At 41.5% G+C, this 144,179-nt stretch overlaps 1 protein-coding gene across 7 annotated transcripts; it reads left to right on the forward strand.

The window, feature by feature from the left end:
• The first annotated feature begins 13,500 nt into the window (after window positions 1–13,500).
• LOC118516428 (tyrosine-protein kinase Drl-like) lies at window positions 13,501–92,197 on the forward strand. 7 transcript variants are annotated; one of them, XM_036062302.1, is made up of 14 exons: window positions 13,511–13,607; window positions 14,358–14,472; window positions 14,655–15,197; window positions 37,516–37,643; window positions 46,407–46,644; window positions 49,282–49,450; window positions 52,744–52,892; window positions 53,241–53,395; window positions 63,791–63,992; window positions 66,654–66,813; window positions 68,237–68,386; window positions 70,119–70,335; window positions 74,516–74,595; window positions 87,236–92,197. In XM_036062302.1, the coding sequence occupies exons 3-14, from the start codon at window positions 15,020–15,022 to the stop codon at window positions 87,345–87,347; spliced, it is 1,938 nt and encodes a 645-aa protein (XP_035918195.1). In that variant the 5' UTR covers window positions 13,511–13,607; window positions 14,358–14,472; window positions 14,655–15,019; the 3' UTR covers window positions 87,348–92,197. The 7 variants fall into 7 exon arrangements, with proteins under 7 accessions (XP_035918192.1, XP_035918195.1, XP_035918194.1 ...); XM_036062299.1 differs by lacking the exon at window positions 14,358–14,472 and having other exon boundaries at window positions 13,501–13,607; XM_036062301.1 differs by lacking the exon at window positions 14,358–14,472 and having other exon boundaries at window positions 13,511–13,624.
• Window positions 92,198–144,179: the final 51,982 nt, after the last annotated feature.

Genomic DNA, 144,179 nt, shown 5'->3' on the forward strand with positions numbered 1-144,179 from the left:
GAACTACTCGAATTACATGTAAATCATTATGGACAAACGAATACACAGTTGCAAACCGACCAGCGATACGAGTGCACACAGTCTCACTTCAATCCTCAAAATATATCACAACCACCCCCTTTCGTGAACATTTTCACATATAGAATTCTAGCAAATGTCGGCTACGATTACAATATCATCTGGTAACTCCAAAATAAAAGGTAATTGTTTCCGCTGTCATCTGAAGACCTTCAAATGCCATCTTGGAACTTAACTTTATGCAAGAGCCTTATATTATGGTTAACTACAAAACTCCGGCAATGAATCACCAAACAAATGATTGTGCTCCTAATTTTGTAAGCAACGGTAGCCTGTAGCACAGGTTGGAATGATTTCGAACTACAGTCAATGCGGTCAACATTCATCGAACTGCGTAATGAACGGTCTTATCCATGACAACACATGGTTGTCATCGTTACTGTTCCAATCCTGGCTACACGTTTCATTCTCGCAATGGATTCAAAGGACCGGGACCATCATTATTATACCCCGTCGCACCGGTCGACGCAAATGAGTTCAATTAAAATGTTTTAAAATCGGTCCACTGCACAAATGACCGGCAATTATCCTGCCTGCAACGATAATTAAAATCAATCCCAACGACGATGTACGGCGAATGGTTCGCTACACTCGGTCTACTTCCTGGAAATGATATTGATTGAAGATGTACATGTTCGGTTCCGAAGAATTTAATCGATGCATTTGTAGCTTGATTATCCGTCCCCGAGCCAAGACATTCTTTGCTAATCAAGAACACAGTTAATTAAGTACATCCTTTCCGAATTTTATCGACGTTACTGACTTCCACTTACGTTACACTTCCAATAAAGTCCAGCCTGAATACTCGTCTGATAATCAATGAGGCTCGGTGGAATCAAACGCATCTTTTCACCCTGTAGCTAGCCAACGCACAGATTTATCATTCGATTTATACGCTTTCTTTATTTATAGAACAAACAGCGCGTTGAACAATAGGTCACTGGTGCCGGAGCCATTCGATAGCGGGGGTGTGGTGTGGTTTACGGCCCATAAAGCTACGGTTGATCCAAATTAGTTTTTTCGCACCTTGAAGCTATGTTTCGTTTGGCTTTTGGGAATCCAGAGTGATGGAACAGGGCTCGGAAAGCCTTTTATAGCGTTTGTTCGTACTGTGGCGAGCAGCGTTTTATTAGGCTTCAGACCTGATTTGGCGTTGGATTTAGTGATTAATTTGGGAAAAAGTTTTTCTATTCATCCTCTTTGTTGCCGGCTTGTTTAAGGTGTGTGTTCGGCTGGTTATTGTTTTTCTTTGTTTAATGCAGTTCTACGCTGCTTGTTTTGTGCGTTTTAATAAAAATCCTTACAATAAAATGGTTTTTATTGTCTAATACTATACAGGAGGCTTTTTTGTTAGAAATAGAGTGGCCTAATTCATAATTATCTTCCTGATTTCTATTGTGAAACTGCTTTTGTTTTGAGTAGTTATCGCAGCCTATTGTTCTATCAGTTTCTATTATATGTTGCCTATTTCAATATTTCTTTTATCCTATTTTCCATTATTTACTATCAGTTTCTTCTATTCATGGTTAGCTTAATTTTTATCCACATATTTTTTCAACAATTCTGTCATATTTTCAAATAAAAACTTGAATAGAACATGCCTGAAGTTTCATCCCATGTTTCTTTAATCTTTTAGCTTTTTTATTTTATTTATTAGTTTCTTCACATACTTTTTAACTTATGAATGAATTGTTTTTAAGTCACTTGGTTTTCAGGTTTCATTTTTTGTTGCTTTTATTGCTCATTTGGTTTCTGCTTTGCTACGCAATTCCATCTCTTTGGATTTATTTGTTACTTGTTTTATATTTTGTTCATTTTTATAAGTTTTTTATGCTTCTTTTTCAGTTTTTTCTTTCCTCAATTTTTATTTTTCTTTAACCTTCTTCTTCTTCTTTTTCTCTCTTATGAGTGGAACACAACCTTCTATGATCACTATAGTCAAAGGCTTAAACAAGCTCTCCAGACTTTTAACTTCCTACTATTTTATATTTAAATCCGTGTCACTTGCATAAATCTTTTTGACTTTCCTTTTTTCCTTAACGCCTTTTCCACTACATTCCCATGCCTCTTTTTCTCTGGACTGTATTTTTTGCATTGTAAAACAAGGTGTTTTTCAGTTTATGGTATTTTGCATGTGTTACAGTCTCCTCCTTCCATTATTTTCACTCTGCTTATGCAGTGTTCAACCAAATCATGTCCAGGTAATGTGCTGTTCATTGTTTCTCCTGTGATATAAAAACAATGAGGCCGGTGGTCGATTCGATAGCTGGCATCGGCCTTTACACGGTGGGACCGGGGTTCAAATCCCAACTGGGCCGTTTGCTCACAGTAAGGACTGACTATCTAACTACACGGTAAGTCTCTTTATTCCAGAAATGGCAGGCGTGACTGAAAGAGATCGATAGACCAATAAAAAAGAAAAAAAAACCTGTATGACAAATTCTTCATCCCATTGTGTCCATGCTCATTTTATACTTTAGAATTTTTTCGATGCCTGCCTTTCGTAACTTGTTGTTCCATATATTTACATGCGAAACTATTTCTTTAACCAATTTTCAACCTTCATTTTCGTATCCCTTCCTAATCTATGTCTTTAGTTAAATATTGTTAGTATTCTATAGTTTCCATTTCAGAAAATAAGGCTTATTACAATAAGTTAATGTCTAGAAGATTATCTTTGGCTCAACCAGTTGTTTGTTTTATAAATTGTATTACTTTTCTTCAATATTTCATCGTGAACCGCTATCGTAATGGATTCATCAACAAAAATAATAAAAAAAAATCAACCATTTCAATATAATCAAGGTTAAGGTACACACCACCGAACAAAAACCTGGTCTACCTGTTCGACTTAGAATCCTCACGCAAGAAAACATGCAAAACGCCCCAGCAACAGCAAAACATCCTTACCGCTTATTTGCAAGCTAACTAGAAGGAAATGAAGGAAGAAAAAATCGCCGGTACCAAACGCATTATGGGTTTTTGCTTCCAATTTCCATTCGCGAATATCCTCCATCAACCACCCGGAGGATGAATTGTACGCTTCCGGCAGTAGCGCTCCCTAGGTCGGCTATTTACCCACCAAGTCAATGTCCCTTTAACCAGCCCTGTCAATTTCCCATTCCCGTATACCCGTCCCCTGTTCATTTCCCACCTTAGCTTCCTGTTCATATTTATTTGGAATCGCGGAAATTTTGTTACTTTTGCTTTATTTTCTTTTTAGTTTTTTTTGCCCTTGGTTCTGGTGAGTACAATTTCCAATTAGATCGTGTTAGAGATGATGATTAGGCTGATGGTTTTGCAGGAGGAAATTACAGTAGCACGTGGATAAGATGTATTTGGCGGCCCTTTTTTTCGATTCCATCTTTTTTTTGCTGCTGTAGCTACAACTAGCTTTAAGGAAGGGAAAAACTGAGATGATGGATCAGGATTGGACTTCAGGGGATCGGAAAGTTATTACTGCTTACAGGAAACTAGTAGAATATTCTCCAGAACTTAATAACACCTCACAGGTAAAATTAATCAGAAAAGAGAGAGAAATGTAATTAGAATTCTTCTATAAACTAAACATCGAATCATATTTAATTTTACTGCAATTGTAATGTGAAACTTTCTTCTTCTTTTTCGTGAACATTTTCTTCCCATTTGCCTATTTACAGTTCGGCCCCGTCCAGTGCAAATTTACCTTGAGGAAAAAACTAGGGACCGAATATCATCTGCCTACAAATTGCTACTTGATCTCGTTGACGGGCAACGTAATATCTTGGCGTTTTCTTAGGACCAATCCCCAGACCTAGCCCTAGCCCAACCCAGCTCCCAGCAGATATTAATTCCCTTTCTTCAAACCGGAAGTAACAACAGTTCGGCCCACCTTCTGCTGCTTGGTCGCCGTCTTCCAGGGGGGAGGTGGTTAGGGCAGTAAGGTACGGCTTTCGTAACGTGTTGGCTGAGAGTCATGGTTATTTGTAGGGGAAGCAATGGTTAGCATCGGATATTGTTGTTTGCTGCCCCGTTTTTCGGCTGTAAACCCCCCCCCCCCCCCCCCCAAATCGGTTGGTTTATCTTCAAAGAGATGAAATTCATTTCTTGGTTGTATTTCGATAACCGCCCGCAGCGATGGTTTGTTGGCTCTTCTGGTTGTGTTTGTTCCTGTGTGAGTGTGTTTTTTTTTCTCTTTAGCTTTTTTCTTAGACTTAGATGATTTTGAAGGTAAAGGAAGAAAGGAAAAATTTTCACAAGAAGAAGACAGTTCTAAGACTTACGCAACACAAAGTTCTTTTAACTAGAATACGTTTTGGGGAATCGTAGCATACAATTAAACGGAACAGAATCCCTTTACGAGAGCGGAAGCTTCAAGAGAATCAATTCTCTTTGCAATGAATATCTTATCAAATTTTTTGGAAGACAATGTGAAAGTAAAACGCAAATAGTTCCTCAACTATGCATAAATTAATATAAATTTTATGATTCCATTTAAGTTTCAACCGAAAAAAATAGGAAAAACTTAATATTCCACAACTCCTAACTACCAGTTGCCACGAGCAAACTTCATCACCGACACTATCCAACGTCACGGTTTCTAACGCTCGTAATTTATGATCTCCTTACTTATGCCACTATCGCCGGCTGATTCGTGTGATTCCACTAAACGCGTGCTGCTAAAGACGACTTTCAGTCACCTGCAGCTCCGTAGTACGGCGTCGCCTCCAGGAAGAGGTACCGCAGTGTGAGAGGGCTCGCTAAATTTGACGGATGAAAGCTTAAGATACTTAAGATACACCGTGCCGTACGCCGTTCCGTACACCTCAACCGGCGTAAGATGGGGCAGCAACATTTTCCAACCCGTTGCATCGTAGCATTATGAAGATTTATTTCCTCTCGGCGTGCGATAGTTTCCATCCGTTTGGCAAATTCCATCCCATCCCAGTACGGGAGCACTCGTCGTGTATCGTTTTGTTACACTTGTGTGCGTAAAAGTAAGTGTGAATAGAAAAGTAAATAAGGATAAACTATGTAAAGTTGAAACAATAAAATTGGACATAAATGTAAGAATAAGGAATGAGAACTTCAATCGCATAATTATTCCAAATTCACAATCCCTAATTGCACTCGATCCTTCGCAACAACTGTCGTGTGTTAGCCCCTGTTTTCGCCATCCCACACTACAGTGCTTATAATATTTAACGAGCGGCTGATATTTTAAAGCGAAACCATATCACTGTCTATCGTGCCTGTGCGTGTGTGTGTGTGTGTGTGTGATGGGAGACACGGCATGATTATGCTATGAGTACGTCGAAATTTAATATAATTATGCAAATGTGTTCAACGGTTATTAGATTGCTGCTTTTTCGGTTTTGTACGAATTTTGAGCTACGAATGGCTGGAATGAGTCTCAATTTGCTCAGGTTCTCTTCCACAAACGCTCGTTATTCGCATGGATGTGTAGCAGCACATACCTGTTGTGCATTGTTATTGGTATGCTTTTCTTTAAATACAATTCGGTCCCAATTTGTCTAGTGTAGGCTTGTAAAAAAAGGCTTAAAAACTAAAATTGAACTTTAATTAGCTTTTTTTATGAAATTTTAAAACAACGAGCACAAGACAAAAAGAAGACAAAAGGTTTAAAAAGAGTTGTAAAATCCGAAGAGAAATTCCGATTAATTTGCACCTACCGAAAATTTAAAAATAGGTATCAATAACAACAGACAAACTTTACAGTAATTTAGTTCTTCGTATAAAATTTAATAAAATAATTCAATAAAAAATAAAGAAAATAAAAACATGAGACAAAATATAAAAACCGAGTGGATTATTAAGGGCAAAGAAAATCATTAAAAATCAATAACTTATTCAAATCACATAAAAGGGCCTTCAAATCCTTTTTTTATTCCAATAGAACATTCTAGTTGACAATACGGCTTCAAGCCGTCATAATCAATAAGTAATATAAAAATAAATAAAGAACATTCTATTTGTCTCTCTCTAAATAAATTTTATAGCATTATTAATTACCTTAAAGAGGCTGACAGAGCTGGGAATTTCAGTTCCATGCGACAGGAACGAGGATCGAGTCCCATCTGCACCGTGCACTGGACTGTACATCCAGCTACTGGTATATTCAAAGTCAAGGAAGTATCTAATTTAAAGGCTTAGGACTCTCTAGGATTGAAAGCTAAAGAAGAAGAGCAGTAGAATTTGTTTAACAATATTTCAATTTCAATAACTAGATCAGGCCAATATACATGGCTAGAACAGTCCTTGATGGTATTGAGGGTAATGATAGCTTAATCCATGCTAACGCCCTTTTAAGGTCATGGATGCCTCTCATAATCGTTTTCTAGCTTCAAGTTGACCATTGGACCTATTAGTCTTCACACACCCTTGAGCTGTGTGTGTTAAATCAAACAATAAGCATGATTGAATGAGATTGTCTCAACTCGATTACACCACGCCAAACCTAGCCAAAGATGATTCTTTCTACAAGAAGATGTATTTTACATTTGCTCGATAGTAATTCCATTCCAATAAATAAATGAAACTGTTGAAGAACAATAACAAGCGTTTGAAATATTTAAAAATGCATACACAATTTCAACTTTAATATGTATTAATAATCCCACAAAAAGTTCGCCTAATCATTTTAAGATACCTTAAGAATCCGACCTGGCGCTCTATTTCTTTTAGTGGGAATGATGATTGCTTTGAATACTTAAATATAAAATATATAAAATGTTTGATCTAGGTGAGGAGAACGGGATAAGGAACGAGAATGTGCAACATAAAGTAACACATAAACATGCTAGCGACTTCCTTCTTATCAAGGTTTGCATGAACTTCCGAATGCACTTACCAAGAAGTGTCCGGAATGGTTGTCCTGGCAAAAGTATCACTTCTCGTTTGCTTTCCCAACCGTCTAGACACAGTTTCTACGAACGCAGCTCTACCTAATGAAACGAACGAAGAAACGACATGCAGCATTCTTAAGCTATGTAACCAAAAAAGGGGCTACACCTTGCTTCGCATTCCGACGTTTGTGATGTGACGATGCAGCTACGACACTCGAGTGTCACCAGCAACTGGTTTGAGATGATGAAAATTTACTGTCCACTCTTCCGGACCTCCGTCGGTCAATGGCACCGTTTTGCGTACTATCGCACTCGCATCCGGGTCGAGCGATGAGCGAAAAGGGTTCAAAACCCGTAAATTACAATCAGACGACATCCGTCTTGCTCGCCAGCCCAAGGGATCGGGCGCGCACTGATCGTCCTGGGTCGTATCCCGTTCGATGATATGCTAAGCGAGCGAGGCAAGTATGTATTCTTCTTCACGCACCCTAATCCGTCGACCATGTACGACATCGTTCAACGTTTCATCGGGAATTAATGGCTTAAAATATTCATTATTCAGCCAGCAGACAAACACTGGGACGGACGGGCGCGACTACACTCACTTGCGCTGCTGACGGGTACCCCGTACACCGATGACTGATGTTCAATTGATTGATGTTTCTTGGCGCTGCAACAAGGCTGATAATAACGCAACCGTCACCCAGCCTGCCAGCCATGCGGCATTTCCAACTATCGGTGTTCGGGTGTTCAGCGGATCCATAGTCGTCGCCCTGGCGGATGAAGGTTTTGCCGAAGCTAATGTAATTAGTCATCCCGGGTGTGGGAGTGGGTGTGGGCGGGATTCGGGCCGGGCACGGTGGAAGATTCAATCGACCGCCTAAAATCAACCTCAGCGTCAGATAATAAAGGCTTTTGATGTAGGATGTGAGCTGTGGGCGCAAATCGGTGGGAACTGGCGCTGCCGGTGAAGGATCAACTTGAAACATGCGAAAGGATCAAGGATAATGAATCCTTTCGTTCGTTCGTTCGTTCGATTACATCATTTTTGTTGTGGGCGAAAAGAAAGGTTTTGGCAGATGAGTGAATCAGCGGGCTGGGAGTGAAGTATCCGCTTGCAAAGGGGAAACATTGACAGGGTGGTTGGGTGAGGTCGTGCCGTTTACCACCATCTTCATCATCGAAAAGGTACGGCCTATCGATTGCTGGAGTTAAGCTTGGCCGGAGGAGTAATTTGAAACATAAAAGCGGAGCGAAACAATGCGTCTGTTGTTGGCAAACCACAAACAAATTGGATGCTGATTGGTAGAATTTGTCTGCATCAATCCTTGTTTCTATGAGTGATTAATTGGTTATGAGTTCTTAATTACTATCCGGAAGAACGTTTGTTGAGAACATTGCGCCTAAACATATAATTGACGTTAGAAAATAATAAAACTAACTTGAGGAAATTTAACTTCCATTAAATTTTGTATTAAAACTTCATTTAAAAATAGACTAATCTATACTTAAGGGCCGTCCTTGACAATCAAAAATAGACTAGAATGAATGGCAATAAAAGTAAAAGTAATAAAGACCTATTGCATCCAAGTACTTTTCATCTCTTTGCAGGACTTCACGCTCAAATGTTACTCCGTCACAACTACAGAACAGTTTTGTAACATCTAGAATAGTTCCAACAGATCTATTAAGGGTTCTTAACATTTATCAAGCCTCTATCAGGCGCTGATCATGTCATAGGGAAACTAAGCAGTTGCTTAAGCTCTCGAGCATTTTGAAGGCTGCCCATTCATATCAACTGAGCCGTAACTGCTTATAAACAGGCAGTAAAATCTTGAGGTCATCGAACATTTAGAAGGATCCTAGCTGTATAAGTGGCCTCGTTTAATGTCTCCGCTTGACCTCTTACTCTTATCAGCTGATTCGATTTGTTAGGCGTCTTTATCCTTCAATCGCCCCACAAGCGGCTTTATCAGTCACTGGTCTCACCTGATTAAGAGGACAACATTTACATTTGCGTCAGCCACTCATTATGAGTGGTTGTCAGATGGACTCGTTTTATGGAAGGACAGCAAACTTTAGGAAACGAAGTACATTTTATCCAAGACAATCTTGATTTTACCACAAAGGATGCTCCATCCTCTAGATCAATTTTTAACTACAATTAATTCACTAAGCCTTAAGTTCATCATTTTACTCATGAGCTTATTATGCATTTGAAGGATCGTTTGAAACTGTTAGACGGCCAGAATATAAGTCTTGTTAGAAACTTTCGTCTCTCTACACAATTAGATAGTGCAAAATTTTGTGGCGGAGGTTCGGTGGCGGAGGCGATAGCGGCGCCGAACTTCACACGGCTGTGCCGGGGTTCAAATCTCATCCAGACCGCTTCCCCGTACGTAAGGCTGACTACTTTACTACGGTTTAAATTAAGTCACAAAAAGCCAGAAATGGCAGGCCAAGACTTCTCGAGGTTGTATAGTGCCAAGGAAGAAGAAGGAAGGAAATTTTAAGCTGTTGAAAGTGATTTTCAGAATCTATTCTGAACGTATAGCTTTTGCAAGGACCAAGCACAGTGTACAAACAATTGTACTATTACTATTTCTTGCAACATTCTTCGCAGCTGCTTCAAAACTATAGATAATGCTTAAATACATTGTGCATACTTAACATAAATTATCCATCAGTCGATGGAATGTTAGGTGAATAACTATAACAAAATATCAACGAATGATGAACCATGAAAATCAGTCTCTCTTTTCGACTTAATCTCGACTAAAGACTTAACATATTTCATAAAGTTTGATTAAAATCAAACAAGACAAGTTCCTTTAAAATATTTTACATTCCTTAAGCATACATAAGCATAAATCATATCTTAAAAATCATGCTTGCAGCACAACAATCCTCTATCTCTCAATCTACAAGGACTATCCATATAACTCCCGACCCTCCAAATTTGCCACACGTTGAGAACACGGCAGGAATCACGGGCTAGGAAAGGATTGAAAATGAAGCAATTTTTCCCTTGCTGCCTGGGCAGTTCCCTTGCCAGCTAAGACTCGACCCAATCCCTTCCCGCTGTACGCGAATGTTAAAAACCAATTATCACGCTCACTAGCACGGATCGTACAAGAAAAGGATGGTGAGCGCTCGGAGCCCTGCCTGCTTGGCGTGTGTCGGGTAAATGGTCTGTAATCCAACGGCCAATGTTTACCCTCTCGTCATCGAATTTCGTACAAGTGTTGTTCAAAACGGCACACCACTCCAGCCCAAAGTAAGTGAGCATTAAATTTATACTCAAGCGTTCCGTGCTGCGGCCGCAATCGTACTGCCGACGTGCCGAAGAGATGGATTGATGGATGGATGGAATGGACGGGGGAAGTGGAATCACAAGTGCCTCAAGTGCCAAGTGCTTCACTGTTTGGGCAGGATGATGGAAAATTAGGGCCTCCGTTTCCATAGGGAAAAACGATGAGCCCGAGTGAACGCTATCATCTTGCTAAATGGATGTAAGCTGAGAATTTGAATTAAAAACAAAATGCTTTTACGGCCCACTGCACTGCCAATTTACCCACAGCCAATGGGTGCCAGGCCGCGCACATGTGAAGGGATCGCCAGGTTTGACGGAAGTGAGCCAACTTGTGTTGTGCTGTAAATCATACGAAACAAAAGTTTTGTAACGATTGAGCGAGTGAGCTTCTGAGAGCAAGTGTGAATATTTTGAAGTACGAGGTTTAATTTCATTTCCTTTCATTCATAATTTTATTGTGTCTAGTTTGAGGCGCTGTTGATGTGGTGCAGCTGCTTGATAGTTACTTTAAGTGAAAATATTTTCTACGAGAATTTTTATTTTCACAGAATTCCATCCAGTTGGATGATTACTAACAACACAAACCAAATTAAGAAATGTACTTAAAAATTGCAGCGGTCAAATTTTTGCACTAAAGTTTAAATATAATCAGAGAACTCAAGCTCATCGTAAAGGACTCTTGTGTTTTATTTTATTGGAAATATTACGATAAAAGATAAAAATAGAGCGTTACCCTCTAATAGGTGTACTTCTTACAAGCAATTATATTTTGGAAGACTTCGGCAACAGTTAGAGTTGGTGATCTCGATGGCACCTTTGTCAGACACTCAATTCTAGGGATTTAAAATGATTTTAATGCGATTGCAATTTTATTCAGATGCTGTGTTAAGGAGTTATCTTCACACCGTCAAAGCATTGCTTTTTACATCGTTGCTTCTTTCTTTTATTTCTTAGATTTCTTTTATTACTAGATTTCTTTTATTACTAGATTTCTTTTATTACTATTGAGATATTTCTTTTATTACTATTGAGTGATGCTATTGAGCATTAGCATTTAAGAGAAACAAGAACACTTATCTTATCTAATGTATTAGATATTTGATGTTATACTACAGACATCACTTGTTCCTCTGAAATGCTTTTTCATCTTCATGCTATTGCTGAATTTAACCATGACTTGCATCGCTGAATGTAAACAAGAAAAATCTTAATAATATTTCATTCTGGAACTAACTTTCATTGGACGTTCTGTAGATTGCCGCTGTAGATTAACATTACAGATCTTTTAATTGTTTATAGATGCTTTCTCTATTAATTCATTCAAATATTTACCTAATCCTAACCTTGTAGTTGAACGGGCCTCCTTAAAGTATCATCTATCAAGAGACTTGGCAGTAGAAAAGACCTCTGTGTTGAATGGTTCTTACGTATCAAAAAAACTTACAGTTGAAGAGACCTTATCTATCTAGATATCCATATTATACATGGGCTCCAAACACGTTCCTAGGCTAATGCACAGAGTCATTCCCACCCAAGCTTTATCAGGCATCTTGTTAAAAATACTGTGAGCCAAGCATTCTAATATGGCTTTGGGTTAATAAATGTTCTAAAGATTAGACATTCTAACACAAACGAAGGATTGTTGCTATAATTTGATAGTTGCACACATATTCGAGTAAACCAATACGACGCACTGTTGTGAACTGAGAGGTAAGTTCTATCAGTCGTAGTACGAGCGTAAATGCTTCTTCTTATTTATTATATGACTCTACACCCTCGAGAGGCCTTGTCCCGGCATTTCTGGTTTTCTGTGATTAGATTTTCTGTGACTAGCTGTGAAAGTCAGTCCTGCATACGGGAGACCGTCTCTATGGGATTTGATCCCCGGTAGTACTGTGTGTAGCCCGGCTCCGCTATTGCAGCCCAGTAGTAACAGATAATTTAAAAATCATTTAAAGGTGAGCTGGACCTCAGTTATTCCATTAATCTATACTATTCAAGTCAATTTTGAATTATTTAAAGGACACACGTACCTCTTGGCATAAATGAACATTATTTTTTAATTGTAGCTAGTTAACCTTGAGATGCCTAAACCCGCCATTTCTGACTTTTTGGACTTTATTGTAGTCGTAGTTAAATTGCTAGTCCTGGGTACGGGAAGGCTTATATTTTGTAACATTTCAGTGTAGCCAAATAGGTTGCAACATTTTTATGTTGCCATGGGCTTATTTTTACATACATTTATCATACAGAATATTAACAGGTTTAAGATAATCCTCACATAAGGATTAATACCTAAACAAGAAAAAATCCTTAATTTGGACTAAAAAAAAGCAAACAAAGGCTCAGTGCAATGTGAAAGAATGCCAACGTTTTGCAAAAATAAATTAAAACAAAGTATGATGCACAGCAGCAAAGAAAGATATGTTGATAAAACAAGCTCTCACATTCCTAAACGTGCTATTACAAGCGCAATTGCAATTGTGAATTCCTAAACATGTAAATGAAATTCTACTTGAACTCAGCCCCTCCTAAACTATCGTTTATAGCTACACAAAAAAAAACTCTCACTTAATTTTTCTCCCCCTTCAAATGTTGCAAATATGCATTATTTATCCACTCCGAAAAAACAGCGAGAAAAAACACCCCCACGAAAGGCAAAAAAAAGGGTGACACCCACCGGCAAGTTCATCTTATTTTACACCGACTCACCCACCCCCACACTGGCACAGGCAGCGCTGGCATGCTAATGTACCGCCGGCATTCTCCGGTGTGCGATTTGCCATGCCGTTTTAACACCAAACCGAGCGAAATGCCGGAAACCTGACACGTGCTTTTTTACCCTACCCCGGTTTCCCATCCCTCTCGCAACCTCTCGCCGGTAATGGAATCCCCCCCCCCCCCTTGTCAACTCACCCTCACCTCGCAACTGATGTAAACACGAACAAACATTCGTTTGGGAAAATGGCATTTTATTACTTCGGAAACGGGCGGGAATCGAGAGCCGGCGTCGCGAAACTGGTCTAAAACTCACCAACAAACACCACCGAAGGGAGACGCCAAGTTGTTGAATCAACAAGTTTGCATCATCAACGCTCGTGCCTAGAGTGCTCGGCCAATGTTTGGGAATGCATTTTTTGCCTGTCCGCAGACAGAGGGGAAAGTAGCGTCGGGATTTTGTTGCGCTTGCGCAACCGAACGTTTGGGGGAATATCCTGGCTCGTGTCCTGGCTCGGCTCACCGTCGGAGTCGGAATGTTGTTTCGTGTCAGTTTCGAACGATACGCGAATAGGGAAGGTCACGGCACAGCTTTCCGTAAACAGCAAGGTGGCTAGGTGGATTTGTGTCCCAAGCAGAAGCAATCAGTGCCGGTAGGGGTTTCCTATGTGTCTGTGTGGGCCTTTTATATCAGCTTTCCAAATCGAATAGTGACAAATGAAGGTGTCAGTGCGGTAAAGCCACTGTCGATCGTTTAAAAGCGGCAATTGATTCGGGAAAACCAGATTCCGCACAGGTCGGTAGGGTTTAAAGTGCAATGTAGCGAAAAGGAACGCACCTTCCAAGAAAATCCTCTGAAGGATGTTTTCCTGTTACCCTGGCAACCGAATTCCAAAGTGGTGTTGAGCGAAAAAGGGATTAAGGTTATGCTTGGATGGTGCTTCAGGGTAGCTGCATCCCGTACCAGTATCCTGTCAGCGAGCTGCAATATCCATGTGAACCACATTTTTAATCAAATTACACGCAAATTAATCATACTCGTGTGCCTCGTGTGTGTGTGTGTTTGTCTGTGAGTCACAGCTTGTACGTGCATTAATATCTAATTGCGAACAAGCGAAAACAACCGATGAGCCGGCTCGTCCCAGTTGCCATAATGCCTTCAGGTGCCGTCTGTTGTCCACCGGAGTTGAAAGGGATGAGTGAGTGAAATAATTCATTACGTGAAATTCGGCCTGGATAAGCCCGGTCCGGATATCGGGCGGTTTGTCGCGAGCCAATGCACAGCTCTGCTACTTCCCTTACCCCCGCCCAGACAGTATCACGATTCCGGATTATGTGCTCGAATGAAATGATGGTAATTAAAATTTCAAAATTTTAATCCAATCGTGATGAATATTCATCAGCACTTCTGCAACAACAGGCCGACAGTGACAGTGCGCGTGAATTGCGAACGACGAATCGTCTAGCGTGTGGTGCGTTTCGGAATCGGAAATGGTCTCTGCTGGCCAATAAAGCCCGGTGAGGTTCCCTTGTGCACGAAAAGCCTCTGAAGAGGCGGCTCTCTAAGTGATCCCTTGTGTCGGTAATTAGTTGTGATGAGTGAAATTCTACCGAATGAAAAGAAGATAAATGTAGTGAAAGAATTGTGAAAATTTTAATGTTCATTGTGGCTATTTTTTTGTTTCATTTTTCCATCATAGCAATTCAGTTGTGTAAAGAGTGTTTACAGTAAATATTATTATGGTTCTCCGCTAGCAAGCAAGGAAATGTGTTCCTTACGTGGTTTACCACACTCGCTGTGACAAGTGTTTTGCTTCCCAGGATGAAAAGTGTGCTGTACCAATCCCATCCTACCCTGTAGCCCTTCGATAAAGCGGTGCATCGTCGTGTTCTTTTCTGAGGCGTGCTATACTACGACAGCTACTCACAGCCACCCCTATTGCTTCAATCTCTGTGCTATCTGATGCAGTCCGGGTTGCATCCTGCTGCCGGTGAAGCTCGTGGTAGCATGTGTGTAGTACGGTCGCCGTTGGTGTGAGAGTGCCTTTCTACGCTTTGTCGGACGATGGTGCTGCAGACAGGAACGATGTCCCTTCGGCAACCGCTGCGTAACGTCATCGGTACACCGTCATCCACCGTCTGGCGGTTGCTCCTGGTGACGGTTCTGCTCTGTGGATTACCCCGACCGGTTGCCGGCTACTTCGATCTGTTTCTCAACCACTCAGAAGTGATCAAGCTGATGGGTAAGTTTGGTTTTCTTTTTTTTTGATGGGCCAAATGCCGATTGTTGATTTGTTGTGCAGGGTTGTTCAGACGGAGCTAATAGGACGGTGGGTTGATGTGAATATTTAGGTTTATAGCTGGATTCGATTGTTACCGAGAACGTTCGTTGCTCATTTTAAAATGTCAGTATGACAAAGACCATCATTGTAAAGTGGAAAATTCTATGAAAATTTTCGGTATTAAATGAGGTTTTAAGAAGGAATTGCAATTAGTAGTTAGTGTTCAGTAAAGATCTCAAAATTGAACATTAATGAATGCTTTTTGTAATCAATTAAATTAAGAGTTTTTTAAAAATCCTTAAAATCTGGAGAATTTTCTCGATAAAAATGTGGATGATTTACAAAGACCCAGTTGATTTTATTGGCATGATTGACTAGATTTCAACTTTTCTCTTTTGTTAATTAAGTAAATAGTTATTGAAGAAATTTTATAAATTTTATATTCAATTAAAATTCTAAAAAAATTCACGATTATTAAAGTGTTTTTTTGTCTTAACTAGAATAATGCTCTAGGAGCCAACATCTCGGGAGATAAATTTTATGCTCACCTGCTTCCAAGGACAATATTTGAAACTTGCTATGCATTCGTTGTGCTTTGCTCAAACAACTCCTACAAATGTGTCGATTTCTTCAACTCAGTCTTGTAGTTGCAACAGTCAAGGATCATTCACACACAATACAGGATCATGACATTTTCATCTTTCGTTTCGTCCTTGGCTCTTGAATCTCCAGAGGTTTAGGATAGCCATTGCTGATTTGATTGATTGAAAATGGTCCCATATTTGGCGCCGTTACCTGTCCTCCTCATACTATTGAAGCTTAAGGAAAAATCAAGTTCAGGAAGCTGGATATAGCAGAAGGCTAGGCCTTTCAACGATTTAGTGCCTACGAAGGCGAAGACCTTCCAGCTGTTTGGATTTTGGTGGACATAAGATTTAGGTATTTTCCAGAGACATAAGCTGCCCTTAGTCACTCCTTTCAGAGTTTCAGTGACGGTCAGAAGTATAAGAAAATTGGTTAAAGTTTTTGTGAAACCGAACCGATTATCATGGATTAATCAAGAAATCAATCATGGGTGTCTTATTGTCATTCTCGTGAAACCATGGCCAAACCATACCATACAAGTAAGTAGGACTATTTATAGAATTTAAAATTGGAATAAAAGTTTTCTGTACGGATTTGGGCAACCCTTTTCTAAATTTTTCAACTGTACTTCATTATAACTTTGATTTTTATGGCAATATTTCATCTTTATTTTTTATGCTGTCCGGTGGCCGAGGGGACAGCGGCTCCAGTCTTCACAGGACTGGACCGAGGTTCAAATTCCATCTAGACCGCTTCTGCGTATGCAGGACTGACTATACAGCTATGGTTTCAGTCACACATCAAGTCACAGAAAGCCAGAAATGGTAGGCCGAGACCTCTTGAGGTTGTAATGTCAGAGATGAAGAGGAATGCTTAAAAGTAGTATCGAGAGCAATAGCTTCAAAATCGGAAAGGCCATCAATGTATATACATTTTATAAAACTAACTTAATTTTAAATTTTTTGAAAAACTGATAATATAAAGTGAGGAATAAAACGATTGTGGGAATTAGAATAATTATATAATCTTGCATGCATTTGAACTACAGGATTTAATATTACAATTTTCGAGCATGCATTTAAATTTCACGAATTAAACAGTAGACAATTAAGGATTAAGATTAGGACTACTCGACTGTTATACACTTACACGAACTACTCGAATTACATGTAAATCATTATGGACAAACGAATACACAGTTGCAAACCGACCAGCGATACGAGTGCACACAGTCTCACTTCAATCCTCAAAATATATCACAACCACCCCCTTTCGTGAACATTTTCACATTTGTTGGTCCTTCGAACCGGATTGTGATATACGGAGAGGAAGTTTCATTCTGCAACCAAGAGTGGAACTCGGTATACGGAAATTGTGCAAGTCATTACGTGACAAATTCGCCATCGCATTCGGCCCCGCGTCAAGGGCAACGGTCGGTTACACTCCACCATTTCGAATTTCGCGCCAACGAGTTGTTCGTTACCGTCGTGTGATATTTCGTGTGATATTTTCGAGAAGCAATGGATAAGAAAATCAAGGCAGTGCAGTTGAAGAAAAGGATTGCTGTGGAAAGCATTAAATCCATGGAGCGGTTCCAGACGGATTTCCAACCCAACGACGCCCAACAGATTCCGGAGGTGTTAGAGAATTTGGAATCGCATCAGGCAGGGTTCTTCGCCGCTATTTCTAAACTGGAGGAACTCGACGAAAGTGATGCAACAATCGAAGCGTGCATTATGGAGAGAATCCACTTCGAGGAACGTTGCAGGAAGCTGAAATCATTTTTACGTGCAAATCAACCCAAGGAAGAAGGAGCGGTCAACGATACGACAGGTTTGGCTTCGTCGACACTCGCTTTTGGTCGACCGCACGCACCAAACCTACGCTTACCCAAAATCGAGCTTCCAACGTTCGATGGAGATCATACGAAATGGCTGTCGTTCCGCGATCGCTTCCTTGCTATGATCGACGCTTCGCCTGAGCTTCCGTCCATCGCAAAACTGCAGTACTTACTTTCATCGCTAAAAGGAGAGGCTGCACTACCCTTCGAGCACACACCTCTAACGGAAGACAATTACGCAATCACATGGGCTGCTCTGCTTAAACGGTACGACAACTCGCGTCTACTAATCCGTGAGTATTATCGGAAAATGCACTATCTCCCCGGAGTGCATTCGGTGTGCGTGGATAAGCTTTCCCACTTGGTGGATGAATTCACGCGCTTCGTGAACGGATTAGTGAAGTTAAAGGAACCGGTAGATTCGTGGGATACACCGCTGTCGAATATGCTGCTTATGTAGTTAGATCGGGAAACGCTGTTGGCTTGGGAAAAGCATTCGGTACACTTCACGCGGGACAAATACAAGGATGTGATCGAGTTTGTTCAAGATCGGATCCAAATCTTGAAATCGACCAACACTTTCGTGATGGATCAAAGCGCTGGTGGTACCAAGGTGGCCGGCAACAGTCGGCAGCCAGTGCAACGACGGTTCATCGCGTATGCAGCTACTTCTCGCCCGGCTCCTGTTCCTTCGTCTGCCCTCATCCAACCGCCAAAGTGTCCACTGGAGTGTTCCGAAGGTCACACTTTGCGCAACTGCCCAGTGTTCACAGGTAAAGAAGTTCAGCAACGACGAGACATTGTTGCAACGAATCGACTGTGCTGGAATTGTTTGAGCAGCAATCATCAGGTGAGGGAGTGTAAATCGGAATTTTCGTGTCGCATATGTCGGGAGCGTCATCACAGCTTATTGCATCACACTCCACGCTACACTCCTCCCACAACGGTTACAATGTCTGCTCAAACGGATGACGACAATGTGTTCCTTGCAACGGCAAACATCCAAATCAAGGATGACTACGGCAACATCCACGAAGCAAGGGCTTTATTGGATTCGGGTTCCACATCGAATTTCATCGCGGAAGACCTAGCTCGAAGGCTGTTGACCAGTCGCAAAAGGGTCAACGTCGCTGTTTCGGGCATCGGCAATTCGGTACAGCTGGTCAAGGGTTCGATCGTCGCCACCGTTCACTCCAAGACACAACCCTTCTCAACGGAAATGGCGTTCCTGGTTCTGGACACGCCATGTACAAACATTCCTACTTCACCAACGGACATCTCTTCATGGGAAATGCCGGATGTGGCATTGGCGGACAGCACCTTTAATCATCCGGGGCAAGTCGATATCGTCATCGGAGGCGATACGTTCTGGGAGCTGCACACCGGTCGCAAGCGCTCTATTGGCAGAGGCAAGCCGTGGCTGATTGAAACCCGTTTCGGTTGGGTTGTCAGCGGCATCTCTCATCATATATCAGCCGGTCCGCGGCTGTGTCATCTTTCTGCACACGATGCCACATTGAAGGAGATCCTGCATCGATTCTGGGAGAGCGAAACCATAGCCGAGGATCCTGTGCTATCGGTCGAGGAGAATGCTTGCGAAAAGCATTTCGCTGCAACAACTGTTCGCACTACAAGTGGAAGGTATGTCGTTCGTTTGCCTTTTAACCCCAATCCTAATGTCGTTTTAGGAGAGTCGAAACAAATAGCTGATCGTAGATTGCGTAGTATGGAACGGCGGTTGAACAGTAATCCTACAATGAAAAAGGAGTATGCCAAATTCATGAGAGAATACGAACAGTTGGGGCATATGAAACGACTTACCAGTCCTGCAGATGATTCGATAGATCACTATTACCTTCCACACCATGCCGTTGTTAAAGAGTCGAGCACAACCACGAAGGTTCGCGTCGTGTTCGATGCATCGTGCAAAACGTCGAGTGGTTACTCGTTGAACGACAAACTCATGGTGGGACCAGTCGTTCAAGAAGATCTCCTATCGATCATCCTTCGGTTCCGTTCTCGTGCCATCGCATTGTCTGCCGACGTAGAGAAGATGTATCGGCAAATTTTACACAGTCCCGATGATTGTAGATATCTGCGCATCCGGTACAGAGAAGATCCTGCTGAACCCATCTCAACCTTTGAACTACAGACGGTTACGTACGGCACAGCATCAGCTCCTTTTCTAGCTACAAGGACCTTGAAACAAGCTGCTATTGACAACAAGGAAGAGTACCCGCTGGCAGTGAACGCTGTCCTAAACGACTTCTACGTTGATGATTTGTTAACGGGTACCGATGATATCTATGAAGCGATTGAAATGCAGAAGCAGATATCAGGCATGTTAAATTCAGCTGGTTTCACACTGAAGAAATGGGCTTCAAACCGCACCGAAGCATTGCAAACCGTGCCGTCTGAAGATGTAGCAGTTCAACTAACGCATGAATGGAAGGATTCGAAGCAGGTTTCCACGTTAGGTATCATGTGGGAACCAGCTGCTGACACTCTACGTTTTCGGATCGATATACCACCTACACCATCCCGCATGACAAAAAGGCTAGTTTTGTCATACATAGCTAAAATATTCGATCCCCTCGGGTTGCTGGGTCCAACGATCATCATCGCCAAAATGTTCATGCAGCAACTGTGGGCTCTAAAGCAGAACGGAAGATCGTGGGATTGGGACAGCGAGCTACCATCGCACCTACAGCAAGAATGGTTGAACTTCCACTCTACCTTATCCTCACTGCGCAACCTGAGAATACCACGGTACATAGCTCAACGCACGGCCACAAGTCTGCAAATACACATCTTTGCTGACGCATCACAACTAGCATACGGCGCTTGTTGTTACATCCGCGCTGAAGGCTTGGAAGGAGTCACCGTACAGCTGCTAACAGCCAAGTCGAAAGTCGTCGCATTATCTAACTCACACTCTATAGCTAGGTTGGAATTATGTGCAGCGCGATTGGCCACACTCCTACACGAGAAGGTGATTAATTCACTGAAGGTTTCTGCTACTACAATCTGTTGGACCGACTCAATGACTGTACTTCACTGGTTGAACTCCGTACCAAATCGCTGGAAGCCGTTCGTAGCCAACAGGGTGGCTAAAATCCAGCAAACTTCCGGCATACAGTGCTGGAAGCATGTTCCAGGCACCGACAATCCAGCAGACGACATCTCGCGTGGCTTAACACCAGAGAAACTATTGGCATGTGAACGCTGGTGGCACGGGCCACATTGGTTAGCACGCAACGCTGAAGATTGGCCACAAAACACTTCACCACCAAACGAGGCTGAGAGCGCAGAGGAGGAGAGGTTAACTTCACCACGGGTTGCAACAACATCTACAATCTGCGAATTTCGGAACAGGTTGTTTTCCCGAATTTCGGCTTACCACACACTGCAAAGGGTTGTTGCATACGGCTTGCGCTTTATTCATAACGCGAAGCTTCACAAGGGAAATACGGCACATTCAAAACACATACCACCTCTCACTACGGACGAACTCAAGGCGGCAGAACTCAAACTGTGTTACCTATCACAACGAGACACTTTCTTCGAGGAGATACAAGCCCTACAGAAGGGCAAAGAGATTCCAAAGAACTCCAAACTGAAGTGGATCTCACCCTTCATCGACATCGACGGGATCCTGCGCATCGGTGGCCGGCTCACTAACGCACAACTAACAGAAGCAGAAAAACACCCGGTCATCTTATCTTCAAAGCACCCACTTGCCGCACTACTAGCTGTTTCGATTCACTTGCAAAAGTTGCATGCTGCACCACAATTGCTGCTATCTACTCTGCGCCAAAGATTTTGGATTATTGGTGGTCGCAATTTGTGCAAATCCGTGTACCACACTTGCCACGCGTGTTTTAAGGTAAAACCAACACTCATCAAACAAACTATCGCCGATCTGCCAACATCACGCGTCACACCAACAAGGCCATTCTCGGTATGCGGAGTGGATTACTGCGGGCCAATCTACCTAAAACCAACCATCCGCAACAGAAGTCCGATCAAAGCATACATCGCTATTTTTGTATGTTTTTCAACACGAGCGGTACACATCGAACTGGTTGGCGATTTAACCTCAACAGCATTCATAAATGCACTTCGTCGTTTGGTTGCACGCCGCGGTCAAATCAGGGAACTTCACTCCGACAATGCAACCACATTCAAGGGAGCCGCGCACGAGCTGAATCGCATCTACAAGATGCTTAAATGCGACGAACACGATCGAGCTGCAATATTTGATTGGTGCGCGACGAATCAGATGAAGTGGAAATTCATCCCACCGAGAGCGCCGCATTTTGGAGGTTTATGGGAGGCAGCGGTGAAAGCAGCTAAAAAACACATCATTAGAACCATCGGCACTACAAGCATCACGCAGGAGAACATGCTTACCTTGCTTGCCCAGGTAGAGCAATGTTTAAATTCACGGCCAATAACACCTTTATCCGATGAGCCGTGTGATTTAGAACCACTGACACCGGGCCACTTCCTTGTCGGTGGCAATATGCAAGCGGTACCAGACATCGATTACACCAATACGCCGAGCAATCACCTGAAGGAATACCAATTGGTACAAAAACATCTCCAATCGATTTGGGCCCGATGGTATCCGGAGTATCTGCAACAGTTACAAGCCCGGGCCAAATATTGTTCCGGTAAAGCAGCCGTCCTACAACAAAATCAATTGGTGATTATTAAGGAAGACAATGTTCATCCTACCTCTTGGCCCATGGGGCGCATCGTTGCAGTACATCCAGGAAAGGACGGGGTAGTTCGCGTTGTTACACTGCGCACTGCTTCAGGGAAGCATATCGTCCGCGCAGCTAATCGTCTAGCTGTTCTACCAAATCCAGACCCGCTAAGTCATCTTGAAACCACGGAAACCACATGCACTGATTAATGCGCACTTGTAAACCACGCTACATTGTTTACATTCACAAGTGTCAATCACGGATCAAGATAAACAAACACACGCCCACACGCACCCACATATACACACACACACATGATAACAGGCAGATAGGAGATAAGCATTGCGTCAGGAGTACACGATTAGTTTTGAATTCACATTTGCATGAAATTTAAAGAAGTTCCTTCTTTGGTGGCCGGGAATGTGGGAATTAGAATAATTATATAATCTTGCATGCATTTGAACTACAGGATTTAATATTACAATTTTCGAGCATGCATTTAAATTTCACGAATTAAACAGTAGACAATTAAGGATTAAGATTAGGACTACTCGACTGTTATACACTTACACGAACTACTCGAATTACATGTAAATCATTATGGACAAACGAATACACAGTTGCAAACCGACCAGCGATACGAGTGCACACAGTCTCACTTCAATCCTCAAAATATATCACAACCACCCCCTTTCGTGAACATTTTCACAACGATCATTCGTGTTTTGTCACTGTCAACGATTACAAACCTCCTCAGAGCGTTAGAATTCAACCAAAGCTCTGCCTATTTCCATCCAAACAACAAGTAAACATATACAAAAACACATCATCTCCCACAACAATTACCGCCATTTTGCTCGGGTCAGATAGTAACAGTTAACCTCCCCACATTAATCCTGCGACCCTTTTGCCCTCCCCGGTAGGCTGAGCGTAAGCGTTTCGATGAAACAATCAGCAAAAGTTGTGGTGAGTTGTGGCATGTGGCCTCTTGCCATGACCGCAGAAAATAAATCTTTACTACCTCGCCCGGGTGAACCCCACCTTCATCCCCATTTGCTCCGCAACTAAATGGAAATCAATCAAGCAAACGTACAACCATTTTCATAACTTTGATTTCCTTTCACCCCCTGGACGGCCAGGACGGTTGTGAAAGGTCCACCGAAAGATGAAAGGGAAATTAATGTTAAAGGGATGGAATTTAACGAACGGTCAGTTGCTTAGTTTGTTGAATGCAACGGGGCGAACGCGAACCGTCCTTTAGTTCCCTGGAGATAAGGAAAAAGGGTGTAGGACACATTTCCTGCCCATCGGGCGAGGCCGGTAACCCTTTAACCCTCGGATCGCTCTTTAAAGGCATTATCCGCACGGTCGGTGCGACCTATCGTCGCTGGACATGAAAACAAGGAAACGATAAATCTTGTTTTTTGGGGGGTGAATTGAGTTGTTTACTTTTGTTCGGAATGTTTTGAATGGGAAGACATGATGGAATGTTTTGAGCTGATGTGATTTTTTGTATGGCTTATTATAAGTGTTTTTTACTTAAAAATAGCTTGAAATTGATTAACTTTGTTTAGGTTATCTTTGTTAAATTAATCCTAAGGAGAGAGCACTTTGTCAAAGCATCAGGTACTTTATATGCTGCTTACATCCCTGACCTCAAACGATCGGAGATAAGCAATGCTTAATTCTTACCCCCAGTTATTTTCAATCAAGTCCGGGGCTAAACCAAGAAGTATATTTAGACCGTTCGTTTGCCTTCACTGCGCAAAGATTATCAATCTACAATTTCAGATTCCGGAGAAACCCTTCCGAAACAACACCAAACACTCACTGACCGGCCGCTGTCGGTAATCCTTGCCTACCGAGAATAGCAAAAAGGGACACTTGCCTGGAAATTTAACTTCACACTTAATAACTCGTTACGGGTGAGGAATTATTTATGGCTCCGGACGCAAATGAATCGTTGCTGAATAAATTATGCCTAATCAATATTCATCAGCCCATCCCAGCGCCGGTCGCCGTTGGCCGATCGGTACGCACGCCATCTGAACCGATTCCCATCATTATCGACAGCACTGTAAAAGCTCAGTGACCACACAAACACACGCACATACACGCAACCTTTATCTCGCGACTGTCCGACTAACGATGCTAATAGTCCTTACCACAAACACATTTTGCCGACGAGACCAAATTAAGCATTCAAACACAAAAATCGGTTTTCCCGTATCGAGCGACCATCGAGCGGGGAGTATCCTGGCCGGGGACACTTAATGTATACCGCGGGCGACCACAGGATAACGTCGCATTTACGGATCGAGGGAAAAAAGAAAGGCGGATGCTAAGTGAGGACCGGGCTTTTCGTGTTGCTGCGTAATGGCTAGAAAAACGTAAATTTGGGGTTTTGTTTAGTTTTTCGGATAAATGGTTGAGGTTTGGTTGGACCTAGTGTTAGATTTAAACCTGGAACTTTAAATAGCCATTACTCACAGACCTGAATATTTAGTGAGATTTTTAAATTTCCTGTCTCTATTTTTGTCTGAGGCACTAGCTAGACCCTTCAATAGATTTGAAGTTTTTTAGTGCTTCATCTTGCTTCTTCTAGGCTGTAAATACCCTATATTAGGAGCAAGGCATAGGGCAAGATGTGTGGATCTAATATTGGATTTAACAGATCATTGCTAATTTGAGATGACAGTGGTGCGTTCAGATAGTTGATTGCAATATCGATAGGGATAGATGATATTAAAGAAGAATTATAATTTAAAGGGTAAATAAAAGATAAATTTTGCTTTTTTTACAAGACGATTCCGTCAGGGTTGTATTCAAACAGGCAGAAGCGAAAGCAATTTAGGGCCAAAATCGATATTTATTCTCGTAACGAGGAAGCTCCATAGAGGATCCACCTTTCTGTGAAAGTATTTTCAAACGATTGTTATGATCAATGTTAAACTTACACTTTAGATGCCTTAAGCAGCCGTGTCATCACTTACTAGCTTAAAAATGCAAAAATTATAACCCTTGGTGAAGGCATGGGAAGGTTTCGGTTGGTTATTTACCTGCCAAATATCCCTCAAGGTCATCTAATGTCCAAGGGCCAAGGCGAGGTTCAAAGGTTAGTAAAACCACATTAGTACTTTTTATTGAGGCGGTCCGGTAGACGAGGCGACAGCGGCACTGGTTTTCACACGACAAGACCGAGGTTCAAATCCCATCCAGGCCGCGTCCCTGTACGCTAGGCTGAACACACTTTGCTACGAGTAAAATCAAGATACAGAAAGCCAGAAATTACTGGCCGAGACCTTTCAAGGTTGTAGCGACAAGGAAGAAAAAAAAGGAATACTTCTTTTTAGTCAAATGAACTACAAAGCTCTGGAGGACCTAGGCGTCACTGTGGTTTAAGATGCTGGATCCGTAATAAATTCAAGAGTTCACTTCAGGAAAAGTCATGGGTGTTTTTTTTAGAAATTCGCTGCACAAATTTATACCAAATCTCTGAAACCTCGATACTCAAACCTTTTGATCCACGATAGTAAAGCATTAAGATAGATGGATAGGCATCTACTTCTACCCCAAGACCTGTCTAAAACGGATAGACAATAAAACTACGTCGTCTAAATAAGTCTAGTGATCCATTAAATGGCCGGCAGGATCTAGTAGGTCATTAAGTCAAGATGAACATATTTTTTGGTGTACTTTGAACAGAAGATTGGCTCACTTTGAACAATAAGAGTACAACGGGGCAGTTATTTTGTTCCGAATCTTTATCTGGATTGTTACTTGGAGTCTGAATAGTGAATCATTATCTTTGCAAGAATTATAATTAACAATGCAACAGGCTAGTCATATATTGCTAATAAACAGATTAATTCCATAATACTTAGCTTTCAAAGCAACTTATTAAATGCTCAAGACATCAGCTTTTGACTTTTTTAGCGGAAGGACTAAGCAGGAGACAGTAGTCACTATGATAAACAAGATATTCTGGTGTTCTACCTCACCACAGTCATATTGGAAACTCTGCTTATCAATTGAACTAGCCGACTTGCCTCAGGTGATTCTATTTGTGTGTTTGTAGCAAGACCATCTTACAGATATAGACAAGTGTTATATACTTGAATTATATAAAGAAAATCATACGTTTGTTTTAAATTTACAAGACACAAAATTAAAGTATGTCATTAAAATTCTTTTCTAAATCTTAATTGATTTAAATTTATTATGGAATTTATTTCACATGCAAACACAGTCACTTGTAGACCTTCAAAGGAAATTTTAAAAGCTTTTTCAAGAAATCCTCTACTCGTGAAGTGCTTCAACGTTGCCATCTATCGCAATAATGGCTATGCCATTCTCACGCGCAGAAAGACTGTTTCCACGACAGTGGTAACGATTTGTTGATAATTTTATCGCACCTCTGCCATTCCCCAACAATGAACAGGTGTTTTGTGATACAATCTCGCTAACGACTGTTGGGAAATGGTATAAATGGTTTCCTTAAGCTCCGTTTGCGAACCCAAATTGAAATGCTAGGTGGGTGGAAAGAAGTTCATTTCAAAGGTGATAACGAGTACGACAATAACATTGTCAAACCATTTAATAGGGGAGGGAGCAAGAATAAAACATTGCGCGAACAATTTACTTTCGCTTTTCCTTCATTACTGTTGCGTTTTGCTGCTGTAAATGATTCGACCATTAATTTGATTGGTTTGCTTTCTAAGCAAATATCGCACACGAACCCGCTATCACGAAATCTGAAATGTGATGTGACTAATGGATATGTTTTTCCCAGCTAAAACGTTAGTTCATGTGCTGGTGGATCGTAAATAAATCCGGAAAACACTGCCCGCATTGAAATGGCTGTATTAAAACGGCCTCATACGTTTAGCAGTCGGGAGTTGTTATCGAAGGCCCTAGTCGAAAGTCTCAATTTTCTTAAAAGCCCTTCTTAAACCCATCGAATTGGTATCGATTTGCTCGAGTAACAACCACGCATCGTCGTCGTCGTCGTCATGTGTGTAACTAGCGTAAACACTTTCATATTTTATGGCAATTTGTCAGGACGGATCGTGCCGACAAGTGATGCGTGAGCTGTAAACACAAATCGCCACCAGTAAATGTGTGTGTTGCTGCGTTACGGTGGTAGCAGATCTGTAAAATGGCCTCCGGTTAGGCCCTCTGTTACGATTATGCCACTGCAGTGGCTTGCCATGGTGACGGTAGCTGTGCTGATGCCAGTAAACACTTCCCGGGACATACAATATCCAATACGACCTCGGCAAAAGCGTACTTATCCGCAATAATAAATCAGAGGGAAATATAATAAAATGATACGCCAAGAACATATTGGTACTTCAAGACTTATTAGAATACTATTGAGTAAAATAATTAGAAGCATATTTTTGCTGCTTAAAGCATCCTCAATAAACAATAAGGCGTATTAATGGACAACATTATGTCTCCCATCACTTCGCATCGAGTGGTAGCAAATCAACAAAAACCCTGCGATAATGACTGCCGTGGTTCCGTGACGCTGATGCCCAGTTATCTGCACGATTTATCAATTTCACGGCTCATAAATTTTTCCACCAGCTCATAATTTCCTTGATACGGTTTTGCTAGCTCTGGTGAAGTCAATTGACCAGACCGACGGTTCGATCGCCGAACGAGTGATAAAACCCGAAGACAATGGATCTGGCAAAAGAAAGGCTACATCTCAATGAAGAGCTTTTGTTTATGATTTTTATGAGCGAAACACGCTTTTGTAGGGTATTGATTGGGTTCTTCAATTTTTTCCTACTTAATGTAATTTGTATTAACTTTTTAGTCTTATTTATGTGCGCTGGTAATTTTTTTGGTTTAAATATTCCTCTTCGATCAGTTGGGAAAAAAATCTTGGTTTGATCTACAACGCGTCACGAAAGCGAAAAGGAGCAGCAAAAACATATTCCAGCCGGCTTCCAAGCCGACCATACTGCAATGCGACTTTCCCATCAACAGTCAGCTTACCCGTCGTGCCATTCAAGGAAAAGAAAAGGGCGATCCAACCCATCCAACCGAACGTCCAGTCTCGATTATTGTCTCCCCTCCCTGGACACCCGTCCACGGCGGCGTACATCTTATTTCACCATAAATCGACATAAATGTCACTTGAAATCAATTTATTATCCGCCAATATTTATTGGCATGACAAAAATAGCCCGTCCCGGTGCCATTCTCCCGAGTCTGAGAAACGCGCAAGAAGTCTGGTGAAAGCAACAGCAAACGAATAAGGATACCGACCACGGAACATCTTTTGTAAAGTTGCGTACAGTTTAGCGGTGGCGACACATACACACACACAGAAGAGAGAAGGAAATTATTTTTTTTTGGCGGTGGAAATTGATTTTCGTTCTCGCCACTTTTTTTGATAATGTTTGTCAGCATACGGAACCGAAGGACAATTTAAAACTTAGCGTGTGGAATGATTTAGCGGTCTGGTGTGTTTGCTGCTGCTTCGTGCAAATTGTGTTTATGGAAATCATAAGTCATGCTGTTCTTATTTACTTAGAAACGGGCAGACAGCACGTCTGATTTGCTTTAGTTAAATTTAACGTGATGTAGTGAAATAAATGGAGAATAGCTACAGGTTGATACTACTTGTGGTAAACTTAGTTTTTGTCTTAGTTTAAGTAGACATTTTTGATAGTTTGAAAAGTTTATCTAGCTTTAAGAATGCGGAAACAAAGAACAGATAAACGTTTGATTTTTCCTATCTTAGGCTCTCTCTATAGAAGAAGAAATAATCCTAGAAACCTGGTCTGGATGTACGTCTTTTACAATGTTGAACAGTTAAATTGAAATCCAGCAATGCTAGAATTCCAGAAGATATGATGATGTTAGGAAGAAGCAAAACTATTTCACTTGACACCTAAACTGGTACACTTTTAAAATCTAACTCAGATATGTTTAAAAACTGCTAGAGTTCGAAGGACTGACGCAGGTCTGACCCTCTAGTTACGAGTGAAATAAAGTTCATCGGATAGTCTGTCAAATGGAAGGTCAAGGCTTCTCCAACTTGTTATTCCAAATAATGAGAAGAAGTCCAGACGCTCCATAAGAAGCGGATATTTTACCAAGGTTTAAGCCAATGACAAAAATCTTTCTATAGGATTAAGAATCCCAAGGTTCAAGGTTGTGATGCGTTGGGCTGATGGTTGGGTTGTCCTCGGGCAAGAAATTGTCATACGATCTTTGAAGATGGAATTCTATCAGAATCCTCATCCTAGCCAGTAGAAGGCTACCAGGGCTCTCACCAGACAGGAGGGCATCATAAGCCAGGTGACTCCGTTAGTCTCACTTCATAGATGATGGCACAACCAAGAAATTGCCTAGAAATCACCGATAGACATTGGGCTTCCTCGAATTAGGAACCTCGTGCAAGGAGATTCGTCAGCAGAATTCTTGAACTCCTGCGGTCAGCAGTTCTCTCGACCAAATCTGTAGCTGATAGTGTCAATAAAATGGCGAATCAAGGTCTTTGGAGGCTTCGAGCAGAATGGCAATGAAGCCCCTGTAATTGTGGCTCGTTTGAGATTTCCCTCGTCGACGAGGCCACCTTACCAACGTGACCCCGAGCGGTCGTTCCTTTCGCTTCTAGGTTGATCCGTCACTGAGTCCCCTACTTTCGCCTAAGGCCTCCAAGGTGCTTGATCCTGAAAAAAAAACTCGAGAAATCTTTGACATAAACTATCTCCACAGATAACGAAAATGTAAGACATAATATGCGGTGAATTGCCCAAAGTATTATTCAATACCGATCTGGGTTTGATCGGGAACAGTTTAGGAAGATTAAGAAGTTAGTGAGCTTGAATAGCTGTTCATCCCTTAAACATCTTTTTCGGTCCTAATATATTAAATTTCTTGTTGGATTGATTCAGGTATTAGACAATACTATAACAAGGTTTTTTCTTTAAAAATTGATAACATTCCCTCGATAACACTGTACTGGTAGCTTAATAATGCGCACCAGGCCTCTTAGTTTATTAAAGCTTAAAGTAGCTCACGTTTCAGCCAACCACATTTTCACCAGCATGCATCCATCAACCACGCCCCCGATAGATCATGTTATATTATGACCCGAATCTTGCACTCTACCCTCCACATCAAGCAGAATCGGGGGCACACATTTCGCTCGGATGCTCCACATCCACGACGGTGACGCAACCATGTCATGCTCGGCACTGTTTCAGGCAGAAATTTTCCCCTAAATATCATCATTGTTCCGTGCCACTAGGCATGACGTCTCAAAAATGTCACTCTACCCTATGCAAAGCCATCAACATTCTTCCAGTTTCCAAGATCAGACGAGTGGTGGTGTGCTCACAAAACGGATGCTTTAAATCGATCTCAAAAAGAACAAAACAAAATGAACTTAAGCAAAAAAGGAGTGGAACAATTCTTCCCTTCAAAATGTCCTCTTCTTGAAGTTCGATCGTACATACGTAATCATCTCAGTACAATTCATTTCTCCGAATCAACCTGAGACCCGGGACTTTTCAATCAACCCACACACACACACACACACTCAAGCCCCAAAGCCGGTCAGAATGGGAAAGTTCGTTTAGGGCACCGGACGACAAGCGAGTCTGTGTCATCAGGCGCTGCTAAAATCACAACGGATGTTTGTGTTGGATGGTTCCGAAAATTTATCTTGCACCATCGTGACAGTTCGTGAATTATGAAGCATGGCGGCTGCATCAGCGACACACGACACGGACGGAACGTTTAGCAATGGGCCGAGGTTGGCCTAGTGCGCTAGTTGCTGCTCTGTAGGGTGAACTGGTGCCTACCCAACCGAACTAACGATTCTACCAAGAGCTGAGTGTCGGAGTGCTTCACAAGATGGGCACAGTTTCTGGAAGATAGACACTGGACATACTAAGCCAGTAAATTCTAAGCAGGAGAAGCTTTTTAGCCGCCCAAAGGTCTGTTTGTTGGTTTTGCAAAATTACATGCATTTTATTCGCTTCAGCTATGAAGTTGTATGATTTTATAATTTTAGATTGCATAGAGATCTTACGTCCAGAGGAAACATTTGGATATCGTTGACGCCACTGATGAAGGAAGGTGCTGGAGCTTTTCAACGCTGGCAATGATCCAAATTGCATCTTATTATCCAAAGAACTACTTTCGATATAACCTACAAATACTATTCACCCTTCAAATCAAGTCATAACCATCAGTGAAAGTTTCTGACGTCCAGAACTGGAACTGGCTTCAGCTTAAGGGCAGCCTGCCAACACGAAAGAGTTGAATACATAATTTCACCAAACAAAACGGCTCGCTCTCAGCACTCTCCAAAAGCCCTGAAACTACCTTTCAGTCTCCGTTGCCAAACATAAAGTTTGTGGTCCACAAGGTCCAACGACACTAGACTCCCCACTACTAGACCCGCACTACTTGTTATTCTTCTGTAAATCTTAAGGCTGTATAAGATAAAAAGCTACCCCCAGTACGTCAACTACCTCACCAAATGCGAGCCCATTAAACGTTATCTAAATGCAATTTATGAACAGGAACAGTGACGTCGCTAAATCCGTACTTTGCGTTCCTCGCCCGGAACGAAATCCATATCCCAGATTCGGCTGGCTCAAAACCATACTCACACACACACACTTTTACCAACAAACATCGCGTTCTTGCAAAGTGAACTCATGTGCACACAGGGTTTCCTGATGTTCCGCCAGGAAAACAGGAAAAAAGCAGGACTTCAATATCTCTTCTTCGCTTCGCCACAACGGAGGCCGCAAAACGCGAACGAAAAAAGGCCTGGGACAACATACTCCGGGGGGAAGCAAAAAGTAAAACAAACCTTTTATGCAACGTTGAAATTTTATGAACTTTCCACTGTGAATACTGCGTGAGCTTGCGTTTTTCAGTCAAGTTGTTTTTTTTACTGAGCTCTGTCTTGGGAAGATTTTTGCTTTCACGCATCATAAACGCAATCTGAATATTTCATGCAGTTCGCTCTGGGTTTTTTTACCCCCCGGTTTGTTTCCTCCATTGCTGTCTGTTTCTGTAGTTTATTTGGAAGAGTTTTTGTTCGGAGGGGAGTTCACGCGCGCGAGTCGGTTTCTTGATGCCGTTCGGGGAAGCTGGAAACCGTGGCGTAACAAAACAATGATTTTAAAAAATGATCAAACGTAAATAAACGGTTTTACCTTTTTATAACCGTTTGCGGGATGGTTGACACATGCCGGAGGCGTCCCGCTTCTTGTGCTGGCATGAGCGCGAGCAGTAAAAACCGCGTAGCTTTGATGTTGCACACGGTGCCGGATATGCATTTGACAGCGCGCCTGTTTTTGTGGTGGTGGGCAAAATCTTTCGAAACATTCACCCAAAACTTCACCAAACGGCCCCGTTTGCGGGTACAAATAAAATTTTGAAAGTTGTAGGCTGGCAATGTTCATTATCGTACTGCTCGTTGTGAAGGTTAAGCCGCAGCGGTTCTAGATCAAATACTTTACTTTAAGTACTGTGTTTCTCTGAATCGTTATATTTATTCTGTAAAGGGCACGAAACTGGATGGGTGCTCTGCTAAGTAATTTGTGTTTCAATTGAGAGGATTTTGCTACAACTTCCAAGCAAACCCCATCAAACGTCAGCCGTGCGTTCACTGTTCCATCACCGATAAGGAGCTAATTTTGGTCCATAATTCCATACTACTTTCCACGACTTACTTTGTCTCGAGGTGCCTCGATCTCTCGAATAGCGACTTCCCTACGTCGTTCGAGCTGGAATTATTTCAGCCATTCAAACATTGTGATGGGCTGGAAAACTTCTCCCACCATGGCTTATTTTTTTCTTGCTTGTCTGCATTAACCGGCTAATTCCCTACACCCCGAACACCGAGTGTCTCAGTGGCTCAGACCACTGTGAGACCGACGAACCTAAATCCCTTTTTGTTTCGTTCTACATAACTGTCTGATAAAAAAGCGGGAATTCAAGCACCAAAGGATGAGATTGCTTTTGTGAGTGCGCAAAAATTGCGTCCACGCAACTCACTTGTGTTTTTCCCCCTATTAGAACTTGCTCCGAAGACTCAAATCAAAGTTTGCTGCCTTTTGTGATTTTTTCCTGTGAGCCGTTCGCACTCACCTAATGGTACGACCGAACCCTCGGGGTTTTTGAGGTTCCCTATTTTTAGCATTGTTTAATTTCAATCCAACCATCCCACCACGTGCCGACAGAGAGACTGGAGTAAGGGCCGCTTCATTCGCGTCCTGCCCGCGATAAGACTTGCGCCAACGAGGTCTGCCTGTGCTTCCCACAGGATACCCACCTTCGCTTGCTCAGACTCTGACTGCGTGTGTATTCGGTTGGAAATATCTCGCTTGAGCCTGCCGCCTACCTAGCCCTCACACCTATCGGCGATGACGATGACGGTGTTGGGTGCTTGTGCCCAACGAACCAAAGATAAGTTTTTGTGGGATTTGCCAAAACCCGGAATGTAAAGGCGGGATCCTTTTTCTAGCACGTCTACTTCCGCCACGTGTCTAGCGCTTCCATCTCCTGGTCGGGATGCTCCTACCAAGAAAAGGACATACCACACTTACGATATCTTACCTCGAATGGCAACAAACTCTGAATATATGTGTTACGAGGCACTACAGTCGAGCCGGGAGCCAAACAGCAAAGGGTTTCCAGCTATATTCAATTTTCCATGATAAATAAAATTGATAGTGGCGTCTGAGTGTTTCCGAACTGACTGACTTGACTGAATGGCGCTACTTGCACACACACACACACACACGCCCGAAACCTGACTGACGAAAAGCGCCTCGAACTGGGAAGTAGTTTTTCGCCCAACTCGTCCCAACATCCCAGCCCCGGTCGCCATATCCGGTCGCAAACTTTTCGTCCGGGTGAAGATGATAATTGCATTCCGGTTGTGAATGTTTCGCAATTTCTCACATTGTGCCACTCACAACTTAAGGTCTGCCATCTTCGCCTCACCTTTCACTTTCAATCCATACTCCAATACGTTCCCCCCACCCGCACCCCCCGAATGACTTGGTACGTACGTGTGCATTTGGCATCGTGTGAAGAAGGAACACATTTTATCAATATGGTAATAGTTGGTTCAAAAGTTGGTCACTTAACATAATTTCCATCATATCGTCGTGCGCTCTCCGGGTTTTCGGTTCGAAAGCGTCAGCGAAGGCCCAACGAAACCTTTCGCAACCGCAACGCATCACTTTTGGTGAGGGATTCATTTTCGAGCTTTCCGAACGTACGTACAGGAAATTATACAGTACAGCGCTGGGGGATAAACTGGGAAGAAAGTTTAGGTCGTTCTGTAGGACACTTTGGCAGTAAGCAAAGTAATGTAAGTGGAAGCAAATTTTACTGATGATAGCTTAGAAAGTGTAGGTCGCCGAGTGTGGATAGGTGTAAAAGTTGGAAATGAGACCCGAAAGAGACTTCTTCAATTTGTTATGTCATATTTTAACAGTTGTTTTTACTAAAAACAGTGAATCATTTATAGACAGGTTTCAATAAATTTCCAATCCTGTTTAACTTCAACGCCCCAACGCCTACATTACCAAAATTAACAAGCAATTGAATCTGTTTGAGGCTCTCCTATTACTTCCGAACATTAGTACAATAAGAACCTATTAAATGATTAATGGAACAGAATGCTTGGGAATGGTAATATTCAAGAAGTGGTAATGAAACCTCAATATTTAATTAATTTGAATTAAATTTATTAAATCCAACCGAGGTCACCCGGGATAAGGTGCCCTTTCACGGTTTGGAGAAGGAAATGTTTCCAAACCATCGTGAATTGTACTTATTTTTGTAATTTAGCTTTAAGCAATACGGCCAGGCCGTTCTTTATGAATAAAAAAAAATTGATTAAATCAATTTTAAATTTTAAAATAATTAAAATATTTTGTATAACAAAGATATGCATTTTCTCTCTCTCTCCATCTCTCCCCCTTCTATATTTCTATCTTTGTCTTGGATTCTCATCAATATAGGCAGATCAAAGCATCACTATGAGTTTCATTAGCAGGATTCAGAGTTGTGCTTCAGAGGTACATTGAAAACATCTGCTTAGAATATTTAGATGTCTTCAAGGAATTAATCGCTTTTTCATGAAATATCGAAAAAAGATGCAACGTTCACATCTCACAATCATAATTTTCGCTGATATATATTGACGGAACAACTCTAAATATGGCCGCTCTACAGGTGGTTACATCTGCATCATGGCAGATGCGGAAAATGTTGCATCGACTTAGACAACAACTCACAATAATCCTTCAACAATTTATTAAAATAATCAATAATAAGAAAATCCCTCGCATAAATGAGACCCATCTACCAATTCGCCAAAGACAATGGTTTTATCCTTCCATTCCACATCCCCATTATCGTTTCAATCCCTATTCCTTCTCCTCTAATCTCGTTCCGTTGTGTTGTCTTTGGGTTAAGGAGTTTGTGTAGTGCTTAATATCGTAAAAAAGAAGATAAATTTATTCAATTAAGGGAAAAAACTGCAAAAGTGTTCTTAATCTCAGTCCAGCCTTGATAGAACGAGTACGGTCTCGTTGGCGTTAGGATCGAAATTAGACGGTGAGTCAATCCTCGTGAAAAACGAAGTCACTATTGTTGTTACAAAGTGGAACCCCCCGAAAATTTTTGAATCCGATACTGACCTGGTCAAGCTTTAGCTATGGCACTGTTGGGCTGCTTGTTAAATACTGTACGCAGGCAAATGTTTATGCTATCCAGACTGCTGTTTTACGCTTGTTTGTATAAGCCCAGAGGCGTTACAAGGAATGATGGATTCCGTTACTCCGTTACACACTCGAACCTCAGAATCAGCCTACCACCATTACATCACTACACACCAATAGACCCGGACAAAAACCTGCAATATTCTCCAACTTCAACTCAAACAACTCTAAAAATCCGGAAGAAAAGATCTGTACAACAATTCCGCCAACACCGTATTCAAGTTGGTGCTGGACTCCACAATTGAAATATATGTTATTATTAGAAACGTTTCGCAAAATTACTGCATAGTCTAATAGCCCAACCCTTCGTTCTATATACAAAACATTTTTAGTCAAAAATCACTCATTTGGCGTACTTCATCCAATAGCAAGGCTTGAGCATTCAATTGCGTCACACATCCAATTCCATTTACTTATTCTCTTAATACCTTCCAACACCCTGCCAACGTTCTATGCCAAGGTTCTGCCCAATATTATTACGAGTACGTGTAATAAACTTTCCCAACTACATACACCCCTCGCGTCTTTCATAAGGAAATGAGAAATTTCGAGTCAAGATTCATCGCACTTTCGGTTGCCATTTGTATGTATGTATGTGTGTGTATGTGACTGTAGCTGACGTGCTTCATTCCATCCAACGCGCTTTGTTGTGACTGAATTTCCCTTCCCGATGCTAAATTACCAAACACCGTAAAACCCTTACAAACGGAACCGAGCACACACACACACACCCATCCAGCTCACTTCACGTTTTGTTGCTTAATCAAGTGAGACATGTTCCGGTGCTGTTGCTGCTCGGTGCCACATACGTGTGTCGTTTGTCATTCTATTTTATGTGGTACCCGCTGTAACGTCTGTACGTAACGCAGCATTTCCGACATGTACTAAAAGCTGATTCCGCACCGAATCTAAAAGCTAGCATAGCGATCTGTTGCTGCCAGTTACCGTAACCCTTTCCACGGGAGACCATCGGTTTGCGCCGGAAAGCTTCCACCAGTGCCTGGGAGAAAGGATTTTGCAACAATTACGCAACCCTAAGGTCTGAAGGCGCCGTCAGCAAACACTTCCGTACGGGCCGGGAGCTTTCGGGAGACCTCATTACCTGCTAACAACGGGGTTAGATATTTTATTTTAATTACGTTCGGAAAAAAGGGAAGTGCGCCACAAGACAAAGGCTCCTTAATTCCATTCTACATTTCCTGTACCACGAACGGGACACAGGGTCGCTTTTCGTACTGTGGTTTACGATGTTGGCGCGAGTATTTTACAGCATGTTTTGTGAGCTTGGTACATATGGCTTCTTTATGCACAGTGAATGTAGCATGAATTTAATGTTTTTTCCTTTATTTTTTCAGGTATTGAGGCAGATCTGTTCTACGTACGCGATGGTGCTGTCAACGATTATGCCATGAGCTTCGTTGTACCAATGAAGCCTGGCATCGATTTTTTACGCTTTTCCTGGCAAAGTCGCACCGCATATCCGGTAAGTAATGCATAAAATACGTATTTGTTTTTTAAAAACAAACGAAAATCAAAATCTTTATATCGCATCAACTAAAGATCATAAAACGAAGATTAAAAGATCCTTACAAGATGAACAAAATCGACAATGGCTGTAGCAATCAACGATCTAGTTTCTGTTGAGCAGACAATTGACTGCGAATTCAAACAAATAGGGTATAGTTAAAGATTTATACAAAAAGTAATAGGAGATTAAGCGAAGAAGCTAAGATGATGCAGATTTATCAAATTTTGTAAGAGTCCATGTAACAAATCCAATATCTTTCCGCCTGTGTTGGTTGGTGCCATTCTCATGACATTGTCAGCCTCCCGGAGCCTTGCCAACCTAGTTCGCTGCACGATTGGGTGAGATCATGGTGCAGCTTCTACTCACATATTGTTCTTTCACACACATAGATTTAAAAAAATTCAAATGAGGATCCTCTTAGGAGAAATGTTGATAAGACGGTTTAGCAAGTTTTGGACAGAGTTCAATGCTCAGAGGCGTATGAGAGTACTGGTACTATATATGGTACTACACAGTCCCAGCGCGATAATTATTTGGACTGGAGAAGTTGTTTTCGGTCCGGGGGGAGGGCTCGGTTGGGCCGAGGCGACAGCGCTGCCGGTCTTCAAACGTCAGGATCCCATCCAGACCGCCTCCTCGTACGCAGGTTTGACTACTTTGCTACGAAGAAAATCAAGTCACAAATAGCCAGAAATGGCAGGCCGAGACCTTTCGAGGTTTTTAGTGCCAAGGAAGAAGAAGAAGAAGTAGTTTTCAGTGCTGTCTTAAAACTTTTAACATAAAGGCTTTTAGACGAGATGAGATCAACAATGATGTCACGATCATTTTGGTGTTCGCTTTGTTTATCTCCAGCCCTAGATTATGTGCCTCGTATTCGATCCTTTCGAAAGTCTCTGATATATTGAAGAACCTCAAACCAATCAATGTAATCAGCATAAGCCAGCCTCTGGATAGGACATGATTTCTGAAGCTTCTTTCTCCTGGTCTCGGATATCAAACGAAAAGTATTTCCAGAAAATTTAAGCAAACTGTTTATTATCTGGAATCCCTTATCTTATTACTTGAAAATATGAATTTGCTAATTTGTTTTGCAAATCAGATATTCATAGCTCAACAATTGTACTGGAGCATTCATAATAAATTGTATAGTTCTTTAACTTATCTCTCTCTCGATCTCATCTTAGCCTAAAGATCTCTTGAGGTCATGTCTGCCATTTCTGGCTTAATGAACTTATTGTAACCACATAGTTGGATAGTCAGTCCTCACTATGGGCCAAAGGCCCAGATGAGATTTGAACCCCAATCCAGACTTTTTACTTAAAAGTTTTTTTATTAAATAAGTTTTAAATGATATGACGCTCAAGCATTATCCCAAGGTCCTTAAGAAATAGGTAATTAATAAGGCCCAATATGGTTTAAATAAAAGAAAACCATTTATTTTTTCATTCAAAATTCATGTAGAATTGAAAGAGAACAAGTGTTCAGGTAATTAAATTATAATATATAAAATATGTTTACTCATTTTACACAAAACATGTTACTTATACGACAAGTCAAAGTAAGAGCTTCCAATGCACATTATGCAACAAAAACACACACACAAATTTGTCTATTCCTCGTACAGCATACATTTTCTATTCACCTCACTTGCAGTGCAATGATGTGCGATATGGGATGAAAATGCAGACAGCTTGCCGTATCGGCTTACCGAAACCGTATCCCGTCCATGCAATCAAGCCCAATCGTTCGTGCTGCGCCACAATTTTTGCGTTTCATCACGTTTATGATGTCTGATCGGAATATTCTCTGCTACTCATTTTTTGCTATCGAAAAGCTCCTCCAGCCCGGGCGTGTGTGTCAGTCAGTAGAGACTACTTTTGTGCAAACAGGAGCGTGTATGCAGTGTAAACAATGGATACCGATTCTGCACCATTAAGCAGGAATTGCATCCGACTATTTAGATGGTGCCGGGCAACAAAAAAAAAGAAAAAAGAAAAGTACCGAGAACAGGTCTTACACCACATCCTTTGCGATAGCCATCGACGAGAGAAGAGATATGTTGCGGATAAAGCCGATGATGCCGATGATGCTGATGGCTGGGTTGAGTGCGGGTTTTGTTGGTCGTGGTTGGCTTGGCCATACATGCTTTTGGCATTGATCCCAAGCCCAAGCCGTGGTTTCGGCTCGTATCTTTTCCTCCAGTTTTTCCGATAACGAACGGATGGAGGAATAGCAGCAGCACAAGGAAGTGTAACGCTGCATTACAATGAAGCTTTGCAAAGGGATTGGAAATTGAGCGAAAGCTTGGAAATCCTTCTTTTTTTTTTGGAAGGGCATGTGGTCGTGCTTGTTTTTTCCTTAACACGTACCGTCCACCAGCCGACCAAGGCTATCGTTTAAGAAAATCTTTTAAGGCGGAATATTAGCCTTTTTTCTTTCTTCTTTGCACAGTATTACCTCATGCCTTGGAAAACTTGGAATCATTCTCGGTTGTTTTCAACAGTCTTTTCCTTTAAACGCTTTCACAATACGAGGCCTCAAAATACGTTCAATCAGGATGGATCTAATTTTTTTACTGCCCTCTCAAATGAGGTTTAGCTACGGTAAAGTGAAATTATTCCTCCTTCAATCAATAAAATTTCCATACTTTATTATTGTCCCTGGGCAACAACAAAAAAACTATCGTAATTTTCCTCAGCTGTTACAAACGAAAGCGGGCGCGATGACATTCGTTTAGGTGCCGCACTTAAAAACACTGAATCGTTTTTTACCGGAAAGTTTGAACGGAAATGCGGCCCACCCAGCCACGAACTGGGTCAACCTAATTTGCACTGCTAAAACCTCAACGGGAAGTTAAGGAAAATTTAGCCATCATTAAGCCAACAAAACGCTTGCCTGTGTGGCCGGCTGATAAAGTCCTTAGACCCGAGAGGGCCACACTACCGCCCCAAAGTCGTGTTGTGCTGGTAAGGACAATCCCTTCAACAATCGCCCCGATAAGGCAAACAAAACTTTGGGTGACAGTAATAGGAACCAGTGAAAAGCAGTCGCGGTAAAAAAAAAAAACTTTTCCTTCCGTGAAATGTTCTTTCGTTTCGCTTTCCTTTCCACTTGCTTAGCATGCAATGGGCGTGGAAAATGAGGAGGAAGGAATAAGATTTTACAACACTTCCAACACGAATTGGTACGTGGGAATAAAGAAACGGAAGAAAAACACCCTTGTGTGGTTCATTTGAGCGTTTCTGGGTTTACATTTGTATTTGTTGTGCTGTGTGAGTGTTTGTTTTGTGATTTTTTTCTTTCAGTTTGCTTTGTGCTTACACCTTCCACCGGCAAGAGTTGGTCCGGGAACGAGTGTTCCATTAGTGCGATGTAGCAATTTTCCGTTTATGCAAATGATTCGATGACAGTTTCGTGTCAGAGTTTTGGAAGTGGGTTTGTTTCACCCGGCACTGGCAAAGTTTTCGGTGGTAGAAACACGCGAGAATGAATAGATAGAACAACATTCTCAGCTGTTGTTGATTTTAAGTTGTTAAAAGAAAAGCTACTTAAAAGGGCTGTGCTACTAAACACGCTAAAACACGCATCGGATTAATCGGACAAATCTTTGCCGGCGGAGAAAAAATGGGAAGAGAAACAAATGTTTCCATTCTCATGAAGAAATGTACAGTGGATAACATAATTATATGAAGCAAAAAGGCCGTCTAGGCTGTACTGGACGAATAAATAAATAATTGCATGAGCAATTTTTGTGGTTGCTGATAAAAAGTAATGAAATAAGTAAAATAATTAAAATAATATCAAGAACGCCATGTCCAGCAATTTTTTAAATGCTCAAAGTTTAACGTGAACAAAATGGTGCCAATTATTAATTTATAGAAACTCGAAAAAAGTATTGAAATATGTTGTTCAATACATAACATTCTTTCTGAGATCTATACATCTTCTAAAATTTGTTAAAATAAGTTTTAATTGTTGACTTTTGCAATTAGGCCTTTAATTCGTGAAGTTAGTATTAAGATTTATCCAAAATTTTGTAACGGGAATGTAAAATGTAATGCTGCATTTCTAATTCCTTTTTTTCGTGTAATGTGTCACTTGGATTGCGTTTCCATATCCGATTATCGCATTTCGTTGGTTGTTATTTCACATTAATGTACCTGTTTATGTTGGTCGTTATTTAAACAGTTTTCTTCGTTTATTATTCTTGTTAATGATTTATTGTTTTTTGTTTCAACTTCTTTTATTGCCTTCTTATTCACAATTTAATCAATAGGCCGTTGACAAATGCAGTATGTTCCAGCCAAATTGAACAGTTTCTGAGGAAAAAAAGGAAAAACTTGGAACTAGCGAAAAATTTATAAAACTTTTTTAACGCTAGCTGGAACTTCTTTTGAAAATTCTTTTAACTTCAATAAACAAAATAGTCCAGAATAGTCCGGAAAATTCAACAGGAATGCATTGGTTGTATACAGCCCGATTTTTTTTAATAAACGTTCTTTTTTTTCAAAACTTTCTCTCCAAAGAAACCCTTGTCGTAGATTTTTATCTCACTTCGATTCGTTGTTCAAGGAACACTTTGCGCAGCATTAAAAATGCCCCGATTCTATTGTTCGGCACGAATCATTACTTCTTCTTATTCTTCTTCTTTTTTCTAACAACCCCGTAACGTCATGCATGCCATTTCTGGCTTACTAGACTCAATGACACCACGTAGTTGGAACGGTCCGGGTTTAAATATATAAATAAATAAAAAGTTTTAAAAAAATATTTAAAATTACCTAGAACATCCTCACTGTTCGTCTTTTTAAGTATTTGGTTTGTGCACCAGAAGCAAGTGTTCCTACAGTTATGCTGTGCACTGTAGCCCTCTTTTGTTACCTGAAAGAACCTCAAAGAAAGTGCTTCAACCGGAAGATATGGTTCCCGCTTCGCAATGGACCAAGTGGATTAATTTAAATCAAGAACCAATTCTTTAGTGCAAACACTCAACCACACACAGGCACACATACAGACATACATATGAACATTAGAGAGGGAAAAAATAGAGGCAACTTCCGTTTTCCGTTCGACAAATGGCCATAAATTTCAATTTCGTTCGATACGCTCAAAACCTCCAGCTCGATCGGGTGCTGACCGGTCTGTATTGGTGGTATCGGAAGTCGGAAAATTCGGTATCCAACCAGGAAGAACGAGGTAAAAAAAAAACGACACTTTGTGTGAAAACCCCAAAGTGCGGTTTGTTTGCCTTCCCTCCGGTCCGCACGATTGCCGGTGCCATTCGAAGCGGAAATTTAGAACCGTTCGACTGTGTGTGCTGTAAGCGGAACTCTGTTCGTTCAATAGATTCTCTTCCCCGGTGTTTTTTTTCTGCTTCTTCTTCGTGCTGACTGGACACGAACTTCCAGCTCGACCATGCTCACAGTAACCCCTTTCATTCAACAGATGCTCAAGCCCGCCGAGTGGTCTGGCGGTGCGAAGTGTTTGGTGTATTTCCCATGTGCGCTCGCTGGGAAATGGGGTCCCCGGACGATCACCGGACATTCTTTATGTTCGAATGAAATGAAAATTTATCTCTCAATATAGCTTGGCCGGGCATCATTCAAAAGCCGGAAGCGGTATTACGTTCGCTTTTAGCCAGACCCCGTGAGGTGCGGTCTGGGAGGTTCTCGATTCCTGGCCCTAATAAATCTTTATAATACGAAAGCAGTCCGCAATTTTAAAGATGGTTGGTTGGATAATGCACCACCCTGGCAGCGGCTTATCATTGCACCATTCGGTTTTCATTAGCTTCTTCACCCAAAAAGGCTCCGAACAAAAAAAGGCGAACCTCTTATTATAGGCTTTATTCTCTCGGCTAAAATCAGCGACGTATACTGTCGTGCTTTTAACTCCGATCGGCGCTCATTCTCATTCGCTGCCTTAATAAAATTACACGCAACACCATTAGGCACGGTTTACAACTTTCACCACGGCTAATGGACGGCTTCTTCCCATTCCTTCAAGTCATTCCCCAAAATAAAACCCCTTTTTCAAGGGGGGGATGAGTTTTCCGATGCGTCGTAGCCAGCTTTCAGCGAAAAAGTAAATTCCATAAAACTGACGGAACTAATAAAGTTATGCAGCAAGGCAGCCCCAGGTTTGTCACTGTGGAGGAAAAAAAACTCCTCAGGACGCAACTCGGAGAGCTGCGCAGGGAAAAACTGTTTTCCATACCATGGCCTAATGCAATCAAAGCGAGATCTCTCCATCTGACCTTGCTGTTCGGGCAGTGGAAAACCCGTGTCCAACCTCCAGCGGGCTCTTGTTTGATTTAATTTGTCACAACCAAGCGACTTGAACTTTGAACAAGTCGACGAAATCTGCCCCGAAATAAACTCAATTAATCAGCGTCGAGTCGGGTCGGGTTTCGACTGGCGCTGCTAAAAGTCGCGTCCGATTCAACGTCGGTGGCATTACGCAGGACAAACACTGACTGGTTGGTTGGTTGAAAATTCAATCAAAAATACATCCCTGATTGGGATTCGGGCAACATTAGCCGATGGGAACGACTTCCTGGTCCTTTTTTCTCTCGCTCTCTGTGGTTGAGAAAGGTTCAAAAGTATCAAAATGGTGGACAAATGAAATTATCCTCTCACAGGAAAGCAGGAAGCATGCTTTATGAAAATTGTAAATATTTTTTTGTTAATCAAATTTTAAAACGAAACTTCAATCAGCCAACGCAACTAAGTAGAAGTTGCATTAGTGTTTAAAACAAATATGCTCCACTCAAAGAACATTCTGCTACAAACATGTTACTCTCACTCTTTTGGGGCGCCAGCAAAGCGCAGGTTCAACGATGCCTTTACAAAACCACCCTACAGGCCGCCCTGTTGTGCGATTCAGACCGATTCAAAATTGCCAACTGCGCCGAACCAATATGCTTCGTGTAGGGACCGGCACCGGTGGGAGTGTGGGCTATTTGTTGCTTGCCCTTAATGCGATTACCGACGGTGCAGACGAGAATCAATTAGTTCTCTTTGTTGTTTTTAATTAGATTCCGAGAGTGTCAGACAGAGGCCCCGATTGTTTTATCGCCACCAAAACCTTGATGAGGAGGTGCGATGTGATGTGTGTGGTGTTGGGACAGGAAGGTTATGGTGCTGAAAGGTCTCTTGTACATGTGGATAGTGCAATGTAGTGATGGTCGTTCGGAATTGGAACTACCTCATTCCAATTCCATTCTGGGAATCGGTTTCGAGGCCGATTACTTTGCTGGAACTGGTTCTGATTTCGGGATCCGATTCCGATTCTAAAACCAATTCCGAACCGATTCCGATTCCGGAACCTGGCTGAAACTTGAAAGAAACTTGAATAATGAGTGAGGAAAAGCATCAATTATTAGTGTGAACAGTTTAAATAACGATTGAAATCGGAAATGATAAACAAACAACGTTTCGGAATAGATATCAATTCCGGAGCTGATTACGAAACTGATTCCGATTTCGAAACTGATTCTGAAACCAATTGCGGATCTTATTACCGGAATCGATTCTGGAACCGATTCCGATTCCGGGACCGATTCCTGAAACTTACTAATAATTGGAAGCAGCATGGATAATGAGTAACGAAAGGCATCCATTATCAGTGTAGATAGTTTAAATAACGATTGACGAACCGGTATTGATATTGGTTTCGGTATTGATACCGATTTCGGAATCGATTCCGAAACCGATTTCGACTACAAAACCGTTTCTGATTCTGGATCCGATTCCGAAACCAATTCCGGACCTACTTACCGGGTTCAATTTCGGAAAATTTGGATCCATCCTGAAACACATCCGACTAAAGGTTAATTTTGCCCATCACTAGTACACTGTCGATGTTGCATTTTGCTCGAGATGATCGAGATTTGCTACTAGTTGTTTAATTCTCTGTTACTTTTACATGATCTATTTTGAAAGCGGAGTCATTTTTCATGATGCTTCCTCTTTTTGTACTTCATTACAAGTAAGCTTCAGTGCGCACTTCATCAAATATGCAGATGCTTTGCTAATACAGACACGAAATATTTAATTGCCCTTTCGTGCACCAGTTCATCTAAAATGGTTCCACTTCATTAACCATCGGTCGACTCGGTCGGCGGAACAAAACTTTGGCTCAAAACTCAATCAAACTGGCGCTTCGCTCAAGATCAATCACCCGCCGAGCATACCGAGCGCCAGTCAGTGGGTCACGAAAATTTTAATTAAAAGCATCGTTACATACTTTTTCACCCGGTGTTGGTCGAAGTTTGGAGAGTTGCTGGGGCAAAACTGGCGATAAAGTTTTATGCCAGGCCGAGCACCCAGCAGCCATTCGCATCTTCGCTTGACTGGCATCAGCTCGTCGTCCCGTCTATCGCTTCATTAAGCTTTCGTCGCACTTTTTTCCCACTTTTTGTACACGATAAATCATTATCGGTAAATTTATTTCGTAGATCACCAATGCTGATTCAATATTGAATATTAATTTACTTCGGGCGGGTACGGTATTGCGTTGTTGGTGCTTTGCCCGACCGTGATGATTACTGTCCCGCTGAGCAGACACATCTTCTCGTTCGATTATCATCAATTAGGATGTTCCATTTAGAGAGCTGAACGAGACGAGAACGTGTAATTTGCAGCATTTCGCTTCTTCTTGACGCTTTTTCTTAACGCGTTCTCTTTAATCGTTGCTCGTCTTTCCCTTTTTTTGCAGCTTCCCTACACGATATCGGTCCACTACGATGACAACGAAGGTGCGGTACAGCATCCCGAGCTAGACATTCCGACCAGTGGCATTATCCCGCGGACGGTCGAAAGCTTCACCGTGCATGTGGTGTGCTGGGGAAATGTCACCAAGGAGGTACCGGTCGGCATTCATCTGCACGTCGAGGGACCGCCGAAGCATAATGACACGAAATTGATTATCAAGCGTAACAAAATTTGCATCAAAGGTGAGTGTGGAATGAAGGAGCTCTGAAGTGACAAAGAGTGATCGAATCGAATTATAATTAACGGAACATTTCTTTTATTTTATAACTTATTTTCTTCATTCAAATTGACCTTTTTTTGTTAAAGGTAAGAACGGTTTAGCTATTTGTAACACATTGTCTAACAAATTATCTACAAGTAGTAGCTCGATTATCGGGATCCAAAACGGTACCCAAATGTATGCAGACAAATGGAAATATGTTATTGCTGTCCTGTTTCCTTTCAAAAATCAATGGAGAACCGGAACTACGTCATTGCACAGTGGAAATGGTGCAACAAAAAAATGGAAAAAAGTTTATTTTATTTTCTCGGATTTTTTTTCGAAATAGATTATGCTCGTGGAGGCTTCAAGGCTAAATTTATTGTAGACAATCTAATATTTTTTATAACTTTTTTAAATAGTGCCTTTTCTATATGACGCCCCGTACATACTTGAGCAAACAAATTTTCGGGCTCCTAGTAGAAACATAAGGCCAGGACAATTGTTAGGTACAGAATTTAGATTGACTGAATAGTTTCTAAACATCCACCCTTAAAAATGGACACTGGTTTCTTATCGTTGAATAACTCAGTCGATCTCAACAATAGAATTAGCAACCTTAAAATAATTTCGCGCAATACGCATTGTGAAAAAAAAATCTGCTCTCTGGTTTTCTACTTTTTTTTTTGCTCTGAAGGTTTTTCATGGTTATTTCAATAGGATCGTTATGTAGGCCATAACAAAATTTAAATAAATAAATCAATCTGCAGCTCTTGACTAGTTTCAAGCACAAGGTATCAAATCTAAATTCCTCTTTATTTTAATAAACGACCAGTTGTTGTTTAAATTTTCCATTTGCACAATTAAAATGTATCATAATTGCAAAAAAGTACTCGCAGCTTTAGATGATAACTTTTGTTAAATGAAATTTTGATATTAAATTAACAAAGCAAAAGAAAATCGTATAAAATGAAAAGAACGAGCACAAGAAACAAATGTTCTATGGAACGTATTCGAGCTCGTTAACACACCTGTCACATCATTTAGTTAGTAAATAGTTTCATTTATTAATGTTATCATAATTTATTTTTGTTAAATTCTCGCAAAAACGGTTTCTATTTACTACACATACTATAAATTAAAATTTATTAGTTTGTATCAGCATTTTAACCGAATAATTGTCATTTATAATAAAATTCGATACAAATTTTTGCTTCACATCCCCAACCGAGCCCATAGTGCCTTACCGTCACGCAAAGCCGTCCAAAATCGGTTGTACCCTTTTTTTCGTACCCCATTGTCCAATCCCGATTCGGATTCAATACCGTCGTGTGTCTGCTACCGGCCAATACACCGACCCAAATCTATCGAATGTTGATTGCATCATATTCATTCAACCCATCTTTTCCACCCAAAATTCTCGGTCCTCTATTTTTTTTTTGCTCCCACTTTCCCGGGAGTTGATATCGCTTTTCAAATCGGCATGCGGCATAAAATGCAAATTGATGGCTTTCGATTCGAGGTATGGCTTTTTTCCCTCGGCATACCAGACCCTTTTTCTACGACTTCAGCACTGCTGTGACTGTGAACCGATTTAGAACTGATTATTTAGAATAAAATATTCACACATGCACGCACACAGACACACACACATGCACATCGTCAGGAATAAGGAAAACCATGTTGGGTTTCGATCGCCTTTTTTGGGTTATTTCTTGCATGATAACCAATTCATTTCGCAGTCAAAATAGATCGGGAAACTAATTTATTCCGATACCATTTGCGGAAGGAATATTTGACTCGGCAGCATCGCTGGCATAGGTTTATTTTTAATAAAAAGTCATTCGTTGTATATTATTTTAATTAAAAAACGCTTAAGCCAACATCGGCATACAATAGATAAATCCTGTCCAAAAGATTACACTATTTGTGTTGCGGTTCGTTGTATTAGTCTTAAGCAAACTTCCTGCTCGCCGGATTTGGCTAGCCTGCCAATATTTTCCTACATTTTCTCACCGTTGGAATGCGATAAATTTCAATTAATTCTCGAACGCTCGCTCGCTCGCTCCCCTATGCGGAACAAACAGAAACAAAGAAATTCTTAAACTTCCTTGCCCTAGTCACTATCGTACTGGCGTGCGCGCCGTCCAACATTAAACACACCCCAATCCCACGCGCCCTAACCACAACTAGGCCGTATTAATCGAGGTTTTCGCGCGAGTTTATTACGAGCAATAGCACTCCTTAAGCCCTCCTACCACACTGCCTAAATGAATGCTAGCAGCGCTTGTCGATAAAAAATAATGTTTGTTTTGTCGCTGCTTATCGGCAAAATGGTGTTTTCCGCAAAAAACCACAGTCCCTGGCAAACACCGAAACAAATGAAAATATAAATTCCACCGTAAAGTTCCATTACTTTTTGTACGTTGGGAGCAGAACGAAATATTTTCTAACTGCGTGTTTCAATCTATGTTAGTGACAAATTTTATAAACAAGCCTCTAAGCTGAACCAACCTTCTCCTGTGGGTATTTTATGATGTGCTAAGGCGGCAGTGCAACTGTGCCCTTACTGCGAAAGGTTAACAAACAAACATGTTTTCGTTCCACCGTTTTCTTACAGGTATGCACCCGGCAAGGAATCGTCTACCGGCGGCAGAGATCGCACCACAGCAAGGACCGGCCCTGTTGGGTGCGGCCGCCTGTGCCCTCGGGCTGGTGCTGGTAGTCGGGCTCATCGCCAGTGCCATGTACGTTCGGGCGCGTAAACAAATACGGCAGGATTCGTTACAGTAAGTGAAAGTGAATTAATGCACATTGGCGCTTGTTTACAGTCGGAGTACGATATCAGTGGGAACGATAGGACGAATGTGAAATTAATTTTATTTTTGGGTCTGTTTTATTAACCGATTGTAGATCTATTTGACATCTTTTTGAATCAATGACTCATACCAACAAGTTAGAGGAAAAAAATCTTTACTAAGCTAAACTTTAAAAAATTATAATTAAGTATGATTTTTAAGACTTAACCTTATGAATAAGAACTCCCATTCCCATTTTAAATAAATTAAAATGAATCCATGTTACAAGGGTTAAATCCCACGGTGCAATGTTTTTGCGGGATAGTAAAATATTGCAGTCCCGCAGTGGAAAGTTTCAATAATACAATGGATTTTTTTATATAAGTTGTAATTAAATTAATTATAATTTGGGTCGGTCCGGTGGCCGAGGCGATAACGGGCTGACTACTTTACCATTGGTAAAACTAAGTCACAGAAAGCCACAAATGGCAGTCCGAGACTTCTTGATGTTGTAATGCCAAGGAAGAAGAAGAATTAAAGTAACATTTTCGTCCAATTTCTGCGTTAAGCCCAAGTGATCCAATGATATGTTTTAAGTTTTCAGTTTGACAGGTTCTAAAATTCGCAAAAACTTCAACAGCCGATTTCCTAATTTTCCTTGACTGAATGCAACAATCCACAGTTTGATTGCAACTTTCCACATCGGGATTGTAATGATTCAATAGTTCCATTGTATGATTTGAAATCCTTTAGAACTTAACTTTTTATTGTCTGACATGAAATGAAGAATAAATCCGTTTGAAGAAATGGAAAAAGATACTTCTTCTAAAATAATTATTGCATCGAAGTATGTACTTTGGATATTTTTAACAATTTTATTGTGAATTGTTATTCTGATAGACCGTTTGCTACAATAACATTTTTTTATCAAGACTCCAAACTTTTTGTCAGTTTTACTGATCCCTTATCATAAGTCATTAAACCTTGCTCATTCAAATTGTACCGATAATCTTCTATTTCTGGCAAACGACCATAAGTGCTCATTATTTCCATCGTTTACAGAATCGGAATTTTCGTGTACATAAATAATTTACGATTGTAAAACCTGTTAAATAAGTATATACTTAACACATAAACAGATCATCAGCTCCATTTGGTAGGTACATTTATAGGGCCCAGGGTTTTAAAATCCCTTAATGCTCTACTAAACCAACGGTCTAACGATTTAGTTCTGCAACTCTCTCAAATGAACTCATTTGGTTATTAAACAGCAAGATGGATATCCGCTGACAGTAGATCCACGTTTGTGCGTAGATTAAACAAATGCATTACATACATTTAAAAAGCCCTAAAATTTTCTATCAACATTTAAAACAGGATTGAAATTGGCCAGTAACTTTTCAAACTGTCAAAATCAATTATTGTAACAGCAATGATGTTAATCGTATCTCAATCATATTCAAATTTCAAATTAATGAGCGATCAATGTATACGATACAATGAAACTAAGGATATTTCAAACTAACACGTTGATTTTAAGTTTTACTTATTTGAACGAAATATTTTTGCTCGATCAAAAAATCCTCAGGTTATTTTTTTTGCTCTAACGCCATATTCCATTATTTGTAGATTAGCAGTCAAATTTGGCTTATAAATCTTTTTACTTGACTTGCCTTATTTTAGGGAACGTGATTATCTATGATCTGTATAATACTCAATTAAATTAAGAGCCAAATGGCCAACTCGAACCATTATCTTATTCTAACAGTTTAGCCCGATTCGGGGAAACTCGATCATTTTCAACTTTACTTAGCAGGGCTGTTATTCTATTATTGATGATGAAAATTATTAATAGCAATTTATAAAAAAAAATTTTGCCAAACAGCACCGTTTAAAAATTAAAATCATTCAAAACAGACAAAAAAATCGGGGTAATCTAAGGTACAGCTAGTTAAGCTAAGTAAGGCCCTATAGACAAAACTTCAGCTATGAATAAAATCAGTCTTCTCGAGAGGTTGCATAAACTAATTTTCACTAAATTTAAAGATAAAAATGTTATGGACGCTGCAGGCTCTGTACTATTCTGCATGGCACAATGTACTTCACAGGGCTTCTATCCTAAAAACTGCAAATTACTTAGATTTTCAAGCCACCTACATACGTAGTTTTCAAATAAATCTAGGATTTTGATAACAATTTACATAAATATACATAGCTATGCTACAAATAGAATATTAATCTTTTTTTTTTCGAACGTTCCTTGAGCAAACTCCATTGAATATTATTTACGTACTTGAACGAACATAGCTACTCACTCATTTCCTCGAATGAACTCCGAGTAATTGGTTTGCACATACTAATTTGCTATTTTTAATGCGACCATTCCCTTCCAAAGGTAATTTGACATTGATTACATGCGACACATGTTGCATAAATGAAACCTAGGAAAAAAAAAAGATTTTGATAAACTTCCAACCGAGATGCACACGCACCTTACTCGTCCACCTGCTTGCCGGCTGTATATTGGCCGGGTGCTTGCAGCTTTTCGAGCTGCATGTAATACTTTTAAACCATGTTCCACGTGTCTTTACTTTAATAACAGTGTTTTGCAATCTCATCCAACCAACGTGCTAATATCGGTCTTGTTTCTCGAAAAGAACATGCAACCCCATCCACCATCCCATGTCATGTACCTTCCCCAGGCCCGGCAGACTCGACCGTACCGGACCGATGGTAACACATGTCTGAACATGTTCATTTTACCGTACTGTGGCAAAATGGACGAGCAATGGTGCCTGGTGGCCCACGTGTTTATGGTCTGTGTCTGTGTGTGCCTTCGTCTTGTCAACACCCCAAACGGGAGGCAACACAGATTTTTGAAACGCAAGACAGAGCACAGATAATCCCGTTTTCTGTTCCGAATCGGTCCTAGCCTGCGTCCGACTCTGTCGCATCCATCCGCTGCCCTGATGTGCTTCAATGCACCGGGGAGACCGAAAAGGAACAGGGAATTTATGCTTCATCGATATTCGTGAGTGTGTGTTTTTTTAAACTCACTCCTTTCCGTTGCATCCATTTTGCATTTGGTCCAATGAGCCAAGGGAGATACGTAGGTCCCCCCATTGCAACTGGATCGATAGACAGTCTGTTTGTAAATATTTCCACTCGCTCTATCCCTATACATACAGAGAGAGAGCCCCTGGTGTGTCGGTGTCGATGTTGGCTGTATTATTAATGTCCCGTGTTTTTACGTTCTCCTCCCATGGTCTATTCTTTCCTTGTAGCACCAGCTTCACCACGGCGGCATACGGTAGCCATCAGAATGTTTTCATCCGGCTGGATCCCTTGGGACGTCCGCCCAGCGCTAACAGTGGTTCCTACGCAACGATAGCGAGCCTCAACAAATATCCTATCAGCGAGTCGAAAAAGTCGTGTAAGTGTCACTTTTGGGATGGAGTTTTTTTTCTCGTTCCTGCCTTTAACAAACCTCCCTGTTAAATTTACTTTAATTAAATGTTTCTAAGTTTCAAATTGATTCCTGGCCCAATCGCTGTCCGTAGTCAACGGCGCCCTATCCCTTGCCTGTACTATTTCCCCGAAAATAAAACCTTTTGCAATCATGGTCCTGCACTCACCCAACGTAAACATGAACCGTATCTAAAATGGATGCCCTTTCCTCACACACCCTACCAACGCCTACCCCCCTCCCCCCCATACCAATGTCGCTGCTGCTCACCATGTTCGTTCTCTCCATTGCGCTTCCGGCGTCATTCACTTGCAGGGTTTCGCAGCACCCCTTCACCATCGCCGTACGCGACAGCTCTTCTGCCCTTAGGGCAAAACGGAGCCGGAACGGGGACGGAATCGGTTTACGCCAAGCCCGAATCGGTCTGTCCATCCCGGGTGTCCTACTACGCTTCATCCCAGCTAACACAGGTAAGAGCTGTCCATTTCACTCGACAAACATATCCGTGTGCTCGGTAGAGTAGTCCTCAGGACCGTCGTTGACTTCCCTGCCGACCACCAATGACCACCACCGCACTAAACTGCCCCCGCCTGACGAGGGTTTTCGCGTGTTCTGATTTTCAACTCCATTCCAGCAACTTGAAGTGGTGGAGTTTTTCGTGCTCACTTGTTCCCTTACATGGCAGGCGATTTTGAATGTTTGTACAGGACGGTCTATTCTTTTTTGATTTACTACCAGGGTTGCCAGTTGATATCGTTTATCGTCCATTCATAAAGTACGCATGAATCGCTGTTTTTTTTTGTGCCGGGGGGAAGCGAGATACTTTTGGACATAAATACTCACCAAACACCTCTGGCTGTTTGGAAGAATGCTTGCTGTTCTGATTATAGAGGGAGAAAAAAGTGTTCCCTTTCGATGTTTTTTCTATGTGAGCTCGGTGGAAGATACACTAGAAGTGAGAAGTATAATTATACGTAAAATTATATTAAATGACAAATTGAACGAAATCGCAGAAAAGGGTATACTATACCACAAAATCAGCCAATGTTTTAAGCTTGTGGCTTGATTTTACATGTCGTAGCTGAATAGTCAGTTCTGTGTACGAGAATATCAGGACGGTCAAGATTTGAGCTTCGGGCCTGCCGTGAGGAGTTCGGCGCTGCTATCACCCATTAGGAAGCTCAGGGTTTTAAATAATTTGATTTATATAGTTAAGAGAGGGGAACCACAGCTTTTTTATCACAGTCACAGTATTTACTCTTGCTTTAATCAGAAGCTATCACCGATCTGATCTCGTCTCGACGGCCGAAACCGATCTTTGGGCTGCCGCATCTCGTGCCAATCTACGCACACTACCTCAACGCAGTATTGCACTATGTGCCCACAGCTGGTCATATCTATATATTTAAAACATCACTCACATTTGATATATACATTAATTTATGTCACAACTTGACTAAAAATGGTTCAAATCAATAATCGAGGGCCGTGCCTAGACAAGACCTTATTGTAGCGGTGATGTTGGCATCTATTGGAGAAGTCAATGAAGCCCGATCTTTCAATTCATGGTATGGCTCGAATATGAGCTCTCTATATTAGTTAAAGCCCTATAGCAAGAAATCTTACCATCTACGATAGTATAACCTTTTATGTGAACAAGGCCTAAATATGTGTTTGAATAGTGATCGTATTGATTTGTGCGATGCGATACTTCCGATAATATTTTTAATGTTTTTTTATACATAAACAATTTTCGTTTATTTTTAATATGTATGTATTTAATATGTAATATGTTTTAATATGTATTTTTATTTCGCTAACCAATTTTAAAAGATTCAAACCATAATCACTCGCGCTAACGCTTATCGTTGCCAAACCAACCGGCTTGTGCAACCACAAGATCAAAGCACTGCCCCTCGATTACGTTCCATTGTTCGGCCGGAGGGGTGGGGGATGGAAATTATTTTTTTCTCTTCAAAAATCAATAATGACCGTCTCATTATTCATAGCGTAAAAAATAATTTTCATCCTGTACCATCTTTCAACAATGCAGCGCCGCTTAGGCGACAAACTACAAACAACAAAGCCGACCGAAAAAGAAAAGCCCCAAAAAAGGAAAATCTTTTTCTTCCTTCATCCTTACTACGCTTCTTCGCGGATAAACGCAACGCAACGGGTAAGGGAACTCACCAAAAACACCTCAACCCACACAAAAGCCCGTCAAGCGTAACAGGCGTAAGGCGTATCGAAAATTTGTCACCGAATTGAAAATTAAGCAATTTGAATAGAAAGTAGGCAAAAATTTCCATTTTCACCCCTCGGTTAAAGTTCGGGAAAGCGTATCGAGTGTACCCATGCCACTCCATCCCTCTCTTGCTCGAAACATTTAAAAGTGATGGCAAATTTTCCATCAATACAAGGCACAAAAAAGCGGCTCAGAGCTAGAGGACAGCGTCAATCAGCGTACCAGGTGGAAAGCAAACCGTCATGGAATGTATTGGTAGAAACAGTGACGGGCAATGTGAACGTTTTAGACGGTCGGTTTGAAGTTTGACATCACTTTAAATGGGACGGTTCTGTGTGATTAAATTTTCAAGCAATTTCAAATGAGATATTATCAAAATCGATTGGTGGATAGGCTTCCAAGGAGGAGTTAAGGCGAATCTCTCTCGCTCTCTTTTTTTTTGACCAAACGTTTTCTGAGGGCTTGCTTGCCTTTTTTGGCTTACTACACTTAGTGATACCATTTAGTTGGATAGTCAGATCTCACTATGGGAGAACGGTCCGGATGGAATTTGAACCCCGGTCCTGCTGTATGGAGACCCGTATGACCGGGCCACCCAAATACTGAATTTATATTAATTAATTTTGGAGAAGTTTTTTATCAGACTTTCTCGCATCATACTTTACAGAATTTCTAGAAACCATTCCAATTTTTCCAAGAAAGAAAACCCCCTATTATTGCAACAAACGAAAATCTACCCTCCCAGTGCACTAATAAGCGTTCCTCCAAGAAAGTCATCATAATAATTTGTAAAAAAAGAGCGAAAGAAGAAACAGAACTTCCTCAATAAAGCGAGCGAACAAAAATTGTTCCGCATCCATTACCACCCTACCAACGGGGTCCCTCTTGCACTGCCGGTGACATAAATTGAGTGGCGCAACGTGCAAACGGCTTCCTTCGCCGGGGGATGCCCGTGTGCCAGAGGTGTAAGTTAAAAATTAATAACAATAATGAGACTCTTTGTCGTCTCCCGAAAGATGAGACCAGTCATTTTTCACAAGAAATTCCCTCCGCTCCCTTGCCGGTCCGGCCTTCACTCCCCCGGTCACGGCACTCGGATCGGTTCTTTAGTCTTTATCCTTTTGAATTTCCGTTGCTTCGGGTTTTGGAGGAAATGGATGGGAAAATGATCCCTTGATACAAGGGGGAAGGGAGGTGAGAGAGAGAGAGGGAGGCACACTGCAGTATGGTCGGTGTTCGGTTTTAGCTTTCCATCGGCAAATACTAACACACAAGCGACGCAACAAAAGCGAAACACAAACCAAAGCGCACCAAAAGGGGAAACATAACAAACTGGTGACACTTTTCGGTCTTCGCGCAGGAAGCCACTGTTGGGGTTGGAGGACACCACAAAAGGTTGCGGACAGTACGAAACAGTGGCCACAAAGCATAAGCTAGCAGGCGGGCTGGCACACAATTTGTAACCGAAGATATTTCACTCTGTGTGTGTGTGTGTGTTCGCGTCAACTTGTGCGGTGTGCTTAAACAAAAGGCACACCCCACCAAATGTTGGCCCCGGCCATGGAAGAGGTGAGAAAATGATACATAAGTCTCCACACTAATCCCTGCGATGCGGTGAAAAGCGTGCGGCTTTTTTTTGTTTTGGTTTTGGTTCCGGAGAAAAAGGGGTGTAAGTGGGCTGGTTGGTGTCCCGGGTCGGTGGGAAAGGCTGAAGCAGTTTTCCTGAACGATTACGTTTACTTTTCGCACCTGCAGCGGTAGTTATTATCAATTAGCTTTAGTTTGTTAAAAAGGGCACATTCATGGTGAGTGGTGAGCGAAAATAAGCTCCCAATGTACTCGGCTTAAACTCGATGAACATTCAGGCAGTCGGTTGGCAGTAGCTTAGGCAAATGTTCATTAGTAATAGCACGGCACCGGATTGGGGTCCGTGTACAACACCTCATCAACTGCACAAACCCGGTATGGAATGTCACACCCCTCAGGCAAAAGTTTCGAGTTTTTGACACCGGGGCCATTATTAATACACACAGACACACGATAGCCTTTTCAAACATACTTCACATTCCATTCGATGTTGCCATGGCTTACCTGCGTACACGCTAATGACAGCCCGAAGGAAAGTTTTGTTTACAGTCGGATGAAGAAGTTTCCTGAACCACACAGGACACAAATACCGATCTCTAAAATAGTGTGACAAGTATGTTTCCGAGAGAGAGAGTGTGTGTGTGTTGAGTGTGTTTTAATGACATTTTCATCATTAATTTTGAATGCTCAGAAAAACCAACCTTCGGCTCGACAATAAAGGGGTAAAAACTCCATCCGTTAATCCTTCCGCCTGTCGCTGATGGCGCCGGTGAAAAGAAAAACCCCGGGAACTTTGTTTCATCATTTTCCAGCACACCGTGTCCCTTATCGGTTGACCGGCGTTCGGTGTTGGCAGTGCAACTGGGTAACAGTTTTTCCATGTCCGCCACCTTACCGCTGCTCGAAACACAAAGACAGACTTGCTCAAACGCTGAAGAAGAAAGGTACAGCCCAGTACAGAAACCCGCTCGACCCGGGCACGGGAAATGAGATCCGGCAAAACCGCCGGCGCCTGACGGAAAGTGTCACAACCCCTTACTACCCCGGGGGAAGTAAAGGAAATGGGGGGGAGGGGGGAGGAAGGGAAGTCACCAATGGTGGTGTGGTTATGTTGCAGAAACCAAAAATCCATCCACCTAAACAACAGCAGCGGCAGCAGGTGCAAAAATATAACGGAGCGAGCGTACGAACTGATGACGGTTAAAATATGCTGCGGTGAAACTTGACTGCTTTGGGGGGAAAATTATGTGCTTTAAAGAGTGTCATGTGAGGCGTGTAGGGAGAAGCGAAAAAGGTGACAAAAGTACGGAAGGTTTCGTTAATAAATATCTTCCTGGAATCGTTCTTCCGCATGGATGTGGTGCGTGCGTAGATCAAAGTGAAATGGAGTTTTTAATAAATGATCAAATGGAGGTTTTGTGTAGATTCGCAGTGAGGGGAATAAGAAATTTGAAATATCTACTTCTTCTTCTTCTCGGCTAAATGACCAGGGGTGTCATACCGGCCATTTAATGGCTTGCTAGACTTATTGATACCACATTGGCTGGAAAGTCCCCAATACGGAGAAACGGCCCAGATGGAATTCGATCGTCGGTCCTGCCGTGTGAGCACAGCTATCTTTATTTAGATATTTTAGATTTAAAATACTGAAGTCTTCTTTGCCGATTAGCATTGAGAATTCATTCTCCTGTGTTATGATCATTTGTCCAAAAATCTATTAAATCCATTTGTCTATTTAATATTAAAACCTACCTACATAAACCTACCTACCTACAACCTACAACTTAAAGGAAATAGGAGAAAAGGAGGTTTAAATTGATATATTTTTTTTTTATTCTTTAGCTTAATTTTGAGCTCGATGCTCTCGCTTTTCCTACATGGACTGGATTAAAAAGCCTCGCAAGCCATATTATTTTTGCTGACCGTTTGTTTAACATGTCTACGATTGACATCTTGCTTTCATATTTACTAACAATTATTGTTATCGTCTTTAAGGAATAAAAAAAAAATGTCAAAGTATTTTGTAGCAAGTAAGCATGGCACATGGCAGGACCGGGGTTCAAATCCCATTCAGACCGCCTCCCCGTACGTACGGCTGACTACTTTTCTACGGGTAAAATTAAGTCACAGAAAGCCAGAAATGGCAGGCCGAGACCTCACGAGGTTGTAGTGCCAAGGAAGAAGAAGCAGCATCAAAGACTGTTCTCGTAGAGGTCGATGAATAACATAAGTCATGTCTGGCATTTGACACTCGAATTTGAACTGTTAGATCAGAAATTGTATACAAACAGCCTCTGGTAGCAGCAGCAAAAGCTTCAAGCTTCAAATGCAGTGCGCATTTTGCTACCTAACGTACAAAAATGTTCGGTAATCAGTCAGTTTGTATGAGATGCATTGAATCACCTCTCATATAGAGGTCTAAACTCTAAATTGGAGCCGAGGCGATAGCGGTGCCGGACTCCAGCGGACCGAGGTTTAAATCCCCTCCAGATCGCCTCTCCGTACGCAGGGCTGGTTGTGGGTAAACAGAAGAAAGCCTGAGATGGCAGGCCGAAACCTTTTAAGGTGGTAGTGCCAAACAGGAAGAAAAAGAAATCTATATTATGCAGACCTTGGTGGGGATTGTGAAAGAAGAACGGGCTTCGGGAAAATGGTCTAGTTCAATTTAAAAAAGTCCTTTCCGCCTATTCAACTTAATAAACACCTTGCAGTAGTGAAACCTTCCTTTTCACATAAAGCTTATATTTATTCTAATTAAACTACAATATTATATTGATTTTCAATAAATAATAAGCGTTAACTACGAATTCTTATTCTCAGCACAACCGAAGTTCTGACAAGAACACCTCTATGATTATAAAAGGAATTCTAGCACTTCATGCTATATTTTCTTACATAGTTTTCAATAGGAAACTATATTATAAAGTAGAAAACTCTCTCCCTCTATCTCTCTCTTTCTCTCTACTCTCTACTCTAACGGTGTGAAAAAGTACCACTTGGCTAAAACATTCCTTTATCCACCGTTGTATAATTGATTGCAATGCATCCCCGGTCACGGTGAACTATTGATGCAATTAATCATCAACCTTTTATCGCTCGCCCCCTTGTCAACGCCACACTGGAAAATCCTTGCGAATCTTTACGCCTTCCCGCTGCCCAACTGCATCAGGACCCAAACCACCCACCCACAAACGATCCCTTTTTTTTTCCTTGGCAACGTGCCAACCGATACCGGGGACTTGTTGAGCACGGTTCCAGCACGACAGTTGTAATCGTTGACGTTTTACACAATCCTCGGGCACACGGGCACTTTAGTGTTTGATCTCCGGTCCGGCTCTAACTAGCCACTCCATGGACCTGGCACGTTCCTGGTAGGTCACTTGTGCTACCGTTTCCACACCGTACCAGATGGTCACTCGGAACGTTTATTTTCGATTTATTGCGCTCCCGGAGGACGGACGGTTGGCTGGCACACTGTGTGTGTTGTTAATACAGTGGTACTGACATGAAGTTCAATTTAAAATCCATTAAATGCTCGTTGTTTGTAAAGACAGTGCACATTTCACAAACGATCTTTCGTTAGGAATTTTCTTCGAATTTGATTAAATGTGTCTCTCGTAGTATGCTCGTGAAACAATTCTCAAAACACGAAGCCCTTTCTTTACGGAAAGCTCTTCCACTGCAGCTGGACAGTGGAACAGTGGAAATGGGGAAAATCCTAGCACCGCATTGTATCAATCATCTCTCTTCACCGCTGAATCATACACTGTAGTGACACAGTACGACAATTTTGCTGCAGTGTCTTGCAATATTTTCTTCCCTGCCTTCCTACCTCAACAATTTCAGCCCGCTCTGGTCGTGTAATGCTTGCTGCGCGAATGGAGGATTCGTTATTTTTCAGCACGGTAGATGATTTTTTCTCTTCTGTGGATCGCTGCAGGTCGCTTGTAGCGCTGAGTAGTATCCTCTTCCTGAAAGAATTTCCAAACAGCAATTCATTGCAACTCTTTTGCTTTGCTGGATTTGTGGGGTGTGTTGAAAAGTTTGGTGGTGTGGATTTATTCAATAAAGTAAGCTACAATTTAAAAGGTTAGCTGCTAGCGCTGTGCTCTCTTCTTGTAATAAATTTGTATGTAAATGTACGAGGCTCAGAGTTCAAATGCTCTACAGAGTCTGTGGTACAGACCGACATATGGCTGTATCTCTTTACAAAGACTCAAATCATCTTAAAAGACCCGTAGGGTAAGACATTGCGCTCATCTAAGATTTCTGAAGATCTTAATGAAATTGAAATGCCAAGTTGTTTATCGAGCAGCATTCTTCAAAATCCTTAGTCCTTTCTATGAAAAAAATCTTATTGCGACAACCATTCTCAATACAGCTCACGGTTTAGCGTCGTCGTCAATTCATTATCCCGGCACTCCATCTCAATCTGGGCTTACCACGCCTCCTCTGTCCATGTGGACGGCCTAAAACGATTTTACGGGCTGGGTCGTCCGGTGCCATTTTATTGACATGGCCAGCCCACCGCAGCCTGGCGAGACTAAGTCTGGGTACGAGACTCGTCGTAATAACTCCATTGCGCATTTCCCTCCATTGGCGACTCAAATCTTCTTCTTCCTTGGTACTACTGGCTTTCAGTGACCTTATTTTACCCGTAGTAAAGTAGTCAGCCCTACGTACGGGGAGGTGCAGTCTGCAGACGGCAGGAGCGGAGAACAAATCCCATCCGGAATACCATCCTCGTTGTGAGGAATGTCTATCCAACCATGAGATATCAATTTGTCCAGCAAGCTAGAAAAGAAAGGCAGACATAAGAGGTCGTTAAGCCAATAAAAGAAGGGAGAGAGAAATAGTACTTGAGTCTAAATAATCTTGGAAACCTTGGCGATCACAAGATTCTGAGTTCTTCGATTTCAATATAAATTATTTTTCAACTCAATTTCGCTATGTTTTTAGTTAAAATATTTGTCAGCTTCTATAAACATGCATAAATATACAGCCAATGCATCCGACTCACCGTCCGAACTTTTCCATCGACCCAAAAGCACAATCCCCGTTGGCACCTCGCTAAGCTAAGTGCTGGGCACATTTCTTTTTTTCGCTACCGCCGATTTCAACAACGCACGGGTGTTGATGGATGGAAACCGGAGTTCAAACTGACAATAGAGTTTTCCCGCGATGCTCCTTCCCGGGGCTTTTGGTGCATTTCCTTTTGACCAGTGGCTTCTGCCATCCATTTATCAACCCGTACTCCGGTCACTGTCAGGATCTGGATTTGAGCGGTACTCTCGATGGAACGGTGCCGGTTACCGTTTTCTGCCGCATTTCGAATGAATACCCGCCCGGTTCATTGAAAGCGGGACGATGTTTTATTCAGCATCGTTCAGCTCGCCACTATCTTCCCGGGGTCTCGGGCTGATCCAACGAATCCGCGCAGCGCTTTGCTAACGAACCACGATTTTTCTACCACCAAAGGCAAAGAGCACACCCTCCAGCATCCAGCTGTTTTGTCGGGAAAGGATGTGTCTGCACACGAAACGGTTTCCAGCTTGCTCGAGGAGTTAGGTTAAGGCGGCTTTATCAATGCAATCGCCATTTTTCGCGAAAGAAAAAGCTCTCAATTATCGAGATGCTATCGTATTGGGCGATTAGTTAGCGTTGAAAGGCAGCTGCAATGGTCTTTAATGCTTACGCAACGGTTTTATGCGACGGTTCAAGGTTTACCCAAACGAAATGCTTTGTTCTGTTTGTGCTTGCGTTGATAAAGATTCATAAAAGCTGAAGCCAAAAACTTAGACCTCGTACTGTACAGGCTGGTTTTATTTAACTTAATTTGTAACTTTGAGTAGCTGGAGTGGCCTTTGCTATTAGGAAGAAATATTTATTAAATTGAGCCAGCCTCATTGATTCAAGCTTAAACCCTGATTCGTTCGGATTGACTTTAATCCCTTCATTCCGTCCTGAATCTTTATCGTCTTGGTCTCCTTGATTTCGCCCAAAAGCCTTTCAAAGTGCTAAACCAATCCAAGGCTTAATGAAAGTAATGCCTTGCGTCTTACAGGCGCTTCCACATTAACTCCACAACAACCGATTTGCTAAAGAGATAAACACACACACACACACACCAACTCCATCGTTGCTGGCTCATCCTCCACAGCCATCGCCCAACCAGTAACCGTATCGATTCTGTTAGCGAAGCTTTAGTTGGCTTATCAAATTTCTCTAATCATCAATGAAATGCCATAAACATGGAATCCCTTCCAATCTGCCCGATCGTTCCCCAATTCCAACGTGAAGACGCCACAAAAACAATTCGCCTCGGCAGGGCGTTCTGTGTTGAGCCTTCGCAACCTTCCATCTTGCGGTCCATCGGATCCGGATTCTCAATGCCAAGGGATGTCCAACTACGTCCGCTCACTATTCGGTTCGGTTGTGCAATCGGGTACTGAAATTTCATTTTCCCACCTCGACTCCGACACACGACAAAAGATGGTCTGTGCCGGATGCGTGTGAAATTTCTCCCCGGCACGCAATCCGAGTCGACCGTCACGGAGCCCATTCCGGTGTGCCCATAACAAGCAATGACAGTCGTTGACGCAAATAGGCAGCAAAAATGGGGCCTACCTATGCCTACCCGAAACGAGAAAAGGATTGTCTTGTGCGCTCTGGTGTGTGTCTCTGAACCAAGGAACCCTCCTTGGCAAAGGTGACCTAGGCGTAAAAACGACTTGACGTGTTCGTAATTGCGTCGTCCTTGCTAGAGCACAGCCACGCGGAAGGCTACTCTGCTGCGTAAGGCCCAAGGACAAGGCAGCCCACGTTTGCTGCTAAAACCCCAAAATCCCGCACCGTCAATAGTGCGAATAGTACGAGCGTGAGACCTTTTACTGCGGTGTTATTGTTCATTTGGTTGAGATTTTCCACAAATCCTCCCGGGGAGCCTTGTGCTAGAGCATTTCGGACACATCGAGCGACCGGCACCCCGCAAACGCAGCAGCACACTAATGGCGTTCATGTACGCTTTTCGCAGGTCTACAGCCTATCGACGCCAGCGCGAAGCATCCACAGCAATGGCTCGAACCCGAAGGACAAGCTGAGACGGATTGCCGTGTCGCCGGGCACCATCATCTGCCAGCAGCTTGTGCAGGAGGGCACGTACGGCCGGATCTACAGCGGTATCCTACACCATCCGCTGGGTGAAACGCGTGACGTGCTGATCAAAACTGTGGTCGGTAAGTATGGAGATGTTCTTGTCGCGGGATGAGGTGAAATGTTAGTTCACTAACAACGGCGGGCACTTTTTGCGCTGCGAAATGGCTAATATACTGTAAATTTCTTGGGATAGTCCCTTTGAGAAAAAAGTCAAATGCAAGAAAGTTTATCACAGACCACACTTACGTGACTTCCTAAGTAATGGCAGGATGAAAGTAAAAAGCATCATTCTATTTAAATAAACATTTTGTATATTTTTAGGCAAACTTATGCTTTATAATTTACTTTTCACTAAATGTAACTGACATTTAAAAACAAAAATATTATGTGTAGTAAAAGTTTTAAGATAATATTTGCGAATCATTTACCCACAAATTGACCCTAGCTTCAAAACAGTTCATTTTAAATTCTCTTGATGGGTCCTATGCTCCTAAAGCTCCTATAAGCTTTGATACGTGTTTGTTTTTTTTGAATATTTAATCTGTTCAAACTTCCTTTTCTTCAATCTTCTCAATTTTTGACGGATTTTTACTTTCTTTCGCTTTTCTTTGGTTCTACAACCTTGATAGGCCTTGTCCTGTCAATTTCTGGCTTTCTTATTTTGATAATATGGTCGAATACGCAATAAATTTTGATTCATTCTTTAAAATTACTGACACTAATTCAATATGATTTATATTAGCCTTACTATAGTCCTGATTACGGTTCTCTAACAGACAAACTCTCTAAAAAACTTAATCAAACCATATATCGAACGGTATTATGGCTTCGAGTTAGAGAAGTCAATCGCTCGTCAAGCTTTTGTTTTCGTCAAGTCCAGACAACCTTAGCTATATAAGTGATGATTTCGGTTCGAAGGTGTATAAAAATGTAAATAAAATCAATTGTAAGTGCAATCGATTTCATTTAAATCGTGGTTGATTGTACGATTAGAACACAAATTCATGAAAGTTATATCAGAACTACGAACGCCACCAAAAAATGCTTTCGCGTTGGATCGAGAATTATACCTTTTGAAGCTAGAAGATTTATTAATTGTATACCAATATTTTTTGTTACGAAATTGACTCTGTATGAGAAAAAATGATTTAAAAGTAAATACAAGATGAGTTCCTTCATGACAGAGGTTCTCAAACTGGCTAATTCAACTCAAATACACTAGGGTAACTGTACCAGTTTTCAGCACGTTAGTGCAGCTGATAAAAAATAAATAGAAATACAATTATTAAGCTTAATATTTTTTATTTTGATGGTGGTATTATTTTGGTTGTAAAACTATCAAAGAATGTTTCAGCATTTATGATTTTGTGATTAAACCCAGTTTCGTAGAAATATTAGTAAAAATGCAAACATTGGTTTTGCTCCTATTTTGGGCAGGCTGTGTTCCTATTTTCGGCATCAAGAATAGACGATTTGAAACACTCGAAAAGGTGTAATTAGTTAAACAAAAATATTTTAAACAATTTTCTACTTTTACTTTGCTTAAATTCTTGATAGAAAGTAGTTAAATAATTAATTTTATGTTGCCCATTTTGGATATCAAACTGCCAGATTTTGACGTCCCTCGAAAATCGCTCTAAAATTGCACTGGATTGAGCTGTCAAAAATCAACATTTACCGAATGTGCCTATTTTCGGCAGCCTTTAAAGTGAAAAAATAATCATGTATTGGATTTTTAAATTCTCAATGAGCTTTGAATAAATTTTAAACTAATTTTTTTGTTCAGAAAAATCGAAACCCCATTTTTTTAAGCTCTGGTTTGCCAAATCTCAGAACTACTTTCAGCAGAAAGCCAATCTGACGAAATGTTTGAGCTCGACACAAATATTTCGATATTTTGATAAATATCGATCTAAATGCGCCAAAACTTCGTATTTAAAGAATAAAAGTATTCCTTTAAAGGTAGTTGAAAGATCATTTCTTTTGCGATTTTTCCCTTAAATTTGCTATTTTTGCCGACCTGCCGAAAATAGGTACACTGCCGAAAACTGGAGCAGTTACCCTAGTGAAGGCTCGTTTATGTGATGGAAAAATTGTTCACACTCAAAGCAATATTTATTTAAAAACTAACAAATAGATAAATAAACTAATAAATTTATGTATGAGCTCCTAGAAACCTTTCAAAAATGCTCTACAATCCACAGGAAATCATTACAAGACATCTTTTCCGTAGCTCTAGACAGATGGAATAAATATGTCAAAATGGAGTTTTTTTTACTTTTGGAAATCGTAATGCGTATAATGGAAATCGTAGAGTAAATGTTATGCTAAGTTCCTTTTTTTAACTCTCGGTGCTGTCTAACTGGATAGCCAATTCGACAACCATAATACCGATTTCGCGATATAGAGAGCTTTTGTCAAACAATCGAGCATGGTAATAAGGACTTAGATAGCCTTTTAACCGATTGTTCTCTAGCATAAAATATTATTTTAATGTAGTTTATTAACTCATTATAAGTTATTTAAGTACATGAACTTTTTAAAGAAGTGTAATGATATCATAATTTTCCATAAATTAAAGCTGTTCAACGTATTTTCGAATAGTTTAATTACCCAATGTTCTTTCTATTTAAATGTAAGAGAATATCTTGACTTTTAACTAACATCCCAAAAGTAGTCAAATAAGGCACTGAAGTTCGTAATGTTCCTTTTCCTTCCATCCATGTCGTTTCCCCCACCAGACGGTGCCTCGCTAAGCCAGGTGGCTTATCTGCTGTCGGAAGGATCCACCCTGTGCGGGATCTCCCACCCGAACATCCTGTTCCCGGTGGCGGCCGTAACCGAGCTGTCGGGGCCACCGAAAGTCGCCTATCCATTGGCAGCCAAAGGAAACCTCAAACTGTAAGTAAACTCTACCACATCATCCCATCGTACCCACTAACGAGAGATTTATATACTACCACGGCTACCGGGGACAATCGTGAATGCTATTTCTCCCTCGTTCCTTGGCTGTTGCCTGTTTGTCTCGCACACTTCTAGACGATGAAACAATACCAAAAGCTGGTTGTAGTAGCAACAAAAAACAAACACAACGCTAGATTTAAAAACACACTGCAACACCACGCGACTCGCATCCTGTTCCTGAATAAACATTACATGACAGCGGTTCTCCTTTTCGGAGCCGGTGCTTTCTTGGGCTCAATTTCCAATTTGGGACAAGATTCCCAAGCAAGCAAGAAAGTCTCGCCCAAGACGACTGTGTCCAAAGCAGGCGAAATTTTCCGTGCGATAGATGGTAAATAAAACCTGTAAACGGGTCGTGTTTTTCCGGCTTTCGGTCCTGCTTTTCCTTCGCGATGCGAATGCGACAAACAAAATGTCACCCATTTCAGACTCTGTTTCCATGCTTTTTCCTTCGTCTAGGAAACTGTATTCACTTGTTTCCTGCTTTTTTGCTTCGCAAAAGAGTTTGCTTTTTTATACGATTCCAATAAATGTAGCCAGGACTTGCTTTGGTCCCCGCGTTTTCGACCCGATTGAACGGCAACACATTTATCAAACAGACATTAGCAAGCTAACCAACCTTTTTGCAGCGTGAACGAAATCAAAGTGCTAAGGAGGCTTTTTGATGGGATAAAAGTTGGACCAAACAAAAAATAAAGCACAAGGATCGGCAAAAAAAGAAATCACATTTTCCTCGGCGGTAAACGATGTGTTGCTCTGTTTTGCTCAGGACCAGTTTCCTTTTACATGCCACAGCATAATGCCACCCGATGGCAATGTTTGATGTAGGCTTTGTTTTGCGTGATTTCTAGAAAGAAATCTGAAGGGCAATCGAGCCATTTTCTACTGCGTCGTCGTAAGTGAACCCTTTCAAAGGACATGTCTCAGATACGTGGAAAAAGGACTCTCGTTCGTACCGAAGTTCTTTTCGTGAGTCTGTTCTGAATGATTATTGAGCATATGAAACGATCACTTTCATTCGTTTTCATCATAGAAAAGCTGGAAAAAAGCAACGCCCTCCATCGCAGATCCTAACAAAACATGCAAAATCTTTTTCCCTAACCCAAACATATGCCTCCGGTGGGGCAGAGATAAAACTCCTGCGCACTCTCCCAGCTTTTTTTGTTCTATTGTCAATATTTAACCTCACAATTTTATCCTCTCCCATCGCAAAGTTGGATTATCCGGCCTTCCTAGTGCCTGCTGTCTCCGGTGAAACCTTCGACGAAACCTCAAAAGCAAATCACCATAAATTTAAAACCAATCTTCTGCCAATCTACCACACCCGAAGCTGACCGGCGTACTTGCTCTCCACTTTCAGCTACCTGCAAAGCTGCCGGGAGATCGGAATTCAAAATTCGCAGCTCAGCACCCGACAGCTGGTGGAGTTCGGTCTGCAAGTAGCCCGTGGCATATCGCACCTCCACTCGCTCGGCGTACTGCACAAGGACATCGCAACCAGGAACTGTGTGTAAGTGTGTTTGTGTGTGTGTGTGTGTTTGGAAGGGGGGCACAGTCACATAAACATCCCATCATCTGTAACTGATCTGTGCGCCGGGAATCAAATCTATCTGAACGCTGGAAGAAAAAAACCGTTGGGAAGACTGACGTCCCAAAACAACATAACAACGTTTTTGGAAATCCCTCGAGAGGGGGACAGATTTTTATTTCCGTTCTTTTGCGTGAGCATCTGAGGCTGAGCTTTAAAGGCCGTGTTGTTTAGTGTCCGGGGAAAGCCTAACGCTGTTGCTAGGAGGAGAGTCGATGGGATTTGAGTGTGATGTGGTGCTCTCTCTAACCGAGCTTAAGTGGGATAGAAAAATCCGTTTTTAAGTTACTTCACTTTATAAGACATGTTTTAAGGAGCAGTATTGACCAGCATTAATAATATTTCATGTGAAATTAAATGTTTTTTTCAAGCACATTTTACACCACATGCAGCTTGGCTAATCTTTTAAAAAGAGAAATTCATCCGCTAGTCTTCATTGCCTCATAAATTCAATATTCATAGCTATGTTTGGATTCGATCGTGCAGTGACGGATTGTCGTAGAATTAAACTTATGGATCCAATAATCAGAAGAAAATTTTACAGCCAAATATCGATCAAAATGAACCGGCCATCTTACTTTGTTTAACCGATTCAAATTTCACATTGCAGTTTTGAGATTCAGGATGTCAAAATACGGGTTCACGGAGGCAATTTTAAATTTCGCGAAAACATTCAGTCGCTTTACGATGACTAATTGGCTGTCTGAACCTTGTAATGTGGTGTGCGTTCGTGTTCCAATTTGCTACTGTTAATGCACTGGTCCGTTTGAATAATTCATTACACCAGTTCTTTCGAAAGAGTTCATTTTTTTGAGTTCATTCTTCCAATGCTTTGAACCTTGCGTTCTTTTATACTAAAAGCACGGAGTGTTGTCCAATGCTAATTCATTGATATCCTAACACAATTTCAAATGACTTATTTCATGAAAAGTAAACATGAAAGGTACAAATTTACAAAATTTTGAGGAGTTTTTACACATTATTGTTTTACGATGCTCATTGTCAAAAAAAATGGTTGATAGAATAAACCTTATTCTTTTCTATTTAATATTTTTATCGAATTAATATAGAAAAATTGTAGCTTGAAGATAAGAGGGACATAAATTAATTTAAATTGGAATTCAGAATGTTTCCCAAAAGACTCTACCAATATAACTGAATTACTTTGAAGCAAATCTTCGAAACAAAAGTAACTCCAAATCAACATAAATGACCATCGTTTCGAACAGCAACGAATGATCCCGCAACGTTCGATTCCAGTAATAGCTCCGATTATTTCAACATCAAGCAACACTTAAGTATTGTTTTTTTAGAAACATAAATACGTCACGCAAGGACGTTTTTAAAGCGCTTTCCCTGCAAACCATCAAACCCGTCCCCGTCGTCCGTTGCCCATCTGCATGCAGATAATAGCACGTTAGGCTGTCATAAATTCGTAACAATACACACTAACAAGAAACCACAATTCATCCCTGAAAATGGCTCCGCTGGGAGTAGTCAGCAAGCGGCGTCAGGGATACTGCGTCAGGGACCAAAAAAAGAAACACCTAAAATCTGATCCATTTTCTTCCGTCTTTTCCATCTTTTCTCCCATTCCATCCATTTGCAAACGGTGAACGAAATGAAAAAAAAATCCCGCTACCGCCAACAACAGCCTAGACGTTGAGCTGAACGTTCGTGTTTGTGATAATGCGCTGTCGCGTGACGTCTTCCCGAGCGACTACCACTGTCTGGGGGACAACGAGAACCGACCCATCAAGTGGATGGCACTGGAAACGCTCGAGAAGAAGTTCTTCACCGCATCCAGCGACATCTGGAGCCTTGGGGTGCTGCTCTGGGAGCTGGCAACGTTGGCCGCGATGCCATTCGAGGTAGGTAAAGATATCGAGTGGACGATAGGGTAGCAGTGTCCACCATACTACAGTACCAACATTACATCAATCACAATCCGCGTGCACCACCCGCGGGTGGTTGGTCCGGTGTGGTGGCCACATTAAAATATTATATTTACTCATCGGGAATTGTGTAAGCACAGCTCGCGCAAACATACACTCCGTGACACTAATGGTGCAGGCTTGTCTCTGTTTATTTATGATTTCGTCACTTACAAACAGAAGACGCTAGAGAAGGACCGGGCGCATGCAGGCACACACACACACATACAGACCACCGACACAAGCACTCGAAATGACACACCGTAAGAGTTCCGAGTTGTTCCCGGGACACCCTTCAAGTTCGCCCCATTATCACTAATGGCGGACGGTGTTGACCTACATATTGCCGATCGGGACGTGGACCGTTCGTCGAGTGCGCTGTAATTTTGCTGCTGAACCTTACGCACCAAACCACATTCACCCAGCCCTCGGTCACATGGTCTTGCAAGGAACTCCCAAAAACTGACCGGCCGGAATAATATCAAGGCTTCCTAAAAGCGCCATCGAGATATTCGGAAATATTGGATAAAGTAAACAAGACGCCGGACGATAAATTTCCCCTGAGGGAGACCTGGGGGGAAGGGACGCAGAGGAGTGGAGAGGTTGGGCCGGGTCGCCTATCGTCAGCTCCATTTTCAATTCCATCAGCACCACAGCTGGTAGCGCTCGTGTGTGTGTGTGTTTTTTTACTATCCCCGTGTAATAGCCTTGAGCTCGACAGGATTTTCGAACATACCACACAAGGACATTAGAGCGTGAGGCCGTCCGAGACCGTGTAGCCATTAGATTGATTATGAATTAATAATAAATAACAGTCAATTAATTAAATTGATTCTTTCCGCGGTTTTGTTCCACCGTACCACCGAACGACCATGCCAATTTCCTCTTGCATCCTTGTAACAATTTCCCATTCGAGATTTTCCTCCTTCTCTCGAGGGCACCCTCTGGCCAAACGACCAGCGGGCGAGGTAATAACACTTTAAGCGCAACAATAATCATAATCATTGGCACCGTTTCCGTCGCGCTGGCATCTTTCTAGCGATTGCATCGGTCGTCCTTGTGCTGCGTGTCGACGGGAATGCGAGTCCCGGCCCGTTTCGCTCATAAATTCGACTAATCGTTTCCAATTCTTCATGTGCATCTGGGACGTTTATGAAACCTACAGTTTGGGTTCCTGCAAAGGGGAGTTTTACAACGGGGAGGAGTAATTCCTTATACACTGCTCATTTTATTTACTAAAGCCTTAACGGCTGCAATAACATTACACTGCGTCCAGTTTCTGTAGTGCCACCTTTATGTTTAAGCAGTAAATTTTCAGAATTTTGTTTACTTTATTTTAGTATCGTAAAGTCAACGTACAAACATCACGAAACTGAAGAAATTAAAAGAAAAATATTGTCCAAGATATTAAACGTCAGACAGCATTTCCTCGTACCATATTAAAAATGAAGGGAGCTTTTTCCTTTTTCCGAATTCCCTACGCATTTTTTATTCCCTCGACCAGGTTTAAAATAACCGAGATTCTGCCATTAAGAACTTGGAAGTATGGTGCGATACTGGCCTTATCATGTAGCACCACATTAACTCCAGCAGACAGCAAAGTTTGCAGATCTTGCGGGACACTTAGTATGTTGTAATTTGTTGTCTTCGGTAGCTGCTAAACAGGTTCTGCTCTACGATCCGCTGCCATCCCATCGTCAAGGATCTATATCTATGGCTGTTGCGATTTACGACTTTATTTTAAAATGATCATATGAATCTGGAGTCACTCACAATTCGTCCACTTTTCGGGTAGGTCAGGATAAGAAAGGAAAATCCGTCAACCGTCGTCCGTAGATGCGCTCTCTCGCGGCATGTAGCGAAAGCTAACAGTCAAGTAAAAACAGAGATCCCTCACTAGGTTTTTGCTCCTTCGACTTCTTCTTTGGCTCTACAACTCTTGCTGGGACATCTTGACCCTTCATTTATAGTTTTTTTTACTTGATTTTTTGCATAAATGAATAGTCAACCCATCATTCGAGGAGATGTTCTAGAAGGGAATTGTTACCCAGTAATTTTCTTCTTGGCTCAAGAACCTCCTAATTTCATGCCGGCCTACTAGATTGGATATTACTTCGTAGTTTGATAGGCAGTCTCCACTATTGGGACTTGGTCCGGATGGGATTTGATACCCGGACGCTGTGGCTTGTGCAGACCACACCGCGCTTTTACTTGATTTGCCTATCCAGAAAATCCAAGACTAACCCTTCTCTTTCCTGCTCTGTTACGATACTAGATTTGGTTTATAGATCTTATATGTCTCTTAGATCATCGTTTCTTTGCATTATATTTTATGGCTGATGCTCTTATGCTTTATCATAGGTATTAGCAACCCTCTTCCTTGTGTTATCCAAACCTCCGATTCAGTGTTCTCGTTTTTTGATTTTTTATCGCCTCTTTATGAAGCACCTTCCGGTACATCTTTATAATACAACTCGCTTTTTCAAAAACTATATCTTGTAATTTTAAAATTGTCGTGACTATGTCCTAGTTTTATCCATTTTGTGTCTATTATGATAATTTAAGCATAGCACTAGAATATACTTGGTCTGCTGGTCAAAACTAACACTAAATATACGTCTGCTCCTTTTTTTATTTATTTTACAACGATAAATTAATTTACGTATTACACAATACAGTATTTTTTTATAAACCGTGCATTAGTGTAGTGAACAAATTACATATTTTTTGTTCACACGACATTATAAACATCGAAATATCGGTCTGCTGTTCCGTTTTCAAATAAATTTCTTTACACATTTAAGTGGCTCTATAGAATCTAGTCGCAGTGTAGCATCTTCCTCCTTCTAGTACAGGAATTATCCTTCTTCAGCTCTACTGTTTCACAGATGTTGCGGTAATAGCCATCGGAAGTTTTTATCATGTTTTCGCTCCCTCTCTCTCCCAGACACACACACTATCTTTCTCTCTTTTCGTCTATGTTTTTACCAGTCTTTTGTTTTCCCTTTTATTCCCGCGAAAAAAAAAGTTAAGAAAACATTGAGGAAAAACAAATTTTTCAACAAACTCACAACAAAACACACCAAACCCCATCCCAATCGTTGTTGTTGTTGGTGCTTCCGTGTCCCGTCAAATCATTCCCTACATTACGCAGCTCATTACATGAAAGAATTCGTACCATTTCCTTCCTCCCCTCCCGCCACAGCCCACATTTCCAGCACGGGGAAAAACTCGGGTGGCCAAAAATATTTAGGCCAGGCAATAATGTATCTGGCCCGTGCGTCCGGCATTCCGGGGTACCGTCCTGGGCCAAGCTATTTGAGCCATTACGAGCATCCTTCGGGGTTTTGCTCGCTCTTATGAGTTTGTTCTTCATGATCTTCCCCCACGGCCAGCGTAAGCATAATTGCGAAAACATCCCCCTGTCCCCGGTGGTGGTCACTCCTTTCTTCTTTGATCATGGTACGGAACGGATGCCTCGCATGAACAGCGGATGCACCCCATTGAACGCAAGCCATAGCAAATGTGACGCACTTTTTCTGCCCCTTGTCCGCTTGTCGGGTGTTGTTTCCTCATTCATTTTCTTCCCATTCTACTTCGGCCAAGCGGTGTGATATTAGATTTCTTTCCCTACTTTTTCACTCTCTCTCTCACTCGCAGTCCGCCATTGCAGACGGGTCGGGACTAAATTATTTCATTGTCTTTGATCCCTTTTCCCCGGGTTTTCCCCGAGTTTCCTAGCTTGCCCGGTTCCATCCTTTCGTAACAGTAATGTTCACCCCTTTTTTTGTCGTTGTTCTTCACCGCCGTCCGCACATTGGTCGCTGTCCGGACGACCCTTACGAGAGTTTTATTTGCTTTTCACACTCACTTAACGCATCCCCGTTATGGATGAATTGTCCCTTAATGTCCTTCCACCTTTCCCATTCGACTCCCCGGTTATCTCCCATATTGGCGAGATTTTTCCTTTCCAGGAATATAAGGGAGGGCAAAACTCGATCAGCACACAATCTGCCAAGCTTGCTAGTGGGAAGTGTGGCACTGTTGGATTACGCTTAATGCGTTGCGTTTACTGTACTTTACGTGTGATTCGTTCGTTTCTCTTTCTTCTTTGCAGGAGGTGGACTGTTTCGAATTATCGGCTTACCTGCGGGATGGCTATCGGTTAGCACAACCGGTCAACTGTCCGGATGAGTTGTAAGTATCTTTTCTCATTTACGGTGACACTTTGCTTTGGGGTTTTTGCTGCCTTTGCCGCCCGATTCCAGGACAGGAGAGCCTGATTAAATTATGGATATATTGGACCGGATAAGCTTTAATTGAGGTTGATTACGTGAATGACCTAGCTCAATATGATTGGAGGGTGTTTTTGCACGGAATTAAGTAATTTCACTTCTTACGGGTTTTAGAATGTTGCTTTGAACGTAATGTTAACAAGTTCACTCTTATTATGATTTATATAATTTCAAGGTTAATGTATTCCACAATATTTTAAGATTTTAAAGAATTTTTCATTATTTCTTATTTCATAGTTAACATACTCACTGAAGAACTGTTAATTTATTCATTTACATATTTCGAAGTTTCGTATTTCTAAGATTACTCAACAGTTTTAATTGAAGCTAAAATATCCAACACTTATGGCAATTTCTGTTGTTTTGGTTTTATCAGTTCACTTTCATTTTATCAGTTAACCATGTATTTTTATTCACATTTGATTTATTAATCTTTATTCATTTATTTGGTATCATTGATTGATTTAAATTTCTTTTTCTTACCAACAGTTCACTTGTCTTCACTTTAGTTGGGAGATATTTCCTCCTACGAACCTATATATTTCAAATATTGGCTATTTAATGTTATCTTCTTATATTTCATTTTCTCATTAAATCATCTTGTGCTTTTGGTAGCTTATATGCGAGGTACTTTTTAAATTATTCTACCTACAGTGATGGACAAACCATAATGTATGTGTAAATTGTTGCAAAAATCAACGACCCCGGGAAACACACATCAGCAACACCAGAGACCCACAAAGTCTACGCCGGGTATTACCTTCTTCCGGTACTGTTACCGGCTAGGATATTACTTCAGAAATGACATTGTATCTCTCGACGTATAGTGCCTCACGTCCTTCCTGAAGAATGACTACTGGATGTAGAAAGAGAAACAATACCCTTCTACCATCCAACGCTAAAGCTTCTTACAGGCATGAAGGAATTATAATGAATCACAGCACAAGTCAGGTGAATTCAATGAGACGAATTAGGTCTCAAAAACCCAAAACGTCTAAAAAATAAAAGAAATAAAAAACCTCGGTGAAGGTGAAGGCACAACGACAACTCTCAGGACTCGATGCAACCATCAAGGGACCAGAGAGATGGGCTGGTCTCTCTTACCTTCAATCTGGCGTCAGAGAGGCCCAACTCATGGGTGGAAACTTTGGGAACCTTCTTTTATAAACCGATTCAAGCCCTGACATACACTGATGAATTAGACTTCATTGGTTTGGACTCTGCTATGGATCAGATACTAACCCAAGAATCGAGCAGGCGGCACTATTCCTCAGATTAGTGTCGCTTCAGCTCCAGTAATCTTCTTCTTCTTCTTCTTTGGTCTAACGACCTCTTAAGGTCATGCCTGCCATTTTTGGCATACTAACCTTAATGATACCAAGAAGATGAATAGTTAGTCCTCACTACGGGGGAACAATGTGGATGGGATTTGAACGCCGATCGTGCCGTATGAAGACCGGCACAGTTGTCGTATCACCACCGTAATACGTCTCTCCGGTAATAAGTGACATAGAAATTCTAGTTTGTTTGTCGCAATCATAACTTCATCTGTCAACAACAACTGTCGACTTCATAACCTCTTTTAAAGCTTTTTCAAGATAAGGGTGCTTTAATCTTCAGTCCGTTACTTCATGAATAATATTTTTAAACTGAAGCTTGAATAGGGAAAACAACTAGGAACAAACACATTACCCTAAAAAATCTTGGTTTAGGTCTAACCGAAATCACGACACCAAACAAAAATATTTTTTTCAAACCCCTTTTTAAAAAATTCTCCATAATTACCGCACCTCGTTCACAGCACCTCTTCACATACCTTCCAAATTCTACGCTCCACAGCAGAGTCATTCATCACGTTCGGATGGTTTTAGAGTCGTAAAAATTCAATACCATTTTTAAGCGAACGATTCGCCCCAAAAAATAGCTCATCAACAGAGTCAGAAAATTAATTCAACTTCCCGCGCTCTTTCTTTGCTACCTAACCATCAATTTCGCACCGCCACGTCGGTGCTGCCGATAATAAAATCGCTAACAACACATCGTAAAATGTTTATCCTTCATCATCAGCGGCTCCACATATCCGCTCTGCTGAAAATTGGCACTCTGCTCATATTTCCCCCTCATCCGAACACATTATTTGATTCACCCACATGAGCCTTCGTTCTAATCATTGCCCGCTTCCGGTGTGCAGAAAAAGCGGATGCGCATCTTTAACATGCTTAAGCTCGTCTAAAATGGGTCGGTTTTGCAAAATATGCTTTCAGTGCCGTAGGCAATTTGGCGGAAAAAAATTACTTTGCGAGGAAACAATGATTGCCGGATGATGTTGGCTCAGTACAACGAAACAAAGCAGAAAAAAGGCGTCGTGCCAAAATGATCAAATTGCTGTCGTTAAACACTAGCGCAAAGATCATCTAGACGCTGGGAGACGAACACATAATACTGATTTTTGCATCCCTGGTCATGGAAAACGTTATGAAACACAGTAAACGGAGCAAAAGCACCAGACATTGTTCTGGCGAAAAATTTGCACGATTGTGTACACCCCGTAACGGTTGTAAAGTTGCTTTTTATGTCACTTCCATAAAACGTACCAACCAAGGCATGATCATAAAGATGCTGCTCTCACACACATACAACTACATACTGAAGTGTTGGCCTGGTGGCAGAAGAGCCCTTCGAGGTGTTGAATGAATAAAATTACCTCTGGCGATGCTGATAATTGCTCCGGCAGCATATGGCAAGTGGCGTGAAGCTAGCAAGTTACTGTGCCCGTGCCGGAAGGAACATTATTTTCCATTTTTCGCTAAATGTGTGATAGTGGGTAATCGGTTTAATTTTTTGTAAGAAGATAATCATTTACACACAGTGATGGATATTTTTGCGTGAGGTAGGATCGAAAAGCATCGTTGTGGTAATTTTTTTTTAAATAATTTTTTTTTTATTTTATTAAAAAATATGTTGAACTCCAAATCTCTAGTCTGTTTGTTGTAAAGTACGCTACAGTTTTAGGTAGATATATTCATGCTCAATGGTTGAAATACTTTTCCAAATAGTGTCATTAAATAATTAGATGGTTGATAAGTTTTTTGGGAATTTATTTACTGAGACTTCCTTGCAGTCTGTATTCCTATAAATTCAAATTTAACTTATCATCCAAACACGAGTTTAAAAATTAGAATTTATTAGTCGCCAAATATCTGATCTGATCTGAATCAGAAAATCAGCTTAATCGACTGGTTGCAGTCTGTCCATAAATCTCATCTGTAGAGCTAACCATATGATATATCAATGATCTCTATGTTCCACAGTATCGCGATATAATGTGATGCAAAGTGCGGCTCGGAGAAAAAATTCAAAGTGTTTATAAATTTACGTTTATTATATCTGATTTAAGTTTGCTAACTGGTTTTGTTTGTTTCTTCGTGCAAGTAATACTGTGGAATATTCAGGAGATTTTATGCTACAAATTTGTAAAAATCCATGCTTGTTCTTGTGTGTCATAATGTGTTTCTTCTTGTGCTATGAATGTGTTTTTGTTTCATAACGATGGTTATGAGTAAGATAGATCAAGTGGAAGCAGTAGAGAATATCACTTGGACACATTTAGTCTTCTCCGCTCTTGACACTACAACCGCGAAAGGTCTCGGTCTGCTAGATTTGAGCTCCTGAGGCTTGATTTTACCCTTATTCCTGCCGTGGTTCTTCTGTCTGGAAGGATAATGTTAGTAGTTAGTAGGATAAACAAAATCCTACATTGTAGTCCTGGTGATGAAAATGGGGAAGTAGAGGTCTTTGAACATATGGCCTTTAGCTGCCGATCCATATCCAAAGAGGATCGTGTTCCACAATCGCGCAGTAGTATTGAAGGGTACAGGGAGCTGAACTTCCACATCGAACCGTGATGTGTCCTCATAAAGAGAAGAAGAAGAAGAAATAGAAGAGGTCTGTGAAAAATTCATATTCCAATTGTGATAAGGTAGAGCCAAGCAAAAATTCATAATAACCCGATTCTTTGGAACAGGAAGCATGCCAAGCAAGCTAATGTCTCTGAAAAATCTCTGGCAAGCATCATCAAGAAATCACATTCTTTGTTGAGGGAAGATCAATGGATAATCCTGATCTCCGTCATAAAACTGTTCAGTATCAATGCTATCTCTTGTAGCAACTCAGCTAATTTCATTGTACGACACAAATTTAAAAAGCCTCGAAGAGATGAGCAACCAAGTGAAATATATTGTTAGAGTCTCAATTATGACTAGATGGTTTCGAAAACTGTTGCCTATTTTTATTCACGTTAGTAGCTGCTTCCCCTGGTGAATGCCATCCACACTGGCGTTTACGTATTCCGAAAACAAGAGAAAGATCGAAGAGATTAAGATTGGTCGTCAAAGTGGACCGTGCGAGAGTATCAGTCATCAGTAAAACATGAAGTCTAGACTCAAAACTTCAGTCAATGTGTAATCGAATATTGAGTCCAAGACAACTACAGTATTTACAATCAATTATCTCATTTTTCAACAGATTTCGCTTCATCACTTCACTCTGACCGGGCTTTTTAACTTTTGGAACTTTTTGTGGAACTTTTCAAATCACCCTCATAGTTGTCATCATCGGTTAGCTAAATATTTACCCTCCACAAGACAGCCCTAAGGCAAGTGTCCTTTTCGGGCCCGCTATTATTATTTCAACCCCATCAGCATCTCCTCGGGCAGTTTGCCTTGAGGACTGCTTCTCCCTGGCGGGTGTTTTTGTAATGCAAAAAATCATTTACATACCGTTACGCCTCGCCTGTCGACCATTCCGGTGGTTGCGCACCCATGGGCACTTAAACCAAACGACTGCATTCTTGTGCGCCCGTGTTGTTGCTGTCAAAACATCCTGCCCAATCGCGTCCACGCGCTTAATGCAGACACAAAAAACAACTGCACAACTACCCAGCCCATTATCAGACCAACCATTGCGCGGGGACATTTGTCGTTCTATCGCGATGCAACGTGCCTTGGCCGTGCCGAGCCAGCTTCACTATCACAAGATCTGCACACTTGCATCTGTGTTCTTATGCTTCCCTTTTTTGTCTTCCGATATAGCTACTTTGGATGCGAAACCAGCGAGAAGCACCCAAAAAACCATCTCTGGTGGAATTTAATGCTCATTTATTCCACACAGCTTCGCCCATTATTGGTGAATCGGTGTGAATGCCATCCTAAAACAGTTTTCCCCCGTGCAGCAACGATCATGACTGCGAGGAAAACTCGCGACTCCGGGTTGGCGTAGTTTTTGATGTGCTGGTTTTTCTCCCTCATCATCAGGACGCGCGATGTAAAACAACAACCAACGTTCATGCAAAATAAAGCGCCATTAAGTGAAACGAAAGCACCAACTACCAAAGTCTTGCCTTGGGACGGTTGTAGCGTTCCGGTGGAAGAAAAAAACCCCAGCTCTATTACACCAAACCATGAAGACGCGGCCATGTTTGCGACAAGCGGCTACATTGGCTACAAAAATCGTTGCTGGAAGCATAAATCCAAATGCTCCGCATCCGTGCACTGCACGGCTAATGGAGTTGAATAATTCAACTTTTTTAAATAAAGTCACCAACCAAACCCAACGCACCAAACAAACAGAAGCAAAACCAGCAAAGCGCCCGTTCAAATGCACGAGGGGCACGCGAAAGCCACCCATACCGATCCGTACCGCCGATGTAATGCAATGTCCAATCTTTATTTCCTTCCGATAGAGCGGCACGTCATGCGAAAAATAAAAAGGAGCAACAAACCACACACCGCCACCAACTCCCATTTTGCATCGCATGGGACGTGGTCCTTGGTCGCGGTACGCTAGAAAAGTTTCCACTAAAGTACATGAGTCGAACAAAAAAAAAAGTGTCGCCAGCTTCCGGCAGCGCGGGATCATAAAGTGCAAATAATAAAAGCGTGCCAGCCAAATGGGTGAACTGAACCGTAAACTAGGGAAACAACTTCGTTTTTTTTCGCTCCCTCTCTCTCTCTCTCTCTCTCTCTCTCTCTCTCTCTCTCTGGTCCTTGCAAACTGGGGAATGAACCCCACTTTACGACAGCTTACAGCTGCAGGGTGGATGCATATCGGTGATGCTAGCTTCGGAGCGGATGGGAACAGCGAGCAATGAGCTCGATATTTTGGCCGTGGTTTGATGTGTTTTTGTTTTGATTTATTGGCAGTGAAGTTGAAAGTGTTTTCGGGGTTTCGCTTCTTTTTTTTTGGTGACTAATTTGAAAATTTGTTACGAATGAATCTGGGAGATGGGTTTGTGTAGTTTTTATTGCGCTTTGTAAAAAGTTTTTGTTTGTGCTTGGGACGTACGACAAGACAAAATGGCACGCGCTAGTTTGAATGTAAAACAAGTATTTTTACGGAAAAACTTTTAAAACAATAACTATAACCATCTTTTTCGTAGCAAAACTTTCAAATAAACTTGGTCGATTTGAACACAATTTGTGAGATTGGTAATGCACGCAGATATCCAGATTAAGATTGTTATTGGGATGGCACTACAATCTTCAAAGGTCTGGGCCTGCCATTTCTGGTTCCATTTTTTTTCTTTCGTTTGTGCATAAAGAGTGGCCTGCTATTTCCAGTTTTTTATTTAGAAAACATAAATGTTAAGAACTCACACAAGTGTTCTGTCTGTGCAATGCGTCAGACTTAAAGGCAAAGCATCTGATGCAGAGGTTTTTCATTTTTCAATTCAATTGTTTGTTCGAGATACTTTCACAACCAAGTTGTAAAGAATATAAACCTGCAATTTGTTCGTAGAATAAGTTTTCCATGAAGTAGCTTATAATACGTGAACAGGAACATAGATTACAACAGACATTAAATGAAAAATCATCCAATCCTCCTGTGGATGTGTGGAATGAAGAGTGGTGGTCTTAATCCTCCTGAAGTCCCGCTGCCTGACTTGATTTTACCCGTAGCAAAGTAGTCAGCCCTGCGTACGGATCTGGATGGGATTTGAACCCCGGTCCTGCCGTTTGAAGACCGGCGCCTATGTCGCCTCGGCCACCTCGGACCTTCTCATAAACTCAATTAAATTAAATTAAATCAATTAAATCAATCAATTAATTAAAGAAGTTGCTCTAAGATATTGCCCTAAAACTTTTTCCTATTTGAACACTAGTAAGGCTTTAGTGGTAATAACTACCCTTAGACTCTGTAGATGAATAAATTTTTGAAATGTAATTCCAGATACTTTTCACAGAAAGAGTAGACGAACGTGGAACCTAGATCGAACTTTGTAAACCTCCTAAAGCTTATATGGAGACTATGGGAACCGTCGCTTTCAAACCCCTACTCCGTAGAGCAGTATTCAGGGAACCATATGGCAAGAACAGCCTGGAATATGGAATATGGAACCCTGATCGAAATTTGAACACCTCCTAAAACTTTTATGGAGACAATGAGGAACTTCATTTTATTCTCGGACAGGACACCTATCATGACCTCTGGACACCGGATATAAATCATATGAAACGTTTTAGGTCCACATTTTTGGGGACAGCTCGGTGGTAGATGCAAAAACGGTGCCGGTCTTCACACGGCAGGACCGGGATTCTAGTCTCATCTGAGCCGTTCCCCTATAGTGAGAACTGACTATTCAACTATGCGGTATCAATAAGTTTAGTATACCGGAAATGGCAGGCTTGACCTTAAGTGGTGCGACCTTCGATGCCAAATATATGTAACTGGACGTTGGGCATTTGGCTAACAAAAAACTACAGGAGGAGTAAATTACGATATGGTCAACAAGACTCACACAAAACCAACCACCATTAGCAGCCATCCTATCTTCAATCCTGGTACGGAATTTCTTATTGGAAGCTTATCCTGCAGTCTCCCTGGGAAGGATCTCTAGAACTTTTTTAATATAAGCCATTAACAGGTATTAAAGTGGAATCGGTGTGTTTTTTTAAACTTATCCCCATAAAACTAATCCATGGATTTAGGGTCTGGAGAGATTTTTGATCAACCGTTTAGGTTGGTGAAATTTCCATACAACCATTTTTTACCTTTACACAGGGCGAATCATGGACTACCTTCATTCCCCAAGGCTTCTTGGCTACAGTGTTTTGCAACTATACATAGCCGTTAAGGGTCTGAGGACACCTGTTTCTCCAGATTTGCGAAGACTACAGCTGCTTGAACGCAATAAGACCGTCTTTCTCAGAAATCTCACTTCATGCTACAACCTCGAAGTAAATCTTGAGCCTAGTTCGTATCTTATTGCTTTTACGGTGTTCAGGGAATATTGGACAACAGTTCTGATATCTTTCGTTGCGGTCTCCACCAAGAAATAGGCTTGACCGTGACCCTCCTTCACCATAGTACATATATATTTCGTGTCTGTCTTACTTCTTACGGTCTGACGTTGAATATATCTCTTTGAATGCTCGTATTCGTACATTGTTTCTCTAATCATAAGTGCATTGCATAGCTATGATACCCATTTTTTCTGCCCCGCTATCATTCGCCTAATGACACAGAATACATATGCCACAACAACTGAACATGACAACTGTGGTCTCTGCCAATTTGCTCTTTTCTCTCTTTGATTCCAGACATCGCCCCATTGTAATGCTAATGTTGTTCCTCACTTAAGCCTTTCCACTGGTGTGCTACTGTGGAATAGCATGTAGCATAAAATTAACAAAAGTTTAAGCTGTAATAATTCGCCCCAGCGTGTCCTAACGCGAACGCTCTCCGCAGTGCGCCCATTGTGCTTTGATTGTGCTGGGGTTCTATGCTTCCCCAACGGTCCCCACTCCTAACCTAGAGATAGAACGTTGCAGATGCTTTACGCCAGTACAAAACTCGCCCAGCGCAAAGCAAAACAATGCCAACAAGCGCTTGTAAGAGAGTAGAGAGAAGTGGTTTAGCAAAAAAACAACAGTGTAATCCTTTTTGTCTTTGTTGTTTGGAGTCCTCTCGTACCCACGCTCGCGCTCTCCAGAGGCCACTCGAGTGCTTGACCATTGTTTACAGCTTTATGCAAAGCAGAGCTGAACTGAATAATGAATGCTTAAGCACTTACTTGCGTCATATTTTCGACAGGACACCACCGTTTGCCGATGTGTCCTTCGCCGGCTTGCCGTTACATTAGCGAGAAAGGATGCCTCGGAAGAAAAGGAGGATAAGCCAAATGGCGTTCAAATTATAATCTGCCCTTTTGCTTTTGGCTCAAAGTATCGAAGAAAAATGAACAGCAGCAACGGACAACCGACAGCACCAATTTGGTGGACGTGGTTTGATGGTTGTCGTTTCTTTGCTTTCGACATAAAACATGCTTCAAACAACAGAACCGTCTGGCCCGAGGCTAATGCTTACGAGCTTCCTTTCAATGTTGCATGTTTGTCCTGTGTGTGTCGTATATCATTTCAAGTCAATTGAACATCAGGGAAAAGATTTGTGAAAAACGAAACGGCATCTTGTCTGTCATTATAGCGATCGTGAGCTAGTAATTGAGATGAACAAAATTCCCCCCCGACAAAGAAACTATCCTTAAGTTTGCTGTACGCTCCCGGAACCCTCCCGGCACAACACAATAAAAAGCATCTTTATTGCTGCCAGCGAAAGCTAATTGAAAGACAAATTAATCACTTTAGATTTATTAATTCAATTATCGTGGCATCATGGTTCCGGTTCGCGCCTTCTAAAGCGGGAAAGCGCACACTGACTGCACTCCGGAATACGCTGGACATATGGACTCTGCCGTCGGTTTTGAACAATGTTTTATACCTCCTTTGGCTTAAATGGCGCTTCGCAAACCATCTAGAAACACAGTCCATTAAAGTGCCGGTTGTTAGTAGCCGGATGACGCATAAAATTGCCCATTCTGGGTAGCGTTTGCCACGAATTGTCTATTTGGGGATGATTTTGGGATTAAATAGACGGACGAGGTAAATTTGGAATTTGAATTTCGTGTTGTGAAGCTATCTTGAGACTAAAGTGAAGTCGGATTCAGATGGTATTCATGAATAATCTATTGCTGATTTATTGAGCAACAGTGTAGCGAAAATTTTCAATATCTTTGGAATATTACAATTCATGTACTTTAAATGAAACAATAACCGAAACATTGCTTCTACTTTTGTGGATTGATTTGAAACAATTTTGATGTCCCTTCTCTGCTCTTTTACGATTTTCTATTATTTTAAGCATATCTTATCCCCGTTTTCGATAGCTTAATGTTTAGGATTTGAAATTTCATATTTTTCATCCCCTTCTCCTTTTTCATTAGTTTGGTCCTACCTTTTATGATGAAGGAGTTGCAGTCTCCTCTATCACCTTCAAAGATGGAAGCACTCTCAGAGGTGTTCAACTTGAATAATCATGTAGGATCTTTGTATTTGTCTTGTAATTTTGTATAACAAACTCTGCAAGATGCCAAAAATATTTAGAGCATTTGGAGAAAAATCCCTTGCCTAAAAATATAAAAGGAAATAGTGTTGAAGAAATGAAGAGCTATAACTACCTAAAAATAAAAAATATAATTAGCATATATAAGTTAAGAAATTTTCTGTAGGAGTCCTCAAACATCTCACAGATTTTTTTATTTATCGCAGCTTTTTTTCAGGACTCATTGAGGCTTTCACTTTCGCACACTCATTTTAGTGTCCTCTCCGTCCATGAGGAAAACGTTAAACAGATTTTAAAGGTTAGGTTATTCAGTTGAACTTCTCTGACATTTATTGAACCAAATTAAGGCAAAGTTTATTGTGCACATTTCCGTCAAGAAGGCAGATAAACCATAATCGTCATATTTAGACAGAGTCTATGCATCATGAGCTGTGTATCTCTTCTTCTTGGACAAACGACATCTTAGGTTATGCTTGCCATTTCTGGCTTACTGGACTTATCGGTACCGTAAAAGTTGGATAGTCATTCTTCACTACTGGGGAGCAGTCCGGATGGGATTTAAACCCGGTCGCCTGTACTACCGAGCCGATCAGGTGTACATGAATACCTCGATAATAAATGTAGTGTCACAGCTCCTCAAAGTTTCTGAAGTCTTATACTAACAGAAATTTGATCAGGACACAAACTTCATGTTCAAGATCTTGGGTCGCAAAGAGTCTTTAAACTTTTATTTGAATCTACCAGCAATGTGGCGTTGATCATGATCATTCTGACAAGTGAAATATACTGTGGGCATGATGCCACAGTCGAGGAATCTATGAATAGTTGACAAGAGTAATGCTCATATGCTCTTATCTACTTCAGAATTTCTTGATTGTTAAGGATCTTATCAGAAGATTTAATTTAATTTCGAAATCCTATTGATTACTGATAGTTTTCTGTTCATTCTTCAGCAAATGGGACCTGCAACAATAGGACTATTGGTTTTTAATAGTCCTGCTACGTATTCATTGCATTCATTACATTGAAGCTACTGCTTTAATCTAACTTCATGTGAGAAAAATCATCAGTATATCAAATCGATGCTAATGCTCAAAACATAAAACCTGACAAGAACAATTTACGATTTAAAGCTACAGCAACGCCAAAATTGAGCGCTGAACTCATCGGAGCTGTCTCTGTCATAATGGACCATTTTATCCATACACTTTACTTTTTTCCTACCGTGTTTTAACATAACAGGCAATAATCCAGCTACAATAAATCATACGCTAATGGACGGGGAGTCGATGCACCGCATCAATTGATAGGGCCGAATTTGCACACACTGCAAGGTCAGCACAACTGGTGCAATTCGCCTCGGTTTGGTATCGCCTACCATACATATTTTCAACACATCGCACATGTTGAAATTTCCACAACAAAATTCTAATAACACTACTGAAAATGGGAATGACGAAATTGATGTTAATACAACAAAATCTTCTCCACTGATTACTTAAATTAAAAGCTTAGCTCTCCAATAAATTCTTCAATCACCGGTGATACAGTCCTCCCTGCAGCTTCAATCAAATTTTCTCCAGCAAAACTCTGTTAAAACACTTCACCAACACCCAAAACTGTCCACCATTTTGAAGTGCTTTCCGCTATGCCTCCGGGCCAGCGTTTCACCAACCGTCCGTATTAATTGAATGTCAGGGATTCTCCATTTTGCTTTCCTTCGTTCGTTCGTTCGCTCCTTCCTATTTTCATCCTTTAATTTAGTTAAATGTGAGCTCACCCCTTTGTACATGTATGCAACACCTGAATAAATTAACGGTACAGCAATGAGGAGCGGAAAATCGAACAGAAAAAAGCAACGGAAGAAAGCAAGAAAATCGTTCAAATGTCATTTCGTTATTAAATTGCATTACGTCCGGTTTTTTTGCCGTTAGTCGATGCTCGGCCAGGGGCAAAAGGGTGGTATGCAAATTGCTTTGAAACTTAAAACATTTCCATTCATTGCTCAACCATAGCCGGCGTAGACGATGGGTGGGACTCTGCGCCTGAAAAACAGAAAAAGCCTGGAATCGATCGGCAAGAATTCTAACGAAACTCCTCTACAAAGCTCCCCCCCACCCCACTAATGCTTTCTCATCTTCCGGCAGCTATACGGTAATGTCCTGTTGCTGGCTAGCGGACTACAAGCAGCGGCCATCGTTCCCCCAGCTAATTGCCTATTTGCACGACTTTCATGACGACCTGGGCAAGTACATCTAGGGTGTGGTTCTCCCGACATCAGCACGCTGCATTTTCGGTATGGCCAACGGAGAGGAACGTTCCAGCAGTGCCTCAGATCGATTGAGAGGGAACGGGAAAGCAGAACAACAACAACAAAAAACTGCAAAAGGGACGGAAGGCTCCCATTTCACGCTCTCGGTCCTTGGGAGTGGAACAATTTCCGTTCGTTTGCTGACGTGCAGCACAGTTGAAGGAGACACGTTCTGAGCGTCAACTTCACAGGATGTGTGATGGGTATGTGACCATCGGTTTTTTTTTTTGCGTCCAAGCGCACTAGTGAGCACAAAATCTGTGGAACGTGACAAAATCGTGGTCGTCGTCGATCGTGAACGAGCGCAACACGTCGGACAGCAGCCACTGGTTCGCAAACGTGGGTAACCGATCGCGAAAGAAGAGCAATTGATGCAATATTGAAGGTATGTGTGGTGGCCACTCGCGGGTCCACACAACAGTTGTGGACAAAGAATTTGCAAAAAAAAGGCAGTGAAAAACGAAACGAACGAAACACTGCTCCAAAAAAACTAGGCAATAAATTGAAACCATTAAACCAAGTATGAGTGAAAATCGGCGACGGTATCGATCGATTATTTGCACCGAGCGCAACAACGTCCAGCGAAACACGCGTGTGTGCTTCACAGTAGATATGTATGTTTGAGTGTAGTGATTGTACTCGATTTAAAGAAATAAATTAAGTGAACAAAACGCGTCGTTACACGCGTCGTTTCGAAGGGTAAACCGGGATAGTAAAGTTAAGTGGAAAAATAAGAACAAAAGTGGTGGAAATGAATCGGAAAGCGAGAAGCGAGTAATAAAACTATGTTAAAAGAAGTGTTAAAAAGAGAGAAGAAAAAGCGAACAGAAGTGACGTGAACTTAAACTGAGAAGCGGAAAAACAAACCACCAAAGCAAAGAGAATGAGTGAAAAAATCAAAAGCGAAAAGTGGAAGCAGACAAACAAACCAAAAACCAAAAGAGTGCAATTCGTTAGAAAACAAAACAGAAAAAAAGATATAAAAGCAACAAGCAGCATCAAAATCAAAACTAAAACCAAAAACAAAAGCAAAGCACCAAGCAAAGAAAACTAACCACAAACTATGCGTAGAATGATACAAAAACAAGTAAAGAAAAAAACACAAAACAAGGCTAAATAGTTCGAAGGGGGGAAAAAAGGAAGAAAACAAATCAAAGCCACAAAAGCAGAAGCGAACAAACAACAGCAAACATTGAGTAAACTATACACATGTTTATAAATATATATATTTTGTTACGTACGGTTACGGATTTTGTACAAGTGGAGCGAAAAGAAAATGGGAAATAGAAACTAAAAAAACACAAGAACGAAAAAAAGCAACACTAAACCGTCACACGACACGTACTGGTGGAAAAGTCAGGTGAAAAAAGGCACCTACGCAAAGTAAACAAAGTGGCCGATTGTAAGGATCAAACAAACAAACGAATACAAACTAAAACTGAACTTTTGGAGGAACTAAAAAAGGAGAAAAATGGAACAAAATTTCCCAACCCACCCCAACAATAGGTGACAAATGTGCCGGTATAGTCGCTAGGGAGCTTTCCATGCAGGGCCAACTTTGTTGTGTTGCTTTTTTGCTTCTTCTAGCGTTTTGTTTCCCTGCGGATGCAATGCTTAGCTGCAATTTACAGGGTTTTTCAGTTGATAAGGCAATAGCATCCATTTTTTATGAAAGGATTTTTAAATGAAATGGCAAACACATGTAGTTGATATAGTCATAGTAGCCGTTGATATTGTCCTTTCAGCGCTCGGGTAAGTGCGTGTGATTTCCCTGTCATCTGAAACCGTTTCCATATCAACTAGCTTTGTTTGTCATTGCATCTAAGAAGCCGGCCATAGAAATGGATGCTTTTGCCTTATCATCTAAAAAACCCTGTATTCTCATCAAAATGGCGATAGTTGTATTTTTTTCGGTTCTTTTTGGGTAGTTCTCCCTTTCTACTGGTTGTTCCTGTAGTGAAATGACATCAAAGCTTTCTTCCCTTTCACTTCTTAAAAAATTTACCCCCTTAATGGGTTTGCTGCTTCACTTTTCACTCACATAAAAGGAAAAATCAAGCTACAAACTGAAAAACATCGCAAAAAAACCTTTCAAAATCGCTCTCACAACACACTCACACTTTACGAATGTGGTTTAAACCAATGTAAACTTCCAAAAAAGTAAAGCAACTCTACCAAGCTGAACAGGTAAACTGAGCAAATAGAAAAGAGAAAAACACTCAAACCAAGCTCGTTCTCTTCCACGCTTCTCTGTAGCAGTTGAGGTGGGTTTCGATCGCTTCAACAATGTGTTCACCCAGCTTTTCTTCTCGGTCAACAAAAGGTACTAAATTTAAGGCACAATGCTAAAACCAACCACTATTGGAAGCAAACAGGGTAATAGGTCTATATGCTGTTTCGTGTAACTAACCAACTAACTAACTAACTCATCTGTTTCCGTTTACTAACCGATTCGAATCGAATGTTGTAAATGTTGTTTTAGTTTCGAAAAAAACACACACACAAAAATCCTGTACAAAAAGTCACACAACTTTACTTAACTATTTCGCTGTGTATTTAAAACAAAAACATTAAACAACTACATAGATCTCACAAGGAAAAAACGGCCCAAAACTACGTGTAAATGTTAACCAGCAATTTTTCTTGCACTCTACTGCTAGCGCTCTAAGGCACTTTTCTCACTCACTCTCACACTCTCTCTCTCGATGGAAATTGAAAAGCAGCAACACATTTTCCGATGTTCTCTAGATGTTACTAACCTAACATACCCTTACCTCACTTCACCAATCCTAGAAAGGCTCATAAGCGGTCGAAAAATTAGGGTTTTGTTTTAATTTTTTTGTTCTAGTCGGGCCGACACTCACGCACACATCCAATTGTAAAATAAGAATGTGTGTTTGGGTATATGTGTGCGTGTGTGTCGTTGCTTTCAAGACTTAAAAATCAAACCGAATTTAAGCAACACATTCCTGTTTGGTGTTGATCGTTTTCCGAACCTGGAACATGGTTCTGTTGCTCTGTATCTGTTTTATCTTATCATATTTTAGCTTTGTGTTTCTTTTTATCTACATTTATCTATTTTTAAAATTATGTGTAAATTTTTCTAACTTTAATATAGAGGTTTTGTATTAAAAGGTTCTGAAACATATAATAGAGCTCTTGTACAGGTCTTGATTGTGGGATATAGCTATCCCGTCGTGGAAAGGTGCAATCATATAATGGAATATTGCATTCATTGAAGGGAAATTTACAACTCAACTGTGGAACTTTGCAAATAATTGTGGATTACGGAAGGTGGTAGCTTTAACAACATTTTTGACTTATTTTCGAGTAAAATCTGTTCAAATGTGCATAGCAGCTGTTGAATTTCGGACAAGCTTTCGGTTCAATTTTGACTAACTAAAAACTTGAAACAAATTATTTAATCGTTAGCTTTCATCACTTCATCGTGCTTGGAAAGATTTATAGCTCCATGGTTGTGATGCAAATTTCCCCTGACTAAATGCCACATTCCACTGTATGATTGCAACTTTCCAAAATATCTGTAATTTATTTGGTTGAAACGGTGCTTACGTTATTCTATTATATTTCTTTTCGTGTAATATTTGTTCCTAAAAATCCTTCTGTCCTATCGTCTTGATAGTTTTTGTAATTTTTATTTGAATCTTTAAAACAATTTTTTGTTTCTCTAAGCTGTAATCTGCCTCATTTAATTTAAAATTTCTCTCCCGCAACTAGCAAATCAACTATTTACAGGGGTTCAATCCATGAAGTGGAATGCCCAAATCACTCAGGAGAATGTTTCAAACGGGTAAAGGAATATTGCAAACCGGTTGTGGAACTTTGCAATCATACAATAGAATCTTGCATACAGTTCACATCGCAATTCGCTTGGTTGGACCAAATACTCGATAGAAAATCCACAGCTTATTTCAAAATTCCACAATGGGTTAGCTATATTCCACTATCCATTTGAAACATTCCCCTGCGTGATTCGAATGTTCCATTATAGGGATCGAAACCCTGTAAAACTCTTATCACACACAATAACGTAGATCAACCGCAAACTCTAATCCTCATGCAAACTGTACCGTAGCGTGTCTAAAAAAACTTTTTCTTCTTGCATGTCTTAGGCACAACATCTGTCCCATTCGCACACAAAAAAACCCCAGCTCCTTCTAACAGCGATACGTAAATTAACATCGTGCATTGAGTTAATAATGCACCAAACACTGTTAACGCAAAACACTGCCAAAACGAGAAAAGGAAGTTTAATTGTATTAAACAAAAATGAAATAACGAAACAAGCTAGCAAACTCCAGGAAATTGGAGACAATTTTAAACACTTTCTAATCGATGTTTGTCGTGTCCGACGGTGTTGCCAATCCTCCTCCTTCTTGTCGATTTGCTCGTATCTGCTGCGATCTGCTACACTTACTTAAAATTTTACCGTTGTTTCATCATTAGCATCCATTAGAGAAACGAACGCATCAAACTTAACACAAGACCAAAACGGCTCCATCACATTTGCACAGAGGGAGGACAAACTAACGCCACACTAATACACAGCTAGCGATTCGTTAGGGCACATAAAGGACGCGGAAAGTTACCAGAACGGGGTTCGGAAGATGGTTATTGATGCAATGCAGATTAGTGTAAGCGAAAGCTGATCACTCACTGGTGAGGTTTGTTTTTTTTCCTGGAGGCGAAAGAACCGAACACACCACTAAAGCGTACCATGAAATGTGACGAATAAAGAGAAACATTTATGTCAACTTTGATTGTTGATTGAATCATACGCATGGTTGGTCTGATGAGTTTTCAATAATGTATCCGAAAATATGTATAACAAATATGCCATTTCGGTTATATAAAAAAAACTAACTAAAGTATGTAAACCATATAGAATGTTCTGAAACCCTACCTTTGCATCACTTTTAACGGTTGGCTTGAACGACTAGCGCCATCTATGTGTGAAACTAAACAACACCATTGCATCGTGCGCCTGATTGTATGCAATTTGCAGTACACGCTTTGTATTTCACAAAGAATCATTTTTCTCTCTTTTTGGTAAAGTAAAATCAGATCTTTCGATTTTTTTCTATATTTTATAAATATTGAAATATATAACGGTTCCTGCGCATTTTTTTTTGTTTTGAAAAAGGCTTTTCTGCTGTACTAAATTTCATGAAATACTTCCTCATGGCTGCGATAGCTTTCTGTGGTAAAAGCTCAACGTGGAAACGTTTTAGTACAAATGCATTAAATTCTGTAAAATTTTATATAAAGAGTTCAGAAATATAGAAACCATTTTAGTATATGTACCTGTGTGATTTTTTGTTTATAATATGTAAAAGACTATACTTCTTGGAAGAACATCCTATCCCTATACCTTTCCGAAACTTATATCACCTACAACTACATTAGGTAAATAAAAATACATTTGTCACAACATTGCTCCATTCTTCGAAGATTTAAATTTACTAAACAAAACTGTTCACGCGTTTACAAAAATGATAATTAAATTTAGTATTTAGTGGTTCTTGCTATAAATCTTCAATATATATTATAATCCACCATACGACCGACAGATTCCCAAATGATTTTAAACATTACCTGCATATTTAATTATGTCATTCATCATGTGTAAAATAAATAATTTTTTCACCACCCATGTAGTCAAACAAATATTCATTCCATGGGTTAGATTAATTGTTAAGTTTCATGAGATATATCTGTGATGAAGAATGGCTTTTCTTATCAGCTTTTATAAAAAGTCCTCGTCTTTAAAGATCTGCTCCTCCTGCTACTTCTGCAGCTTCTAACACATACAATTTGCTTCTATCCAATCAACTATTCATACTTTGTCGGTCTGAGTCATTCACCATGTCTTAAGTCCAAATAATTCACTTGATATGAATATGGTATTAATAATTAATAATAATTTTCCTATGCTGTATTAATAATTTTCCTATGCTGAAACAAAAATCTAGCGAGAGAAGGTTAATCTTTGTATAGTTTGTAGAGCTCTTCTTACTACACAGTTTGATAAGTTCACAGCATTCGATACATAAAAATATTCTTCGTTTTCTGATTTCTTGACACTTAAAGTTCATTTGAATTTCCCCTGCCATTTCGAGCTACTTTGGTTTAATTTTTCCTCCAATATGATAGTCAGCCCCACGCATGATGGGGAATATCTGGATGAGATTCGATCCTGCTTCTTCCGTATGATTTTCCAGTCGATCATGCATCATCAGCTGGGAAATGCTTAAAATGGATTTCACTTCTAACTAGTTACTAACTAGGTAGGCGGAATAGACGACAACCTAGAGCCCCGACGGCTAGCTGGTATATTTGACCTAGCGTAAGAAGAGGCTTCGCTGTAGGAACCTCTTGTTGGAGGTCTAGCATAGAAGACCTCGTATCAGGGGCCTTGCGTGTTTTAAGACTTTGAACTGTGAAGCTTTAAATCTCGTATTACATATACTCATTTATCACCAATATGACCGTTATGAGGTGATGCATCTAAGGCAGAACCGAACAGTAATAAATTGCGTGTTTAAGGAATTCTAAATATTTCAGATTAAGATTTTATAAGTTTTTAGCATATTTTTTGTTTGTTTTTTTTTCTAAAAACAGGTGGTATGTCCAAAAACGCTGTTTTACACAACTGTAAAACAAAAAGTTCATTTCATTTAAATTTTATTTAAATCTTGTTTTCTTATTAAATAATAATATTTTAGTATTTGGTGTGTCAAATTGTTACAAAAGTACGATAAAATATAACTTTTAAACAAAATAAATACAAATGGAAATGAAAATTTAAGCTACAAGGAAACCAATTTCATACACCTCGTCGTGAGTTCTGCAGAGTTCATACCACGCACGAGCATGGCGCGCACCAGAAATGGCATTCTTCATTCTTACAAAGGATTTACTGCCAGAAATTTCATAGAAATTACTTTGATTGTTCTTTATTGTAATTATTTTGTATGTTTCATGCAACTGTTTATCAGTAAACAGCTTGTTCTTAAGTCTTAGAAAAAGCGTTCGAGTCGACGAGTTCCGCAAAGTTCATACACGCGTCTTCCTACCGTCCATTGAATGAGCCCTTCACGGATGTAGAAAAAAGTGACAAGAAATGATTCTTTTACAAAGATGAAAGTATTTGTAGGTTTAGTAAAAAAGTTACATAAAAGACAATTATTTTGCGTTTAAAAATAAAGTATTAAGAGATGTTGAAGTCAAACTTCAAAGATCGAATTCGTTTTAACAGCTAAATTAATTGTACTATACTTGCAAGAATGATATGTTACAAAAATAACGCTTCTACTTATTCTTCGTAGTCGTCTTCTTCTTCTTTTTCTTAGATACTATAACTGCAGTTCAGTCCTGCGTATGAAGAGAACGATCCAAAAAAAAAAATTAAACTGATCTTAGCTTGACATAATAGTCCAATATAAATTTTTAAATACTTTGTTCAGCTCATGATAAACTATTAAACTGAAATGAAAATTAAAATTTTTTGGTATTTCACTACCGTTTTAGATAAGCTTTTCGGTAGTAAATTTCGTTGGTACTCAAACAAATTTATGATGATAATAGAACGACGAGCCATAATGTAGAATAATAAATAAATAACATTGAAATACTGCAAAAAGAATACTGAGTTACAACAAAGTCAGATATAATTAGTAATTCATAACCATGAATGATTCAATATACAAATACAAATATATTTAAAAAATTATTTACTCGCTGTATAACCTTTATGAGAATAATTATAACTTTTTACATTTATTTTATTCACCAAGAACGGCCTGGCTGTAATGCTAACTTTCTTCGTTTTCATACTTCATAAATGAAAATAAATGCATAGACCATTAGACCGTTAATCTAGATTTGTACAGAGCTGCATCATTTACTAATAAATTCATTCCAGGAATTGATCAGGTTGATTTTTTCCAATATTGTATTTTTATTTGTAAAGCACGGTGCAATGCTTGCGGGTTGATCGTAAACAAAATTAGCAAAGCATTTGCTCCTTCTACCTGGCATTTTACTCAGCACCCTCGTTGTAGCATAGCATTTAAATAACATTAAAATATATCCATATTCAATCTCGCTTTAATGTGAATTGGACGGAGATCCTAGCATAAAATAAATAAAAACGACATGTTTGATCAAATTAAAAATCAAGCAACACCCTTAACGATGAGTTCCGGTGAGTTCATACACGCATGGGAAAAGATCCTTCGGATAATATTAATTGATATTAACTGTAACTAGAGCCACAATATTGAAGTATTGATGAAAACTTTTGATTGCTAAGCTATTTGTAAGCTGGGCGTTGAGATTTAGTACAATAAATCATGGTTTTATTCAACCTACCCTAAGCTCACTGTATGATGAGGACAGATGAGTTCATACGCGCCATAGCATTCACGTTTTTCATAGCAACAAAACAGTCAAAAACGCCTTGTGCTACATGCGATATTGTTTTTCATTCTAGTAAAACCAAGAAATTCAAAATAAATTCAGTATAATAAAACAACTAAAGTCATACAATTTTGTGTATTAAATTCGTGTAAAACTTTTCAAACTCTGCAGAACAAACTACGAACCCTTCAACCTTGGCGTAAAAACAAACATCACCACAAAGCGAATACGCAACTCACCGTTCGCCTGCCTATACACGCACACTAATGCACTTTGAGAGACAGTGTGCGTGCGATGATCGCTTTCAACATCAGCAGCAAAACTGTACCGTGTGCTAGATTTGAGGCTTCTGGGCAGGAAAAAGTGACTTAAATTTTCCAAAAATAGGACATTTCTTGCTCAGATTAGATAAATTTGAAATCGAAATAATGAAGGGAAAATAGAGAGGATTCCGTTGTGTTTATTAGATAAAACAGATCGTGGATTTTTCATAAAGATATGAGAAGTTTTATTTGTACTCTCTCTCTCAGATGAAAGAAAATACCATTATTACAAGGTTGCCGTTATCCACGATACGCACCCCCGAAGCGCTAGATCACGCATTAGCTTTACATCATAACGCCGTTTAGGGCTACGAACTCCCTAATCGTTATGACACCATTTTAGGACAAACAAAGGGGCGTACGGAAAATCTATTTTGAAGTTAAAGCGAACTATTAAGTCCTAGTTTGTAATTTAAAAAAATATAGAATTATAAATAAAACAATGTGTTCTACTTCTTCTTTGGCTTTTCAAGAGACTGAGGACTGCCATTTCTGGCTTCCTTCATTTGATATACTCAGAACTGGCAATTCAGTTCTACGTATGGAGTGTCGGTCAAAATGAGATTCGATATCCGGTCGTGCGTGATCAGAAGAATGGTGTCAATTAAAATTATTAAAATTGAATAATTTAAATAAAAACCTTTGCAAAAGTTACATTTATGTAACTCACTAGGAAAAAAAAAATAATATAAGTCTTAAAAAACAACATTTTGAACAATATTGCAACATAAAAAATGGCTATTTTTGAGTCAACAGAATAGAACTAGAAAAATAAAACGAAAATATTTTTTTTCATTCTATTTCTACAATATTTTTACTAAATTTCTTCAATTGTATAATGTAACTACATTTATGAGCTTATCGTTTAAAAACTATGGAACGTTCTTGAAGCAACGAATGAGTGTGCGCATGAACGTGACTAAACCTATTTGTCGGTGAGTACTGATGAGTTCATACGATTGCAACAGTGTGTGCCAAGTTAAAATAGGAAAAAATCACATGAAAATATAAAACTACCACCATAAATGATTAAATTATTAACTGAAAAGTCATTTACTGCCTTAAAATACACTCATCAAAGCTGCTTTCTTTATAGTTTTTTATAGACCTCGGTTTTCAGTGTGTTGATAAGTTCCGCAAAGTTCGTACACGAAGATTATAACGATGCTTACCGAACAAGTCACGAAGAAGCTTTTAAAAGAATATTTATTACAAAAACTTATGCTGTTTTCTAAAGTTAGTTTTACTCCCGCTGTTGTGTAAAATAACACTTCTTCTATTAAGCGATTTGAAGAAATTTTCAAGCAATTCCTCAAAGAATCGCACACTTCCAATAACAAAGCGACTTGCACATCGAAACAACGGCAACAGCGCATCCGACCGCGTCCCTGAGCACCAATCATGTGCACGCATTTTTTCTACCTTCCCTATTCCCATCACCAATACTAACTGAGCAGCAAAGGTCTGTAGCGTAGCAACGGCTATAGCGGGTAATTCGTTTCTTGGTTGAGGATCATGGGCCGATCTAGGGCTGATATTTGAGGTTATTTTGGAGCTGGTTTGGAGCCCGGAGACGTCTCAATGACGTCACACAGTTGCTCTATAGGGAAGGATATCTACAAATTTATTTAAAAAGTATGAGTCGCTATAAGGATTTCCCCCTAAAACTACTCTAACATCATTTCAATCCCATCTCGTGCGATCGAAAATCTCGAGCAAGCTTCAAACTGATGCGCGAGCAGCGCAGAAGAAGGAGATGTGTCATTGCGGCATTGTCAACCGGTACGACGCGGTACGCCGACTTGATGTCGCCAGGCTACAAGCTGGGAGGCATTTTTGTGTTATCTTCATTCTCACTCACTCCCACTAAACCTCCCAAGGCGAACTCTTTCACACACACGGGCTTTGCTAAATTGCCCGTTTTAATATTCGAAGGCCGCGCGAGAGCTCGCACGCGTGTTTCGACGACGCCCTTTGCTACGCTCGTGATCATGATCGCGCCCGTACTGATTGATGGACGTTTGTGGTGTGGTTTGGTTATGAGGTTTGCTGCGTGGCCGTGGAGACGTTGGATCACTAATTTTATTGCTTTCCAGCTTTGCTCTTGGTCGAGGACGATGCGGGTAGATCGATCGTCTGGTTTGGTGGTTTGGATGAGAGCTACGGTGATGATTTTGTGATTAGAAGCGGATGTGTAAACAGTGTTCAGAATCGGTATGAGTCATGGTGTGCATTAAGTGCAATTGTTAGTAATAAAAATGGTAATTTATTATTTGGAAATGAGATATTAACTTACTGCCGAGGCTTTATTGCACTTTTACTTACTTTAGTTTAGATGATCTCCAGCGTCTAAAACTATCTTTGTAGACCACCAAAAAGTCAGTCCGGGTGGTCAAGGACGTTCCAGTGGCCGAAGCGATAGCGGCATCGTTCTTCACACAGCAGAACCGGAAATCAAATCCCATCTAGGCCACCCTCACGTGCTTGCTGAACTGACTATCATGATACGGCTAAAGGAAACCCGAAACGGCTGACCGAGACCTCACTAGGTAGTGTCAAAGAAGAGAGACAAACAAAGTCAGGTTGCATAAAAATCAAAGATTTTTCAGGAAAAAATATTCAAGCAACAAATTTGATTTAATAGTAGCTGTACTTGATACAAAGAATATTTCGGAGGAACTATGAGCAACTTCTTAAGGCTTCTTCTATTTCTTCCAGCAAACAACAACGGCCTACCATTTTTGGTTTTCAGTGACTTGGTTTTACCCGTAGCAAAGTAGACAGCCCAGCGTACGGAGAGGCGGTCTGGATGGAGTTTGAACCCTGGTGTGAAGACCGGCGCCATTATCGCTTCAGCCACTGGACCGTCCTAATTATAAGGTACAAAAGCGCTAAAGAAAAGTCTCTGAAAAGAACCAAAGAACTGATAAGACTAAGAGAAGTCAACTGGCTGATATGGAGCAAGTTGATCCCTGCAAATGAAGAATTGTGGTCAGTTGTCAGCCACATACATCACAAACTTGGACTCTGTTGAAAAAGCCATATTAACCGATTCATTTCTGGACTCTTCTGAAGATGAAATGGACTAAATCTGAACAAGTTACTAGACAGTTTACTGATGTACTGTATACTTCCAGAAATTACTCGAAAATTGATACTTCAAACTCTGGTAGGTATAGGATGTCTTAGAAAAGAGTCTTCTTCATTCTAGGTCTAACGACCTCTTAAAAAATGTCTGCCATTTCCGGCTAACTCCTCTTATTGATACCGCTGATTGGATAGTCAGTTCTCACCGGCGCCGTTGTCGAATCTAGAGCCGGGCCGCCCCGGTTACAAAATACCATGATTGTAATTAACTCTCCAAACTTTGTATAAAGAACTCTGCTATCCACAGTTTTAGAATTCTTCACACCAGCTAATCACAAAAATCACCCATCGAAAGTGACAAACTTCTTGGAAACGATAAAAATCGAATGTAAAGCTCGTTAAAGCAATAGCAACGCCCGTGAGAAAAATCACACCAACCCACTGCTAGTTCTCCAGGCGCACTTGCTCGAGAGAAATAGGCCCACTTACAGCAACCCTGGCCGAGGCTTGGTCTAGCCGCTATCTAGTTTGATGTGTGAGAAACCATCACACTCACGATAGCCCGGCTCAACCGAACGAGCAATTTTAATTCCGCCTCAACTGGAAAAAAAAAAACAAACCTGCCAAGTCATTTAATTATTCCACGATCTGTTTTTTCCCCCTTCTAGTTTTCTTGTTCCAACTTGTGCTGTTGGTTTTCTCCTTGACCATCGACGTTGTTATCGTCCGTTTTCAATTTCTTACACTTTCCGTAAAGCGGTTTCCGGTATTTTTTTTTCTTTCTACATCTATTTTCGTCTACAATTATTCGGGCAAGAGCAAACAAGGAATAAGATAATGGAATCGCTCGAGCAATAGCAAAACTGTCATAAACTTTTCTCATTATTGAAAGGAAAGAGGACCCGTTGTGAAACCCTGGAAAACCATTCAAGGACACAACGACCATTGTCAAAAATGGACGCTTATCAGTTGGTAGAAAACGAAAGCAAGAAAGTGTAATTTTAAACGATAATTAATATCCATAACAGAGGGTGCAAAGTGTTTGTGGCACCAGGGACTCACAGTTTTATGCAAACAATCTCTCTTCTTGCTTGTTGAAGTTTGAACTGCTTGCACGCTGTGCGGTGTGGTTGGTTAATCGCAATCAACAGCAAACGCGTTGATGCATAAGTTATAGCAAAAGTTGCGTTTTCTTCTTTTTTGTTCGAGAAGCAAAACCACTCACAATCGCTGTGTCATGATTGAAGAAAAAAGCGTTAAGGCTCATCCATTCATCAATTGCCTACTGAGCCAGCTCTTCTTACTAACTTTTTTGTTCGCACTAGTAAGAGATGCTGGAGCCGTTCCGGATGATCTCCGGTAGCAAACGCGTTCGATTTCAAGTTCGCAAGCCAGTTCAATGTTCGCGCATCACACCGCGGCAAGGCCAGACCAGCCTGCCAGGCCGTATGTGGATCGGTATCATCGGTATAGGCGTTATGCCTTCGCAACGTCTCGAACACGCCGCTCGGTTCGGGTTTCTCCGGTTCTTTCCCTTTGGCCTCTCGTCGCCAAATGGTTCATTTGCGTTGGCGATGGTGTATCAAACAGCAGCAGCAGCAGCGGCAGCAGCATGTGATTGAAATTGATTTCGAATCGATTTATCTTTCTTACGGTTGGTTACAGTCTCGAGCAGTGTTCCGTGAAGACGATAAGACGCTCCAAGCAATGGGCCAGCGTAAGAGTTTTGAGGAGGAAGAATAAATCTAACCATGATTTGTATGCTGTAATAAAGCAAACATGTTTGAGTAGCAAAAAATAAATAACACTCCGCAAATATGACTTTTATTTATACAGCTTTATCGTTCCGGAAAGATGGCAATTTCGGTAACTTAGTCGTAGGAGAATTGTTTCTTTTCGAGATAACAACTACTGCTCTGCTAAGTAAGTAAGATGATAACCTGTTTTATTCCATAGATTCCGTAGATTATTCCAGTAGCATCTTCTTCCAATTGGTTTGAACTAGATTGGCTATTAGTCCAAATAATTCTATTTCTGAGTGGAGCCTTCTGTTGATAATACATAGGTTATAAATTATTTCAAATTCAAATAATCCGAAAATGACCCACTTACATTCCGCATTCAAGCTCATACGTCGATCTAATGCATTTACATGTCTAATTTTGTTTTGGCTACTTTAAGCGAAAACCGTAGGCAGTTGAAGTTTCTCAGCTACTGGTCCTTTTTCTGGTTTCTGGAAACGAATTGAGTATTGAATCATTGCAAGTATGAGTACTTGGAAAGCTGCTCATCGTATATAGCCGCTTTCTTGTCCACAGATGCTCCTTCTTCGCTGGCACTACAACAACCTTGAGAGGTCTCGGCCTGCCATTTCTGGCTTTGTGTGACTTAGTTTTACCCGTAGTAAAGTAGTCAGCCCTACGTACGGGGAGCGGTTTTGATGGGATTTGAACTCCTGCCGTGTGAAGACCGCCGTCGTTACCGCCTCGGACACCGGACGCCCCTATTTGTCCATTGTTATCTTGTTTGGTTTCGATTCAGTTGGAAATAAAGTGCAACACTACAGACATGCAAGAAGAAGATTTTTGAGCCCATATATGTATGACGAGAGAGCCGTAGCAATGACAAAGTCTTTTATCTGTACGAAGCTATCTTCATTATACAGCGAAGTAGACTCGAGAGGCTGCTCTGGTCTGCTTATGTTATGAGAATTACACAGCTCTCACAAACACAGAGGCACGGCAGACCCCAATCAAAATAGAGTGCTGGCGAAGACTAATACGTCAGAACAGAAGGGATATTGGATTGGCAGACGACGGCGCATGACTTGAATGGTTCAGAAATATTCTTCAAAAACCCAAAACCGTGAAGTAGTCGAAGCACCAGACATTCATAAAGCTTATCTTTTAAACTACTAATGTAGTATTATTTATAATAGGTATAATTATAAAAGGTATAATTAAGCATCAATGTGATGAAATCTTATTAGCTCCCTGTTTCCAAAAAGATATTTTATTTTGCGACGTATATATTAATATGATGGAAAAGTCCCTTGTCCTTTGATTGTACAACAGCTTGGAAAGAAGCTCATAATTTATTATAGTTACACCATTTCCATTTAAATCCGGTAGCTTAGTCATGCTATGAGAATGATCTGCCCAGGATGTTGGACTAGCAGATGACGGAACCAATGTTGGGTTTAAGTGTAGGCAGACTAAGTTGCCGCGGGGGACCTCGAGCTCACAGAGAGTCTGTATTCGCAAAGAACCTGACCACCAGTCAGCAGATTTGATGTTCTTAAATTCCAATATGATCCTTCTAGTCGATAAATCCGCTACTGGACTTCGATAAACCTTGAATGGTTCAGAGATATTCTTCAGCAGCCCATGACCGTGTTGGGCTCAAACTTGTTTGTCTGATAAGTTTTAAGTAGCAAAAACGAAGGTTTAGTCGTAATTTTACACTTTATGAAGAACAAAATTCATAATAAGGAATAACATTCTGTTTCTTTACCATGTGAAAGATTCTAATTTGATGCCGATGATGAACGTTATCCACAACAAAAGGAAACACCTATTTGATTAATTTATTAAACCACAACTAACTCGCATAATTTGAAACAATGGAACGCAACCGCCCCCCCCTGAATGAATGACTCTTTAAATTTTAAAACAATATTTACCAACAACATTTCCTCGGTTCTGTGTGTTTTGGTCCAAGCCAAGAGCGTGCCAGCAACTCAACATTTTACCTCGGCAAAAAAGGTAAAATCGTCCACCCAAGGTACCCAAGGCAGCACGGTCCAGCCACGGTTTATTGGTTTATTACTTCCATTCTTTGCGTTACCTTCTAGCCGACACGCAACGCAACGAGAACAATGGGATCGTTTGTTTGTCCCAGCCCGACCGCTCGTCGGGCAGGGAGGCCAAACGTCCTTTGGAAAACTTTACACTAACCCGATGAAATTTAGATTAATTCGCTTCAGTTTATTCAATTTATTATGCCGTTTGGCGTCCATCGCGACCACATGCACCGACACACATACACACACCTGCTACTGGCCATAACGAACAATGATCTTAATCAAATACGGAACACAACAGTGAGATGATGCACGAGCTGAAATGGAGAAGCGGAGAAGCTCTAATAAAGCGAACTCCGGGAAACCCGTAGCTTCAACCGTGGGGAACCTCAAGCTGCTCAAAGACAACGACCATGCATTGTGAAGTTTGGGGTGATAGAACATACATACACTCACACAAAAAAAAATCAATACTTTCCAACAAAACCGTTCGAGGAATATTAAACATTTTTGCAATACTTTGCCCACATTCCTACACGTGTCCTTTTTTTTCATGGAAGCTCTAAGAGGGAGCTAGAAGCATTGGGAAATGGCATGGTTAAACAGGACGACAGAAGACGCCTTTAACCATCTACCGACTGATGTTCTCTCTCTCTCTTTCTCTCTCTTTCGCACACGATCATGGTTTGCGAACAGAAAAAAGAATTAAATTTACCGATAACAAAAGGGGTAGAAAAAGCATTTTTATTCCCACCCTTCAGGGGCCTTCGATCCCCATTTTCCTCCCCATCACATCCCTCCCTAATGTTTTATCCTTTTTATATTGTTTTACGTTCTGTTTACTCCTCATAAATCTCTAGCTCGATGGCATATCCTCTATCCAGGAAAACATGTCCGGACTGGCCGGGACAAACCAAACAAAAACACAGCGGCATTTTCACGAGTTCGTTCGTTCGTTTTGGATCCTTTTGGACACTAGGGCAGACTAGAAGGGCTGCCTCAACTAGTCCACCCAAAGGCTTCGAGCTATCAGTGGCGACGCACACAAACGCCCGCTTTATGGCATCATAAACCGCCAACAAATGAATTCCTCACGGGAATCCTTGCAGGAGCTTTCTCGCAGCCTCAATACAAAAAAAAAATACCTACTCGTTGGCGTAAAGGGAAGTTTTCTTTTAATTTTCTCAATTCCTTTCGGCACACTCGCTGGCACACCCCGGTTGCGGTATGTCTCCATCGATGTATCGCATATTGTGGTGAGCAAGCAAGCGAGCGAGCGAGCAAAAAAAAAGCTCCAACCCGGAATCCCACCTGAGCATTGCAACGCCAGCAGCAGCTTCACAAGCCGGGCTCGGGGTTGTTTTGGGTCCATACTTGGAGCTTTGGATTTTTTGTTTTGTTTTGGTTTCGTTCTTATTTCTTGCTGGTTATTTTGTTTCGTTGCGATGCTGCTCTGCTGTGGCTACCGCTTTGGAGCTTTTACTTCAACTGCTACCCTATCTCACTGCAGTGTCCACGATGGGAGACATAAGGAATGGTTCAGCTCGTGGTGAGAAAGTGATGAGCTGGCTAAACCAGCTCGAGGGGTAAAACAGCACGATCAACAGACGCAGGCTGGAACGAGGACGAAGCGAGTCAGCAAGGTTGTTGCGAAAGGCGTACCGCCGCAGCAGTAGCAGCGCCAAAACTGTACAGAGGAACGACGGTTTTCTTGCGCACGCTGTTCGCGGTTCGCGCACACTAGGCGGATGCGGGTTGCTGGAAGTGGTCAAAATTGGGATGTAGAATTTGGTACATCAAGGGGCAGTAGAAAACTTCTAGATCGAGAATTATTGGTACTTATTTTAGAAGGTTCGGAGCTTAATACTTTCTTAGACTGCAGACTGTAGAGTGCATAATACAATTACTTCTTGATGTAATCTATGAATTTTGGTTCAAATTTGCGATTTCATACCAACAATACACTTCCTGGTGTAATCGAATTTTGAGGCAGTAGGATTTCGCTTGGTCTAACAACCTCTGCGGTCATGCCTGCCATGTCTAGCTTACTAGAGTTATTGATACCGCATAATTCGATAGTCAGTCCTCACTATTGGAGAACGGCCCAGAAGGGATTTGAACCCTGGTCCTGCCGTGTGAAGTTGTCATTAAAAGTTGTTAAAATAAAATTTGATTGCTTCATAACATATGTTTGTCGATAGAAGATAAAACTCATTATAAAATCTACTTAACATATAGAAAAAAAAATGCAGTGGCGGATCAAAGCCTTGGAGTGGCGCACACTAGGCACAATGAAACTTGCAGGGCCGTAACATGTCGCATCTGCTCACTGGGCCATAATCAGAGGCTAAGTGGAGATGGCATTCGAGCGGCCTCTTATTGCGTTTGAGGGTCCGCTAAACGATCGAGAATCCTAGGACATCACAATCAGTTTACAGGAAAATACTCCTGCCTGTTCCTTCCTCGGGACAACAAGCAGCTGCTTGACCATATCAGAACTTGTTCTTATTGCTACAACTACAACCTCGAAAGGTCCCGGTCTGCCATTTTTAGCAAGCCGTGTGAATACTAACCTCGCTATCGTTTCGGCCACCGGACCACCTTCTACTTGTCAAATCATTCAATATTTTTCTTAAATGTTTAGGAGTTTTAGGAGGAGGAAAAATCGTAGTCTCAAGGTATGTACGACAATATGATGTGCCTAATAATTGCTTATGATTCCGTATCAGGACTATCGATCATTAATTCTAAAACCAATATCTGAAATACTAATCATTTTCAAATGAAATAACCTAGAAGAAAAGGCTTATCTGTAAGCCAATTTGAGTATATGGAACAGTCCTATTTAAAATTCAAGTATAAACATATTTGGATTACTATTTTATATATATTTGAAGTTTCCTATTTATATAAATTTAAAGCAACAAAGCTTTATTCCGCAGTTGAACGTCTTAACTTTTGACCAAACGTTGCAATCACTTCCCGTAGTGCGTTTGTTGCCCTCCACAGTCGAGCCGCATTGCAATGCTCCAACGTCAGCATTCTGATCTCCCGACCGCTCTGTCCTCCCCTACCCACGGCCGGGGGGAAAGGGGTTGAAAACTGCACGGACCGTTGTGTAAGTGCGAGAGTGATTGAATAATGTGTGTACCGTAAGCATCGTAATGTAGCCTCGCTCGCGTAGCATTTCAGATCTTGCTGGTTTTTTGTTTTTTTTTGTTTTTGTTCGAGTCTAGCGCTCCGCAATGCTTTCCTGGGGTGATGTGTTTCTTGTTGTTTTATATATTTTTTATTTTATTTTCATTTCGTTTCGCTTTTTCTGTTATTTTACCGTGCTGCTTCTCATTTTGGTTTTTCATTTTTCATCTCAACCTCGAGGGTGTGTAACGGAACGAACGTTGACGATGACAAGACATTCGAGAGTGAAGCAGCTTCTCGGTTTTGTTAGTTTGCTTGTTCGAGGAAGGCGAATGTTTGCACGTGCAGACAGTGTATCTTTCTTTTTGACTATTTGCAACTTGTAAGCAGCATCCTGTTTAGTTCTGCTGCTTGACTCTGCGTGCGCCGTATGCAAATTCGTTCTACCGGCAAGGAAGATTATCTTTCGGATCATCTGCTCGGACCAGGAGACTTCATTTTGTATTTAGGGATTTTTTTCTCCCAAGCTTTTTTTTAAGGTAACACAATAACGCGGGAGGATCAAGAGATAGGACGTTAGCAGACCGGACACGGTAAGACCCAAATTTAGAGCCATAATGCATCATTAGGGGAGGAAATTATGAAAAATTGTTCCATAAAGTTTATTTTTTTTTTAGCGTTAGCAAACGGTAGAATAATATTGTCCAATATGGTTGCGAGACGTGCGATGGCATTAAGGACTATACTTGGTACGACTTAATGCTCCGACATCAGGATTTTTATAGGTAATAAATATCAGTTGAATTTTGAATAAATCTACCTATTACAATTTTCTTAATTAGAATTCAAAACTCTTAGTCCTCGATTCCAAACCCCGTAAGCTTCTCTTCAACCTTCCATCATACTGAATAGCGCATCAAAAAGCGAGAACTCTTCGCTTTTTATTCAATTCCCTGCGATTCCTCACCATCACTTACGAAATTAATTTCCCTTCCATCGGTTTCTTCGGCGAATAGAAAAAAAAACAGAAAGTCACTTTCCCAATTGTTTCCACAGGGGACAGAAGATAACACCCATGCTCGGCTGGGACGCTGGGAAAAGGCAAAACCGACACACAGCCACCATTATGATGCGTCGAACGACCTCATCGGCGCTACCCATCGAACGGACTGCTGGATCAGACGCCCCCGGAGCCATCCTCAAGGGACAGGAAATTACTTTTCGCGGCCCATTTTCTTCTTCCCCTCTGGCCCCATTTTCCTAGCGGTGCGGTTTTCCAATTGACAGCCCTCGGGGTCTCTTCACCACTCTGTGTCCTTTTGGTTGGGTACGTTTCCATATTTCTTCCTAAGGCAACCTCAAATAGTGCTTCGCCTTTTTTGCCATGTGTCGTTCATCCCTCGGTACTTTGATGAACGTACATTGTCCACAATTGTTACTAACAGTCGACGAGGATGCGACGATGTAAAGAGGTACCGCCCCAAGCCAGGAAGTGTCCCCGGTGTGTACATTGCTGCGTTTCTTCCGGGCACTATCCAGGCTGGCTGGGATGTGTCTCTGCCAAGCGGACCTCCTCGATATCGGTCGACAGGAGAAGTAGTTGAGTTTGATGAAATTTTCTCACTCAACCCCTGGCGGCTCGATCAGGAATTCATCCTTTCACAGCGAGCAGAAAAGAGACAAACGAAAAAAAAAACGCTCGGTGGTGGACCAAAAACCTCAGGCCTCAGAAGTCAAACGTTGGAAAGATGGTCCACAGCACCGAAAGGAAAGGACGGCCAATAGAAAGGAAATAAATGACGATAAAAGTACCTACACAGAGTGTGAGAGAGAGTGTGAGAGAGACTGTTGGAAAAAATGGGAAAACTCTCCCAGGAGATAAAAAAAACTCCCCAACACAAGCCAAGAACGAAAAGGTATAAACGAACCATTCCACCCAGCCTACATTGACCAGGTTTTTTATTTGTAGTACAGACGGATCGACTACTCTCGTACCCTTCGGCGTACGTTGACGACGGTGTGCGATGACGAGACATATTCCGGTGACCCTCCCGAGGCGTTGGGCTGTGGGTTTGGAGTTCTCTTCTTTATCTCGTCTTCTTCGTCCATCGCCATCCCCTGGGGAGCCCTCTGCGGCTTTCCTTTTGTGTGCCCAAATGGTCGTGTGGGTAGAGACCGCACTTTTTTGTCCATGCTCCTCTCTTTTGCTTATTACATCGTGAACTCCAACTCCGTGGTCCAAGTTTTTACTGATCACTCACATACACACACACACCAACGGCATGTCAAACCAGCGCGCGGAGTAGATGAACGATTCAATTATTATGTTGATGAGATGATTACTGCCCGAAGCCTCCGCCAGCATACGCGTACGAAAGCGCGTGAAGAGAACGCCAAACCTTTCAACTTCAAGCCCACGAATAAGCAATCCGAGTGCGACTTAATCAGCGGCTTCGTTACGAGTGTTTATCTTGCAAGTCTTTCGGCTATATTTGTTTCGTCTTCTATCTCTCTCTCTCTCTCTCTACACAAATTCTAATCAATGTCGGAAGCATCATTCTCAAACCTTCCCGCAGACACCCACTTTACATGCTGTCGAGCAACTTCGCTTCCGAGACGCAGCATCCCAAACGACGCACATTTGACATGACGCGTATGGACTTTATTCGTTTTCGGTTCTACGGATGACTACCGGACCTCCGAAAAACACACTGTTAGCAGCATATTTGTTCATGTTTTGTGGGGTTCTGTTTTTTGGTCCGTTGGTCCGTTTCTCTACCCTGGAGGATTAGGACGCACTCAGCACAGCGCCAACTAACGTCAGCATTAGAGCAGCGGAGGCCTAACGATTCGAGCGCTCCATCGTTTTTTTACTCCAGGTGGGCGGAATAGAATTTGAATATTATTGGCCCGACAGTTCATAAATGGACCGGGTGTTTCGAGGGTGCAAAGCCTGCTTCTTCTCGGTTCGATACAACAAACTAACGTCAAGCAAAACCAAACGAAAAAAACATGCCACAAAGAATCGAACAAGCTTTACACCAGGCGGGCGGGTACCGCTGACGAGAACAAACATTTTGATTTGGATTATCACGGATTTTGATGTGTGTCCGGGTCTATCGGCTGGACATATTCTTTCGCCGGCGTTCCCCAGGTTCGCTCTGGTGTTCGATAGTTATTTATTTTGATTTTTGGATTACTCCGTGTGGACTGCAATTAAGGAGCGATTAGCTGGGCGTCAAAATGCAAATGGGCTGATTGAAATCGGGTAGGACGATTGGGGATGGAAGCAGGCGGGTTGCGAGATTCTATCATTTGTCATTGGATGGGTTTGATGTATGACACGGAATGAAACGGATAATGAGATAAACACGGGTCACGTGCTGTCATGGTGGAAATTAGTACAACGGACTGTAGGAAGATCTGCGTGGGATCGTGTAAAAAAACAAAATAAAATTAAACGAAACAGGATTAAGGAGGATTAATCATTTTTAAACTGATCAAATTCTGTGCCGTTTAGTAGTGGGTTAATATGCTTTATCTTAACGAAGATTTTTCGGGGGTGTTGCTAAAGTTTAGATCACACAGCATTTGCTGTCTATTTGCTATAGACATTTTTAGATTTAAGTTGTGATGACTAATTTCTTCTCTATTTAACTCTGCATTCTTAAGAGTCCTTCCATTACCGATTGCCTTGATTCAGCTTGCCAGAGGCTAGATGGTCAGTCATACGTAAAGAGGAATAAACCGACAGTTGTATTTTGCTTCAAAATGTAAACCGATTTGCTACACCGACCGAGGCCTATTTCTCGACGAAAAGGATAGTTATCGATTGAAATAGTCTATATTGGGAAAATCCAACCCACACAAGATTCATCAATGCGATAACTCCCTCCAAAACTCCTTATTTGTCTGTACCTCTTGGAGTTGGACCGCCAGTAAGCAGGCCGACCAGAAAGGTCTAGTTTATCATGTCCATCAGCGAGCTTCAACTCAACTTACATATGCAGAAGAGCCATGCATAGTTTGACCACTCTCAAACGCCCTTCGCCAAGCAGCATCTAGGAGACCAAACATTATTTCGCATACTTAGTTTCGGTCTTATCGGGCGTTACAACCGTTTCGCGGTCCTGGCCAGCTGCAACAGTCGTCGTTAGGGCCTAACACGACTTCCCTTTCTATGTGGATGGCCAAAAAGGACTTTACGGATTGGATCTTCCAGTGCCATTCTCAAGACATGAACAGCCCACCGGAGCTTGACGAGTCCAATTCGCTGCAATGAGAAGGAACGATTAGTTTAAATCCCTTTTAAATGTAATTACATTATTCATAGATTTATCCATGCGGCCCGCGTGTTTGCAAAAATTACTTTGACATCACTGGTCTAATCGATTCTCTAAACGGATTATTTTCGTTTTTTTATGTAGATAGTTCTTGCTCGATTTCAGTCAGCAAATCGTTAGACCTGCTTAGTCATGCCGCTTAGCCATCTAATGGCTCTCTAGAATTGTACTACTTGTTTACTTATTTAACAGATACTACGACCGCTTGAAGGTCGTGACCTGCAGTAACAATCCTTGATACCGATCATGGTATAGTGCCATCATCTTCAGAACTGCATTGTCTCGGTCGTTCTGGCGGAAGCATAAACGCCATCACTGCATCTCAATTTGGGTCTACCATGCCTCCTCTGTCCATGTGAACGGCCAAAAAGGATTGGTCCGGTGACATTCTCATGACATGGCTCGGCGAGTTTTATTCATTGCGCTGGCGATGGTGAGATCACCTTACTATTTCTAGACTATTGATACCTCGCAGTTAGATAGTCGGTTCTTATTACGGAGAAACGAGAAATCAAATATCTTGACTTAATAAACAAGCTAGTAGCATACGATTAGAAATAAAATGCTCGGATTGATTTTAGTTCTTATCTGAGCTTAGCCGTCACACACCGCTGATCAATCGGTTATGACTATTTAAAGTCGCAAATAGACACTCACCAGATAAATGGAGCTTCTGGAATCTTGGCTACTCTGAATTAAATAGTAATGGGACTTTAATATTAAATATATCTATAAATGAAGTCTTCCTTTTGATGTTGTATTAAATAAAGAAAATATAAAGGCTTTTAGTTTGGCTTTTTGAGTAAGTAGAGGATAGTTAAACGTTATATTATTCTGTAACATTATCATTCTCTAACGAATCACATCAAGACATCAAAGATCTATTTCTACCCATTTGAAGCCTTACTCAACCATCTACATCTTTTTCCCTGTTCACCGAAAGCTTTTAAAGTTTAACAAACTCGAGCTGTTTGACATCCATTCCCGGCAAACCATGCTCCGTCCATCACGGTCTCCTTATCGATGATGTGCATCGCTTCCCGCATGCAATTTTTCCCAAATCGACACTCACACACACACGAAACTGAAGTTTGACACACACTCATCAATTTTATTCTCAATAATGCAACGTCCTGCGACGACGACGACGACGCCAACGACGACATCAAACGTAAATAGAAGATGCGGTCCGGTGCGGTGTAGTTTTATGCCTCGCTGGTCAAATGCCGCTTTCCACATTCGGTTGCACTTCTTATCGCAACCGCAGCGCATCCATCGTCGTCGTGTGAATCATGTTCCCGGTGCAACCGTATACACTTTGTACGCTCTCTATGTCACCTCCCAGGAATTTGTTGTCACAATCAATCCAACCCCACCCACGTACAGGAAACCATGCCAGCGTACGAGATGTTCCGCCGTATTCGGCTGGCCGGCAACGCCCAAACCTTCCCAAAGTTCAAATTTGTTCTGTCTCCGGGCCGGAGTGAGCGCTTCTATTAGTTTGTAGCCTTTCAAACTTGGGCCCATTATCTGTTTCGGGGTGAATGGGACCCACCGTACCCGGGATCCGTTCGGCCGGAGCAGGATGAACCTAAAGGGGCAGGGAACCGACGACGACATCGAAGAACAACCACAAGTTCAATTTGTACTATCCTCGCTTGCTCGTTCGCATTCTCGCTCTCTCTTGGCTCGAGGTAAGAAGGAGCAGTCGGGACTTTGAACGGACGCAAACGGAACTTCCTGTGCCTCGTTCGAGGATGGACGCCAGATGGACAGATGGTGGAGTATGGTGCAGAGTTGGGCCGGAACAAGCCCCAGACAAGATACAACCGTACTAAAGACGAGCAGACGTTCTTTAATGGGTTATGGAAGACATGCATTCGTTTTGTTGCAAAATGTGAACGAATTCAATCGAAAAGCCTGGTACAAATGCGTATTAATTTATCTGTCTCTGTCTCTTGCCTTTGAACCCGGTTGATGGCCGACCGGTCCGTCCCGGAATGCACTCGATGCATCCCATACGGCACGGTACGGGAGTATGATTATTTATTTTACTAATTATTCTAAATATATTATTCCGGTTCTAATTTTCCCGGCCAACGGACGGAACAACACGACTCGGTACGCCGGCGACCTACCCAGACCTACCGGGTGCCTGGCCCCGGTGGCCAACGTTGAGTGTAATTTATTTTCAAGATCACCGCATTCTTAATTCAATTCGAACTGGTGCTCCGTACGCAGATGAAGCACTTAATTCATACATATTTAATTGTGCTCCGGTGTCTTATCCCGCTGCTTAGCCGCTTTCTTATGTCCTAAGTGGGTTTATTCCTACGCCTCTTGCCCTTTAGAATGAACACCATTAGGAAACAAAAAGACGCACACACACACACTCAAAACCCAACCCAATATTAACTACCCATCGAGGTATGCCGGAGAGGATAATTTATCAAAACAGTTCACCCGGCTCCATTCGAAACATTTGACCGAAAACATGACAGTGTGGCGATGCTGCCACGCGAGACGCTGTTTTGAAAAACGATCCGACCGAACCTAACCTGGCCAATTCCCATCATGAAAGTGGTGCTCCGTTTCCTGTTCCCGGGGATTTCAAAAACTGTCACCCTATAGTGATAGTGATAAATGATATGCATCCTTAATTGATCACTCGTCACCGGATTCGAGCACCTCGAGTGCACAATCATTAACTGACGAGTCGGTCTGGGGTGCGAGCGTTTTTTGGGCCAAGGATCGATGTATGTTATAGTGGCGCTGCTCGGTAGTTGTTAGGTAGCTTTTTGTTTTCTCTCGTTTTTAGTTTTCGAGTGTCAAAAACAGAGCGTGTCAGATTGCCACAACTGTTGCTGGTTGCGCTGTGGTTCAAATTAGTAAATAATATGGTCGGAAAATCACTGCACTAGGATTTGATGGATTTTGGGACGTTTTTTTTTTGGGCGTTAGGGACAGGGCAAACGTTTGGAAGTGTTGGTTGATGTTTCCAAATGAGCTGAATGATGGGTTGATTCATTAGCTTGTGCTGTGCCGGATGGGAAGTGTTTATTATTTTGACGTTTGGTGATTGTTTAAATAGAAGGCGTTCGATGACTTTTTGCGAAATTTCAAGATGGTATGCATTATTTTATTATTTTTTTCATTTTTACAGTTTTGGCTTTAAATGAGGCTTTCAAGCACTCATAGAATCCGTGACATTTCTCATAGTAATTGTGTCTAGTATACAGACACTAGCAATCGCTCATATTAAATTTGTTTTGTAATGGATATTATGTGCTACAACTAATAGCTACAGCTAATGACTACAACTAATTAGATTTTGTTCATATTCTACACAGTATAGAAAAGACAGTCAGCAATTAGTGCAAAGTTATTGGAAAGGTGCAAAGGTGTCTGTTATTCGTAGCAAAGGTGTCTGTTATTCGTACGGCAATCCCTCCAACATAGACAAATGACTGCTCGTTGGATTTTTTTACGTAAGCTTATCATCTCATCAATCTAAACTTCCAGGCTTCCAGAGGCATTTACGGCGAATACCATTACTCAGGCGAATACCATGGGGTGGCACCGGTTTTCACACGGCAGGAGTTTAATTCCCATCTGGGCCGTTCCCCCATAGTATGGACTAACTATCCAACTATGCGGAATCAATAAGTCTGGTAAACCAGAAATGGCAGGCTTCACCTAAGAGGTTGTTAAGCCATGGAAGAAGAACAAGAACACCGCTCAGTAGGTGAATGTAGATCGGCTGTCTTTGCGCTAAATATCGGCTAGCGCTGAATATCTCAATCGATCTCAACACTAGCATAAACAATCTTAAAGATCTTATTGAGACTAACTAAATCCTGCTTTTCTTTTATCCATTTTCCATTGATCTTCTTGTTTTCTGTGAGGTTTTGTTGATATAATTGTTTTCATGCTTTGTTATTATGGGATAGTATTAGTTGGTCGAATGTTTGATATTCTAAACGTATCACTTAGCACAGTTTAGTTTACTTCACCGTTACTCCACCCAATGATCCATTTCGGAAGATTTCTCTTTTGGTTATAAATAATTGTGCTTGAAAGGGAATATTCTCTAGATTAGTCATGCTAACCATGAAGTGTTATATCGGGCGATGTTCTGTAACTGTAAATGGCGGCATACGTTGAGCAATCAATCGTATCCTGGATCCTTATCCTGGATAAGGAGTTGTTTTTGCCTCTGAAGATGTAGTTGAATCTTGTAAAGCTTATCGTTGATGGTGATTGTCCTATGAGGCAGATGCCAGTCTTACCATATAAAGTTCTGGTTTGTTTATCGGGGCTAGACGTATTTTCTGGGTACTCCTGAGCTGATGCCCAACAGTAGGTATAACATTTTGAGGTAATTTGCAAGCTATTTTCCTTGTCTAATACCCGGTTAAATTTGTCAGTGTCTCCGGAAGATACATTCCAAGATTAACCGGGTGCAGCCCGTTTCAAATTCATCGAAATTAACATGAATTTGCTCCACGCAGTTTTTTTCATGGAATTCTGATGCTCTACAGATCTAGGACTTATTCATCCGTCTTTTCGAGGATTGACCCGTATTTCTAGAGTTTTGATAACCATTACTTACAAGTGACCAGATTCTAGGTTTCTAGGATTCTAGGTTCTCAGATAAGGTACCTGTGCAATCATAGGGTATAGATCGCAGAACAATGTTTTAAATCCTTTCATCTGTAAGTTTATTTAGAAGATCTCCGCTTAGATGTGTTAATTTCCTTCAGTCAAACTATCAGTCCTTAAAACCCTCATTATAATGAAGTAAATCACCACAAGCGTGTAGTCTAAATTAACTAAGTCTTCTCTCCAGCACCCGAGCAAGTCTTTCCCATTCGGCACACCGGTCTGCAATCGATAACCTTCATTTGAAGCACAAGCACAGGTACAAGGAAAATAGCAAAAAAAAAACGGCAGAAGAAAACGATAGCGCTACACTCTAATTGCTTGATGGGAAAGAACAGCATACCTCGGAGCGTTCTGTTGCTTTTGCAAATCGAAAGCTTTCGTCCTTCGGCAAACATCTGCAAATGAAAAGCAAACAGTGAGACGAGCACTGACGGAGTCGAGGCACTGAGCTCCTTTGCGGGCGGCTGGCGAAAAGAAGTCAGTCCTAGCAATAACAGCCACACACAAAAAAACGCGCACACACACACAAATGCAAAGCACATTTCCATCTAAATTTGATACCCATACCTTTGCCAGTGCGTTGGCGACTCCGACTCCTCCGAGAGTGACTACTGATTCAATCAACACACGCACACCCCCACACAGCTCAAGATCTAAATCGTTAACAAAATGGAATGGGGGGGGGGGGGAGAGGAGCGTAGAGGGAAGGCAAAATTGCATTCGAATAGTGCACGACTCAACGCATCATCAAATTGTCCGCATTAATTGAGTTACTACTGTCCTGTACCAACCGGGGAGGGGTGGAGCTGATGATGATGATGGCCAAATGAATATCGATGCGAAAAGTGAGCTCCTACCACCAATCTGTTTTAACCCGGGCGTGGGCCATTCTAACAGAACTCAAATATTTTTCCATCCCATTAGATTGGTTCGATTTCGTTTGGCTCTGGCACCCGAAATATGCTTGCTTAATATAAAATGCCGGCACAAGTGGGGCAAACCCATTCCAGGTGGTTTTGCTGGTGAAGATCGGGCGCCGGTCGCTGAAGGAGTGTGCGGTATGTAATGGAATATTTTCATTGCTGAGGTCATCTCGGCTCAATGTCAGCGGCAACTGCTTTATTTGCTCTAATCGTTACGGATGGCGCACATTCGGCGCTGCAGTCACACACGCAGCCAGACGGTACACATACACACCTGCAAAGCATAACAATAAAACCTTCAATCGATCGATTGCACCGGTGTACATTCGGATATTGATTGTGGTTGGATTCGCTTTCGGGGGAGCCTCGCAACACACGTCATCGTTGCAACTGACAGCGACCGCAGTAGCCGACGGAGTTGGGCCCGTGATGGGATTGGGGATCCTGCTGCACTAAAACTGCACTCCGACCGGGCCAGTTCCGTAGAGTACCACCCGTAGAGTACTGAAATATGCATTGCATTTACATTCATTGTCCCACCCCACGTTCGGTGCAGTTTGGGTATTTGGTTATGGAAATGAAGACCGAAACCGCAAAACCGGGTAAGCCTTGCGTTACGACTTTTCGGAGACTCTCTGGAACGGTGTGCGGGGGAAGGATCCGGGGGGGTGGGGGGGGGAGGGACGTTCTGCAAAGGACACCCCTGAGAGCATCGGGCTCCAAAGCTGCCTCAACCGGCCCGAACCAACAACACGCAACAGCAGCTCCTCGTTTGGGGTCGAAACACATTCCGAATGTCGCACGTTCGGGAGTGATTTATTCTCCGGTTACCCCACATAATGCCCCGACTCAAAATTGTATCCACCCCTCAAAAATACTATGAATGAAACATAAACCCGCTTTCGGGTTGGCCGGTTCGATTTGTGGGCTCAGAAAAGTTAGGCACCATCGGTGCCAGGCCTCAGCCAACCCGGCCGGGCTGGCAGACATCCGACTGTCCAAATGTCCCAAGAAAGAAAACTGGTGTTCAATTTGTAATTCCATCTGCGCCCAAGTGCAACGTCGTCCCACGTGATGCGAAAATGGTGACACATCCTGCCATTCCGATTCCCTCGATTGGGGGATAACCGCTCGTACAGAGCCCCCGGTTCAACTGTGGCAACTTATTTTACCCATCAGACAACGTCAAGAATCGGTCAGCTGGAAACGATGAACTGATCCCTGGTTGGTTGGTGGTTGGAGATCGGCCAAAAACTCCATCTCTCTTTCGCTCTTTGCGTCTCTCTCTCTCTCTATTTTATTTCATTTCTCCTATTTTTTTGAGAGAAAAACTCGTTCAGAATTAGTCCTCCAGAAATTGCCCAGAAGATCCCCAGAATGCTACAACGGGGGGTGGGGGGATGCCGGCATCGAGGGGGGGGGGGCAAAATATCTCTACCGAAAATTCAATAGACTACAATTTGCATATGAACAGATTAATGTTCACACCCACGGGGGCACACCCGGCACACCGGACCGGAAGTAGAAATGTCACAAACGTACGTACACTAGCACGGACGGAACCGAAGTAGGGCAACGAAAGGTGCGCTCGCGGGATGCGGGAAGGTGGTCGTCGTCGTTTGGCGGGTGTTTTTTTTTTTTTGGTTCTCCATTTCTTTCCCGTCCCAATGTAAATGGCCACGGATGCAGATTCGGACGCTCGCAGATTAAAATCCCGGACGACACGGCGCACAAAATCTGTCACAATATTCACGCCCTATTTTTTCGCACGTGCCCATCTGCACAACAATCCGGCGGCCGGTTGATGGTGGTTGCGATGGTTCGCCGGGTTGAGCAAAATATACATATTTAAATTACAAACACACAGGCTTGTGCTCTCTTTAGGTTGTTGGTAGACAGGGAAGCAGCTATCTGTCCTCCGGAGCAAAGACAAGGCGAATCGACAAGCAGATAGGGGTGCGTTTTCTGCTTCGAGGGAGTCGTCATGTACTGATGGCGATCTTTTGATGTGCTGTGTAGTGATGGTTCATACGCCATACAGTGCGGGTTCAGTTTTTACGACACACAGCTCGCTTAATCTGAATAGGGAGGGACGAAGCATGATCTGATAAGACAAATCGAAAGTTTATTAGAGCAGAAAATTAAATGAGTCTATCATTTTTAACACGACCTACCACAACAGTGGATTTCGGAGTGAACAAAGTTTCTGGCTTCAATAAACAACGCACGTACAACTGCGGCATGATGTCACCATTTGGCGCAATTTTGCGAGATGATAAAACTTCTCTGGAAACTGCTTTTTCCTTAACCGCGACCGAGATCTTACGTCATCGGTGAGGGAGCGTTCAATGTGAAATTTTCACATACCACTGCAAGGCAATAGAGTCTCAGTAATTCTTTTCTCAGACTCTCATACGGACCCTGCGCCACTACTTCAACATCACCAAGTAGAGTATAAGTTTTTGAATGCTCTGAAGATCTTAAATGACGGAAGTTATAGAACGAGCTGATCTCCCGGGACCTTGACTCAAATATTAATTGGAGGCAGACAGATAGACATAAGAAACAATGAATATTAGAACGATTTTAACAAACACGTAAAAAAGAACTATTGAAACGGAGTTTAGTCTCCTTACGATGAGACAACAGAATGGACAATATGGGCCTTTAAAACGACGATACAATTACGTTCATCGTATTACCTGATCTCATTACTCTTTTTTACCGATTTTATCGTCAACATTTCATTGCTAATGCATGACAAGAACTTCTTAAAAGATTAAAAATATTGATATAGATTGATGGTTTAAAAGATTTGTATGTCTAAAACGATTCCTCTCTGATTCGTTCGTCTAAATGGATAATTTTCATTATGTTGAAACGAGTGACGATACATGGATTTTCAGTTGATAAGGCAAAATCATCCATTTTTACAGGGTTTTTCAGTTGATAAGGCAAAATCATCAATTTTTATGGCAGGCTCCTTCGATGGAATGGTAAACAAAGCTAGTGGATATGGAAACGGCTTCAGACGACAGGGAAATCTTCTCAGCGGGGGGGGGGGGGGGGTCCTTTCAGCGCTCGGGTAAGTGCGTGCAATATCAATGGCTACTATGACAATATCATTTGAGGACATCACAATAAAAGGTATTTGATTTCCCTGTCACCAGAAGTCGTTTCCATGTCAACTAGCTTTGTTTGCTATTCCAACTAAGAAGCTTGCCTTATCTTATCTAAGAATTGCCTTATCAACTAAAAAACCCTGTATGATTTAAATGTTTGTCCCAGTTCTTTCACGTTCAAAAAATGGTTATTTATCGTTTTAAATTGTAATTAAATACTCCAACCTTACAACTTGCAATAGCAGGTTAATAGCATTCTTTAACTTTATTGGCCCTATTACCTTGCGACGTTATAGATAGCGATTCCTAGCTTCTTTAATTTGATTGTGCCCCAAGCTAAGTAATCAGTCCAGTTTACGGCAAGACAGCTCGGGCAGGATTTGATTTGATACTCTGAAATATGTTGATACCTCGTTAAAGTAATACTGTAAAAGTAAGTCCTACCAGTCGTTGCTAAAAATTGTCGCCTACTGTACAGTACCAGCGGACAGCACGCCACGGTCAACGTCACTCATCCGGCTGACCTCATGTTACAGTAATGGAAAAAAGCCTCCAAAAAATAGTACAACCCCGCGCTCGCCTCCCAACCAGTTGGTGGTTTGTTTACGGGTTTACTTCACAATCCTTGTACAATTCAAACCTGAAGCACCTGTGCATTGTGCTTCTCCCCCCCACACACCTGGCAAACGGTTTGGTTTGGTTGTGGTAAAACTTAAATACACACACGCACACACGAAACGGGCGCGTGGGAAACCATCGATTGTTTGATGGTGGCAGGCTGCAAGCAGTAAAGTAACTGTGCGCTGCATTACTGCTGCTGTTGCATGGTCAGCACAGTATTGGGTTTATTAGTCAAAAAAAGGCAACAGCAACAAAAAAGGAATCACCATACACACATACATACACGCACATGCTCGTGGAATCAAAAGTTGTGGGATAAAAATGAAAGTAGAAGGTAGCAGTTTTCGGGCAGAAGCAAAATGGCGTATCGAGAAAGGGAAACCGTTCCGCAAAGCCTACGATACCCAGGTAGTGCTGCAGGTAACTCGTTCCGTACGATGAGCGTACTACAATCAACAAGTCGTTAAATATTCAAAACACCAGTTGATTTCTACGGTTACACGCCACTCGCAATAGGGTTATGGTATTTCGCCAACCGTGGGTACCACTACCAGTGAAGGATGTATTACAGGATCCGCAGCCGCCTTGCCGTTCGGTGTACAGTGCAAAGGGTTTGGGTGTTTTGGTTAAAAATTAATCCACAATCCCATTTCGGGTAGTTGCTTCGCAAGCTAAACACCCGGGCACTCGTGGTTGGGGTTGGTGGCACAGTTTTGTGAGTAAACAGCCGCACATATTCTGGGTGTGCGTTTCAATCAGCGACAAAGCTGGGTAGTGTAAATCTAACGTAGTGTTTTGATATTTGTCTACAAAATAAAGTGCAGTTTGATGTCTGTTTGTGTGCGTGTGTCGGAGCGCTAGTTTTTGATTGCGAAAATACGACACCAGTGCGCGTTTACCCTAGTTGGATGTTTATCTTTCTAAATTGCACAGTGATTGGCGCGTGCAAACAGTCGCATCTGAATTGTGTGAGTGATCGGTGATAAAACTGCTGCAGAGCGTTTAAATAGTTCAACAAATAGTTTGTGGAGAAAAGCTGAAAGTATGGAAGAAACTTAAAATACGAGTTATTTAAGAAGGAACTCTTTATTCTACATAACTTGAACAGCTTTCCATTTGACAAGCAATGTCTAACTAAAATCAATATTATAAAATCGTTAAGGGAGATTTGTGTGTGACATGCGTGGCTTATATCAAGAGCCCATACTTTTGCTCTGGTTTGTCGGTTGTAGAAGAGAATTTAATGTATTTTCTTGGCATTACTTACAGGCTTTCTTAGTCCTTTACTCTATTCCAGAACTTTATATCGCATCCCATCCTCGACCATTTCTTTGTCCTCAGGGGATACTATCCCGATACGAGCTTTTGAACTCAAGTCAAATAAGCAAGAAATGATAGTTACAAACAAAGAGTTGAAGTTAACACGGTCTTCATACGGCCGGACGGGGGTTCAAATCCCATCCGGACCGCCTTCCCCGTACGCATTGAGCTGACTACTTTGCTACTGGTAAAATTAACTCACAGAAAGTCAGAAATGGCAGGCCGACTCCTTTCAAGATTGTATAGTGCCAAGGAAGAAGAAGACATCGTAATAGAAGCATTACTGTTATAGATATATTAAAAAAAAGATAGTTCAACGTTGTTCAAACCATGCCCAAAAATACTCTTAATTTATATTAAGTTATTTACCATTTATATCACAGTTTATTCAATGATATAGGAGAGTTCCGACAAAAAGTACGAAACGGAACTGGGTTCTTTTGGAAAAGGAATGTTACAGAAGGTTTTGGTTCATGTCCATTCCTGTCGCAAGGATCATACTTTTTGCAAGGTTTGTACCTTTCGCCAAGATAGTTCCTTTGGCCTGATTCGTTCCTTTTGTGCTTTCCTTTCACTAGTTTTTTTTCCTTTAGTCAGGTTAGGATTTTGTTATATTCTTTATTCTCACTTCTGGCTTCCTGTGACTTGATTTTATCTGTAGCTGAATAGTAGCGGTTCTGATGGGTTATGATTATCACTTAGTACAGATATTTATCAGATATGTGACATCTAAAATAAGTAAAGAGTATTCGTCAGAAAATTGGAACGAAATATTCCAATATCAAGCCAAACACTTTCAAATAAGTAAGGAAAACTGCCATCTTCTTCTTTCTTGGCCTAACGATCTGTTGAAGGTAATGCCTGTAATTGCTGGCTTTCGAGACTTATTGCTACCTCTACGTTGGACAGTCAGTTCTCACTATTGGGGCAACGGCCCAGATGAGATTTGAACCCCGGTCCTGCCGTGTCGCGCCGCCGTTCATCGGCTTGAATCTGTGAATATGGTGGTTTTAAGTAACTGCGATAAATTATCACTATAATTGATAGGAGGATAAATGATATCAGGGTTAATAGATGAAGTACGCTGTCGGTTCGAAAAGCATTATGTTAACATTTATTAACCTTAGTCATTGAACTATACCCAAATCGAAAAAAAAATCATAAATATTCTATTAAACCACACACTTATATGCTTTTAAAGATGGGGAAAAATATTTAAATTGTTCAAAAAATTGCAGCAAACTTTTTAACTAGTTGAATGCAAATAATTTACAGTGAAGCAATATTGTTGAGTGTTTTAATCCACGACACTCATATTACTATTTTTTTTTTCATTACATACAAGCCTCTTGTGACTCATCGAACCGGTGCATATAGCGTAGTTCTGCTAATTTTAACCACAACTCCCATGACTCACGGCTGCAAACTGGAACGAAAACAAGCTGATATCGCGTTCGTGATGATTAACCATCGATTCACAGCTTCTGCTTCCCGGTGTGTTGACGTCATGGTTCAGCCAGCGCTGCAAATCTATGCCGGCGAATGGTTTTAAATCGGTTGAGCGTGTGCGATTTACGACTTAACGATTTATAATCAGCGTTATAGCTGTGTGGTTGGGTGAAGGGCATGGAAGTTAGGTGGAATCGCGTGAAAAAAATAAAATAGGTAAGAGAGATGATAAGCTATGTTCAGATTTTAGTCTAAAGTAGCGATAGTTTAAGGCTCAAAAATGCTTCTGCCAGTAATGTTCTGTTTTCTTTATTGTGGCTCATGCCACTCGATCGTCTCTTAAACCAACCGAGCCATCCATCTAGCTTCACAACACCCATTTATCCACCCGAAAGGAACATCACAGAAAATCTTAATATTTACGGCCGTCAGCCCAATTTTGTGTGGAGCCTTCGAAATCCTTCAATCCAAATCCAGCCAGCTGGCTAGGGGTTGGTGACACTGGTTCGGTCCGTATCAGCGAACGTTCCCCAAGTTCGACAGGCAATTCAACTGTCAGCCTAACGCAAATTATGGCCATCATAAATCAGGCCTTGAAACAACAGTAAAAGATTAATATCACACAATGCCACCATCGGACAGTTGGTCCGACAGCCCGGTCCAGCTATCGGGCACCATCGCTTCCGTGTTAAACCCCCCGGGAGGGGGGTTGTTTTATGCAAGCTTTTTTTTGGGCGCCGAAAAAAAACACCAAAAAAGAATTCGATGCCTAAAGTGAGCTCATAAAATTAGCAAAATTGCTCGATCACTCACGAACACGGATGTATGAGAATCGATTGCCAAAGAAGCTTATTTACTATCCGTTTCCATTCCTTCCACAAACTGTAAAGCGGTTTTATGACAATTATTCTTGGGTTTAACAAGAATTCGAAAACAAAGAAGTAACAGGAAGAGGCACTCGTAGAAAAATAAATTAAAATCACCCCAAAAGCAATAAAGGCAAACTTCAGATATAAAAGCTTATTTTCTTGGAACGGTTTTAAGTACGGCGTAAGGAGGCGCCACATGAGAAGGCAGGCGCATAATGGCACCAATAATCATAATCCTTTCCTTCTTGGCTGCTACGTTGATCCTGTTGATCGTTGGCAGGCGGAAACAAATCCCATCGTATCCGTTCGCATTCAAGTCATCGATCGTACGAAGCGTTCTTATTTATTACTATTATTTTCAACACTCCAGCCAGCTCAAGAACCAGCTTTTTTGGCGGACGCTCCAGACTGTGCTCGCTGCTGTATGCGGTCTGTATGTGCGTATTTATAGGCTTTTTTATAGAACTCATAAATAATACTCCAGCCATCGATTCGGTTATGTTGCGTCGAGTGGTTAAGGAGGAATTTAAACTCACCAAAGCAAAAGCAAAAATCTTCAGAAAACCGAGAAGACTGAGGGTACCCCCTGAGAGCAACCTTGCATCAGCAGAATCCCAATCAGCAGTTATCGCTCATCGGTATCTCACCGGCTCTCACTCACGGCGCTATGAGCACTAAATAAATGGGTTGCGTACGAAGTGAGTGACCGAGAGTGCGAGCGCGGAACGGTTTTTATGTGTTTCCAGTTTATTTCTTTTATATTCTGCCATTCCCTTTTGCTTCTCCCCTCATCCCCTCTCACCCACCTCCCCAGTTGCCCCATACCTCTTCACTCATATATTCGCTGTTTCGCTCTATGCCAAACGCAGACGCGCAACAGCTTTTTTCGCCAAACGCCACCCTGCACCACTCACACACCGATTTCGGAAACGCGATTTTGGCGCGTCTTTTCGACAGCTTATGTTTCCGAAATATCGGCAAAGAAAAGTACAAGGAAAAATAAAATAAAAAAAACCCTCAGTCACTCACGCGCTTCTCGGCGTATAAACACAATTATTTTACAAATTATTGCTTTTGCCTTTCAAAACCATCCCGCAGGCTACCAGTTGGAGTGCTTTTCTTTGATTATGTATTTTTCTTGTGCAGTTGTGAGGTTTCCACGTTCGGAGCCACTCACTTCCCACTCCCCACCGGGGGTTGACTTCACACTCGCATGCTTGCTCATTATCTTAATGCTTCATTCGCCCATCGCCGTCACATTTTCATTCCCTCATGGACCGTTTGTGCGTGTGTGTGCGCGATAAACCGGGCGGTGGTAGTAGATATTCTAGCACAGGCCGGCTGCAACGAATCCTTTTGCTTTTACTTGCACTCGGGAACATTGTTGTAGCGTTCCTGTCCACACCACTCACCCTTCAACTCACCCTTCGCTAGCAAAAACAACACAACACGCACACCGCTCGCTATTGTGGTGAAAATAGGATAAGGGATAATAGGACCCAGGGCAGGCTGGGGCTGACAGGGAACAGGGCAAATGTGCGTTATTATGCTCTGCTTCTGCAAAACCTGCGTATACCATACAGTGTACCGGGGCAACGGCAAAAGCCGGTCCCATGTGTGTGTTGTAGCGCCGTAGCGATTAATATCGTGCTCGGTTGCGCTCGGCTTATGTACTTTCGGGCCTTTTGGTGAGCTGCGTGAGTGCAGGGGACAGCGGCGGTACCGTGTGGCCAGGGAAACGCATATTTCGAAGCACAAATATAATTGGTATTTACGCCACCGTTGTGCCACCGAATGGCACCGCCACATCGGCCATTCGGGGTGTGAGTGAGAGTACGGATACATAAGCGCGCCATTCACTCCCAAGGCACTCGTGTGTGGCGTGGATGCGTTTGCAAAGTAGCACCGAACCGAATGATGATGATGATGATGATGCTGACGATACCGATGACGTAGCGAAGCTGATGATGATGATCGTGCAAACTAACGAACGGCGCGCGGTCACCTATCTGCCTATGCAATGTACTGGGAGCCCTATGACGCTTCACATTTTTCATCTCGTTCTCACCGCAGTCACTCACGCTGCTCCTGTTTCGCTCATGCACTCACCATCAGGTTGGTTGGGTTCGGTGCGTGCGGATAAGTGTAGATGTGACCGGGTTTTTGCCCGTGTCGACCGTGCGACGGTTTTGCTTACAGTTTTCGTTCGATGCCGTTTGAAAGTTGCGGGATTTAGCAGCACATTGAAGCATAGAGGCCAGCCGTTACGATTCTTAAGCGCACGGGAAGAGATGGGTATTGACATTGTGCTTTGTTCTTACGGGAGAGGGATATGTATAAAAAAAATACTTTACACAAAACTCTATACAAAAAACTTTGAAGAATTTTCTTATTCTGTACTTGCAATAATTATGAAATAAACAAAAGAGCAAAAAGGAATCCTTATGGATTCTGAACTATTTTTTTCTAATAAGATACTTTAGTCAGATAGCATTTAAGATATCTTTAAACAGCTCTTCAACACTCGCTGTAACAATGGTATAGATTGTGCACATCTTACAAGACATTTACTTCTTGTGCTTCTTGTTGCCTTTACCTCAATTATTTTGATAAAAATATTTAAATTAATGTTCCTTTCGAACTTTAACAAAATGTTTCCCATATAGTAGGATTGTGTAGGCTTTGAACCCTTATTTAAAAAGTGACTTATTACTAAATTATTTTAAAAAAAACTATCACGTATGGAATCAATTGTGGATATAAAAATTATGGCAAACAATTATGTAAAAATCAACCTTATGTGTGTATTGTAGACTTTCCCATTTATATTTTATTTGGTTTCAGTATAAAATAAATAAATAAAAATAAATTTTCTATCTCTCATCATAGTTGTTAAGCGTTGTTTAATGTTTAATGTGTTTAATGTGTGTTTAATGAGTTTGTAGAACAATATGTATGTATCACTTATTTTAATTTAGTTTAATTTCAATATGTTAGCGTCATTCATACTATTTAAAAGAATGCATTATTTACTTATAAATTAAATAAACAGTGAAACGGTTCAAAGGCAGGACAAAGCAACGACCGCTGTAAGCACTATTTTGTATCAATCCACCGGCGGTGGAAAGTTTTTCTCTACCACCTCTAGGGGATTACGCTTTGCGCTGGCGAGCATTTGAATTTGTTGAAATATTTTCACTCGAGCTCGGTTTCGTGATCGTCATATTATGCTATTTCAAGTAGTGCGCTACCACCACCCCACCATTCAGTTCCCTACTTGGCTTACCCACATCTTCTCGCAATCTACCCTCTTGCACATACATTTTACAAATCTCACTCAATCGCTTTCTCGGCCTCGTTCGCTCGTTCTCCTTCTCGCGCATACACAGACACACTATCAGCATCACCGCTCCCATACTATAATAGCTTACAAATGCTGTTCAGCTGTTCATGCTGCTCTCTATACTGCCCTGCCGATCCTCTGCTTGTACCCTCCGTTCCCTTTCGTGTACCAAACCCCACACAACCAGAGCAAACCATTCACCATTACTTCCTCCATGCCTTCGCCTGCCCTGCTTCTCCTCCCGTGCTCTTTTTTCCCAACGATTTCTTATTCACTAAACCTTCGTCCCAAAAGGCACCCTTCCCAAAAACGGATGCCACAAGGATCACATGTAGTGGCGAGAAAGCACGGTCGCACGAACGAGCTAGAGAGCGTGAAGGATAAGGAAAGAGCACGTGAGTGTCCCTGTCAGTGAGTGGCGGCAATGCACAGCATGTAATGCTGAACCCAGTGCAACATAGAAGCTAAGCAGCTCTCACAACTCCAACTCAGCTTCACAGTTCATTTCGTTTTGCTTCTTTTTGTTTTGCCTTCCTTCTTCTCGCAAACAACTCAACCTTCCACCCCCCTTGAATGGTACCACACAACCTTCACTACATTATCGTTTCCATGCGGGTGAACGTTCCCCGAGCGCTCGTCGACAGGCGGCAAGCCTTGAGAACTCATCCGTCCCACCACAAGGCAAAGAGAGCAAGCGCGCTCACGGGAGTTGGGCTTTTTTTTATTTACTTCTTCTTGCATTTCTTTTCCTTCTGCTGTTTCTCTATTTACACCCTCCCGGCTGCTGTTGGGTGCTTGCTTAACTAAACTAAATGTAATGCTAGCATAACATTTCCTGCTCGGCAAGAGCACTCACCACGGTGAGTATCCTTGAAAGGTGAGCTCCTGCATCCGAGTAACTCATCGCTTGATGATTGGGAACGAGGGAAAAAAATTAAACAAAATCGTCGATGGTAATTGCGGTACCCGATTCGCTTTTCGAAAGAGGACACCAAGCCTTGCGTCTCCTATCCAACCTCCATGGTTCCCGCTCATCATCGAGAATATTTAAGGATATCCGTTTTATATACTCAACAGCCGCTCACGCTAGCACGCATCACATCAAAGCAAACATATGGGCTGTTATGTTCCGAGCCACGGGGCCAGACCAGAAACCGGCAGTGCCTTATCTCGGATAGCCTTTACCAGACGGTCGAGTGATTTCGTGTGCCTGATACACTGGAACTTTTAGCCTGAGGTTCATGATATAACCCAAACGTACATTCTTGAAGAGTTCCTTTGAAAGGGCAACTTAAGTTAAATTTAATATAACAAATTCTATAGAGGAAAAGAATTCGAGCTCAAAAATCCTCTTCCCAATTTCGATTCATTCCTTATGTAAAAAAAAAGCCCCTGACTAAGGCAAACCTCCCCCTATCGGTCTACCTCATTCATAATGACGCGCGCGCGTACAATACATAAGCTTACGCGCCATCTCGCCCTACCATGTTACCGAGGGGCCACAGCTGTGGCAACCCCGTCTCCGGCAACTGGTATTTAATTTCGGTGTGATGAATTTAGTCCCAGATTTCTGTGTTTGAAAAGCCGTAGGGGTGTGCTTATGATATGTCATTAATTCTTTTTCCACCCTCACACACACACACACACACACACGCACCGAGCCTTTTGTGGCATGATTTTTCCCATTCAAACATTATCATATCATTAGGGAAGACTTGAAACTCACAAGTGTGTGTGTGTGTGTGTGTGTGTGTGTGTGTGTGTGTGTGTGTGTGTGTGTGTGTGTTGGTGTTCGCTATTCCTTCCAATTGTGTTCCAGTTCCGTTCCAGTTGGTTCCAGAGATCCCTTCGCCATCTCGCAAAACCCCGACCCGCTAACGCTCTCGGGGACATTATTCAAGCGTTTGCCTTGATTGAAACGCTAGTTGACAGATTTCGTTCAGAGATGCCCCGACAAACCCGGGGATGGAGGGGGAGGTAGCGCAAGATATAAAGATGAAAGGGAAGACTCACACATTCCCAACTTTTGCTGGCCGAGGATCCGGAGGACTCCTGCCGAGTGCCTTTAGTCCGAGAGTCCATCCCGGAGTTGGTGGGTTGGGTGGAAAAAAAAAGAATGAAAGAAGACCAACCGGTGCACATCCATGCCAGCAACTTAACCGGGAACACATATTTAGTAGTAGCAGCACAAGCACCGGCAGCATAAAGACGGCAAGAACTAATAGTTGAAGTACCCTTGCAGCACTACCAGCTTCCAGCCGAGCTGGAATGCATCCCAGCCAGGGAAAAAAGTAGCAGGAACAACGGTGGCACACGCTCTCAAGTGCCGACGTCCAACCACACCCCACCTCACACCCAACTTCCCACGTGGCATCCACACGATCATCGGATGGATGTGACCGGAGACATGACCAACACCGGTTTTCTGGTGTTGTAGTAGTTTGCTCCGTCTGTGCATTCGGCACTGTCGGTCGCTCGGACGGTCGTGGCTGCACCGGTACGGTACGGGTACATAAATGTTGTATGTAAGGAACAATGCCATTTTCCCGGTGATAATGGAATCCGGCACGTTTTCTGGAGCAGTCCAAAAGTACGAGCTGCTGCTTGTGTGTTCCGCAGCTGTCGAAACCGTCTCGTACTGCTGTTTGTCCTTCCAGCGAGAGGGATGGGGAGAGGAGGGTGGAGCGAAGGAGGCGTCGGGTGGGATTGTTCCAAGCACAAATGAACCCATTCTTCCCGGGGTCGTTACCGTGTGGAGCTTGAAGCCGGCATCGCATGGACACGGGCAATCGTTACTGCCAATGATTGAATGTGTTTTAAGCAATTTCAAGCAATTATTTCGTCGAGGTAATTTCTGGTGAGGACCAAAGAGCAACTGCCAGGGCAGAGGACACTCGTGTGTGTGTGTGTGAGTGGAGGTTTTTCTTATTTTTATATTGCCCAACCCCCAGCCGTAACTCTTTACGGTCCGCTTTACTCTCTTTAACTCTGAGGTTTACCGATTTAAATGTATATTCATTTATATTCATATTGTACTATGTTTTCTGCTTGTTGACTTTTGTGGCATCATCTTCGTGCATGACCGACCGGTGTGGGGTGGATAGATAACAAAGCTCAACCAACAAATGGTCAGCCACGGCACCCATTCCCAGCATTGGTTGAGTTCATTTTCAACTGGCTTTCAAACCCATTTTTCTCTGCACGGTAACACATTGGCGATGGTTTGTTTGCCATTAAATTGAAAGCAACATATCGAGGGTGTCTTCTAGTCTTATGCGAGATGAGTAAAAGAGGCAAATGGGTTGATTTAAATAAAATAATCTTGAATATTCATACAAGAAATCGAATCTGGTCCTGCAGGCGGGCTTCGCCAATGAGTGAGACCCCTTGTCACGTTGGGTGTGGTTGGTGTGTGTATTCGATTAAAAGATAAATGTGAAGTGAAGTTCATCATTAGTTGTCCCAGACCGAGGAAATGAAACCCCCCACCGGCGAAGATCTGAATCTGAATGCTGTGAAAAGAGGATTACCGAGTGAAAACAGAGTAAAATTAGGAGCATATCAAACCGCTCACTCGCATCGTGGTGATGGAAAATCGATTGAAGCTAGGTTTTTCTTGAAAAGGGTCGATGTTAAAATCTACAGAATATGATAATCTTTTTTTTAAACATACGGGTTTGAAAGCACGTTGAATTGATTTCAAATTAGCTTCCATTTTTAATTTAAACTTGAAAAAGGACGAAACTAATAGTTCAATTTTCTAACGCTGTTTGAACATGAACCTGACAGGAAAAAGCTTTAGTTTGAGCGTCCTTTCGTTAAGTAGAGCCTCTCGAGGAACAGTACTTTAATGAAGAGCAGTGGTTCTCTCGCATTCCCCACGGAATGTTACAAATATAAGTGTTTGTGTTTGTCATAAAAACTCTCTTACTTGTACAACCCCAAGCGAGACTGTAGCTACTAAATAACACAAAACCACAGGCCTTACCCCGAAAACTTATCCGATAATCCCGTGTTGAACAATCGCAATTATGGTTTGGGTAAGAAGATGTCCAAATCTTGCGTTAGAATCCAAAAATCTAAATAGTACCAGAAATTAACTAAAAGCACAGCGACTTAATATTTTTACCAAGCCTTTTCGGTAAAAAAATTATGAAGGAAATGTCTGCGACAGTGACAATACTTTTTCAGCAACCGTCTTCCTATTTTTGATAAGTTTCCTTCAATTTAATTTGCGATGCACCGCTGTGGATGAGATTCGGATTGCTCGCCTGGAAATGACAAAGTGATGACTTGCCGATGGTTTTTGCCTAAAGCAATTATTACTTTTATTTCCCTGTATATTTACCCTACTTGTCCTTCATTTCTGTAAAGTTTATTGTCGCGGCCGCAGTTTATGCTCACGGGTTAAGCGACTCATTTAGGCCAGCCTGTAACGACTGTTACATAGATGGCGCGTAACGCCACAAAAATAAAATATTTATCAAAGTATATCTCCTGACAGATGCTATGTTCTCGAATTACCTTATCTAAAGTTATGGAAACTGTAGTGAATAAAGAGCCGATTTGCGAATTGAATAGTACTGAATAGGAGCCTTGTCTGTTAAATATGTAGAGTAATTAAATAATCAAAAATGTCTCGACACCACCCACCAATAAAATATGAGAATATCATTCCCAGACCATGAAGGCCTTCTTCGTATTATGTGTTTTAATCCTGCTTTAGCTAATTATCTGTTCAATACAGGTGCTTTGATTCACTCAAATTAAAGCATTTTTGTTATTTCGTACCGACTTTTATCAATTTTCATATTCATAATCATATATTTCTGGCTTGTTGATACCAAGTTGTTGGATAGGAAGTCTTCATAACGACAGGACGGTTAAAATCCGGTACGAATGAGATCTTAACCTCGGTTCTGTTCGTGTGAAGAGCGGCGTCGCTGTCGCCGCAACCACGGCCTCATTAGATTTTTAAAATGTTATAATGTTAAATCCTAATTTTCGTGTAAGTTTCCTTATAGAAGCTTATTTATTCTTCATGAAAAATAATGATAAACTTGATATCGAAGGTACAAAGGCAATGACCGTAACTTCAAAGAAGTATCAAAACATAGGGATGATATTTCGCACACATTCAAGATATATGTCTCCTATTACCATCCATCATCATACCATCTTCAACCATCCAACAACCCCAACACGTGCGCAATATAAATTGATCGATTCATCATGCCTGTGGTTACTGGCTCGCATATCAAAATGCTCCTCATCATTGGGCATCGGGGTAGTAAAAATGAGTACGGTTTTCCCACCCCTAATTACGCTACAATTCACTGCGCTATGAATGGTAAACATTTGCATCCATCAGCGTCGCCGTCTTCACGGCGCTCGGTATCAATTTGTCAACCGTATAATTGTACCGTTCCAACAGACGCACGCCATGTACATTTCACTGTCGCTGCCAAATTGTGATCACACGACGCTCAACGCTAAGCTCCTGGAGAGGAGTATTTGCTGGAAGGGACTGTCGACGAAATTGCGAGGAACTGGTGAGCTAAGGGAGTGCGATAGAGCTTTCATTCGGCATCTTTTCCCCATTTTCCACGCCCTATTGAGGACGTGATCAATTGCCACGCCACGGTGGTTGCCCAAAAAGAAAAACCTGGCTCGCGATAGCATCCACTCTCGGTCGAAGTAAAGGTGCAAAAAGCACTCGCCAGAGAAGAAATCCGATAGTAAGAAGTATAAAATCTGCAAAAAAAAAACTGTGGCACGCAAATACGTTTTACAGCACCGTGTCGCACACGAGCATCGAACGAAGCGGAACCGCTTCACATCGAGAGTGATGTTAGAGGATGAATAAAAAATAAAACTTCAGCGAAAGGAAATCGTTCGCCCTTCACCGCGGCACCGTATTTGGCCGGAGATTAAAGTAGCATAACAAGATATAACATTCCATTGCGCTTCCCGAGCAGCTTTTCCGTGCTCCGGTTTCGGTTCCTGTTCCTGCAGTACTTCGCGTGGAAAACGTCGATCAAATGGAAATGATGTCGACGGCATCAAAGTGCATGTCGGGATGTCCCGTGTCGGGAAACTGTCATCCTACTTCTTTTTTAGGGTTTCGCGATGTATACAAACTCCACCGATATGACGAGCAACGTCATATTTGTCGAGTGCAGCCATGCGTTAGCGTTATAAAATAAAATAACTCTTCCACGAAAGGACGATGCACTCGGTGGACTCGAGGACAACGACGACGATGCAATGGGTGACTACAGTGCATACTGTTTCTATAGATCCAGTAGAGTTTTATGCATATTTAGTTTAATTTGACAAGTTTTTCTCCCTGAAAATGTTTTAAGTAAATATCGATTCGGAAATTATAGAAGTACACCACGACAATAAATGGAGCAGTTTGGTCAACTTTTGAACATATTTTTGCTAATAAATTGAGTTTTCATTAACATATCATGAACATTGAGGTGATTAATAAGGGATATAGAGTGTTGTTAAGCTTGACTGATCTGTTTATTCGCCCTTTACCTTAGTAATTCGCATATCTCGCATATCTTCTTCTTTGGCTCTTCAACCTCGAAATTTCACTCAGGCATGCCATTTCTCGCTTTCCTTGACTTTCCATAAAATTTGAATAAAAAAATAGAGTTTTTAAATCTAGAAAACAGACTAGAAAGTTATGTTAAATTTATAGCAAAAGGTATTAAAATTTCAGATGAGAAAGACTCATGTTCAAACTGAAGACTATTATTGAAAACGGTTATGGACTAATGGAAGTCTTTGAACTCTGTCAAACGATTACTCATGGCTATTAAGTTATTGGCTGTGTGATGAGCTGTGTCGCCTATCAATCGCAATCGCTTGTTGGTATGTAAAATGTAATAATAAATGTACAGAAGGCAACTACTTTTGGTGCAGAAGGTGACTAAAATGATCAGATTTTCAAGCATGAAGAACTTGAGGAAAATCTTTGGGACTTATAGTGAGGTCCCTTTTTGACCAATTATCTGGATATTCTTCAGGATTCTCCATTAGCTAAATTTCTTTTTATTTTGTTTCAGAAATAGCAACTCCATTGTTTCAGACATTGAAAATAACAGGACTCACGATAATTGCAACAATTCTATAAGTATTCAATACCCCTTATGTGATAAAACCATTTCCCACTTTAAGTTCCCAAGCCCAAAAAAACTACACGCAGTGTAATAGTTGCCGGTGATAAGAGAATTTACTTGGAGCAGAGAGAGAGAAATAGAAAAAGCCATCAATAGATGGCTTTAAAATCAAACTTTAACCATCGTCCCGGTCAGCAGCTCAGTCGACATTTCGCTTTCGAACGAAAGGACCACCGTCCAAACATGCCATACTAAGTCCTAGCCGACTTGATCGTACGCCTGTGTGTGTGTGTGTGTGCGTATGCTGATAGATGCACGAATACTTACACACGCACACACACACACGTCCAGAGACAGACAGCAAAAATCACTCACCGATAGAGCCCACCCAAAAGCCATTTCCCTACAAATGTTTTAAAATGGGGATTTTCTAATTCCCTTTTTATCATTTCTCCAGCGCGCAAAAAAAGGCTTTCGCCCAGGATTTGCTTCTTCTTTTTCCGTTCTTCATTCTTCTCTCAGACAGAGGGACGTGTGATGCGTCCAACTCCCCCTAACTCCCTCCCCACCATTACCTGGGTGTTTTGAAGGTGGCGATGTACTACCGACGACGTGCTCACGGCAATCACGGTCCTAGTAGTGACATGTTAGATTTATCACCGAGAAAATGCTTTTTTCAACCCCCTTCCCGGACAAACGGGATGGTTTGTTGAAGTCGGGGAGAGTGAGTGAGTAGGGAGGGAAAAAAAGACGGTGGTACTCTACTATAGGAATCTCCAACCGACGTTCCCTTTGGCAAACCGAAAACCGAGGAGATACGTAGGACGCCTTTTGCCAATTCGTTTCCAATCTGTTATTTTCCCAACCCCACAAATAGGGGTGAGTTTGGGTGAGGGAGAGAGCTATGAAGCGGGGGGCATTTGGAAGGTGTATGTATGCATGTACGTATGTCTAAGCCACATAAAGGTTTGGGCTTGGGAGACCGAGTTGGGCAGCTTTCTTCAGCACATACAACGGAGATTAAGTTGTAAAAATGTGGAAGCGGAATTTTTGATTCCAACTGGGGTGTTCCATGTGTTTCCAGCAACAACAGAAAAAAGGCACACCGGAAAAGAAGGAACCGGAAAGAAAAGTTCCCGAATTGGAAACTTTTTTCCTTCCCGATCCGATCGATCGTTGCACGCGATTTTTGCTTGAGCGTGCCTAAGAATATTGGTGGGAAAACTTTCACCAGTGAGAGCCCGGTTTTCGGGTAAGTGTGTTGAAGAGAACACAAACAGGACGCGTACAAGAAACAAGTCTTTATGTTTGCAGGAAGCGAAACTACTTCATTTGAAAATGTGTCCAGAGAAGGTAAAAGAACCCTCACCCAACAGTGAGTTCCGGGGCAGCTTCAACTTCAAGTTATTTCAGACAGAACGACACATCGCATAAAGTCCATCATGGAGGAACACGGTGGAAAAAATAACCTCGCCCAGAGAACACACTGCATGGCGACCTCTTCACATAGTCGTCGTCAGCCAACGAGCGACGGTGTATATATGAACCTCTGATACGCTACCGGTGGCATCCATCTTCAAAAGGACTCATCTCGAAACGGTGGTTCGATGTTCGCGCACGGGACATCGCGATGGCACCGGGTTGGATAACGCTTCCGGTTGAAGCTATTACTTTTCCGGTCGTTCCGGTTGCACAATTTGCCTGCCACCTTCCGTTTCGTTCCGGTCCTCACGTTCGGTGGTTTGATTGAAATTGATCGATTTTGCCTGCCCCTGGAGAGAAAATCCTGTTCGCGAATTTGGTCCTTTCCTTTGCAGGATTCGCGGGCAGCATAGAACCAAAAAAAAAAAGGTTCCTTTCACCGATTCACCAGCGATACAAAGTGGCAATGTATGGTAATGGGAAACACAACCACTCGTAAGCTCGAGAACACATTCCGTAATATATCTAGGGCATTGGCAAGCGATAACAAAAAAACAACCCAGGACTGAGCATTTTCCCACCAATCAAACGATCCTTGGAATGGCGCTCTGGCTGCTCTGGAGAGTGTAATAATTAAGACAAATCATTAAATCAAGACACAAGGGGCATCCTACGGTGAACCGTTCTATATCGCTGCCCAGAATTGGAAACGATTGTGCCTTCTGGTTGGTGATGATGAGTCAGCATTCGGTGGCGGCACTTTCCGGGGCTGCAGATCGAACCGTGTCGACGATTTATTGCATTAGGAAGCGGATTTATATTCTTCCCAGCTGTGTACTAGCCTTTCTGATGCCTCTGACGCTGCCACGGCTGTGTCGTGCTGTTGTCTATCGCGATTTTTCATTTGATGTTTTGCCTTGTTGGTTGTTTTTTCGCTTCCGTGTTTATGGCTAGTGCTAGTTGCCTAGCCAGTATGGTTGAAAATCGATACCGAAATTCAAGGCGACCACCGATGCCGGCGATGAAAGATGGCAAAGATCGATTGGCGCACCCGCGAACCGTAATCATCATTTGAGTGCTTTTTTGTTGTTGTTGTTGTTCCTTCGCTTGTTCGGGGGGTTTGTTTTAAACGATTCCCGTAGGATGAAGATTTAAGAGCATCTTAATCACATCATCAGGAATGGCAATCACTGGGGCAAAGGGAGAACTTCCTGTAGGCGTTAAGTGATTTGTGCTTGTGGAGTGAATATTTGGGGTAGTGCAATTAGATTTCAATTGGTTATGGTTTGGTTGGGATTTATTTTGTTAATATAATAGAATATTGCGAGGAATGGCAAAGATTAATAGATGTTCCTATTCGAGACAATCTGGTTTGTGTTAAAGGATAATTGAAATGAATGTAACAATTAGTTCTGAAATTTTTCACTTGCTTTGGTGATAGTTGGTGGCATGGAAGAAGGTTTTAATTTCTCAGTTTATAAGATGAAATAATGAGCAAAACGGCCGGGCCGTTCTTTATGAATAAAAAAAAAGATGAAATAATGATTGAATTAATAAGAATTCAATGCATTCTTAAATGCCTCCTCTGCGTTGTTCAAGCTGTCTAGACGACATATTAAACCCAAAATCCTTGTTAAACAGAAAACAATCTGCAGAAGTTAAAATTGTCCTTAATCTACTAACTAGAAGTATTGATGAACTGTATATGTTGTCTCTGGTTGGTCCGGCAGTAGAATCCCACCCAAATCGTCTCTCCATAATGAGGAACGGCAAAACAATTTTTGACCTTTGACTAATCTTCACATTAGTATCGTGCCAGCAAATACCTTACTGATATCTAACATGTTTAATGATTGATTGTATGTGTTCAATATTTTCTTAAGTTTGTCTAATTGAATTCGTATCCTGAAACAGTTTTTTGTTAGCTTTAGAGCGAACTGTTTTAGGCTTTGACTACTACGGCTAAATTAAAGCCCTGACAGAGGTCATTTACCAAAAGTTCTAGTGAAGGTTGCTGAAGCTCATCGGATCGGATCGGAAGATTTAGGCAAATCACGAAGCATAGGGAAGTTTCCTAGCTTTGATAACGACATCTTCGACATCGAAAACTGACATCGTGAAGGACGGTCAAAAACGTCCCAGGACACTGGTTGCTTGGGCAGTTAGTTAGTAAAGACTTTAACTCATTAGAGGTTATATGTCTCTTGTTTTGGACACTGCGCTGGAGACATTGCTTTCAGAATATCCAAACATGACTTGAGGAACTTCCACCAACTCAAACTTTGTTGAATCGTGTCGATCACTTATTGCCTCAACGGTCAAACCCTAGCTAGAAAATTTGAGATGAGAAATTGTACCACTCCTACCTTATTCTCCAGGCGTTAGTCTATTCCATTAGCATCTATTAAGTTCGATGGCGCATAAGCTGGTTAGCCAGAAGTTCCGTTTACACGAAGATATCGGCGGGGTTCCACAATTCCTGGAAAGGTCAAGTTTGAATCCAAAATTTGATCAAAAGGTGACAAACAGTCGTAAAAAACGACGAAAAATGCTTTGAATGTTTTAAATGTATGATAATGAATTTTATAAAATAAATCAAGTAGAATAAAACGTTCATTTAGCGAGAATGTAGAACCTAACATGTAATCTCCTAACCAGGGGCAATGAGAAGCGATAATTAAGCTCATATTAATGACGTTAATCATTGCTGAAATAAAGCAGTATGTGCGTTCTTTCCTGCAAGTGATTGATATTATCAAAGCTCACTTTTCACCTCAAACAATCAAACTTAAAAGCAATAATTTTGCTGGGCATTGATAACTGCGGTCCGGCGGACGAGGCGATAATGGCGCCGATCTTCACACGACAAGACCAGGGTTCAAATTCCATCCAGACCGCCTCTCCCTACACAGGGCTGACTACTTTGCTACGGGTGAAAACCAAGCCACAGAAAGCCAGAAATGGCAGGCCGAGACCTCTCGAGGTGGTAGTGCCAAGGAAGAAGGAGAAGATTGATTACTGTAAACAAAACAAACAGTGCAACATATTATATTTAATTTGAAAATCATTCGTGAACCTGTTCACATTTTGTTAAAACAAGAACAAAAAGTACATGTTTGCACAGCAAAACTATATCCCAGTGGACAAAGATGGGCAGCGACACACATAATTAATCATTCTGTATCAATTCTGTTGCACCTTTGTTTGTTTGTGTCAGTTTTTTTTCCTTCCCCCAACCCCCTAGTAGGACGGACCACCACTTTGTAGTTTCTCTTTTGTTACGTGTCGAAAACATTAACAATCCACGGCACAGCGACTAAAAAAAAAGAAGCTTTTCCATCTACTACGCCATTAAACATCTCTCCATCATTCAAATGCACACGCACACACACACACAGTTACACACAATCGTAACTGTTTTACCGCTTAATCGTGGCGAAATTAAATTAAACCACATCAGCAATCATTCTGCAAAAATGTTGTCATCCGTATCGTTGCGCCAAAGTTAAGCGACCGAGGGCAGCGGGTATAGGGCGCAAAAGAAAAAGGAAGAGGAAAAAAAAGGTGTTTAAATGAGTTTTTTTCTCTCTCTCTCTCTCACTGTTGCTGCTGTTAATATAAAAGATATAGTTAAAAAAGCAAAAAGAATTATAGAAAATTGAAATATATACCATGAAGTGCCGGCACATGAACGATACGAAACAGAACAAGGAAAAAGAGCGCTCCCCGTAGCGAAAGTTCACATACGTACCGTCTACACACATTCTATAATGCTCCTCACAGAAGTTAATTAACTAGTTTGTCGGTAAAACACGTCTCCCCACCCATTAGAAGGGGTGGTATGCCAATATGTGGATGGTGAGATGGGAAAAAGGGGAGAAAATAATCACTCTCCACGGTGAACGTTTTTCAGCGTCGATGAATTAAACCACCATTTTTCTCCCGTAACCCCGTGCGAACGAACCCGCGGGTTGGGGTGGTAATTGTATGGCTACAGTGTAACCTACCCTTTTTTCCTCCCCCCGTTCTGCTAATGTGTCGTAACAACGCAAAAGTTTAAAGTACCAGGAGAACTGACGCCACACGGTGCATTCCCAGCCAGACGCAGACTTCAGCCTGGTGCTGCTGCTGCTGCTGCTGCTGCTGCTGTGAAACTTTTCAATCACATTATTTCGTTCGATATTTCGTCGGTTCATCCCCACAGCACCTGGTGTGCCGGTGGTTTGGTTTGTGAGGAAAATTTTCATTTTCCCCGTACCGATGGCCCGTTTTTTTTTCCTTCGCATCAGGTGCAAATAAAGTGCGACGAGGAGAACCATATCTCGGGCATAAAGGGCACCATCGTTACGGTGTTATCAGGGTGCGGAACAACTCCGAAAGCTTCAGCTTTTATTGTAACCCACCATCCTTTATCCATTTTCCAACTTTCAACCGTGCGCTAACAACATTTTAAACCGCGCGTGAACTAAGGCGTTGGCGTTGGTTGGAGCGAATTTTGGGGGTAGTTTTTCGTAAGTAAAGCTCATGTCGTCTAGCTTGACAGTGACAGGGAGTGAATTTCCGGCTCGCATACACACCGCTTGGTGGTTTGGTTGGGGGAAATTCCGTTCCCTAAGCCCTCGAAAAACGGTGTATCAAACACCATGGAGAAAGCTAATTTTGACGCCCGGTTCATTTTGTGTTGGAAGGATTAAACAGTACAAGGTACAAGTTCGATTTGTTTGTTTCGTTGAAAGACACGCTGTTTTTTTGTTCGACACTCTGCCTCGCATGTGCGTTTGTTTTTGCCTTTTCTTTTCTTAAATTCTTTCATCCTCCCGGTTGAGAGCAGAGTTTTAAGCGAAACGAAAAGTTAAACCAACAAGAAGCCAAACGCACCGCAGCGGAAACCGTGAAGCAGCAAAGGAAAGTTTTAAGCAGCAGATCGAGTTGTTCGAGTGGCTTCTTGCCTGAACGGCGCAAGCTGAATGTTGACGAAAACGAATTCTGCGGGTTGCCCGTTAATGAAATTTACCATCATTATGCGAATGCGAATGCGAATTCTTTTTTGCCGTCTGTCATTCGCGACAGTCAACAGTCTTAACTTTTGGGCAGTGTTTGGTGTTTTGGTTTCAAAAACCAAAGGTTAATTTGTTGTTTGTTGAAATGAAAGTTCAAGCTTTGCTTTGAGGTGCTGTTTTTCTGTGTGAAACTAGCAATAAAATATATACAATTATGCTTTTACTTGTATCCGCTGTGCCTGAAGCACTAATTATTTTGAACGCTGTTTATTGTCGCTGTTCGGTACAATCCGGCCAAGGGAAGCTGCCAGGCCAAAGCCAAGGGTTGAAGAACCATAAAAGCCATACAGTCGAAAAACGAGCGAAACGAAGCTTTTTATTGTTTGCGGTTTTGCTATTCTACAGCACCTTTTTTTCAGTTTGCCCTTTTGCTGTTACAAGTTCATGTTGTAAATTTTTATGTGTTTACTTTCCATCATTACAGTAATGGTTTGGGTCGTGTTGGCATTTCTACAGCTCAATAAATGGGGTGAAAGTTAAGCCGTTTTTTAAACATATTTAATAAAAAATATGCAACGTGAGCAAGATCTGTCAGTATTTAATTAAGCCAAATATGGCAAGCAAAGATTTCTCGAAGGTGAAGAGCTGAATAAGACAACAAAACAAAAAAAAACAAGCTGAAAACCAGCAGAAAAGGGCACCTCATTTATGTAATGTTGTAATAGGGGCCTATAAATAAAGGGTGACCTTTTAATCAAATAATCGATTGTGAATGTTCGATATGTAAAAGGATGGATACTAAAAAGTTGAAAGATGATGTAATATGAAGAAGAGAAAATTATCTTTCCAATGATTAATAACAAATAAAGCACCAATTATACATTATCAAACTTTAAAATAATGATCTGAAAAAAAGGTGTTAAATTAAAAAAAAACTTAATATTTCAAAACTTTGCCGACACTGTGGTAAAGAGGGAGTCAGACTTTTTTGAGTAACAGTGTTCCTCTTCTCTGTCTAGCCTTGATGGACGAGGCGTTGGGTTCGGAGGTGGTCGGCGAGTGCAGCCTCATGATTAGCAGAGACCCTGCTGTTACGGGATGAATCTCGCCGATAGTTTTTGGATTCGGTGCAGGCCTGGTTGAGCTTGGGCTATCACTGCTGGGCAGTTTGAGGAGCGCTTTACGCAGGCAAATGTTTGTACTGTCCAGATTGCTGTTCTCTTTTTGTGTTTTTTTTTTGTCAGACGAAACTCGGAAGGATGTTGTATGTTTCATACACACCACTACCACCATCACACCCACAGACAGCAATAGAACCGGACCAAAATGTTGGACATCCGATAGCACTTCAATCCTACCACTAAAATAGACCTGGACTATCACGCCGCAATAGCCACACATCACAGCCGAGTATGCCCGGGATAAGGCAAATGACAGGGAGGAAATTCCTTGTCAACTGTTGTATTTTATTATATTTGTGAAATTGTAATTCATCAACACACGCGGTGTTGACTATACGGGACTAGCCGTCACACTGTAAATAAATAAATAAATAAATAAATAAATATTTCAAAACAACAGACTGTTACTAAGAAAAGTTAAACCTTATGAATATTTGAAATGCTGGTGTGCTATTATAAGTACAAACCATTCAAAATGTTTTTTTAACGGAGATTTTTATAATGAAAACACGACAGAACGAAAATAACTTATTTTTCTACATAAAATGGTGAGAAAAAAATAAAGAAAAAGGAAAAAAATATAACCGTCATATTATAAATAAAAAGAAGCTAGCAAATAACTCTACCAACCAACAAAATTAAAGGAAAAACCTCGTTAGGAATTATGAGTCTGAATAATCGAAATCTGAAGTACTAAGAATTTGGGCCTATTTTTTAAAGCCATTTAGTATTTGCCTTAGGCCGTCAACACGGACAGAGGAGGCGTGGTAGGCCTAAATTGAGATGGAGTTATGGCGTTGATGCTTCCGCCAGAACGGCCGGGATAACGGATTGGCAGACGGCGGCCCGAAACCGAGAGCGGTATCGAGGATTGTTGCAGTAGGCCAAAACCGCAAAGTAGTTGTAGCGCCTGATAAGTAAGTAAGTAACTATTTGCCTGAATAGACATTTTTCTTGTACTATGGCTCTACTATGAGGAGAGGTCTCGGCCTGCAATTTTTGGCTTTCTTGATTTAATTTTACTTGTAGGTCGAGAGAACCGCTGGACTGGTCATGTCATGAGAAAGACACCGGGCGACCCAGCCCGTAACGTTATTTTAGACCATGCACACAGACAGAGGAGTAGGAAGCGTTGTGATTGCGATGATACGTCCACCAGAACGACCGATACAATAGCCGTTGATGAGGAACAGCATCCAGCATTCTTGCAGTAGGCCAAACCCGCAAAGCGCCGGATAAGTAGATAAGAAAGAACCAATGCTGCTTAGGAGCGGCTCGGTGGCCGATGCGACAGGGTAAAATTAAGTCACAGAAAGTCAGAAATGACAGGCCGCGACCTCCAGAGGTTGTAGTGCCAAGGAAAAAAAGTCCTGCTCACAGGGGACTGTCCAGATAGGATGCGTTGTGCGGTTCTGCCGTTTGAAGATTGATACCTCTTCCTAAAGAAGAGACTTGATCCTAATGAATAGAGCCGATATCCACTCATTAAGTGAAATTCCTCACTTATGATAGAATGAAAAATAATCTTTATACAAACAGGTTATACTTCCCGCAAGTCTATAAGGATCCAGCATCGATGGAATATGGTCCAGCTATTCTAGCTGTACAGCCAAGACATGCCACACAGCCCAACTTCATACAGAAGCCAAGATATAACGAACCAGATTCAAAAACAAATTTAAGAACTCTGAAATTCAAGAGCGATCGGACCGGTGGCCGAGGCGACAGGGGCGCCGCTCTTCTCACGGCAGGAGTGGGGTTCAAATCCCATCCAGACTGCCTCCCCGTTGTGCCAAGAAAAAAGAAGAAGTAATCTAAGAGTCTTACATTCAATTTAAACTTGACCGAAACACTCTTCAGCGACGATTTGGCAGGGGTGTGAATATTCCTACCAGCCCTACCAGTTTACAAATAATTGGTCAAGGAAGAATATAGTCCGTCAGACATTTTTTTCAAATATTCCCAATACAAGCACCAGAAAAACTACAGAGTTTTGTAAACATTTGCTAAGAGAAATAACAAATGAAAAATGGCATCATCTTTCATAAAACACACACACACAGCGGTAGATCCATAAATTGATGCGAATCGAGCCTTAATTACCCAACCATTCGTTAGTATTCATCGAAACGACTTTTCGAATTTTAAACCCCACGCGCTTACACCACCCGTTAGGCGTCTTATTTACACACTTCCTTCATTAAAAATTCTATCACTTCTCCTCGATAGCGATGGGGGCAATACTAAACACCGAAACTTTACGCGATTTTTGGGTGGAAAAACTTTTCCATCCCCTTCTGTCACACGATTACCCCATTTTCCTCGTTTTCCCGTTCGACTGAGGCAACACAAATAAAATAAACCCCTTTATCTTGACTGTTTGCTTCGGGCACACTTTGGCACATAATTTCTTGCGCCTTGCGAGAGCGCCTTCTTGCGTTGGGCGAGAGCGTGTCCGAAGATTTGAACACCAGCAAAATTAATCCCTTTTACGCTGCCAGCATTCCAACGGCATTCGCGCGAACGAAAGAACGAACTGGACAGCGCGTGGAGATTCGTACGAGATTTTCACCTTATCCCAGCACCATTGCCGCAGT

This window comes from Anopheles stephensi, unplaced genomic scaffold (genome assembly GCF_013141755.1).
Source record: "Anopheles stephensi strain Indian unplaced genomic scaffold, UCI_ANSTEP_V1.0 ucontig291, whole genome shotgun sequence".
NCBI lineage: Eukaryota > Metazoa > Arthropoda > Insecta > Diptera > Culicidae > Anopheles > Anopheles stephensi.

What these genes read in the sequence shown, in the direction of transcription:
- LOC118516428 (XM_036062299.1), top strand. Translation starts at nt 15,020, where the DNA reads ATGGTGCTGCAGACAGGAACGATGTCCCTTCGGCAACCGCTGCGTAAC. An exon ending in AGAAGTGATCAAGCTGATGG is followed by an intron (nt 15,198 to 37,515) that starts GTAAGTTTGGTT and finishes TTATTTTTTCAG; the next exon opens with GTATTGAGGCAGATCTGTTC. An exon ending in CAGCGAGTCGAAAAAGTCGT is followed by an intron (nt 52,893 to 53,240) that starts GTAAGTGTCACT and finishes ATTCACTTGCAG; the next exon opens with GGTTTCGCAGCACCCCTTCA.